The following is a 102292-nucleotide window of genomic DNA, read 5'->3' as shown; positions in this document are numbered from 1 at the left end:
ATCCACTGAGCCAAACCGGTCAGGGCATGAGGCCCTTTAGGGCACGAGGCCCTTTTTCTGTCTTCTCTGTGTCTGACCTGGCAGAGAAAGTGTTCAAGCACGAGGGTGGGGCTAGGGCAGTGATGGCGAACCTACGACACGCGTGTCAGAGGTGACAGGCGAACTCATATTTTTGGTTGATTTTTCTTTGTTAAATGGCATTTAAATACCTAAAATAAATATCAAAAATATAAGTCTTTGTTTTACTGTGATTGCAAATATCAAAAAATTTCTATATGTGACATGGCACCAGAGTTAAGTTAGGGTTTTTCAAAATGCTGACACACCGAGCTCAAAAGGTTCGCCATCACTGGGCTAGGGGAAGCGCATGTGAGGCCTTCTGTGTGGGTGCCACCTTTGTGGGGCAGTGCCACCCCCTATATGCTGGCAGCTGTAGGCTCCACCCCAACCTCCTCACATTGGGCACAAGCAACACGGGTTTGGAATCAGGAAGTCACAGAAGCGATGAAGTGGGAATAGCACAGGCAGAGGAGCAAGGAGCAAGCATGGAATCCTAGAACGTTCCAGCAGGAAGGGACAGCGGTGACCTGTGGCCACCCTGCTTTGAACCACTGGCAGCCTTAACAGGTTGGCTCGTTTTTTTAAAAAGTTGATTTCAGAGAAGAAGAGAGAGGGAGAGAGAAACAGCAATGAGAGAGAAGCACGGATCGGCTGCCTCCTGCACGCCCCACACTGGGGATCCAGCCCGCAACCCAGGCCTGTGCCCTGACCGGGAATCGAACTGTGACCAACATGGTTCACAGGCCGATGCTCAGCCACTGAGCCACACCGGCCGGGCACGGTGTCATGTTCTGCCTGTGTTCACACATGGTGACAGACTGGCCGTGGTTTTGTACCGGAGCATCGTGGCCAGGCCTTGTCTGGCCTCGAGGTTCCGTGAAGCTGCTTAAGTTTACGTTCAACAGGAGACCAGCAGGCCCCTCGGAGGGCGGGCCTTTGCCCCGCTGTCTCCGATGGAGACCTTGAAGGACCCCTTCTCCCCAGCAGCTCTGGGGCAGACACGCCGCGGGGCCTGGCAGCGGAGAAAGGGGACCGTGAGACAAGGGCGGAAGGAGGAGGCTGTGAGGGTCAACGCAGGCCGCCTCAGAGACACGGCAGTGGCGAGGCCGCGGCCTGTTTTCTGTGTATGTTGGTGATTTCCCCTGACGAGGCGCTGTTGGCGGCTAACCTTCGACCCCTGCTTCCGGTGGCAGTCGGCTGAGTGACATTGCTGTGAAGGTGGCTTCCTCCTGCGGGAACACCGTCTTCGCACGCCTGCGCAAGTGCCCAGCCCACACTCCTCTCTCCTTTAGCGCGACTCCTAGTTTTAAAATGTTAATAGAAGTGCTCCTCCTCCCAGATGACTTCGGGGTAAATCAAGGGCCTACGGTAACCGTCGGCCTGATGCTGTCTGTTCATTCTCCTCCAGCCTCCCACCCGCCACCTGCCGCCCCAGGAGGCCGTGCCCGTGGCTGGGATCAGGACCCGCCGCTGTGCTTGTGCTTTGACTCCAACGTAGAGAACTTCCTCCCCGAGACACTGGCGCTGCCCTTGGCCCAGCTTAGTGGTCCGTTGTCCCATGACCAGCGGTCCTTGGTGGGGCCTGGGTTCCCGTGTCCAGAGCCTGATAGTTGCGGGCCCCAGACCCCGGCCACCCCTCCCAGCCAGTGGATCCTCCGTCCCCGGGGCTTCTGGGAAAGCCCACCCTCAGTCTGAGGACTGCTGTTACCTGTCAGGGTTCGAGGCCCGATGCACATAGAAACCAATACCGTTGTTGCAGGAGATGGGAATGGCATCAGGTGTTGGACCGGTGGGGTCAGCCCAAACCTGGGTTCAGCAGCCTCGGTACCAGGGCTCTGGCTGGGAAAGAATTCAGAGCCAAAGCCCAAACTGTAAGAGAACATCGACTTGGTAAGTCACAGAGGCGGAAGAAGTAATTCCTGGAAGAAATGGGCTGAGGAACAAGCTGAAGAGGTAAAGAAAAAGGCCCTTGCAGCTTGGGTTAGAAGCAATGGTTCTCAACCTTCTGGCCCTTTAAATACGGTTCCTCATGTTGTGACCCAACCATAAAATTATTTCCGTTGCTACTTCATAACTGTCACGTTGCTACTGTGATGAATCGCCATGTAAATATCTGCTATGCAGGATGGTCTTAGGCGACCCCTGTGAAAGGGTCATTCGACTCCCAAAGGGGTCGCGACCCACAGGTTGAGAACCGCTGGTAGAGGAAGCCAAAGGTAAGGTGCCTGGGGCAGGCAGGGGGCAGGAAAGGGACAGGCACAGGCTGCTCCCGGAGGGAGAGGCACGGGGTCCTCCCCTAAGGGTTTTAAGGGGCGGCCCCAGGGGAGGCCCTCAGTGTCCTGCTTGGCAGCTCCAGGTGTGCCCTCTCCGGGCGGCGGTCTCCTGATTGGCTGGCGGACCCAGGGCAGGGCCGTTACTCCAGGCAGCTGGCCCTGAGTCAGCGGTCAGCGCGGCTGGTTTTGCTGCTGACCTGGGCCTGGAGCTCACATACAACTTGAGGCCTGGATGTGATCTCAGGGAGGAGAGGTCAGGGGGTCCAACCGCAGGGCAGGCCAGCGATTTGCTAGGAGAGGAGAAGTCACCGGGGGCCAGGTCCCACCCCACAGCTGATGGTCCCTTGCTAGGCCCCTGGGGCTCCTCCCCTGGCGACCTTCTGTACCTGCCCGGCGACCTGACTGCCCACCACACCGTGACACCGGGTTTTTGAAAATAGCGGTTCATTTGATGCTGAGTGACCCAGGGCTGGGGCAGGGGAAGCGGGAGGGCCTCGGCCCCGGCGCGGAGGGGCTGCGGCACGGATCCCGCGCACAGCGGACCCGCTTTCGCTCTCCCGTGGGGTTTCCGAGGTCAAGCTCCCTTTATGTATGGTCTTTGGGTCCCGCGGGAAGGACTTTGGCCCCGAGTGCAGCTAGAGGTCAAAGGTCTCTCCTGGGCGCTGCTTCCGGCGCATCACTTGGGGTTTTTGTTATCTCTGAAAAGCAATTCAGTGTCCCGGTCCAAACAGCGCAGGGCCATTGCGAGCTGGTTCTGCGGCCACACTGTCCCGCCCGGGGGTCCAGGAGGCCGGGCTCCCCGGCCAAGCGACCGTCTCAGGCGGAGCCCAGGACCAGGTAGCCCGCTCCGGAGCCACGCAGCGGGAGGCGGCGGGGGAGCGACTGCGCAGGCGCCGACTGGGAGCGCCCGGGGGGGTGCGCGCGCGGCGCCGGAAGGGGCGGGGCTGCGCGGCGCCTGCGCAGTGCGCGGCGCGGGGGCGGGGCGGCCGTCAGCTGACTGACGGCGGCGGCTTCGCTGGGACAACCGTTGGCGGCGACGCAGGCTCCGGAGGGAAGATCGCCGGCGTGTCGGTTCTCGGCGGGCGAGGCGCGGCGGCCGAGCACCATGGCGACCACCGTCAGCACGCAACGCGGGCCGGTGAGCCTCCGGGGCGGCGGCGGGCTCTCCCCTCGGGCGCGGGCGGCGGCACGGGTTCCCAGCTCGTAGCAGGCGAGTGGGCCGCGGGCGGGGCCGGGGTGGGGGCGCGCGGGGATGAGGAGCCCCCGCGCCTGGTGGTCCCCGGATGGAGGGGGCTCCTGCGCCCCGGCGGGCTCCCCGACGGCAGCATGCGGAACTCGTAGTCCGTACCCGGTATGGAGAGGCCCCGGCCTCGCGGGCCCGGATGGGGAAGCCCCGTGGCGGGCCGTCTCGCCGCTTCCCCGGCGGAGGGGGGCTTGGGGCGGCCGCGCGGGAGCGAGGTGGGAGCTGGGCCCGGGCGGGCGGGCGGTCACGAGCGGGAAGGCGGCCCCCGCAGCGGCTCGCAGTGCGCAGCCGCGTGACTGACCCCGGCGCCGGCCGGCGAGCAGCGTGCGGACCTTCCCGCCTGAGCGGTGACGGGCCCTCTGCGCGGGGTGCGTTTCCCCGCTGGAGAGGAGCCCGCTGCGGGCGCGGAGGGTCCCCCGCCCTCTCCCCCTTCTCCCTGGCGGCGGGGTGACCGCCCGCAGCCTCCGGGCCCCTTAGAGGCGAGGCCGCCAGAGCAGCGGCGCGATGGGCAGGCGGAGGCCCCGGGTCCCTGGCCCCACCGGTCCCCACCCTCACCTGTGGCAGCCGCCATCCGGGGGGCGGTCAGCTCCGGCTGCACAGAGCGGGAGCAGCTGACCCTTCCGCGGGGAACGGGGCGCCCGTGTGCAGACACGCGCTGTCCAGGCGCCCACGCCGCGGGGCCTGCGGTGCGCGTGCTGCTGTGCGCGTGCCCCGGGTGCCTTCCCTGGCCTGTGCACCGGCAGGAACGGTAGGTGGCCCTGCGGGGGGACCTCGGTGGCCCGGCCTGGGTGCCGCTGGAGCAGGTGCGACTCAGGCCGCAGTGAGGGAGCCGGCGGGGCCCACGGACCTCACAGCCGGGCTCTGACTACACACATGAGCCAGGCAGGGGCGGGCGGGCGCCATGGCACCTGTGGGCTTACACTCAGTGTGAGCGGCAGCCAGGGGCAGCCTGTCCTGGGCCCGGGGCTGGGGGGCGGGGGGGTCAGTTCTTGGAGGAACCTGATCCTTGAGGGACGAGCAGAAGTTGTCTGATGGGAAGGCCCGGAGCGCCCTGCTGTGCCCGGGGGAGAGCGACAGGCGTGGCCTTCCGGGTGGGAGGGCTGTGGGCGGCAGATGGATGTGGCCCTTGAGTTTTATCTAGGGACCAGAGTCAGTTTTTTACAAAACGTTTTGCCTGGCACACACCCTCGGTGGTTTCCCCTCTCCAGCCGACCCGTGGCCCCGGGGGCTAAGCAGCACTTGGACCCTTTGCCATTCGCAGAGGCGGGTGGGAGGCCCCGCTCCCTGGGCGCAGTGGCTGGGCGCCGGGAGGTGCAGGCGTAGCCAGGCGCTTGGCCTGGCCACAGAGAAGCCAGACACCAGCTGGTGCTGTGAAGGCGGCTTTGGGCAGTGCTCCCTGTGCTGGGCCCTGGCTGGGCAGCAGGCCTGAGTGTGACCCCAGCCCTGCCCACAGGCGGAGGTTCAGCTGGGGCCCAGGGAGCCCAGAGCCGGGACTCACTCACTCGGGACTGACCCTGAAGTCCGACCACTGCCTCCTGCTCCTGCAATAAAGGAGTGGCGCAGGGTCCGGGGGAGAGGGAGGGAGGGCCAAGCTTGGGATGACGAGCCTCCTCCACCCTCGGGAGGTCTTGCTGGCTCTGCCTCCAGAGCAGGTCTGGACGCCATTCCTTCCGCCTCGGCACCACCCACTCACGTCACACTCGCTCGGCTGGTCCACCTGCTGTCACACCCTGCAGCCAGGTGCCAAGCACGCCCCTGGCTCCTCACCTGTCTCCGCCATCAGTGGCCCTTGAGGGCCACCGCTCCTGGCCTCCTGCTCTCCCTCCCGTCTGTCTCCACCAGCTCCCTGCGGTCCATGCAGGTTCCCATGCCGGGGACTCTAGCAGAGCGGGCACAGCCAAACATTTTGGCCTGGAAGTGCCTGTCCTGTCATGAGTGGTTTAAGAAGTTGGTGAAGGCGTGGGTGGTAGGCATGGGACAGACCCGGTCTCTGCAGTGAGCTAGGAAGGGTGGGGCGGGAGGGAACGCAGTGGTGTCCAGGCGGCCGGAGGATGGCGGCAGCACCCACACAGGCAGGGGCCAAGGACGCGCTAGGACATCAGCAGAGGTGGAGGAGGCACAGGAGACGGGGGCAGGACCACATGTGGGGGAAGGGGGTGACTTGACCAGGGAATCGGGGCGCTGGCCCACGTGGAGTTCGTGGCCCTGGGTGTTGGTGAAGAATTGGAGTTTCCTCCCAACGTGATTTGGGAAGACGCTGAACTTACAGCAAAATGTTAGTGATCTGTGCGGGGCCGTGGGCGAGTCTCACCTCCAGCAGGTTTCTGTTACGTGTTTCTTGGGACCACAGTGGCCTGTCCTGGGCCTCTCCATAAGCCTCTTCGTCCAGGAAGCCCTGGGGCCGAGTGAGCAGGGCCGCGGGCAGCCTTCCCTTCCCGGTGCGCTGGGGCCCGGCCGCACCTGCTCACCGCAGGCTGCCGCGCACAGCCACCTGGGTGCCCTCGAGCCTCATGTCTGTCCTGGTCCACCCACCGTGTTTGGTCTCAGCACGTCCACTCCCAGCCCCTCCTGTGGTTGTCGGCTGGACAGGGCCATGTCTCCTGGCCAGACTCTGGGCCATGCTGAGCCCTGGCCCTGGGTCACTCCAGTGGCCTGGGAGCGGGGCAGCCTCCTCAGAGGCACAGGGGCTCCAGGGCTCAGTTGCCTCCAGGCGCCGCAGGTGTGCTCCGCAGAGTGGGGCTCCCCTGGGAGCCGGCTCCCCCGAGAGGCCTGCAGCTGCGCCGGCGGCGGGCGCTGTGGCTTTGCTTGGCTGTGCCCTCTGTCCCTTAGGCCTCGGCCTGGCCCAGCCCTCCCTGCCCTGGCGCCAGCTGTGAAGGTCATGTTGACCTAGAGCTGTGAGTAGCTTTGGGTTCAGTGAGGGTGCAGGGTCCTCCTGGGGCCAGGTTGGGGGGGCTCCAGGGCCCTTAGCCTGTGCCCTCGCAGCACGGGGTGCTGTTGGCCCCCCAGCTCAGGTTGCTGGACTTTGTCCTTAGCGCGTCGAGTTCACGGACGGCACAGCCACGGGAGGTCAGGTGCAGACCCACTGGGGCCGCCTCCCAATGGAATAGAAACCATTTACATTTCATTTTTTAATTCCACAAAAGCTACTCAGCCCATCACTAGCTATGTCAAGGGCTGAAAAAAACACCTGGCAGTTACTTAAAAAGGACTTTCTCTCCGGTAGACAAGGGTCCTGAGCAGACAGCGTGCCTCCATGTTGAAGTGCCAAGGGGGTGGGCGTTGAGGGAAATACTTTCTCGAGGCCCCTTGGGGGGACAGGAACGGGAACGTGAGGCGGCCCGCCGGTCCGCCCTGGGCCGGGTCTGTGCGCTGGCGGCACCTGGGCCGGCTTCTGCGGGAGCGGCTGTTCTGGCAGCCTCGTGGGCAGCCTGGGCGGCGGAAGGAGCGGCAGCTTGATTCGCGCTGTTAGGGGGAGTGCTGAGGACATCGGTGCAGGAGGTCTTCCCAATGACCTGGGGTCTGGGTTGGCTCCGACCTGTCTCTGGTGGCGTGGGAGCCAGTCCCTTGTCATTAGCAGGCCTCCCTGGTGGTGGGAGTGGCCCAGTGAGAATGAGTCACGGACAGAGACAGAGCTTGTGACCCCCAAAGCGGTCCATGACACGCCTAGCAGCCTGTTCGAGCCTGTACCTCTTCGGGGGCAGCATCCTGCCCTTCATGGAGCTGGTGTGCCCAGTGCCCGCCGAGTGCCAGGGCTCCCTCCCCAGAGCGGCAGGGGGTCCAGCGGCAGGTCCCCAGGCTGGATGCCTGAGCCCAGGGCCTCTCCCTGTACAGGTGAAGAACTGAGGTCCAGGGTAGCCCGGGCGTCTGGGTCCTGGAAATGGGGGTTCGGTCCTGGCCCGGCCGCGCTGACTCTTCTCCCCGCAGGTGTACATCGGGGAGCTCCCGCAGGACTTCCTCCGCATCGCGCCCACGCAGCAGCAGCAGCAGGTGCAGCTGGACGCGCAGGCGGCCCAGCAGCTGCAGTACGGCGGGGCCCTGGGCACGGTGGACCGCCTCAACATCACCGTGGTGCAGGTGCGGGCCTGGACCCGGAGGGGGAGGGTTCTGTGTCAACAAATGGAACTTTTTCTGATTCTAGTTTTTCCTAAAACATGTATCTGATGAAAAAGGACATGCGTGCAAAATATTGTTGACACCCAGGGCTCTGCCCAAGGTACTAGCAACACTTACTAATGAGCATTTAGCGGCTCCTGCGTAGGCCCAGGTCTCTCCTGGCCTCAAGGCGCCGGGGAGGTGGGGCCCCTGCTGTGCAGATGAGGGCCAGGCGCAGAGGGCCAGGGAGGGCGCTGCCGTCCGCACCAGGAGCTGTGGGGCTCGGGGAGGAAGGAGTCGGGGCGCAGCACACACACTCAGCTCTCATGCTGAGGGGGCCGCAGCCGCGGTGCACCTCGCACACCTCCCCTCCGGTGCTCTCCTGCAACCAGGTCCATGCCCTGCTGGAGCGGAGCGCTGCCTCCTGCGGGCACCAGGGACTACAGGGCTGGCAGCCGGCTGCACCCTCCACCAGCACCAGGCCGCCGAGGGCGGGCCCTGTGGTTAGAAACATTCCGGTTCAATACTTGGCCTTTTGGCCGTGCCGCCCGTGGCTTCCCGCTTCCTTTTGACAGACCTCGTCCCCTGGGCTCACAGAGGCCATGCCCTGGTCCTGGGCTGGGGCTGTGATGCAGGCTCAGTCCCAGCCAGCCCCTCTCCTCTCTGCCCACATGGTCCGGGGGCAGCAACTCCTGGCCAGGCCCTCGGGCCTCTCCCTGGACGCCTGGCGGGCATTTCAGATGGGACATGCCTCCAGGGGAGCTCCCTCCTCCAGCCCCCGCCTCTCTCCATCACGCTCCTTGCAGACAGCGGCTCCCGCGGGAACTTGCTTCTCCGCCCTGGCGCCCAGGAGCACATGCTCCTCGGATCGCGTGGCTGATTCAGACCCGGGGACACGGTGACGCGTTGAAGGGCAGGTGACCTGGTGCGCCTGAGCTCTCACTGTAGCGGCTCCTCGTCTTTCTGACGTGGCTTTGTTTCAGGCCAAGTTGGCAAAGAATTACGGCATGACCCGCATGGACCCGTACTGCCGGCTGCGCCTGGGCTACGCAGTGTACGAGACGCCCACGGCCCACAACGGCGCCAAGAACCCGCGCTGGAATAAGGTCATCCACTGCACCGTGCCGCCCGGCGTGGACTCCTTCTACCTGGAGATCTTCGACGAGGTGCGGCGTCGGGCAGGCAGGCCCGGGACTGGGGCATGTGGTGCTGGCGACCCTGCCCCGGAGTCCCAGCAGCAGTGGGAGGACGTCATCGCCAGTGACGCACACGAGTGTTGGCGCATGTTCCCTCCGGCGCACGCCCTCGAGGCCCTGCCCCGACGAGCAGGATGGGGGAAGTGGGTGGTCCCCTGGCAGGCAGGAGGGGGTTCTGGGTGGTGCGAGTGGCAGGCTGTCTACCCGGGTGTCCCTGGGAGTAGCAGAGGGTGCAGTGGGCTCTTCCGTGCCTGGTCCCATGGTCACTGCCTGGGAGCACCCTGTCTGTCTCCCCTGAGGCCAGCCAGGGTGCCCGCAGGTGAGAGCTCAGAGGGTGAGGGAGGTGGCCCCTCTGCCCCTGCCCTCCCTCTTCCCCTCCGCTCCCTTGGGAGGGTGTGGTGAGCTCAAGGGCACCTCCTTTCCTGCATTTGTGCCCTGGGCTTCCAGCCTGGGGAGGAGTGGCCTTGAGTCTCCAGGCAGCTGAGGGTGGGGCAGGGCTTGGGGGGGGTGGGGGGGGGACAAGGGCAGTACTTGGCAGGTCTCAGGGCTCTCATGCTGGTTTCCCTGTGTCCCTCAGCGAGCCTTCTCCATGGACGATCGCATCGCCTGGACGCACATCACGCTGTCCGAGGCGCTGCGGCAGGGCGAGGTGGAGGACAAGTGGTACTGCCTGAGTGGGCGGCAGGGAGACGACAAGGAGGGCATGATCAACCTGGTCATGTCCTACTCGGTAAGCGCCTGGGCCGGGGCCGGGCAGGTGTCGGCCGGGCTGGCTCCTCGCGCCCCCGGTGGCCCATGGCAGCTGACCTGCAGCAAGGAGTCTTTCTCCCTGAGCAGCTTGGCCACAGCCCGAGCGCAGGTCCCGGCGCGGCCACAGGAGCCGCCGCCCTCTCCGCCCCGCATTCTGCCTGGGAACTGCTGTGTGATGGCCAAGTCACGGGATCGAGGCCCATCTTTTTTAATTTTTATTTTTTGTTTCTATTTTGTGGCCCATCTTTCGAGGTGTGGCTTCCCTTACGCCGTAAGTCTTATGGCCTGCAGGGCCCCCCCTGTGCAGTAGTGGGGTGTCTCAGGGCCGCACGGGGATGAGGTGGGGATGGTGCCGCCGGGCCAGCCCCTCAGGGCCTGGCTCCTCCTCAGCACCCGCCACTGGCGTCCTGGGGGCTCGGAGGCCGTGATGGGTCAAGGCAGGGTCAGGGCCTCTGGGTTCCTGCCGTCTCCGTATCTCCCGGGAGCTGCTCACGTCATGGGAACCTTTGCTGTGGAAACCCCAGCGGGTGGGGCAGGCGGGAGCAGGTGTGGGGCCCGAGTGGGTGCCTGCAGCTCAGCAGCCCTCACCTGAGTGCCAGCCCCTCCATTGGTGCCGGACGACTTTAGAGCCAGTCCCGCATCAGTACACCTTCACTCATCAGGGTTTCCTCCTGCACCTTTTTTATTTCTAATCCTCACCCAAGGCACGCTTAGAGAGGAAGGGAGAGAGAAATATCGATCGGCTGCCTCCTCTCCTGCGCACTCCCCGACTGGGAATCGAGCCTGCAACCCGGGCATGTGCCCTGATTGGGAATCGAACTGTGACCTCCTAGACCCTCAACCCTGAGCCACCCTGGCCAGGCACCCTTGTGCGTCTTTCACCGGCGCCTTTACAGAAGCACCACACCTCTCTACACTGACTGAGAGGGTTCACATCTTAGGGCAGCGGTTCTCAGCCTGTGGGCCGCAGCCCCTCTGGCGGTCCAACGACCCTTTCACAGGGGCCGCCTAAGACCATCCTGCAGATCAGATATTTACATGACGATTCATCACAGCAACATGACAGTGATGAAGTAGCAACGACAGTAATTTTATGGTTGGGTCACCACATGAGGAACTGTATTTAAAGGACCAGAAGGTTGAGAACCACTGTCTTAGAGACTCCCGTGAACTGTCCTGGTGCCGACCCGCAGCTCACACATTTGTTCTGGAACCTGGTCGTCTTCGGTGACATCTCAGTTGGCCACGGTCCTGTAGGTCTGGCGACATTTCTACCTGAGCCATTCATTCCCCCATCTTGAGCAGAGGAGCACTGGGGTGCTGGGGAGGGCGGGCGGCGGCCCTGAGCTGTCACTCCCAGGACGCGGTGGGTGGGGCTGCAAGTGAAGGGTTTGTGTGTGCTGGGGTCTGCTGTGACCCTGCGATCGCCTTGGTGTGTTGCAGTCCCTGCCGGCCACCATGATGATGCCGCCTCAGCCCGTGGTCCTGATGCCCACCGTGTACCAGCAGGGCGTCGGCTACGTGCCCATCACAGGTGAGCGCCTCTCGGGGTGGCTCCTGGGGGGGTGTTAGGATAGGGGGGTGGGGACTGGGAGTGCGGCCTAGAGCCTTAGCCCGGTCTTGGAGTGAGGCGTGAGGATCGTTCCAGAAGCGAGGGCCAGGTGTTACACTTGGATCTTCTCTGCGTGTATAGGAAACGGAACTTTCTTTTTCCTTAGCTATTGGCACAGACAGGGTGAGTTGCAATTTGCGGGGATGCAGAAATGTAATTTCTGAACATTGCAGCGCATGCGTGGCCTCACAGACCACGCCCCTGTTGGGTGAGGTGAGCCGTGCTCTGGCAGCACTGGCCCTGTCTGTCCGTGGGGCTTTACCGCTCCTTATAGGCGAGCAGTTGTGGCAGCACAGCGCCATCAAGTGGCGTCGCAGCTTTTCTGTCTTCGAATTTTAAAATCACAACTTGAGCTGTTGGTGAGCTCCCTTGTAGCAGTGACATACCTGGGCTCAGGCAGCGGCAGGCAGTGAGGACGGACCCAGAGAAGGGCAGTGGGCGAGCCCCAGTGTCTGCCGAGGTCCCGGGAGCTGGGTCCAAGCAGAGCGTGGCCTCCCCACTACGCCGAGAAGGCACGCCAGCGGTCAGCACCTGGGAGGGCGCTGGAGAGGAGGCCGGGGTGCTGGTGGGGGTTGTTGGGTGAGAGCCCACCCCACCCCCGTGTGAGTTCCGCTTCCCTGGTCACGTCTGCTAAGGCCCGTTTCCCAGTGAGCCCCAGCCCGGCCCGGTGAGACCCAGCCCGGCCTCCAGTGAGACCCAGCGCGTCCCGGGGAGAGCCTCACCTGTGTGGGGCTCCCACACAGTGGCCGGCACCACATGTGCCTGCAGAGGGCGAGCTGCTTTCTGAGGAGGTGCACGTGTCGTGTCTGTGTGGCTCCATCCTGGGCTCTTTGCGAGGCCCTAAGATGCTGGCTTTAGGAAAGGGTAGGTTTCTTCACAGATGGAGACTCTCCTTTGACATCCTTCAGACGTTTTGAAACAACCACATGGGAACAGAAAAGCTGCGCTCCTCTCCCGTGTGCCTGGGGGTTCTGGGTCACGTTGCTTGGGTGCCCTTGCTAGTCGGCGCCTATGAGCCCTGGGGGAGGCCCTCAGAGCGCAGGCTGCTCTCTTGAGCCAGAGGTGGCCTCGGCACGGTCGACCGCCCGCCTACCTAAACCCCGTCTTGTGCTTGTAGGAATGCCCGCCGTGTGCAGCCCTGGCATGGTGCCCGTGGCCTTGCCCCCGGCAGCTGTGAGCGCCCCACCCCGCTGTAACGAGGAGGACCTGAGGGCCATCCAGGACATGTTCCCCAACATGGACCGTGAGGTGATCCGCTCTGTGCTGGAGGCCCAGCGAGGGAACAAGGATGCGGCCGTCAACTCTCTGCTGCAGATGGGTGAGGAGTCCTAGACTCCCGCCGCCTGCGCCCTCGCCGCCACGCCGCTCCAGCCCTTTGGACCTGCCACTGGGGCGCCCGAGCCCTGTCCCAACGAGATCCCTGTGTCCCCTCCTCAGTGTCCCGTCACCAGTCCGCCTGTTGGGGATGCAGGTGGGTTTGGGTTCCGGCAGCTGCTCTGGACTGCCAGCGGGGTGGCCGTGGGGGCCTCCCTCCTCCCTCTGTGGGGGTGAGCGGCACGTGGCCGTGGCCGTGTGCACACTCGCCTCTGCTGGGGACGCGCCACCCAGGGCTCCGAGCTGCTCCTCCCGAGAGGGCCCTTGCGGGAGCAGCCTGCCTCGCCTGGGCCGGGGGAGGCCGAGTGCCCTTCTGGTTGGTTCCTGGCGCGTAGTCCGGCCACTTACGGGAACAGACCTCCTTCCTTAGGTTCGCAGTCCACTGACAGCTGCTTGGGGTTTAGAACTTGCCAACTGAAAACTCCCGTCCCTCCCTCCGTGGGCTTCGTGGCCTGGCTGCTCCCCGGTGGCCTGGGCCAGTGTGGCTTGGCCAGGCCTCAGCCACGGTGTCAGCCTGACTGTCCAGCCCGCCAGCCCCCGTCACAGCCCTCGCGGTGGCCGGAGGGGCTGTCCTAGCTCAGAGGATCCCTGGTCTCCGCCTGCTGTTCGTCAGCTCTGGGGGGTGCCATGCTGAGGGGCGGCTTCTCCTCCTTGATGGACTCTCGTACCAGAACCTGAACTTGGGGTAACAAGTCATAGACCTAGTGCTTCGCTAATGGGAGGGAGGGCGCTGAGACCTGCTGGCTCCCACTGACACTCAGTTCAGTGAGCATGTGCCGGGTCCGAGGATGCGTGTGGAGGGTGGAGACAGTGCCAAAATCCCCTGGAGCCCATGTGCGCATGTGCGAGCTGCACCCTGGCCCGGTGCTGGCCGCGGCCACAGCGTGGGGACCTGGTGGGTGACGCCTAGTGAAACGAGGAGCTCCTCAGAAATGACGCACTCTAAGTCACACCCATGGGTTGAACGCGTGCGTCCTCGGGTGGGGGGGTGGGTTCGCAGTAAGCTGCAGTCACTGTCCTTTCTCTAGCCATTGCCTGGCCTGGGGCCTCAGCTCTTTCTGATTCAGGGTCGGGACCGTCCTGGCAGCTGGAGGGTGGTGGCTCGGCGGGAGAAAGAAGGGCTGTTAGGGCTCCTCCCTCCAACATGCGGGCTGCACCCGAGGCGGTCTCCTTCAGGGCTGCGCGTGGTCGGGTGCACTGCTCACGCCTGTCCTGTCAGCCTGAGGGTGTGCCACGGGGTGGCCAGGGCCTGGGGGGCTCGCACCACTTGCTTGGTGAGCTCGAGGCCGACTCCTCAGCGTCGAAAGCGTAGGGCAGGCCTGCGGGCCTGGGGTTTGAGTGGTGGCCTGAGCGGGCCTGGCAGCTCCCCCTTCCAGGGAGGCATGTGGGACCCCTGGGAGCACTCAGCCCCGGCCCAGGGCAGACCTGCTCACGGCGGCCCAGTGTGCGGAGCGCGTAGTTTTTAGGGTGACCTGCACTTGCCACACCTCCGCTTTACTTCCCCAGGCGCGCTGCATTTTTAGTTGGTCAGAGCCCCCGTTTCATAAGGCCTGCCTTGTCAGAGCACATCGGCCTCCACGGCTGCCCCAGGTCTGCCCACAGGGCCGCCCGCACCCACAGGGAAGTGCGGTCCCTCAGGAGGCCCGGCCAGGCCGCCTGCAAACGGCAGGCCTTAGGCACTGCTGCTTCCTCCTGGGCAGCCGAGTCTCCTGAAGGCCCCTCCACAGTCGCCTCCGCAGCCCCCCCCCACCCCACCCCCCGCCCCCGCCGCTGTGGGTGCCAGTGCGTCTCGGAGCCTGTGCTTGTCATTCTCCTGGGTCCAGCGTCCAGATTTCCTTTGATTGTAAAATATATTTTTACTTTTCAGCCTAATTTAATAAATGATCTATATGAGAGTAGAGCATTAAAGTCCTGCAGGGAAGTTTACACATGTGTTCCTTAGTCTTTTTAACGCCTAACAGACTCGCTGCCGTGAACTAGTCCAGGACCATGTGGACGGTCGGCAGGTGGCTGGTTCACAACGTGACCCCAGACGTCACGCCCAGCTCTGCTTCGGTGAGAGCTGCCGGAGGCACGGCCTCTCGGTGCTGGCCTGGTCGGTGTGCGCGCACTCCTGGCTCTGGCCGTGACCGCCTGCCTCGCTGGCAGGTCGTGTGATGGGGCTGGGCCCAGGGAGAACCTCCCGCCACCTTCCCTTTGCCTCCCAGGTGGCTGGCCTGCCCACGTGGAGATCATCTCGTGTCCTTCCTGCGAGAGGCCCACAGCCAGGGCGCCCTCTGCATCCTGGGCGCACAGATGGGCAGTTGCCTCCCCCCCACCCCCCGTTCCCCCCCCCCCCCCCCACACACACGTGCAGTGCGCTCACAGCTCTGGGCAAGAGCAGGGGGAAGAAACACGTGACTGGGGCCTGAAGGGGAAGTGGTGGCAGCAGCCCCTGCCTGTGTGGCAGCTGCTTCCTGGGTGTGCCGCCTCCTGTCAGCTGGTCCCACCTGTCCCCCTCTGTGACCCCTGTCGTCATTAACCCCGTGCGTTGGGAATGATGTGAGGGTGTTTCTGAGCCCTTGGCCCACCCCTGGCTCCTGCCCCCAGAGGCCACCCAAGACTGACCCGGCCTCCATGCCCCTGTCCCTCCCAGGGTCCAGCACAAGCCCCGGGGGGTGTGCAGCTTGTGGGGCCCCGACAGCCCACCACAGGATGGCGGGGAGCGATGCCAGGACCAGGACGTGTACTTGATGCTCAGCATTTATTTGAAAAGTTGGGGCTGGTGAGCAGAGCAGGGCTGCAGGGCACCTACCCCAACCCCCCCTCCGGCCATCAGAGCCTTGGCCCCAGGTCCAGACACGGGCAGGCAGCACCCCCGATGCGGCTCCGGAGGCAGCGGGCTGGGGGGACCGCTGCCCGTGCGGGGTCTGCTGTGGAGGGGCCGCAGGAGTCCGTGCTCCATGGGGCTTGGCAGGCAGTGGGGTCCCAGGCTGTCCCCCTGACAGGAGGAAGGGGGGGGTCTGGGCCGAGCGGGTGCTCGTTGTAGATGAGAGCGGCCGCGATGGCAGGACAGGCGGCAGGTGGGCGGAGGGCCGTCCTGCCTAGTGCCCGCTTCGAGGTGACCTCTGCTGCTCTGTCCCTGTCCTGGCTGTGGGCTTCGCCAGGGCAGGTGGGGGGAGGGAGCGGGGGGCAGGCTGGGGTCAGACAGTGGTCAGACAGCAAAGCCTTGGCCAGGCTCGGGAGCGGTCGACGAGGGTGCGCAGGCCAGGTCGCACCTGCACTCGTCGATGTGGGTGTAGGTGTGCCGGACGGCCGTCCCATCAGGGCACTGCAGGGTCACCGCCTCCTCGTGGGCCCTGATCTCCTGGCAGCAGGAGCAGCGGCGCTGCATGGCCTGGGCCTCCGGGGAGTACCTGTGGGCACACGGCCCTGAGACGGCGCCCTCGCCCAGCAGCCCTGTGCCTGTCTGAGGACGCGGGCTTCGCTGGCCGCGCCGGGGACAGCTCTGCGGGCATTCAGGGTCACTTTGACCCCCTACCTTCCTGCCAGGCACCCTTTCCCCTCAGAAACAGCTCCTCAAACTTGCTGACCCCACAGGCCCCTCCAGGAACCTGCCCTGGACCCTGCTCCCCGCCTCTCTGGCCGAGGCTCACAGCTGGCCGCAGCCCGCCGCTCGGCTCTACCCGCAGCTCCGCCCCGAGCCTGGCCCGAGGAGGACCCTGGGTCTGCCCACCCCCAGGGCCCGTCTCTGCCCAGCGTGTCCAGGCCTGGCTCTGCGGGTCGGAGGCCCCAGGCTTGTGCCAACGGATGTGGAGAGGGGCTCCTCGGGGCCCCCTTTCCTCCTGGGCCCTCCTGACCCAGCTCAGGGCGGCAAGCCCAGGCCAGGGCCACAGGGGGCCCTGGGAGGTGATGTGTGCTGGGGCGGGTTCTCTGCTTGCAGGTAGGAGTTCCCCTCGGTGGGCGGAGGCGGCTGGGGGTGCGGGGCCACTCACTTGGACACTCCTGGGCAGGAGCCCTCGCAGAAGGTGAGGTTGACGGGGGCCTGGCAGCCCTGGTGCTCCAGCACTGTCCTGTTGAGGCGGACCTGGCAGGAGTCTGCACAGAGGAAAGGCAGAGGTGGGGGTCCCTGAGGACCCAGACCGGCCGCTCCCTCCCAGGGGTCAGGGCAGGAGCCCATGGGCAGAGGTTGGAGGGAGCTGGAGGGCAGGGGCAGAGGCGCCCCGACTTACCCACTTCCTCGCAGACGTAGCAGCAGCCGGTTTTCCTGAGGATGCCCTGCAAAGGGGGACAGAGGGAGGGCTGGGGGCGAGGCCAGGACGTAGGGGCGGGGCCTGTAGGAGGACGTGGCCTCCAGAAAGTGGCCTGGGCAGGATTTCCAGGGCACAGTGTGGGCGGGGCCGCCAGGGCAAGGCCCGAGGCCACCAGGCTGGCCAGATCCCCGGGGGCACACACCATGCAGCTGGACACGTCTGGGCAGGGCGTCGGCCTGAGGATCAGCACGGGGACCCCGTGCTCGGCCTGGCAGTGGTACTCGGTGCAGTTGTCCACCAGGCTGTTGATCCAGGTCTCATTGGGCTGAAACACACAGAGGGGAGAGCCCGGTCGGGATTTTCTCACGGCCCAGAAGGCCTGGAGGGAGGGGCTGCTGGGTGAGGGCTGAGATCCCGCTTACCTGGACCAGCCCACCGTCGGGCGTGAGGCAGGCCTTCTGCACGCACTCCCCACAGCACTGCCCGGCCACCGTCACATACTCGAAACCCTGGGGGCCAGAGGGTGGTCACGTCTGCACCCCCAGGCCTCCTGCCCCTCCACACCCCAAGGGCCTGGCAGCCCCATCAGCTGCCCCCACACTCTGAAACCATGGCCCGAGAGTAAAAGCTTGACCAGGCCTGGCTCTGAGGGTCAGGGTGCCCCCTGTCTTGCCTCAGCCTCACCCCTGCTTCCGGCCCCTCCCCTCTTCTGCCTGCCTGGAACCTGTCCCAGCGCCGCCCACCCTGTCGCCCACCATTTTCCTGCTCTGCACCCTCCCTTTGGGGAAGCGGCAAAGGCTGAGCTGGAGGACCCCCCTGGGGTCAGGTACCACTGACTGGAAGGTGTTGCGGTGCGGGGAGGGGGGCGCCAGGGCTCTGTCTGCCCGGGGCAGGCTCACCAGGGGACAGGTGGTGTTGCAGATGTCCTCCGCACACTGCACGGTGGGGCCCTGGGCGTCCTCGGACAGGCAGGTGCACGTGTGGCAGGGAGTGGCCGCTGGGAAGGTTGCACCGACCTGCAGGGGTAGGAGGAGGGGGGGGGTGACTGGGTGGCCCCTGTGCAGACCCTGCACGGGCAGCGGTCCCCCCAGCCTGCTGCCTCCGGAGCCGTATCGGGGGTGCTGCCTGCCCGTGTCTGGACCTGGGGCCGAGGCTCTGATGGCCGGAAGGGGGGAGGGGTCGGTGCCCTGAAGCCCTGCCCTGCTCACCAGCCCCAACTTTTCAAATAAATGCTGAGCATCAAGTACATGTCCTGGTCCTGGCCTCGCTCCCCGCCATCCTGTGACTGGGCTGTCCAGGGCTCCACAGGCTGCACCCCCCCCCCCACCCGGGGTTGTCCGGCCCCATCACAGGACCCTGCCTGCGGCCAGGTGGGCTCGGAAAAGACGAGGCCCAGAGGGGTGGTTCTTCTTCAGATGGAATTATGGATGTGCCCCCCTCCGGGCACCGACCAGGAGAGAAGCAGGACCCTGGGCAGGGCAGGGCCCGGCGTGGGCAGGCATCCCGGGCGGGCAGCAGGCGCTGGGAGGTGTGTGCTGCCCGAGGACCTTCCCCTTCCTGGGAGGAAGCTGCTGGGAGACCCTGAAGCTAAACTCTGCCTGGCCCGGGCACAGGTGCCTCTCCCAGGCCCCCCCTCCCCCCCAGCCCCCGCCCCCCAGCTCTAAGTGGCCCCGAGCTGCTCCCTTCATCTGTTCTCATAGCGGGAGGGCAGACAGACTGGGCATTGGAGACGAAGCGCGGTGTCCAGAGGGGCCTGGGCGCCCCACAGTGGATGTACAGAGCCCCGCCCCGCCCCGCGCCCCCCCCCCCCCCCCCACCCTGGCCACAGAGCCTTACCCCATAGACAGTGCCGTTGTAGGTGCACAGCTTGGGCCCTGGAAGCAAAGGGAAGGCTGAGGGCCTGCCTGGCAGAGGGAGTGGGGGGTGGGGGGAGTCGGGGAGAGGACACTCCTGGCCCAAGCAACACCCAGAGCGCTCCCCCCGCCCCCCACTCACGGCAGCTGAAGGTCGTGCAGCAGCCGCCCTCCTCCTGGATGGGGGCCAGCTCCTCTCCTGGCCCACATGCCGGGGTGCTCTGGGGGCAGCTGGTCGTGTTGCAGACTGCGGAGAGGCGGAGAGGCGGGTGCTGTCGGGGGGACCTCGCCCTCCCTACCCAGCTAGTTCCCAATGTAACGGGGTTCCCCATGTTGGAGCCAAGGAAGTACTTGTCCAGGGGGCTGACCACTCAATGTGGCCCTTCTGGGTTCCCCCTCCCTGATCCTGCCCCAGGGCCTGGGCAGACCGCGGTCACCAGCTTCATTTTTAGGGGAAAATGAAGCCCCCAGAGGCCGCCCCAGCGCAGGGGTCCAGCCAGGACGCCGTGGCCTCAGTGGCCTCCGCGCTGCAGGCCCTGCCGGCTGGTGTCTGTGCCCTGCGCCCTCTCGGGCCCCCACCCGCCGTCCCGCAGGGCAGCGCTCACCACACAGCGTCTCCTGGCAGCACGGGTTGTCCGCCAGGGGCCTGGTCACGGCCACGAAGCCAGTCCGGCCGCACTCGCGGGGCAGTTCCCGGGCATCACACTGCACGGGCACGCACTGCACCGACACGGAGCCCGCGTCGCACACGCAGGCCTGGCAGTTGCTGACCCATCGCTCTCCAGGCTGCAACAGACCAGGTCAGGGACCCTGAGGACTCAGCCCAGCCTCAGCGCGGCCAGGGCGGCCCTCGCCCCCAGCCCCATCTCCGAGCAGCCCTGCGACAGGGACGCATGCACACCCAGGCGCCCACACCAGCCCTGGCAGGGCGCCCGCCCGCCCAAGCTGAGGTGAGCGAGGTGGGGCCGGCTGGGGGCAGAACCACTCACAAATTTGGGGAACCCATCTGGTCCCACGCAGGCTGGAAGAGAAGGAGAAAGGGGGTCACGGGGGGTCCTGGGGTTCACAGCCGGTGGCAGAGGCCACAGGCCACAGGGACAGGTCCTCCCGGGCCTGGCCACTCCCCAGCCTCCGTCGTCCCCCTGGGAACGGAAGCCCCCGGGAACCAAGGGCTCCAGGCCGCGTGGCTGCCGGCAGACGGGCTGGCGCTGGGCTGAGGCTGCCATTGACATCGAGGCGGGACGGGCCCAGCACAGGCCTGGGACAGGGACGTCTGGTCTGTGCCTCCCCTGACCGCCTCACCAGGACGGGGTCAGGGGCCGGGGCCGGGGTGTGCTTACGGCACTCGGGCACACAGACGTCCGTGTGGGAGTTGAAGAGGGTCTGTCCGTCGGGGCAGAAGCAGCCCTCCGCCAGCCCCGTGCTCTCCGGGCTCTGGGTCCTGTGAGGGGAGGAGGCAGTCCTGGGCCCTGCACCCCTGTGGACGGGCATCCACGGGGAGGGGGAGCCGCGGGCTTGGATGGGGTTGGTCGGTTGCCCTGGACGTCCCCTGGGGCCAAGGTGAGAGGTCTGGTGGGGGAAGGGCACCCAGAGATCCTGGCCCTCCTGGCTGGGCCCAGACCCTCGGCAGCCTGGCCGGCGCTCACCTGAAGTCGCAGGACGCGGGCTGCACTGGGCCGCACGGCTTGTACACCTTCTCGGGTGGGCAGGGGAGCTCTGGGGGCAGAGATAGTGTCAGGTGGGCCGAGGAGGCCAGGGCCCCCCCGCGGCCGCCCCCAACTCACCGCACAGCCCGCCGGTGGCGTTTCGCCAGTCGCTGCAGGCGCCCCGGGCGCGGCAGAGCGCCGCGTAGGCCTCCAGGCTCTGGCAGGGCACCCCGGGGTGGCCGGCCTGGCAGGCGTCCTGGACGCAGGCGCTGAAGAACAGGCCCGGTGGGATGAGGTTGTGGCACTCGGCGAAGAGGCTGCGGCAGGGGCGGGGCAGGGCAGCCAGAGGTCAGAGGTCGGAGCAGAGCTGGGTCCCGCCCTGACAGGGTCACTGCCCCAGGGTGACCATGCCCTCAGGAGGGACTCACTGGCTCAGCATCAGCTCGCAGAGGGGCGCTGGGGGGCATGGGGTGGAGGTGGGCGTGGTGGGTGCCGGGGATGGGGGGCTGGTGGTCGCGGGCGGGCCTGTGGGTGCCCAGCAGCCTTCCTTGTTGGTCTCGGGGACCAGCCAGGCGCTGGCCATGTCCTGGCAGGTGGGGGCGATGGTGCCGTCAGGCAGGCGGCAGTCGTCCGTCTTGCTGTTGGTGCAGGTGCCTGGGGCGGGGCCGAGAGGGTCATCGCGGGGCGGCCTTGCCCCCCGCCTCCCGGGGCCACTCGGTTGGTTGCTGAGTGAGAGGCAGCTCTGGCCTGGGGCAGGCGGTGGGGGGTGGGGGGGTGGCAAATCTGGGGGGTGGAGGTGCCACCTGGGGGCCCCGGGCAGGACGCGGGGGGAGGGCAGGTGGCGCCCTGCAGGGCCCGCGTGTCCCGCTCACCGCACTGGCCCTCCGTGTTGTGGCTGAAGTGGCTGTAGGACAGCTGGACCTGGAAGACCTGCCCGTCGAAGGTGACGCTGACCCCGACGGCCGGGATGTCCACGCGCATCGTGGTGCTCGCCGTCATGGACACGCTCACGCCGTTCTTGCTGAAGCCCTGGCTCACCCGCACGTGGTCGAACAGGATCTGGGGGGCGCAGTGCGGACCGTCACTGGGGGTCCGGGCCCATCCCCTCAGCCCTCCAGGTGCAGGGGCTCCCCTCGGGCGGGGTCCTGCCCGCCGTGCCCGCCCGCACGCACCAGGCCCTCCTCCTGCCCGCTGGCGGAGGTCTCGGTGGTGAGGACGACCTCCGAGGACTCGTAGCGGACGATGAGGGCGCGGGGGCAGCTGGCGGAGGCCGCGGCCCCGCAGTGGTGGTTGTCCAGGAGGATGGTGAGGTTCCCGTGCCGGGGCCGGATCTCTCTCATGAGCACGTGCGTGCAGTTGTCCCGGAAGGAGTAGGGGGTGCCGTCGAAGGTGACGTAGTGGGAGTCCCCCCAGCTGCTGCAGGAGCCTGCGGACGCACACAGTCCCTCACCCAGTGCCACATGCACGGCCGCCTCGGGGTGTCCTCACCCCGGCCTCTGCGCCCCTGGTGAAACGGGCGAGTGGGCCCTGGAGGCCCTAGGAAGGGACCTGCTGCTCAGCTGCGGATGGGACCTCCTGGGGCACCCGGGAGGGGTGCCCTCCCAGGGGCCAGGGAGGGGAGGGGAGGGGAGGTGCCGCCTGAAGGCAGGGCAGCGACGGTGAGAGGCCAGGGCCCGGACAGGACGGGGACGAGACAGGAAGGGCCTTCCCTGGAGATTCAGGGAGGAGCGGTCTTGGGGATGGGACAATCCCTCCCGCTGCTGGGGAGCCCCTGTCCGTGGTCCCTCCTGGGGCAGCCCCGCGAAGGGTGCTCAGGACCCCGGGAGGCGGGCCCTCGAGCCCCGTTTCCGCCCCCAGCACACCCGGCGGCCCCGTGTGTGCCGGTCAGCACTGCCCCGCCCCGCCCTGCCCGGCCCGGGCCTCACATTCGCACTCGTAGTGGAACTGGCAGGGCTCCTGCGGGCTCTGCACCTTGACCGGCAGGTGTCCGTTCACACAGGAGACCTGGGGCACGGGCTGCGGCTCCAGCAGGACGATGCGGTTGTCGCCCTCGCACCGCGCCACCGTGCAGTCCTCCAGCGTCCAGGTCTCATTCACCTGTGGGCAGCAGACACGGCTCAGCCACCTGCCACGGCCCCGGGAGCCCAGCCCCAGGCCCCCGCCTCCCTCCCGACAGGGCGCCCCCTGGAGGGGTCACCCCGGGGCTGGGGCCTGCCCCACGGGAGCCAGCGGCAGCCCCTGACCGCGTGCACAGGACAGCAGGCAAGGCGGGGAGGAAGGGCACGCACCTGGCGGGGAGGGTCCACAAGGTCACAGCCAGGAGATGGAAAGGTCAGGGGCACCCAGGTCGCGGTCAGGAGCTCCTGGGGTGAGGAGGTGGGGCAGGCACCCTGGAAGCGGTCGAGCTCGCAGTGCTGGTTGCAGATGGCGTAGAAGTGGCAGCCGGCCTTGTCGGTCCTGTTGTAGACGACGTCCCCTGGGGGGAGGGGGGAATCGGGAAGATCGGACACGCCCGTCAGCCAGCGTGGCCTCCACAGCACCTGCCACTGGGCGGGGCAGAGACCCCGGAATGGGGTGCGGGGTGGACTGTCCTCGGGAGGGGACGGTGCTCCACACACCTGGTGAGAACAGCTGTCCAAACGCCCGGCACCGGCAGGGTGTGGTAGAGACGGGTGGGCTGGGTGAGGCGCTGGGCACAGGGGTGCTGGGGAGCCAGGGGGACATGGTGGTCTCCGGGGCTGAGGACGGGCAGTGGCTGTCGCAGCAGAGCAGACGCACGTGGTAGTTGAGGCACATCCTGAAGCGGCCGCCCTGGTCGCGGTTGCGGCACACCAGCCCGAAGCGCACATCACACTGCACCACCTGGCCCACGGCCTCCAGGCTCGCGTCCGGCAACTTCTCTGCTCGGCACTCGATGTCCTGAGGCTGCTCGCAGAAGCTGTGGCCGGCAGCGCGGAGGACAGAGAGGGTCTCAAAGTCCCCGCCGTCGGGAACCGGGGTCGGGTAGTCCTCGTCGAGCCAGTCTGTCCACGTGCACCGTGGCGTGCAGGCCCCAGGGGTCGTGGAGGTCTTGGAGGTCGTGGAGGTCGGGGTCGGCCTCAGGGAGCTGGTGGGCAGGGAGGTCCCAAAGATGGGACTGGAGGACGGGGTCTCAGGGGTGGTCTGAATGGGGGAGGTGGCCTCGTGGGGAGCAGTGGGCGAGGCTGGCTTGGCAGTTGTGGTCAGGGTCCCTGTGGAGGCAGAGGGACTTGGGACAGAGCGCCACTGGGTGGTCCTGAGGGAGGTGCGAGCCGTCTGGGTGGCGGGGACACTCTCTGTGATCCTGGGGGACGAGGGGGGTGACAGGGTGGTGGCTGTGGTGCTGACCTCGGTGGGCCTGGCAGTCCGCTGGCCTGTGCTGGTGGGCGTGGCCGTGCTGGTGGGCATGGCCGTGCTGGGGCAGTGGCTGTAGTCGTCACAGCAGAGCACGCGGATCTGGTAGTTGAAGCACATCTTGAAGAGGCCGCCCTGGTCGCGGTTGCGGCACACCAGGCCCTCCTCCAGCCGGCACTGCACCACCTGGCCCAGCTGCTCCAGGGGCACGTCGGGCAGCCTCTCGGCCCGGCACTCCAGGCCCTCTGGCCGCGCGCAGACGGGCCGGCCGGCTGCCTGCATGTTGGCGTAGGTCTCAAAGTCCCCTCCGGAGGCGCCGGGCATGGGGTAGCTCTGGTCCAGCCAGTCGGTCCAGGCACAGCGAGGCTGACAGGCAGTGGGCGTGGCCACGGAGGTCGTGGTGCTGGAGGTGGTGATGGACGAGGTCGGAGCCTTAATCGTGGAGCCTGTAGCCGTGGGGACGGCTGTAGAAGGGCCCGGGCTGGTGCCCGGCAGGGAGCTGGTGGTCACGGGAATGGGGGGCGATGGGGAGGGTCTGGTGCTGGCCCCTGGGCTGGAGGTGGCCCTGGTGGTGCTGGTCACAGTGCTGGTGCGTCCGGACAGGGTCTCCCAGGGCCTGGTGGTGGGCTCTCTGACCGGGGAGGTGCCACTGGAGGCCGTGGAGGGCCTCACAAGGGTGGTGGCTCTGGTGGTGGGCGTCACCGGGGTGAGGGTGCCTCCTGGAGACGGGGAGGGGACCGCCGTGGTGCCGGGCGTGGAGGGGCAGTGGCTGTAGTCACAGCAGAGCAGACGCACGTGGTAGTTGAGGCACATCCTGAAGCGGCCGCCCTGGTCGCGGTTGCGGCACACCAGCCCGAAGCGCACATCACACTGCACCACCTGGCCCACGTCCTCCAGGCTCGCGTCCGGCAACTTCTCTGCTCGGCACTCGATGTCCTGAGGCTGCTCGCAGAAGCTGTGGCCGGCAGCGCGGAGGACAGAGAGGGTCTCAAAGTCCCCGCCGTCGGGAACCGGGGTCGGGTAGTCCTCGTCGAGCCAGTCTGTCCACGTGCACCGTGGCGTGCAGGCCCCAGGGGTCGTGGAGGTCATGGAGGTCGTGGAGGTCGGGGTTGGCCTCAGGGAGCTGGTGGGCAGGGAGGTCCCAAAGATGGGACTGGAGGACGGGGTCTCAGGGGTGGTCTGAATGGGGGAGGTGGCCTCGTGGGGAGCAGTGGGCGAGGCTGGCTTGGCAGTTGTGGTCAGGGTCCCTGTGGAGGCAGAGGGACTTGGGACAGAGCGCCACTGGGTGGTCCTGAGGGAGGTGCGAGCCGTCTGGGTGGCGGGGACACTCTCTGTGATCCTGGGGGACGAGGGGGGTGACAGGGTGGTGGCTGTGGTGCTGACCTCGGTGGGCCTGGCAGTCCGCTGGCCTGTGCTGGTGGGCGTGGCCGTGCTGGTGGGAGTGGCCATGCTGATTGTTGTGGCCGTGCTGATTGTCGTGGCCGTGCTGGTGGGCATGGCCGTGCTGGTGGGCATGGCTGTGCTGGTGGGCGTGGCCGTGCTGGTGGGCATGGCCGTGCTGGGGCAGTGGCTGTAGTCATCACAGCAGAGCACGCGGATCTGGTAGTTGAAGCACATCTTGAAGAGGCCGCCCTGGTCGCGGTTGCGGCACACCAGGCCCTCCTCCAGCCGGCACTGCACCACCTGGCCCAGCTGCTCCAGGGGCACGTCGGGCAGCCTCTCGGCCCGGCACTCCAGGCCCTCTGGCCGCGCGCAGACGGGCCGGCCGGCTGCCTGCATGTTGGCGTAGGTCTCAAAGTCCCCTCCGGAGGCGCCGGGCATGGGGTAGCTCTGGTCCAGCCAGTCGGTCCAGGCACAGCGAGGCTGACAGGCAGTGGGCGTGGCCACGGAGGTCGTGGTGCTGGAGGTGGTGATGGACGAGGTCGGAGCCTTAATCGTGGAGCCTGTAGCCGTGGGGACGGCTGTAGAAGGGCCCGGGCTGGTGCCCGGCAGGGAGCTGGTGGTCACGGGAATGGGGGGCGATGGGGAGGGTCTGGTGCTGGCCCCTGGGCTGGAGGTGGCCCTGGTGGTGCTGGTCACAGTGCTGGTGCGTCCAGACAGGGTCTCCCAGGGCCTGGTGGTGGGCTCACTGGCCGGGGAGGTGCCGCTGGAGGCCGTGGAGGGCCCCACAAGGGTGGTGGCCCTGGTGGTGGGCGTCACCGGGGTGAGGGTGCCTCCTGAAGATGGGGAGGGGACCGCCGTGGTGCCGGGCGTGGAGGGGCAGTGGCTGTAGTCACAGCAGAGCAGACGCACGTGGTAGTTGAGGCACATCCTGAAGCGGCCGCCCTGGTCGCGGTTGCGGCACACCAGCCCGAAGCGCACGTCGCACTGCACCACCTGGCCCACGTCCTCCAGGCTCGCGTCCGGCACCTTCTCTGCTCGGCACTCGATGTCCTGAGGCTGCTCGCAGAAGCTGTGGCCGGCAGCGCGGAGGACAGAGAGGGTCTCAAAGTCCCCGCCGTCGTTACCGGGCGTGGGATAGTCAGCGTCAAACCAGTCAGTCCACATGCACCGTGGCGTGCAGGTCACAGAGGTCATGGAGGCCATGGAGGTCATGGAGGTCATGGTTGGCTTCAGGGAGCTGGTGTGCAGGGTTGTCCCAGGCGTGGGACTGGAGGACGGGGTCCCAGGAGTGGTCTGAATGGGGGAGGTGGCCACATGGGGGGCACTGGGTGAGGCTGGCTTGGCAGTTGTGGTCAGGGTCCCTGTGGAGGCAGAGGGACTTGGGACAGAGCGCCACTGGGTGGTCCTGAGGGAGGTGCGAACCGTCTGGGTGGCGGGGACACTCTCTGTGATCCTGGGGGATGAGGGGGGTGACAGGGTGGTGGCCGTGGTGCTGACCTCAGTGGGTCCGGCAGTCCGCTGGCCCGTGCTGGTGGGCGTGGCCGTGCTGGTGGGCGTGGCCGTGCTGATTGTTGTGGCTGTGCTGATTGTCGTGGCCGTGCTGGTGGGCGTGGCCGTGCTGGTGGGCATGGCCGTGCTGGGGCAGTGGCTGTAGTCATCACAGCAGAGCACGCGGATCTGGTAGTTGAAGCACATCTTGAAGAGGCCGCCCTGGTCGCGGTTGCGGCACACCAGGCCCTCCTCCAGCCGGCACTGCACCACCTGGCCCAGCTGCTCCAGGGGCACGTCGGGCAGCCTCTCGGCCCGGCACTCCAGGCCCTCTGGCCGCGCGCAGACGGGCCGGCCGGCTGCCTGCATGTTGGCGTAGGTCTCAAAGTCCCCTCCGGAGGCGCCGGGCATGGGGTAGCTCTGGTCCAGCCAGTCGGTCCAGGCACAGCGAGGCTGACAGGCAGTGGGCGTGGCCACGGAGGTCGTGGTGCTGGAGGTGGTGATGGACGAGGTCGGAGCCTTAATCGTGGAGCCTGTAGCCGTGGGGACGGCTGTAGAAGGGCCCGGGCTGGTGCCCGGCAGGGAGCTGGTGGTCACGGGAATGGGGGGCGATGGGGAGGGTCTGGTGCTGGCCCCTGGGCTGGAGGTGGCCCTGGTGGTGCTGGTCACAGTGCTGGTGCGTCCGGACAGGGTCTCCCAGGGCCTGGTGGTGGGCTCTCTGACCGGGGAGGTGCCACTGGAGGCCGTGGAGGGCCTCACAAGGGTGGTGGCTCTGGTGGTGGGCGTCACCGGGGTGAGGGTGCCTCCTGGAGACGGGGAGGGGACCGCCGTGGTGCCGGGCGTGGAGGGGCAGTGGCTGTAGTCACAGCAGAGCAGACGCACGTGGTAGTTGAGGCACATCCTGAAGCGGCCGCCCTGGTCGCGGTTGCGGCACACCAGCCCGAAGCGCACATCACACTGCACCACCTGGCCCACGTCCTCCAGGCTCGCGTCCGGCAACTTCTCTGCTCGGCACTCGATGTCCTGAGGCTGCTCGCAGAAGCTGTGGCCGGCAGCGCGGAGGACAGAGAGGGTCTCAAAGTCCCCGCCGTCGGGAACCGGGGTCGGGTAGTCCTCGTCGAGCCAGTCTGTCCACGTGCACCGTGGCGTGCAGGCCCCAGGGGTCGTGGAGGTCATGGAGGTCGTGGAGGTCGGGGTTGGCCTCAGGGAGCTGGTGGGCAGGGAGGTCCCAAAGATGGGACTGGAGGACGGGGTCTCAGGGGTGGTCTGAATGGGGGAGGTGGCCTCGTGGGGAGCAGTGGGCGAGGCTGGCTTGGCAGTTGTGGTCAGGGTCCCTGTGGAGGCAGAGGGACTTGGGACAGAGCGCCACTGGGTGGTCCTGAGGGAGGTGCGAGCCGTCTGGGTGGCGGGGACACTCTCTGTGATCCTGGGGGACGAGGGGGGTGACAGGGTGGTGGCCGTGGTGCTGACCTCGGTGGGCCCGGAAGTCTGCTGGCCTGTGCTGGTGGGCGTGGCCGTGCTGGTGGGCGTGGCCGTGCTGGGGCAGTGGCTGTAGTCGTCACAGCAGAGCACGCGGATCTGGTAGTTGAAGCACATCTTGAAGAGGCCGCCCTGGTCGCGGTTGCGGCACACCAGGCCCTCCTCCAGCCGGCACTGCACCACCTGGCCCAGCTGCTCCAGGGGCACGTCGGGCAGCCTCTCGGCCCGGCACTCCAGGCCCTCTGGCCGCGCGCAGACGGGCCGGCCGGCTGCCTGCATGTTGGCGTAGGTCTCAAAGTCCCCTCCAGAGGCGCCGGGCATGGGGTAGCTCTGGTCCAGCCAGTCGGTCCAGGCACAGCGAGGCTGACAGGCAGTGGGCGTGGCCACGGAGGTCGTGGTGCTGGAGGTGGTGATGGACGAGGTTGGAGCCTTAATCGTGGAGCCTGTAGCCGTGGGGACGGCTGTAGAAGGGCCCGGGCTGGTGCCCGGCAGGGAGCTGGTGGTCACGGGAATGGGGGGCGATGGGGAGGGTCTGGTGCTGGCCCCTGGGCTGGAGGTGGCCCTGGTGGTGCTGGTCACAGTGCTGGTGCGTCCGGACAGGGTCTCCCAGGGCCTGGTGGTGGGCTCACTCGCGGGGGAGGTGCCGCTGGAGGCCGTGGAGGGCCCCACAAGGGTGGTGGTCCTGGTGGTGGGCCTCACTGGGGTGAGGGTGCCCCCTGAAGACGGGGTGGGGACCGCCGTGGTGCCGGGCGTGGTGTGGCAGTGGCTGTAGTCGTCGCAGCAGCGCACGCGGACGTGGTAGTTGAGGCAGGACTCGCCCGCCCGCTGCCGACTATTCCTGCAGATGAAGCCATACTCACGGGCGCACTGTACCACCTGGCCCAGTGCCTCCAGGGGCACCCCTGGCGACAGCACGGCCTCGCACTGGATGGCGTCTGGCTCCGCGCAGAGCTGCCCGCCTGCCTGCCTGATGTGGTAGTAGGTCTCAATGTCGCCCCCATAGCGGCCAGGCAGGGGCTGGTCCGTGTCCAGCCAGTCAGTCCAGCGGCATGTCGGCTGGCAGCTGGTCGTCGCTGTGGTTCGGGCTGTGTGGGGGGTGGAAGGACTGGAGGCTGTTGGGGAGAGCGGCCTCAGGCTGGGCCCCGGGGGAGTCACTGTGGTGGTGGCCGGGGTGCTGGGGCAGTGGCGGTAGTCATCACAGCAGAGCACGCGGATCTGGTAGTTGAGGCACACCTTGAACCAGCTGTCCTGGTCGCGGTTGCGGCACACCAGGCCCTCCTCCAGCCGGCACCGCACCACCTGGCCCAGCTGCCGCAGGGGCACGTCGGGCAGCGACGAGGCCCGGCACTCCAGGTCCAGGGGCCGCTCGCAGACGAGCCCGCCCGCCTCCCGGATGTTGGTGTAGGTCTCAAAGTCGCCGCCATTGGGGCCCAGAGAGGGATAGTCCACGTCGAACCAGTCTGTCCACGTGCACTGCGGCGTGCAGGGCCCCGAGGTCGGGGACGTTGGGGTGGGCGAGACGGAGCTGGGCTTCCAGGAGCTGGAGGGCAGGGTGGTCCCCAAGGAGGGGCTGGTGGCCAAGGACTCAGGTGTGGTCTGTAAGGGGGAGGTGGCCAGGGTGGCTGTGTGTGGGGCACTGGACGAGGCAGGCCCGGCCGTCGTGGTCAGGCCCCGGGTGGACGGCACGGGCGGGGGCGCGGTGGAGGTGGGGCAGCGGCCGGCGCCGTCGCAGCAGAGCACACGGACATTGTAGTTGAAGCACATGGTGAACGGCCCCCTCTGGTCCCGGTTCCTGCAGACCAGCCCGGCCTGCAGGCTGCAGCTCACCACCTGCCCGATCTGGTCCAGGCTCACCTCCGGGTAGCTCTCTGCCCGGCACTCAATCTTCTGCGGCTCCCGGCACATCTTGCCGCCAGCGGCCCTGATGTTGTCGTAGGTCTCCATGTCTCCGCCCGTGACCCCCGAGGTGGGGAAGTCCACGTCAAACCATTCTGTCCACTCGCACTTGGGCTCGCAGCCAGTCGTGCCCTGGCTGCTGGTGGCTTCAGTGGTGGCAGTGGAGGTGGTGGTGGCTGTGGCTGTGGTGGTGGTGGCAGTGGCAGTGGAGGTGGTGGTGGCTGTGGCAGTGGTGGTGGTGGCAGTGGCAGTGGAGGTGGTGGTGGCTGTGGCTGTGGTGGTGGGGGCAGGGGTGGCAGTGGAGGTGGTGGTGGTGGTAGCTTCAGTGGTGGCAGTGGCAGTGGAGGTGGTGGTGGCTGTGGTGGTGGGGGCAGGGGTGGCAGTGGAGGTGGAGGTGGTGGTGGAGGCTGTGGTGGTGGTGGCAGTGGAGGAGGTAGTGGCTGTGGCTGTAGTGGCGCTGGCGGTGGCAGGGGTGGCAGTGGAGGTGGAGGTGGCAGCTGTGGTGGAGGTGGTAGTGGAGGAGGTAGTGGCTATGACGGTGGCGCTGGCGGTGGCAGGGGTGGCAGTGGAGGTGGAGGTGGCAGCTGTGGTGGAGGTGGTAGTGGAGGAGGTAGTGGCTATGATGGTGGTGGTACTGGTGGTGGCAGGGGTGGCAGTGGATGTGGTGGTGGCTGTGGCTATGGTGGTGCTGGCGGTGGCAGGGGTGGCAGTGGAGGTGGTGGTGGCTGTGGCTATGGTGGCGCTGGCGGTGGCAGGGGTGGCAGTGGAGGTGGTAGTGGCGATGGAGGTGGAGGTGGCTGTGGCGGCACTGGCGGTGGCAGGGGTGGGCTCCCTGCAGTGGCTGTGGCTGCAGCACAGCAGGCGGATCCGGTAGTTGTAGCACATCTTGAACAGGCCCATCTGCTCGTCATTCCTGCAGACCAGACCGAAGCTGGGGTCGCAGTGCACGAGCTGCCCCAGCTCCTCGGGCCTCCTGTCCGGGAAGTTCACCGCCCGGCACTCTATGTCCTGCGGCCGCTCGCACACGTCGCCCCCCGCGCTCCTGATCCTGTCGTATGACTCGATGTCGCCCCCAGCCTCCTCGGACTTGGGGTAATCCTCATCGAACCACTCCGTCCACTGGCAGCGGGGCTGGCAGGTGGTGCCGGGGACCTCGGAGCTGCTTGTCACCCGGGTCTGTGTCATCGGTGAGGTCAGGGCTGTGGTTGCCTGGACGGGGGAGGTGGGCCGGGGCAGGAGGGTCGGCTTCTGGCTGGTGCCGCAGGGCACGTAGTCGCAGCAGAGCACCCGCAGCTCGTAGTTGTGGCAGAGCGGAGGGTCCTGCTCGCTGTTGAGGCACCTGAGCCCGAGCCGGGGGCTGCACTCCACCTTCTGGCCCAGCTGCTCCAGGGGCGTGTCTGGAAGCAGCTGCGCGCGGCACTCGACTCCGGCTGGCTCCGGGCAGACCTGGTGACCCCTCTGCCTCAGGTTTGCAAACGTCTCGAAGTCCCCACCTCCCATGCCCGGCTCCGGGCGGCCGCTGTCGTACCAGGCAGACCAGTGGCACAGCTCTTGCACGCACACGGTGGAGAGTGTGGGGACCGGACCTGCGGGGAGGGGGCGGCCGTCAACCTCCTCCGCGTCCTTGTTAGCCACGCCCAGGAGGAGGGAGATGCGGTCCCGGGGCCCCCGGGTCTCGGCAGGATCCTTGGCCATCCCTAGGCGGGATCCTGGGCCATCCCTAGGCGGGATCCTGGGCCATCCCTCGCACCCAGGACTCGGCACCGAGCACTTGCTGGGTCTTCCCTCCTCGCCCGGACAGCGGCTTCCTTCCCAGGTCAGCTCACCTGTCGTGGAGGGCGGAGCCGCCGTCGAGGTGAAGGTGAAAGGCGTGGTGGACGGCGTGACGCGACATTCCACGGTCGTCCGCGTGATGGTCCCGTTGCTCCCGCAGATGGCCACCAAGCAGGCGCCCAGCCCGTCGGTCGTGTTGTAGACGACGTCCTCATAGCCGTAGGTCCTGCCCTCGTACGTGCACGTGCAGGCTGCACGACGCGGCAGGTGCAGCGCTCAGCGCTCAGCGGGAGCCCCAGCCCCCAGCCCCCAGCCCCCTAACCGACCAGACCCCTCCTTACCCGCGAGGCTGTATGTGCACTGGACGCCGCCCGGGGTGCAGTTACTGCGAGGAGAGAAAGGAGCTGAGAGCCTGCCAGGGGGGAGGGAAAGGGGGAGGCACACGGCCCCGCCCCCAGCTCTGCCCCCATCCCACCAGGCCCCGCCCCCTCACCAGCTCTGGCAGTTCTCTGCCGTGGGGACCTTGGTACCAACATCGTAGTAGTTCTCGTCGTCATCGTAGCAGCCACACTGGGCCACACACCTCATCTGGTCCTCACTGAAGAACGGCTTGCTGGGCGGACACTTCGGGTAGCAGCCTGGGGCGGGCACGGGGGGGCGGGGACGGCTCACCTCTCGGGCCAGGGGGTCCATGCTGCCCTGACCCGGGGCTGGGGGGGGGGGTGCGGTGCCACACCCCCCCTGGCACCCACCCAGCCCCTGACACCCGTGCGATGTCCTGGGGTGGACATGAGGTACAGCCCCCCCGACAGCCTGCCCCTCACCTTCCTGGCCTGGCAGGTCCATCAGGCAGCGTCCACTGGGGTTGCGGCAGGTCCGCAGGCAGGGCGCCCCGCAGGGCTGGTAGTGCCACTCGCACTCCCCGTGGGGGTTGTAGTAGTCGCAGAACAGGGCTGCGCGGGGAGGACCGAGGCTAAGGGCGAGGCCGGCCGCTTGTGCCCTGGATGCCAGGGCAGCGTGGGGCCGGCCCCGCTTGCCCCAGGAGTGGAGGGTCTCCGGGGCCCGGCCCTGGCACTCATTGCGGTTTCCCTTCTCAGCCCTGGACGTGGCATGGAGTCATCCCGTCTGGGGGCGACCTGTCTGCCTGGCTTTTATGGACACGTCGGGGCGCACGCACGCAGTGCCTGTGGTGCAGCCTGCCTCCTCCCTCCAGCCCGCCCGCCCTTCAGCACCACGGACAGAGCCCGACTCACGGCAGACTTCGGGGGTGCGCCAGGCCACGCACACGCCCGCGTCCCGGCAGGCCTGGGCATAGGCGGCCACGGCGGTGCAGAAACACTCGCAGTCGCCCCCGGAGTCGCAGGCGCACGCGTCGCTCACGCAGGCCTCGTAGTACTTGGTGGAGTCGACCTGATTGGGGGGGCGGGGAGCAGGCGGAGGGGCTACTCAGCGAGGGGAGCGGATGAAAGGATGTCCCACCCTTGGGGACAGCACCTCACCTGCCATCTGAGACCGTGCCTGCTGCCTCCGGAGGCTCCCGCCCACCTGCAGCCTCCATTCGTGCCCCTGGCCCCCTGCTCTGGCCTCACCCACCCGCATCTCTTGCCTCTGACGGGCCTCTCACCTGGATGCAGACCAGCCCTCCTGACCACGTGGGGACCCTGTCCTGCTGCCTCCCAAACACACTCCCCTCCCGGGCAGCAGAGCCCGGTGGACCCCAGCCTGGTGGACAGCACCACCCGCCGGGGGTGCAGGCCAGGCCCCGAGGGCTTCTGAGCCAGGGCGGGCGGTCGGCACAGGCAGCCTGCCCAGCGCAGACCATTCCGGCCAGGCGCCCTCCTCATCACCGGGCAGGTCCCGGATCAGGAGACTGTGAGGTGGGAGGGCACTGGAGTCCTTATCACCAGGAGGGACCTCGGGCAGCTCTGGGGCTGATGCCCCGTCCTCTGTGCCGTGCGCCCGGCGTGGGGCTGACAGGTCAGGGCCTGTATGGCTGGCAGCTCCACTTCCAGGGCAGGGGGCTTCGTGGTCAAGGGGCGCAGTGAGGACGCCCTGTGCCGGACTGGGCACTCCTCGGTGCCAGCGCCCACCCCGTGGCCAGGCAGTGCTCCGTTTCAGGGCAAAGAAGACCGTCCTCCAAGGCCCAGCCCAGCCCGATTCCACTCCCACCAGGAGCAAAGGGGGTGGCCCCACCCGCGCCAGCCCTCAGGCCCTGCCCCCAGACCAGAGCCGCGGCCCTCAGCCCACCTGAGCACGGCAGGCCTGGAAGGTGGCGCTGTTGATGAGGCTGCACTGCCGCTGCGCCCAGGACTTGCGGTAGGGGTTGGCGGTGCAGGGGTCCCGGGGGGCCGGGGCGTCGGGGCAGGTGGGGGAGAGTTTCCAGCTGTTGCCGAACTCCAGAGCGTCGCCCACCACGGACTGGCTGCGTGTGGTGAAGTCGTTGATGGCGTTGTCGTCGAAGTTCCCGCACAGCCCGCAGACCCGCCCCTGCAGACGCAGAGACAGACGAGGGGCGTGTGGCGCTGGGGCTGCAGGGGCAGCCTGGCCTGGGAGGGGTGAGTGCAGGGCCCCCGTTCCCTCAGGCAGCACCCAGCAACCTAGCAGGAGGACAGGGTGCACAGTGGGTCCTGCAGTGGGTAAGAGGCCAGGCGGGCAGGTGGGCAGGTGGGCAGAGGGGCAGGTGGGCAGAGGGGCAGAGGGGCAGGTGGGCAGAGGGGCAGAGGGGCAGGTGGGCAGAGGGGCAGGTGGGCAGGTAGGCAGAGGGACAGAGGGGCAGAGGGGCAGGTGGACAGAGGGACAGGGGGCAGAGGGGCAGAAGGGCAGAGGGACAGAGGGGCAGGTGGGCAGGTGGACAGAGGGGCAGGTGGGCAGGTGGACAGAGGGGCAAGTGGACAGAGGGGCAGGGGGGCAGGGGGACAGGAGGACAGAGGGGTGGGGGGCAGGCACCTGCTTCCCCGTAGGACCTCAGCTGGTGGCCATGGAGTCACTGAGCGGAGAGACGGGGAGCGGAGCCGCTGTCCACCGGGATCGGGCACACCACTGGTCTGTCTGGCCTCACCCCCCCCCTTCGGAACCCCAGCCCTCAGCAGACCCCCCGCTGCTGGCAGGCCCCAGGGCCAGGCTGGGAGGGGGGCTCTGTCCCTGCCTGAGGGCCCCGCAGCCCGCCCGCGCTCACCTTGTGATCCTGGTGCAGCCGGATGAACACGCTGGTCCTCCGGTCCCAGGACACGACCAGGCCGCTGCGGGTCTCGATGGCCAGGTGGGTGCCCATGTACCGGATCCTGTAGGGCAGGTCTGCGCCCGGGCCCCTCTGCACCACCTTGTAGGTGCCCTCGTGGAGGATCAGCTCATAGTTCTGCGAGGGGCACAGGGAGCTGAGTGGCCAGCGCTCACCCCGTGGCCTGGCAGAGGCCCCATGGGTGCTCAGGGGCCCACGGCACGGGGCTGGCATGAGGCTGAGCTGGGCTCCTGACATGTCCGTGAACTCCTGGTGAGAGGCTGGGCAGGGCGTGGGAAGCTGGGGCCTAGGGCAAGCAGGGGGGGGCGGGGCGAGGGCACGGGGCGGGGGGTGGGGGGGGGCTGGGGCTCCCCCTGAGGCCCTGCTTGTCTTTCAGCACTTTACCCACCACTCCCCCGCCTCCCGTGCTGCTGCCTCCTGTGCTCCTCGCTGCCCTGGGGGAACACCCAGCCAGAGCTCTGCTCTCTGCCGGGAAACACTGACCTCCCTCTCCTGGAAGGGGCGTCCCCAGGGCAGCAGGCTGAACGGAGGCCCCCAGAGACGTGTCCCTTCCTAAACTCTGAGACCTGGGCACAGGATCTTATTTGGAAAAGGGGTCTTTGCAGATGTGATTAGCTAAAGGATCTCGAGGTGTCCTGGATTGGGGGTATCCCCGTAAGAGAGGAGTAGGACCCACAGAGAAGCCACGTGATGCCAGAGGCAGAGACAGGAGGGGTGTGGCCACAAGTCCTGAGAGGCGGGAGGGGTGCGCGGGACCCTCCCCTGAGCCTCCTGAAGGGCGTGGCCCGGACACACTCAGAGCCGTGCGGAGATGAACCTCTGGTTTTAAGTGGCTGTGGCCGCTTGTGTGGCCACGCCAGGACAGTGCAGCAGGCGGGCCGGGGCTCCCAGGGCTGGGGACCCCACAGGGTGAGCCGTCGGCTGCAGAGGGAGGGAGCGCGTCCCTGGCCACCCCTCACCTCCAGGAAGAGCTTGATGGCCTTGGAGCAGGCGACCCCCGTGGTCCCGCAGGGGATGTTCTCGGTGACGATGCGGAAGGTCCCGTTGGTGCCGTTGCCTCCGCAGTAGTCCTGGGACAGGAGAGACGACGGGCGGATCAGGCCCGGATCCTGGCGGCCTTCGGGGCGGGGCAGACGGGGCGGACGGGGCGGGGCGGACGGGGCGGGGGGACCGCATACCTGGGCCAGGGTGTACTCGCAGCTGCCCTCGAAATTGTACCGCTCGCCGTCGAAGGTGATGAAGTGGCCGTCCCCGTAGGCCACGCAGGTGCCCAGGCAGGGCCGGCTGCTGCACTCCCACCTGCGGTTCCGGCAGGTGCTGCAGGGGGCAGAGGTATGTCCTGCTCACGGCCACGGCGGGGACAAGGACGGGGACCCAGCCCTGCCCGTCAGCAGGGGTCGTAGGAAGCCCTGGCACCTGCAGCCCTGGCATCTGCTGGGCAGAGGCCGGCCCGGGCACCTCTCAGGGAGGGAGGGAACACGAGGGGCCTTCCCAGGGGAGGGGCAGGGCCGGCCTCAGCTCCTCTCTGCCTCCTGCCGAGGACCCTGCCCAGGGCCCACTCAGGCTGCGGTCCGTGTGGCCTTTCAGCTGCAGCTCTCGGCCTCCCCCGCCCCCCCCCCCGCCCCACCTCGGAGAGCATGGACCCACCAGGTGTTGCAGTCGACCCTGATGGAATCCCCAGGCCTGTAGGCGGCGTCGTTGTGCAGACAGGGGCAGTCCTCCTCGGCCACGCAGCCCCCGCTCCCGTCGGACACCAGCCCCGGCGGGCAGACGCAGCCGGACACGCAGTGAGTGCTGAACTGTGGACAGGGCGGTGCGGGTCAGCAGCGCGGCCCCTGCTGCGGCCCAGGGACGCCCACCGGGGTCCTCCAGGCCAGGGGGTCACCCCCGCAGGGCAGGGGTGTGGCTGTGCCCTCAGGGCGGCTGACTCACACAGTCCACGTCCAGCGTGTGGCAGCTCCGGAGGCACTCGGCGCCAGGCGTGCCTGCCGAGGCGTTGCTGCAGTCCAGGTACACCATGGGGGCCGCGCAGCCTGCGGGAGGAGGGCACGCTGGGGCTGTGCAGCCGGGACCCGCCCCAGGCCCGCAGGAGCCCTTCCGCTTCCTCACAGGTAGGTGCCCGCGCGGGCAGGAGGGCGGTACCTGTGCTGGTCTGCTCCACGGCGCCCAGGCAGCTCAGCTTCCCACTCGCGCAGGAGCTACGGGGGATGGAGGATGGGTCTGGGCCGCTGCCCGCTGCCCGCTGCCCACGGACCCGCCCAGGTCCTGGCTGGCAGGGCGCGGGTCCCCAGGCCCGGCCGGAGGTGAGGACCAGGGTCTCTGTGAAGGCCTCCAACCCGCAAAGGGGTGAGGACACGAGCCAAGGGCGGGCCCAGGTGCTGAGGCCGTGGCCCAGCTGGCGAGGGAGCTGCCTCTGGCCGGGAGGGCGTGGGGTCCTCGGGCTGGCCCCCGAGGGAGCACCACCCACCCAGCACCCTCCGAGGACCCTGGGCCCTCAGAACCCCCTCCCGGCCCGGGGAGAGGTCCCCCTTTACCGAAGGGCTGAGGGCTGGGCGGGGAACACGCCCCCCAGGGAACCCCGCCCCGGCCCGCCCCGCCTCACCACACCACTCCGTGGTCGTGCACCACCTCCCCGGGGGCCACCACGGAGCCGCGGAAGTAGCAGGGACAGGCCTCGGCGGGCACGCAGCTGCCCGCGTCGTCCAGGAAGGTGCCGTCGGGGCAGGTGCAGCCGTCCACGGGCACGAAGGCCACGCCGCAGGTGACGTCAGCCTGGCCCAGGGCGCGGCAGGTGGGCTGGCAGCGGTCCACCACGTCGGCGTAGCGCTGGGACTTGGGGCAGGTGCTCGTGTACTTGGCTGGGGGCGGGGTGGGGACGGCATGACGGTCAGTGGCCGGGACTCAGTTTCCCCTCGGGCAGCGGGGGCAGGGGGCGCACCGGGCCCTGGCTGGGCCCAGGAGGAGGCCCGAGGACACGGGTGGGGGTGCTGCCCGGGGCCCCCACTCACTGCAGACGCCGGCCCTCCAGCCGCGGAGCAGCACGCCCCGCGCGGCGCAGGCGCGGACGTAGGCGGACAGCGCGGCGCACAGGCAGTCCTGGCTCTTCTCGCAGTTGCACGTGTCGAACAGGCAGTTCTGGGCGCGGAGCGTGGGACATCAGGGACCCGGCCCGCACCCCGAGCCCCTCCTCCCTGGTCCATCGCCTGGGACCCTGCCCCCTCCCCTGGCCAGCCTGGAGGCCGCCCCGCAAGCAGGGCCCCAGCGCTGCACCCTCCGCGGTGGGCGGGCCGAAGCGTGGGGTCAGCGAGGGCTCTGCCGGGACCAGGGACCAGGGACCAGACAGGGTGGAGGGAGAACCCTGACACAGCAGCGCTGTGTTGGCCGAGGGCCAGAGGAGGGGGCGGGGGCGGGGGGCAGGGCGGAGTCCACAGCTCCCAGAGGACAGACCCCCCCACCCTACAGGAGAGGAGTCCAGTGCATTTGGGGGCTTTGAGCTTCCGGAAATGAGGCCTAGGAGGCAATGGCTGTGGGTTGAGTTGTGTCCCCCCAAAAGGTAGCCCCTGGGGCCTGTGACCGTAACCCTCCTGCAAATAGGGGCTCTGTGGGTGTGAGGAGCACAGGGGCGTCATTGGGGGCCTGAGCCAGGGTGGCAGGTGTCATAGACAAAACTCGCACAGAAGCAGCGACAGGCGGCCACGTGACCCCAGATGCAGCCGGAGCAGGGACATGGGGGTGCAGCCACAGCCCAGGACCCTGGGGCCCCAGAAGCGGGGAGTGGGGACGGAGCCTCCCCCGGAGCGTCCATGGGAGCTCGGCCCTTGGCACAGGGACCCCGGAAAGGGAGGCTGGGAGAAGCTGCAGGGCAGTCCCGCTCCAGCCCCCGCCCTCCCCGAGAGTGGGGTCCCCCCGGCAGGGTCTCACCGAGTGGAAGGGTGTGGGGCTGATGACGGAGTGGCAGGGGGAGAAGGCACCGGCCGGGTCGGTGAGCAGGGAGCACCAGTGCCGGGCGTAGTTCTCTGGGGCGGGGACATGGGGGTCACCAGGCGGCTGACCACCCCCTCCCTGCACCTGCCCCCCAGCCTCTGCTCCACACGCGCGGGCCCTGAACTGGGCTTGGGGCTCACCCACCCGCCGCCTGGGCACTGCTGGCAGGGCAGCGAGATACTCTTCCCAGAGATGGGGTCCCGGCACCCCACCCTGCTTGCCCAGACCCTGCTGTCTGCACGCAGGCCTAGATAGCCGGGTCCCCCAGCCCCACGGCCCCCGAGGCCGGGTGAGACGTGAGGCTTGCTGGGCAGCCGGGCAGCAGCCCGAGGGCCCCCAGGGCGGCGGTACCGTTCTCCACGCTCAGGGCGCAGGGGTCCTCCAAGCTGTTCCTGACGTTGGGGCAGGCGGCCTGGGTCTTCCAGGTGTTGGCGAAGGCGGCGGCCGTGCCCTCCACCACGCCGCTCAGGCTGAGGAAGTCGTCCGCCTGGTTCTGGTTGAAGTTCCCGCAGAGGCCTGGGGCCGGGGGGGGGGGAGGGGGATCAGCCGGCATCCGACCCGGCTGTCCAGCCCGGCCTGCTCCCGGCCCGTGCTTTCTCCCACACCATGGCTGGGTTCCAGAACCATCTGCCGATAGGCTGTGGTGGGGGTCGGCGCCTGTGCACGGCCCCACCGCCATCCTCCGAGGCCCCTCCCTGCTCGCTGCCTCCCGGTCCCCACCGCCGGCCCCCTCCCTCCCGGCTCGGCCCGCTCACCGCACATCTGGCCTCGGTAGGCGGGGTCCAGCCTGAGGACCAGCTGCATGAGGGGCACCAGCTGCACCTCCAGCTGCAGCCCGAGGCCCGTCTGCACCAGGATGAAGAAGGTCGAGGGCCGGAATATGGTGATGTTGGCTGTGGGGGTGGCGGTGTGGTCAGTGGCTGCCCGGAGGCCCAGCCCGGCCACGCTCACCCCCAGTGCCCGAGCCTCGTGCTCCCGGGACGGCCCGGGAGGCGGACACGGGCTCAGACAGGCGTCTGGTGGTCCCGACACCCCCTGCGGTCCAGGAGCTGGGCCGGAGCTCACATGCCCGCACGGGGCGGGACCACGGACACCCTGAGAGGCCGGGGTCCCCGCAGCAGCCACCGGTGGGACCATGGAGACCTCCCTCTGTCCGTGACAACCACCCCAGGCATGTTCTGGACCTGCCCGCAGCCAGAGAGCCCAAGCAGGGCCGGGCGTGTCCGGGCCGTACCTGCGGACACGGGCAGCTGGGTGTAGATGGAGTTCATGAACACCCCGCCACTGGCCTGGATCTGGATGACCTGGGGGAGGAGGGGAGGGGCCGGTCAGGCTGGGGCGGAGCCACCAGAGCCTGGATGGCTCTAGGACAGCCCAGCAGGGTGGCTGCCGGGACCGCGGGGCTCAGGGAGGGCGTTGGAGCCTGCTCCCCCCCCGCCCCCCCCCCCCCCGCTCATCCCTGTCGTAGGTGACGGGGCAGCACCCTCACCGTGTCCCCGCCGTCCATGCTCAGGGTCACCGTCTTGAGGCAGTTCTCGTTGTCTGTCAGGCCGCACTTCCGCAGCTCGGCCAGCACCGTGAAGCCGCTGTCTGCACATTTCTAAGGGCAAAGCAGGGCATTGTGTGCCTGCCTGTGTGTGCAATGCACATGTGTATGCGTGCACCAATGTGCACACGTGTGTGGGCATGTGTGGCGCATGTGTCTGAGTGTGCATGTGTCTCTGAGTGTGGGTGTGTCTCTGAGTGTGCGTGTGTCCCTGTGTATGTGTTGTGGGCTTGTGTGGCGCATGTGTCTCTGAGTGTGCATGTGTCTCTGTGTATGCGTGTGTCTCTGTGTATACGTGTGTCTCTGTGTATGCGTGTGTCTCTGTGTATACGTGTGTCTCTGTGTATGCATGTGTCTCTGTGTATGCGTGTGTCTCTGAGTATGCGTGTGTCTCTGTGTATGTGTGTGTCGTGCCCTGTGTCCAGGCTGCCATGCAGGCTGCAGGTGGGCGGTGGCTCTCAGTGGCCTCTGGCACCTGCAGTCACCTCCAGGGAGCGTGTCTCGGGATCTGGGCGCCCCTCTGCCCCTGTGGGTGTGTGGATGGGACCCAGGAGGGGCCGGGGGGCAGGGGAGGGCTGAGGGCCGGGACCGGCCGCACCTTGGACAGGACGTAGCTGCAGTCGCCGTGCATGTCGTAGAGTTTCTCGTCGTAGGTGGAGATGTGGGAGCCGCCCTGGACGGAGCAGGTGCCCGGGCACGGGAGCTCCTGGCACTGCCACAGTCCCCCCAAGCAGGTGCTGCGGAGGCGAGGAGCAGAGCGGCTGGGTGAGGGGGGGTGCACCCACCCCCCACGCCGCCCCCCTGGCGGGATAGGGTGGGGGCCTACCAGGAGCTGCAGCTGGTGGTGAAGGACGCCCCCGGGGCGTAGGTGCGGCCGCCGTGGGTGCAGGGGCAGCGCTGCAGGGGCAGGCAGCCGGTGTGGGTGACGTCATCGAGCACCGTGCCTGCAGAGGGGTGAGCGGGTCAGCGGGGGCGCGGGCACCGTGAAGGAGGCAGCCCCGGGGATGGGCGGAGGGTCCGGGCTGGGGGCCCGTCCCCGAGGGCCAGGAGGACCTGCCTGGGGGGCAGAAGCAGCCGTCCACGCAGTGGTCCTCGCAGAGCTGGGCGCGCTCGGGGTTGGAGCAGGTGTCCGCGCAGGGCGAGCCGCACTCCTGGTGCTGCATGTTGAGGGGGCACGTCCGGGCTGTGGGGAGGGCACAGTGCTTGGCACCCCGGCGGCTCGATGGGCAGACGGGCTGCCTCCACTCCCACTTTCCCTGTGTCCCCAAGGGTCCCCCAAACCACACCTGGGCTCGGAAGGCCCTGGGCTCCGGAGCCTTAGGCCTGCTTGTCTGACCTCCCCCCCACCCCCAGCTGCCTCCTGTGCCGAGGCCGGTCCTTGCTCTGGGTCCCCCGGCCCCGGGCCTGCCATGTTCCCCTCTGCTCGCCTGCCCTGCTGTCTGTGGGCCCCCGAGTGGCTCCACCTTCCCGAGGCCGCCCCCCCAGGTGGCCCCCGGGGTCTCCCTGGTCACCCCCTCCCCAGGGACTCCGTGAGGGTGACGGGCACTCACGGCAGAGGTCGGGGCCCCTCCAGTTCTGCGGCTGCCCCCCCGCGTGGGCGCACTGGCGGGAGTACTCGGCGAAGGTGGCGCACGGGCAGGTGGGGCAGCGGCACAGGTCCTGGGCGCAGGCGGCCACGTACTCGTCGGCGGCCACCAGCCCGTTGCACTGGGCGAAGGCCGGGCCCAGCAGGGTGCGGCGGCAGAGGTCCTCCTGGGAGCACAGCGCCGGCTCACGGCCTCTGGGCGGGACTGAGTGGGGCCCCCTCTTCCTGGGGGTTCCTTCCCTCCCCCGCCCCCCAGCCTCCTGCTCAGACACTGAACCTCCCCCCCACCCCCCAGGGAGGGCTCTGCTGGGCTCTGGGAGGGACACCCACCCTGTGCCCCCACCCAGGAAAGGGGCAGACCCTCCCCCTGCAGGCGGCTCCAACAAGGGGGGTGGGGCCCGTCCACCCTGGAGCAGCCCATGGAGGAACTTCCTCCTCCGCCCCCCGCCCCCCGGCCGCAGCCTGACCAGCAAGCTGGGGGAGCTGCCACTCCGAGCCCTGATTTAAGGCTGGGGGTCCTGCTGGTTGAGGGGGGTCCAGAGCTTTCAGACGGGGTCCTCCCAGCTCATCAGCAGGGCTCCCGGAGGCCCCCGCCCTTGGCAGGACTGTGGGGGGTGTGTGTATCTCCTCACGCAGGTGGGCACACGCTCACACAGGGCCACACGCACTCTCAGGTGTGTGCGGAGGGAAGTGTGTGGGTACAGTGGGTGCACCTCCAAAGTGGAGGCAGAGTCCTCGGCTGCCCCGGCTCTAGGAGGCCCTCATCACCTGGACACCAAGGTCCCAACCCAGGAAGCCTGCGCCCCCCGCCCCCGCCTTCCGCACACCCCGGGCAGGGCTCACCGCATCCGTGCAGTTGTCGGCTGGGCCGGGCTGGGGGTCCTGGCACTGCTCCGTGGGCCCGTCCAGCTTCTGCAGGTTCCCGAACTGCAGAGGCGTCAGCCTGGCGTCTGGGGGGAGGGCTCCGTGTGGGCTGCGCAGGGCCGGCTGCCCAGCCCGGGACCCCCACCCACCCCGCCCTGCTTCTGCCTGGGGCCCCGAGAGCCCCAGCCCCCCGCCCGCCTGCCCAGCCCCCGCTGGCCACCCGCACGCCCCGACCCGGCGGCACTCACTGTGGGCGTAGAACTCGCTCACGGCCGGGAGCCCGTTGAAGTCCCCACAGAGGCCACACGTCTGGTTGGCGTACTTGGGGTCCAGCTCCAGCTGGGGGCGGGAGGGGCAGCTCCAGCTCGGCAGCCCGCAGCCCGGCAGGGCCCCTGCTGACCCCCGGCCCCCCCCATCCCCCGGGGACTCCCACAGCCGGGGCGGGAGGGCGGGCCTCTCACCAGGGCACTGTCCTCGCCGTTCCACATGAGGGTGAGCACCAGCCGGACGCTGACCTTGACGTAGTCGCTGCTCCGCTCCACCAGCAGCCCCGCCCGGCTGAAGGGCAGCTCCTCCCTGGGGTGAGAGTTCTGGTCCTCCCACCGCCCTGGGTTCGGGGAAGGTCCAGGGCCCTCCCCGTGGCTGCCCCTCCACCAGCCCACGGGGGTCTGACCCTCCCGCCACGCGGGGCTCACCGCCGCCCGTCGATGAGGACGGAGCCGTTGGACACCTCCAGCACCAGCCCCTGGGCCTTGAGGACCACGTGGGTGATGGTGGGGCTGGAGCCGGCCAGGCCGCGGCGCAGCTGGACGTTGAAGTCCTCGTAGGCGGCCCCGCAGTGCGCCGAGAAGACGTAGTTGCAGCGACCGGGGAAGCGGAACACGTCGCCGTCGAAGGTCTTGTAGTGGAAGTCGCCCCACGTGCTGCAGACCCGCCCGTTGTGCGCCGGGTTCAGGGCTGAGGGAGAGCGCGGTGGAGGCCCCGCTGGACGCCACGCCTGCGCCCGGCTCCCCGGGGGAGGCACGCAGTTCGGGAGTGGGGAGCCGAGAGGCGGCCCCCCTCTCACCACAGCACTGCCTCCCTCCCGTCAGCACCTCTGACTCCGGACCCCGGCGCCTGCCCAGCACCCGGGGCCGCCCGGAGAGCGGTCTGCGGACAGGCTCCCCGCTGTGCCCACGGCCGCCCGGGAGAGCGGTCTGCGGACAGGCTCCCCGCTGTGCCCGCGGCCGCCCGGGAGAGCGGTCTGCGGACAGGCTCCCCGCTGTGCCCGCGGCCGCCCGGGAGAGCGGTCTGCGGACAGGCTCCCCGCTGTGCCCACGGCCGCCCGGGAGAGCGGTCTGCGGACAGGCTCCCCGCTGTGCCCGCGGCCGCCCGGGAGAGCGGTCTGCGGACAGGCTCCCCGCTGTGCCCACGGCCGCCCAGCTGCCCTCAGCCCCAGCTCTACCCCCGATCCGTGACCCCAGGACCGGCAAACACCCGCCCCCAGCAGTGGGGCATCCACTCACGGCTCATGGTGGGGAGGACGGTGATGGGCGGGAGGAAGATCGTGCGCTGGGCTGCGGAGTGAGGGCAGGGCGCTCAGGGGACGTGGCCAGGCAGCCACGCCCCTTCCCGGGACCCCACCCTCCTCACTGCCACCCTGGGGAGTGGGAGCCTCAGGCCAGCCCTTACCCACCCCAGGGAGCCCGGACTGATGGCTGCCCCTGCTGGGCCCTCCCTGCCGCCCGAGACAGGCTGAGACAGGCTTCCGCTCGGGGCTTTTGTGTGAGTGTGTGTGCCCGTGTGTGCATGCATGTATGAATGTGTGCATGCATGTGTGAGTGTGTGGACATGTGTGTGCCTATTGTGTGTGGACATGTGTTGCACACTGTGTGTGTGAGTGCATGCATGTGCGAGTGTGTGCATCTGTGTGCATGTGTGTGCGTGTATATGTGTCGGTGCATTGTGATGTGTGGACATGTGTGAGTGTGCATGTGTGTGCATGTATGAATGTGCGCACGCATGTGTGAGTGTGTGGACATGTGTGCACACTGTGTGTGTGTGAGTGTGAGCATTTGCGTGTCTCCTTTGCGCCTTCGTGTCCTGGCTTCTAACTCAGACCCTGCACACCCCCCTCCCTGGCAGATGGACTCCGGGAAGGTCTGTGTGTCACATGCGGATGGAGACAGGGGTCCGGCCCCCACCCGGCCCCTTCCGCCTGCTGGGCCGCGTACCAGTGTCCATCCTCCGACTGCCCTTGGCTGCCTCTGTGTCTGCCCAGCTCGCCCCTGCGCTGCCCTGGGGTTCTGTGGGGACAGGATGGAGTCAGTGGGGACCGGACACGCCACCCCCCTTGGCGGCCTGTTTGGGTGTCGAGGGGTGCAGGGTGGCGGCCACAGGAGCAGGCTCTGGCCTCTGGTCACTCAGGGACAGGAAGCGGAGCCTCCGCTGGGGGGTTCTGGCAGGGGCTGCACCTTTGGCGCCTGTGCTGCCCCCGCCCCCCGGCTACAGGTCTAGGAGCTGCCTCGTCCTCCTCTCCCTGTGACAAGGCAGGAGAATGGAATCAGGAAAAGGCGGCGGCCCCGCTGGCCCCGGCCACCCCAGGAGAGGGCTCGCCACCCCAGGTCCCTCAGAGAAGGACAAAGACGGGCTTTGTTGGGGGCAGGACACCGGAGCCCGGGAGGCTCCCAGGCATGACTTAGCAGAAACCCAAAACCCAAGACCAGAACCCAAGCGGCAGGCGTGGCAGGTGGGCACCAGGAGCCCCGGCACTGGGTGGCCGAGGTCGCCCAAGTCTGCCTCCTCCAGGCAGCCCCCCGCCTGCCTGACCAGGGCCTCTCTGCTGGGCTCAGGTGGGGCGCCATGCATGTGGCCCAGGACTCCTTCCCCGCGTCTGCCAGGGGTCCCACTCTGGGACCCAGACTGTGCTTTGTGGGGGGTTCAGGGTGGGGCCCCTGAGGTCCCCCGTGGGGCCTGAGCCCGGCGAGGGGCACCGGGGCAGCCGTCACGTCTGGGCTGCTTCCTGCTGGACCTGCCCGGCCAGACCACCGACACTTGGGACGAGGGACAGGCCCTGTGGTCACCTTCCCTCTCCAGGGCCTGCTTCCCGGGAGGTGGCTGCTCCCTCTGCCTGTCCGTCTGTCCACCCCTGACCCCAGACCTGCAGCCCTGACTCCCTGTCCCTGGCCCCAGGCCCCAGGCCCCAGGCCCCAGGCCCCGTGGTGAGAACGCAGGTCCCAGGGCACCTCCTCTGGGGCCCGGCCCGGCTTCCAGAGAACGGGCTCCAGGCAGGACCCTCCTTGGGCGGGGGAACCGGCCGGTGCGCCTGGGTCTCTGTCACTCACCAGGGAAATGCCCGCCGCCAACTCCTCCTCCCAGCAATCTGGGTGCACATGCCCCTCACTCGGGGCCCGCCCTCCCCCACCCCTAACGGGCCTTCAGCCCGGAGGCCCCCGATAGTCATGCCGCCCACAGAGGGATTCGGCCCTAAGAAGAAGGAAGTGGGTGGAGGGGGGGTGCACTCACCGCAGGCCCCCCTCAGGTGCAGGGCCCGGGGAGCCCCGAGGAACCCGCTGAGTGGGGACCTGGCTGTGCAAACCGCAACCGAAAGGAGCCGGGGCCAGGCATGTGCCCCAGGCCTCCCCAAGGAAGGGGCTGGGCCAGGGGCTCAGGGAGAGGCCACCACCCGAACCCGAACCCGAACCCTGCCCCGAGCTCCGGGCGAGGCAAGTGGGGACGGCTCAGCGCTGAGTGCCGGAGGCCGGCGTCTGGTGTCACCTGGCAGCCCTGCGGCTGCATCTTTTTTGTTGACAGTAAGTATTAGGGCTCCTGCTACCGAGCTGCCAGGGACGGCGGGGCCCCGGGCGGAGGGGGCCCCAGGGCGAGGAGGCTGAGAGAGGCCGAGCCACCGGGCGGGGTGGGGTTCAGAAGTGGCCCCTGGTGCTGGGCCCGCCGCCCCCTGCAGCCCTGCTTCGAGGGGGCATTTCACAGCCGCTGGGCTGCCCGAGCTGTCACCGGCTGGCCTCGCGGGGGAAGGAGATGCACCCGTCTGTCTGGGCAGGGACGGGTTTCCCCGGGGGACCCAGTGTCCCCTGGACACGCCGGGTGGGGTCCCGCCCGTCCGTTCTCCGCAGGAAGCCCCAGGCGAGGGGCATGGAGGCCCCGCCGTGAGGGTGGGTGAGGATCCACTCACCTGCCTTCGGCACCCAGAGCAGGGCCAGGAGGGCCCAGGCCAGCGCCCGACACCCGCTCGGGTCACCCATCTGGGGACTGCGGGCAGGCGGTGGCGAGGAGGGAGTGGGCAAGGCGCTCGCTCCCCTGGGGGCCGCGGGCCTTATGTAGCCGGAGGCCTTGGCGCTGTGCCCGGGGGCACTGCCCTCTCCCCCGCGCTCGGTGTTTGCTCTCGGGGAGGGGCCGGAGCAGGAAGGTGGTGCGAGGAGGAAGGAGCCTTGGCCCTGGGGCCCCGAGAGGCAGGACCCCCGCCCCAGCGCCTCTGGGAATCCGCAGGGAGAGGGGTGCTGGCGGCCCCTCCAGACGGCGCAGCCCCCGCAAGAGGGCACCTCGGGGTCCCCCCTGGCTGCAGCCCCCGCCTCCCTCCATAGGGTTGGGGGTTCAGCTCCACATCGAGCCCTGGGAGCCTGGGGGAGGCCGAGAGGTGGGCCTGGGGGGGACAGCGCACCCCCTGTCCTGTCCGAGGAGTGGGGAGGGGCTGCGAGGCCGAGGGCAGTGCTGCTGGCCAGCAGGCGGCCCCGGGTCCCTGTGCAGCTGCGGGTGGGTTGGCCGGCGCTGGAGGCCGGCACCTGGCCTGTGGCGTGGGGGGTGCTAGGAGGCGGCTCTGTGCCCCTTGCAAGTCCCTGGCCTCCTCTTTGTCATCAAGTTCCACATCCAGGGGAGACGGGGCCTTGGGGGTGGACACTGACTCAGTGGCCCCTGCCTGATGCCCCTGGTCACGGCCCGACATAGGCTCCCAGCGGGGGGCCCAGGGACCCCACCTCCCTCCTGAGGCTGCTTGTTAACAGGGGGTCCCGGACCCGCCTGGGCCGGCCCACGGCACTCCATGCAGGACCAATGTGCCCCAGGAGGCCCGGAGGCCCCCAATAGTCATGCCCCCCATGGAGGGATTCGCCCCTGAGAAGAAGGAAGTGGGTGGAGGGTGGGGTGCACTCCACCTGGTTCATAGGTGGATGCTCAGCCCCAGAGCTGTACCAGCCGGGCTAAAATTTATTAAACTGTTTTTTTGGAGCATAAGCTGCAGTTTCTCATGAATCCCTCCGTGGGGGGCATGACTATTGGGGGCCCTTGGGGCCGACGGGTCACCTCAGCAGGGACCGGGGTGACCTCAGCAGGGAGAGGGGTGCTGGCGGCCCCTCCAGATGGCGCAGCCCCCGCAGGAGGGCACCTCGGGGTCCCCCCTGGCTGCAGCCCCCGCCTCCCTCCATAGGGTTGGGGGTTCAGCTCCACATCGAGCCCTGGGAGCCTGGGGGAGGCCGAGAGGTGGGCCTGGGGGGGACAGCGCACCCCCTGTCCTGTCCAAGTGGGACCGACTGGCGGGCAGGGCTTCGGGGCCACCTGGTCACCAACACCCCAGCTCTCACTCTGGCTCATCCAGTGTCCTTGCCCCAAACTTGACAACATCCCTGGTCCCTGGGAAGGGATTCGGGGAGCACAGGGCCCTCCTATGAGCGGCCCCGGCACCTGGGTCTGGGGCCCGAGTGTTCGTTAGGTTTCGTGTCCATCTCCGTCCCTCCTGCCCCCACCCCCGCCCAGCAGGCGGGCGCTGGCACCCAGGGGCGCGGGGACCCAGCGGGTCCCCCCCTGAGCACCGTCCGGAGAGTGCGGGCTCAGGGTCCAGCGATTGAGACATCCCGGATGCCCGGCCCAGCCTGTTTGCTCAGCGAGTTTACCCCTTCACAGTTGAGGGAGCCGAGAACAGAGGCGAGAGGAACCGCGGCTGCCGTCTGCGGCTCTCGAGGCTCCGCGGACGTGCCAGGAACCGCCCGCCCGGCACGCCCTGCTCCTGAGTCCGGCGGGACGCGGCCTCACTGGCCAGCAGAGCCCGGAGGTGAAGTGACCCCGGGCCGTGAATAAAGACCCCCCAGCCCAGGCCTCAGCCCCCCAACTGCCCGCTGCCCCCCACCAGGGAGCAGACTCCAGACGCGGTCCCTGGATGCGGGGGGTCTGGGGCATTTGCTGAGCGCTGGCTGGGTGCCCGGCCGCCCTTGGGCACCAGGCAGGCGCCAGGAGGACGGGCACAGCTCTGGGAGCCACAGGCCTGGCTGCAGGTCCGCTCGGAGCCCCCCTGCGCTGCTCTGGGGGTGCTGCCTCCTGCTCCCCAGAGGGCTGCGTGGACACCGGGTGGCCATGGGGGTCTGGCAGCCCTGGTCTGTCTCCCAAGGGGCCCACATTCCCAGGGAGCCGAGGGGCCCGGTGGTGTGACCCGTGGGCCATGAGCCAGGGCTGGGGGGTCCCAGCGGGGCGGGGGGGGGGGTGACCCAGCCCCAGCGTCTTCCCAGTCTTCCTGGTTTCCACAAAGATCCCTCCCTTGGCCAGTGGCCCTTGCCTCCCCCTCCGTCTCTCCCTCCCTTCTTCCTTCTTCCTTCCAGCAAATTGTGCTGAGCCCAGAGGCGGGGGGGGGGGGGCGCGGGGGGGCTGCCCTGGGCACTGGGGTCCGCGGGACAGGAGAGCCAGGTCCTGCTCCACGGAGCTCACGATGCACAGCCGCCACCGTGAGGGTGGCAGGAGGCACCTGGGAGGGACCCGGAGAGGATGGCGGCTGGGGGCGGGGGTGACAGCTGCGCCGAGGGGAGGGCACGGGAGGGGGGAGGCAGCGCCTGCAAGTTAGGGGACAGCTCCTCCAGGGAGGGGACAGCAGGCGCAGGCCCATTGGAGGGTCTGAAGGCCCTGGTGCGGCTGGGACTGGCACATGGGGAGGAGGCGGAGCCGAGATGGGGCGGGCTTGGTCAGGTGTGGGGGGGCTTGGGCTTACTCTGAATTTGGGGGGCATTGGAGCTCTTACTAGTAAAGCAGGGAAACCATAGGAAATGATTTTTTTGTAGTAAAATGAACGTGACAAAATTCGCCATTTCACCCACGTTTAAGTGTACGTTAGCGGCGTCAATACGTTCGTGGTGTTTATGGCTTCTGCCCCCGTCCACCTGTAGGACGCTGTTATCTTCCAAACCGAGAATCCATGACACACAAGCTCCCCCCGCGCCCCCCCCCCCGCCCCCTGCCGTCTTCACCACCGTCTATGGCAGGGGTCCTCAAACTCCGGCCCGCGGGCCACATGCAAATACAAATATTGTATTTGCTCCCATTTTGTTTTTTTACTTCAAAATAAGATATGTGCAGTGTGCATAGGAATTTGTTCATAGTTTTTTTTTAAACTATAGTCCGGCCCTCCACCGGTCTGAGGGACAGTGAACTGACCCCCTGTTTAAAAAGTTTGAGGACCCCTGGGCTATGGAGCTGCCGCCCCTGGGACCTCCTGGAAGGGGGTCACACCATGTTTGAACTTCTTCCCTCAGCACAGTGTCCTCAAGATTCAGCCATGTTGTAGCGGGTGTCAGCATTCCCTGTCCTTTTTTTTTAAAAAAAGTATTTTTATTGATGTCAGAGAGGAAGGGAGAGGGAGAGAGAGAGAAACATCAATGATGAGAGAGAGTCATGGACCGGCTGCCTCCTGCACGTCCCACACTGGAAATCGAGCCCGCAACCCGGGCATGTGCCCTGACCGGGACTCAAACCCTGACCTCCTGGATCATAGGCAGATGCTCAGCCCCAGAGCCGTACCAGCCGGGCTAAAATTTATTAAACTGTTTTTTTGAGCATAAGCTGCAGTTTCTCATGAAGAATGTCTCGTGTGCCCTTGAGAAGCATGTGTGTTCTGTGCTGTTAGGTGGCGTGCTCTGTAGATACAGGTTAGGTACCAGGTATAACTGGTTTATAATGTTGTTCACATCCTCCATTTCTCTGTTAGTCTTCTGTCTGGTGGTTCCATTCGTTCCTAGAAGTGTGGTGTCCAAATCTCCAGCGATGGCTTCAGAACAGTCATCTTTCACTGTAATTCTGCCGCTGTCTTCTTAATGTATGTTGGGGGCATATAAGGTTTAAAATGGTCGTATTTTCCTCTTGCATTGACTCTCGATCAGTAAATAACATCCTTCTTCGTCCCTCGTTACCTGTTTAAACTTAGAGTTTCTTTCGGCCGGTCGCTGGGTTCCTATTTCTAGGAATGTCCTTTCCCGACCTGCTACTTTGAACCTGTAGGTCTCCCGTTCTCTTGTGCAGACAGCTCAGGGCCGGGATACGTTCTTCTTCACCGCGCCTGCCCATCGCTGCCCTTGGACGGAGGTTTCTTACTTAGGTTTAAAGTCGCTGCTGGTGAGGACGGGCCTGCCCCTGCCGTCGCCCTCCCGGCTCCTGTGCGTCGCCTGGCTCTGTTCCTCCTTTACCCGGTCACTGCCTTCTTCTGTGTTTAGTTGACGTCGTGTAGCAACAGATCTGGATGTTCTTCACATTCCCTTGTGTGTATTGTACAGATGTTTTCTCTGTGGTGATCATGAGCTGACATATAACGCCCTAAAGTTAGAACAGTCTAGTTTGGATGGACACCAACTCAACTTCGGTGGCATACAAAAACTCCAGTCCCCTCGTGTTGCTGTAAAAAAATGACAGATTTACGCCTGTGTTCCCAATGACATAGACTTACAATTATTTGCATGCGTTCGTTTTTAAATCAGGTAGCAAATAAAAAGTGGAGTCACAACCAGAAATTACAATGACAGCGGCTTTTATATTTGCCCACATATTCAGCTTTATTGGAAATTTGTTTCTTCCTGTAGCCTTAATTTACTGCCTAGTGATCATTTATTTCAACCTGAAGGACTTTTTAAGGCATGTCTCCTAGAGTAGGTCCAGCAAGAATCAACTCCCTCAAATTTTGTTTATCTGGAAAGGTCTTCATTTCTCTCTCATTTTTGAAGGAAAGTTTTGCCAGATATAGAATTCTTTGTTAACTGGGTGTGTTTTTTATTTTCCTTTCAATACTTCACATACTGAAGGCCGTCCCCAGCCTTTCTGCATTCCAAGGATTCTAACCATAAATTGGCTAATAATCATACCGAGGATGTCCTGTCAGCGACGCATAGCTTCTCTCTTGGTGTTTTTAAGATTTCCACATTGGCTCTCAGCAGTTTGGTTACAATGCATGTTAGAAGGGGTCTCTTTGAGTTTGTCCTGTTGGAGTTTGTTGAGCTTTTTGGAAGTTTTCAGCATTATTTCTTCAAATCATATTTCTGTCCCTTTTTCTTTTCTGCTGGGACTGTCATTATACGTATGTTGACCTTCTTGATGATGTCCCACCAGTTCCATAGGCTCTATTCATCTCTCTCTCTCTCTCTCTCTCTCTCTCTCTCTCTCTCTCTCTCTCTCTCGTTTTTCCTGCTCCTCAAACTTGGTAATTTTGATTGTCCTGTCTTCAAGTTCATTAAATCTTTCTTCTGCCTGCTCAAGTCTACGTTGAACCCCATGAGTGAATTTTTTATTTCAGTTGTATTTTTCAACTCCTGTTTGTCTTTTCAAAAATAATTTCCACCTCTTTGTTAATATCTCATTTGGTGCATGCACAGTTTTCCTGATTTCCCTTGGTTCTTTGCCCATGTTTCTCCTACCTCTTTGAGCATAGTTAAGACAGTTGTTTTAAAGTCTTTGTCTAGTAAGGCTGATAGCTGGACTTCCTCAGGGATGATTTTTGTAAATTTATTTTGCTCCTTTGAATGGGGTATATATATATATAAGCCTTGTGATTTTGTTGTTGTTGAAAACTGGGGTGTTCAATACTATAATAAGGTCACTCTGGAAATCAGATTCTTCCCCTCCTCCAGTGTCTACTGTCCTTTTTCTTTTTTTTCTTTTTTTCTTTTCTTTTTTCTTTTCTTTTCTCTTCTTTTCTTTTCTTCCCTTCCCTTCCCTTCCCTTCCCTTCCCTTCCCTTCTCTTTTCTTTTCTGTTGTTGTAGCTATTGCTGAAGGCCGTAGTGCTCCCTTTGTTTTGAGACTTTCCCCAACAATTTTTACAAAGACTATTCCTTGCTGTGTGTGATCGCTGAGGTCTCTGTCCCGTTGGTTCGTGCTTCGCTAAGGTTTTGACAGTGAACATGAATATCAGAGGCTCCCCCGTCCTTTCAGCCTGGCTCTGTGCGGAGGCAGCCCCGAGCTGAGGGCCCGCCCCTGGTGGCTGGGCATGGGGATGGCTCTCTAAATGCCCTCACCTTCATGGCGGCTCTAGAATGTCCTAATGGCCCTCAGAGTCTGACCTCAGTTTCTCCAGGCGTCAGATGGCCACCTGTACGCCCCCACCTGTGATCGCTTCCCCAGGAGCCTGTGGGTCCGTGGTCACCTGCAGCTTTTGTGAGCAGGGCCTGCTGCTTTGGCACCTGAGTTCCTAGTTCAGCAAAACAGGGGCCCTGGCGCCAGCCCTTCAGACACCCGCACACGCATGAGAACGGGCGCGCGCAAAGCTGGCAAGTGTGGTGTTCTCTGCGCCTCAGGGCTGTGCGGGGGGGGGGGGGGGGAGGATGGGGACTGGGCTGCCAATTCAAGACCAAAACTGCCACTTCCGGGCGGGGGGTGGGGGGGCAGTGCAAGGATGAGCAGAAGTGAAAAATGCCACAAACTGTCCTATCATGTTGGAGACGGCGTTTTCTCTTGGTTGCCACACACCATGGACTGTCTTCTGTAGTTCTGAAAAGTCGGTTCTCTCTCTCTCTCTCTCTCTCTCTCTCTCTCTCTCTCTCTCTCTCTCTCGTGTTTCTGTGGGAAACCAGGGCTTTCCATTTCCAGTCCACCATATAGTTTTTTGTGTTTTACATTTTTATTATTTTTAGAAAATCTTTGTTGTGGAAGTATTACACATGTGGGTGTATAGTTCTGAAGAGAGAGATGTGCATGAGCCGATGCTGATATAAATGAATAGATAAAAAAAAGGGGGGGGGAGGACAAGGACGTTCTCCCCGGGCGGGGTGCCGAGGGAGAGGAGTGGGGGGACGGAAAGGCCGCGCGGGGCCGACCCCGTGGTGTGGCCGGGGCCAGTGGGGCCCTTCCCTGGTCCCCGAGCCTCTCCCCGGGCCACATGCCTTCCAAGGGCGACAGGGCCCTTTCCCGCGGAGACCCTGGCGGACAGCGATGCAGGCGAGCAGCCCAGCGCTGGCCCGGCTCCCTGTCCCGTGGTCCCGGTCCGACGCCCCGAGAAGGACACGGGTTCACGGCGTCGTCCCTGCTGAGCGCCTGCTCCCACCGGAGCCAGGGGAGGCTGCGAGAGGCCAGGTCTGAGGGTGCCACGCGGCATCACCGCCCGCGCCCCCCTCCCCGAAGGTCATGGTCAGGAAACACGGAGAACGGCTGGGGCCGATTCCAGGTGGAAGGAGGCGAAAGGCACTGCTCATGGGACTCGGGTCCCGGGTCAGATCCCAGATGCGGCCAGGACAGCGGAGTGGAGGGCCCTGCCCTGCTTCTGGGAGACACGCACCCGCCTCCTTGGTGGCGAGGGGGCCAGGGCGTCCTCTCACGCAGCAGAGGTTGAGAAAGGCAGGCAGACGCAGAGCGAGGGAGCGAGGGGGCCAGGGAGGGGCACGCACACACCTGAGCAAACAGGAGGAGGGGGCCGCAGGCAGACAGTGTGACCTGGGGGAGGCAGCCTTCCGTTTCTGCAGCTCATCCCTAAGCTGGAAACCACAGCAGAGCGCACGTCCTCCCGGAAGGTCCGCGCTGGCTGGGCTGATGCTCCCTGCACGGCCGGGAGGGAGGCCGGGTGCGGTGGCCCCGGCTGGACCTGGACCTGGATGGGGGGACACCGTGGTGAGCAGTGGGGGAGGGGCAGGGGGAAGTGGGAAAGGGGGAGGTGGGGAGAGGAACCCAGGGGAGGGAGGCCTTGGTGGGGTGGGAGGGGGGAGGGGAGGGGGAGGGGCACCCTCCATCTTCTGGGCAGAGCCGCCTGAGCTGTCAGAAGGTGTGCGTGAGGCGGCAGGTCCCCCTCCTCCGCTCCCCCTGCTCCTCCCCAGCCCTGGTGACTGCCCTGCAGAAGCAGCACCCCAAACAGGGCCAGGTTTGCGGAGTCTCCCGGGGTCCCCTCGATGGGGAGTGCAGCCAGCTCGGTGGGGACGGCGCGGCCCGCGGTGGACGGTGTGGACAGAGGAGGAGGCCAGGCAGCCCCGGGCCCGTTTGCTCAGGATTAAGCCAGCTCAGGGCCAAGGAAACAGCGGCGGGACCTCCGCCTGGGTCCGTGGCGGAGATTAACCGAGTGTCCGCCGACAAACAGGCCCTCCCTTCCCTCCAGGAACCCCGGTGTTGGCTCAGTAACCACAGAGTTGGCAGAGGGGCCCAGATGTGGCCCCTCACGGCCCCGGCCCCCTCCCTCCTTGCAGTGCTGAAAGGCGCCTGGTACCGAGCCCTGCCCGCTGCCCTGGCCCATCCCGCGAGCCCCTGCTTTCCTCTGAGACCCGGGGGGCAGCAGCTGCCCGCAGGCTGGGGTGGGAGTTCAGGAAGGGGCCTGAGTCTGAAGACTGGGCGGGAAGTCACCCCCTCCATGGGCCTGACTTGGGGCACATGGGACTGAGCCCAGGGGATGGGGGGCCCGGGCCATCGCTGTCACCTGGGGACCATCTGCAGATGCCCAGCTGCCTGGCGCATGCACAGCGGCAGGCTCCCCTGCTGGCCCCCCTGGCGGGCTGGGTCCCACTTAGACGGGCCCCTGAGGGGGGCCACAGCGCGGACAGGCTGGGCCTCCTGGGCGCTCTGCCTGCTCCTCCATTGCGTGGGGCGAGGGACTGCGTGGCTCACAGAGGGACAGGGTGGCGCTGAGCCTGGCACCGGCGGGGGGTGGAGGGGGAGACAGACCCTCAGGCCTGCTGATGGGGAGTGGACTTGGCCCCCCACCCCCTGCTCGTGGTGCCACGTCCCCTGAGCCCCGCTGGGCTGTTTGCCGTGGAGGTGGGGCGGGTTTGTGTCCGGCTGCGTCAGCTCTGGCCTGTCCTGGGGGCCGTCCCTGAATCCTCTGGCCAGCCCCACCCAGGCTGCCCTGCCTGGCACCTGAGGCCCAGGGAGGGGTGGGCACTGGACGAGGTGGGTCCTGAGCCCCAGGGCCGATTCCCGGGGCCTCTGTCCGTGTGTCCGGCTGTTCTGACCCGCAGTCCTGGGCGTATTCGGTCACACCCGAGTTCTTTGGAACTTCAGTCGTGAGCACACTTCCCTCTGGGGCCTGGGACACACGGGCTTTGCAACAGCAACACTTCATGTTTATTTTTTAAAATATCTTTTTATTGATTTCAGAGAAGAAGGGAGAGGCAGAGAGAGGGGAACACCAATGATGAGAGAGAAGCACTGATCGGCTGCCTCCCGCACACCCCACAACCCGGGCCTGTGCCCTGACCGGGAATCAAACTGTGACCCCCTGGTTCCTAGGTCGACACTCAACCACTGAGCCATGCTGACCGGGCTTTATGTTTTATTTTATTTTATTTTTTCTGTAAGGAAATATAAACCTGGTGTGGCCCTCTAGGTGGATGGAGGTGGCGGGGAGGGTGACCGAGACGGGAGAGGCGGGAGAAGGCCCCTCTGTAGCAGCCGGGTCACCGCCTGGCCGTCGGAGCCGCACTGCTGCCCACAGCTGGTGACACACCTGCTCGAGGAACCCCCGCCCCCTCAGGTCCTAGAAACCCAGGGCCCAGTCCTCCCGGCCCAGGTCCCGAGTCGCCCGGCAGCGGGACGAGGCCCACGCTCCTCTCACCCTCCCTGATGGCCTCCCCGGCGGAGAGCTGTGAGCTCCGCAGTCGGCCCTGGGCCGGGACCACCGCCGCCTGCCTCTGCTGGTCACACAGCTGCGCGACCCTCCCCAAGCCCGTCTCCTCCCCGTGGAGTGGTCCTGGCCCTTCACCCGCACCCACCGCTGGGCCTTCCCTCCCAGCCCCTCCTCACCCTCTGCCCTCCCCGCCCACCCCCAGCTGGTCTCCTGCTCCTGTCACCCCCAGCAGCAGGGCCGAGCAGCCTGGCCCTTTCCACCGCCCCCCTCCCCGCCCTGCCATCAGGGCACCTAGCCTCCCGGCCTCCCACCCTCCCCTGCCTGGACGCCCCCTTGGACCCCAGCCACCCCGCCCTCACCCAACGCCCCTTGGTCCCTTCTGCTCCTCCTGCAGCAGCACCGGCTGCGCAGGGAGGCCCTCGGGGACCACGGTGCACCCCTGGTCCCAAGGCCGCTGTCCCCCCGCCCCCCCTCCCCGCGCGGGCAGGGCCATGCCCTCCTGTCCTTCCTCGTCAGCCGACAGGATATTTGAGTAAGACTTTGACGTCGTGCAGATTCTACAGGGAGTTTGCCAACTTCCTCAGGACCCACCCGCTGGGTGGGAGCCGCGCTGACTCACGGACCTGCTCCCCTCTCAGGGTCCTGCTCCGGGTCCGGCCCCCCAGGGCGTGGCCACTCCGCTGGGCCGCGGGGCGGCTGGACCCTGGGCGAGGCGGCTGCATCCCAAGGACATGGTCCTCGGGGCCGAGGGAGTGGAGGCGCCGCTCAGGGGCTGCGCTCAGGGGCTGTTCGGGTCCGGCCGCCTGACTGTTGCCGGTGCCTGCGTTCCCGACCCTGGGCTTTGCCTGCAGCGTCCTGCCCGCGAGGTGTGCCACCGCCCGCAGGGCCCCTGCCTGTGCGGAAGGCTGTCCGGCCCCGGGCGCACCCAAGGGCAGGGGCTGGGTGTCCGGCACGCGGGCCTCAGACCAAGTGGCCTTCTCCAGTGACTCGGTGCCAGGGTGGGAGGCCCAGCACCCGGTGTCCCGGGTGGGTGGGCGCTGGCAGCAGAGGCCGGAGGTAGCTGTGACCTGCCCTGCCCACCACGATCACGGGCTGCCCAGCGAGTCGGTGGTGGGCAGGGTGGCACCGGCCGCGCAGGGTGGCCCTCGGGCGCCACCGGGACGGCCCCCAGTGAGACCCCCGGGGTCATGGGCTCCAGAGTGGCCCAGGGGCCGGGGCTCCATCTAGCCATGTGCCCACTCGCCAGGTGGGCAGTCACCCCGCCCCCTCCTGGTGCCCCGCAGGGAGGGGGAGGCCTGGGCATGGGCCTGGAGGAGCCGCCGTGGTGGCAGGCGGTGTGGTGGCCGCGTGGGCCACGCCCAGCTCTGCAGCTCTTTCCGGTAAGTGTCACTTGCATAACCTGGGGGGCTGCGGCCGTGGGGGGCGGGCAGGGACCCGCTCGGGTTACGTCCTGCCACCGGCCTGGGTTCCAGGCAGGAAGGTCTTGCTGACGGTGGGGGATTAGTCACCTTGGCGCCCATCCCGCCCAAGAGGAAGGGGCGGCTCGCTCCGACACCCGATCCGCTCAGGGGGCCTCTGAGGCTGCGGGTCAGCAGGTCACGGGGCCAGCAGCTCCCAGAGCCGCGGCTGAGAGCTCGCTGCGGGGGAGGGAGGTGCCCTGCCGCCCTGTGGCCGGGCCAGGCCCTCACGCTCGGGCCATCTCCGGCGTGAGCGGCTGCCTGGCCTCCCCGCTGACCCCTCCCCATCTGCTCCCGCCTGGCCGGGACCACCGCAGGAGGGTCAGGCTCGGGTCTGCTCCACTGCCCGCAGCCGGGCAAACAGCCCGTCCGAGGGGCAGCCGGGGGCTGGGGCAGGACCCGCACGTCCTGCTCAGGCCCAGACTCGAAGGACAGGGTGGCCGGGGGTGGGCGAGGCAGCGTGAGCCAAGCGCGCGGCCACATACATCCAGCCTCACCCGGGGACCTCTCTGCCCCGAGACCCTGGGGCCTCGGCCCCTCCGTGGCTCAGCCCTGCCACGCCCCCCGGTGCGGCTGGCCCAGCCTCCACGGACATCAGTCCACGCCGGGACTCCTGGGACCCCTGGCTCAGCTCCCGCCGCCCAGGCCTGAGCTGGAGGCGTGGGCCACGAGCTGCCCCTGTGGCGACTGAACCCCGGAGATGGAGGGTTGGTGCCGTGGCCCCAGTCCCACCTCCGCCCCCGACTCAACCCAGTTCTTGCAGCTGAGGCGGCGTGATTTGGGGGACAGAGCCTTGGGCATCTAGTTCCAGGACGGGGCTGGGACACTGCTCACCAGCTGGGGGCCACGGCACCGGCTTCCTGCGCCCGGCTGCGGACCCCCAGCAGGCAGCGCCCGGCCTCAGCTTCCCTTTGTGAGACCAGGGGAGGAGCCCCTTGCTGTCCCAGAGGACGGTGCTTAGGCCTCACCCTCCACCCTGAATCCTCGCCAGGCTCCTCAGCCCCCTGCCCGGTGTCCACAGGACCCTGAGCCTGAGGGTGGCCCCTGGCGGCCCAACTGTCCAGCCTGCGGGCCCCCAGTCCTGCCGGCCAGCCTCGGCCAGTGGCCAGCCTGGAGCCACGCACCCCACCACGCACCCCTCAGCACTGCCACGCACCCCCAGCACCATCAGCTGGCTGGTGCCTGGTCCTGTCGGTTGGTCTGCTCTGGGGGACCCCTCCCCACACTTGGGACCCCCCCAGGGTTCCTGCGTGGGACCAGCTGTGTCTGAGGCTGACCTCAGCTTCCCTGTCCCCACACTCTCAGCCTCCAACAGCGCCCCGGCCCCCCGTACAGCCTTTGGCGAGCGTGTGGATGGGGGGTCTGCACGCTCCCCTGGAGCCGCCCAGGGAGGGGCCAGGCTTTGGGAATGTGGGCGCTCAGGGCGAGGCTGAGGCCTGCCGGCTGGTGGAGGGGGCGGCAGGACCTTCCCTGATCAGGGCACGTCCACCCTCCGCGGGGGATTGGTCTCAAGAGTGCCTGCAGGTGCACACACACACACACGGGTATGAATGCACAACACATGCGCACACGTGATCTGCACATGCTCACGTGGTTATGAACACACGGGTATGCACACACTCATGGGTATGCACATGGACACACACACACGTTTGCACACACACACCCAACTTGCATCGTGTGGTGGGAGGGTCTGGAAGCTTTGTGGGGAGGAGATGGAACCCTCCCCTAGAAATTTCCCCCTCAGGGGGCCCTCTGGTGCCGGACGTGGTCAGTGGGTGGGTGGTCAGTGGGTGGGTAGATGTGGGGGCCTCCTCCCCTCCCCCCCTCCCCTGGGCCCATGAACATAAAACACCACACAGAGCCGGGTCTTGCAAAATGCTCCACGTGTATTTCTGGAAGGTCGGACCCTCCTGAGGCCCAGGGCAGAGGTAGGGGGGCTCTGTCTCCCACAGCCCCGAGCAGCCGGCCGCGTGTCCAAGCGACGTCGTGGATACGACCCCACGCGAGGCTTACGTCTGGGAGCAGCGGCCGGATCCACGGCCAGACTGGGCCCCCAGAGGAGACAGGCGGGTGGACAGCACACCCCAGGCTCGGCCGCCAGCCCGGGCCAGGGGGCTCAGGCACTGGCCGTGGGAGCTGGATCGCAGGGAACACAGGGGGTTCAGTGGGGAGGGAGGCGCCCCTCAGCCAGGGGCAGGGCCGGGGCCCCTCGGCTCCAGTGCCCGGGCTCAGGGTCCCGCCGCTGCAGGTCCCCGCGGGCGTCGCAGCGCTGGCCCACGCAGCCGCACTCCTCCACCTGCGTGTAGCTGAAGGCGCGGCGCGATCCGTCCGCGCAGCGCAGAGTCACGTTCCTGGGCGAGGCCCGCAGCTCCTGGCAGCAGCGGCAGCTGTGCTCCAGCGTCTGGGCCTCCAGCGAGTACCTGCGGGCGGCAGGGGGCTCAGCCGGGAGCCACGCACCCCACCACGCACCCCCAGCACCGCCCGCGAGGACACCCTGCTCTCGGAGGCACGCTGGCCGTCGTCCAACAACCACATGTCAATACTCCCGTGGCTGGCCCAGCCGGCGTGGCTCAGTGGCTGAGCATCTGTGATGAACCAGGAGGTCCTGGTTCGATTCCTGGTCAGGGCACGTGCCTGGGTTGCCAGCTCCATCCCCAGTAGGGGGCGTACAGAAGGCAATCAACCAATGATTCTCATCATTGATGTTTCTCTCTCTCTCCCTCTCCCTTCCTCTCTGAAATCAATAAACGTATATTTAAAAAAATACCCCCATGGCTGGTCTCAGGGCTGGTGGGTGGGGGGCGCACGGGGGGCTCACCAAGCCACCGAGGGGGACGCTGCGTCTGGTCTCGGTGAACAGGGTCACATGATTCCTAACAGCTAAGGGCCTCGGTCCCAACCCCAGCCCGAGCCCTCAGCCCACCCAGGAACCCTGCTGGGCCCTGCCGCCTCGGGCCACTTGGGGGAGTAGTCACTGCTTCCCCTTCCTGCCCCCCTCGCCCACCCCTCCCCGTCTGCAAACACGGAGCCCCGGGCAGCCGGCCGCAGCCCCTGGCCCTGGTGGGGGGTGGGGAGGGGGTGGCTCACGTACATGGAGGCGGTGTCCCCGCAGTTGCCCTGGCAGTAGGCGAGGCGCACGGGGCCCGCGGAGCTGCAGCCCTGCAGCCGGATGACCTGGTGCTTGTGCTGGACGGTGCAGGTGGACTCTGGGAGGGGCGGGGCGGGGCGCAGAGGGTCAGGGCTGCCCAGTGCTCCCTGAGCCCCCCCGCCCCCCACGGAGAAGCCCACTCACGGTTCTGGGGCTTGGGTGGCGGACAGGAGAGGCAGCAGCCGTCCTTGCTCAACTGAGCCTGGTCCTGGGCCAACAAAGGGGGTGCCATCAGTACCCGGCAGCCCCGGAAATGGGGCCGGGACGCAGGGCCAGGCTCGGACGGGAGTGGACCGCGCCCGGGCGGGAGGGTGGCCCTGCAGCCCCGCGGGGCCGACTGCACTCCCCATCCCGTCGGCACAGGCTGGGCAGGCGGCGGCCGGACTCACCGCCGGGCAGCTGAGCGGGGGGCACGCCTTCTTCGTGGTCACCACCACGAGCCCGTCCTGGTGCTGCTCACACTCGTGGGTCACACAGCGGTCGCCAGGCTCCGACCAGGTCTCTCCGGGCTGCAGGGCCCCCCAGCTGGTGAGCGATCTCCCCAGGGACCTCCAGCGGAGGGGCCCTGCGTCCGTCTGTCTGTCCCCAGCCTGTGGCGTCTGAGGGTCTCCCTACTAGCCTCTGCCAGGAGCGTGCCTGGCAGGGACGTCTCCCCGGGGACCCCAGTGCCCCGGGATCCCGCCCTCTCAGCCGGAACGGTCCTCACAGGGCCTTCCCCACGGGCGGGGGAGGGGGTGGGGCTGCCCCCTCCCCCCAGGCTCCTAGGGGTGGCTTTGCTCCGCCCCCGCCTGTCTGCAGCCCCTGTCTCCCCAGTGGAGGATACCCCAGCAGTCCCGCTGCCACTACTCACGGAGAAGAGGCGGGCGGAGCCGTCGCTGGTGTTCGTGACACAGGCCACGGGCACGCACGACCCGCAGCACTGCCCACTCTGCACCCGGTACTCGGAGCCCTGCGGGGAGGGGGCACGTGCGGCCTGAGCCCCGGGGCAGCGCCGCCAGGGGGCTCGGCATGGGGGCGGCGGCGGGCACTCACCGCTGGGCAGTGGCTGTGGCAGGTCTGGGTCTCACAGCTGATCCTGAACGTGTCCGCCGGGGGCCCGCCGGGCACCTCGCACCTGCAGGTCTCGCACGGGCTGGAGGAGACCACGGCGCCGGGCTGCGGGAGGCAGGGCGGGGCGTCAGCGAGCTGGTGGCCCTGCCTTCCCGGACATCCCCTCAAGGCTGGTGCCCTGCCCCCCGGGGTGGCCCTCAGGGGCTCGGTCTCAGGGTCAGAGCCCCCAGGCTGCGCCCCGTGGAGGTCACCATCTCTGGCCCGGCGGAGAAACGGGCGGGGCCTGGTCGCGCTCAGCACGGAGCCGGGTGCTGATCTCCGGCGGGTGCTCACCTGGTACAAGGTGCCGTTCACGCTGCAGGCCGTCCAGGCTGTTGGGAGGAGAAGCAGCTGCAGCCCCACCCTGGGCGCCCCGCACCCCTGCCCTCCCCCTGCCCTCCCCCTGCACCCGCCAGCCCCCAGCACCCGCCCCCCGGGCCTCCCCCTGCACCTGCCCCCTGCACCCGCACCCCTGCCCTCCCCCCGCCCTCCCCCTGCACCCGCCAGCCCCCGGCACCCGCCCCCCGGGCCTCCCGGGCGCAGTGCCCACGCTCATCACCAGTGGCCCCTTCTAGTTGTGCCCAAGTGAGGCCCGGCCCCAGGGGGCAGCGCCCGTGCCAGAGCGCCGGGAACAGGCCTGGCCGCACGTGGGCCGCGGGCAGTGGGCTGGCTCACTCACCGCATTTCTGGCTGGGGCAGCAGGCCCCCTCCTCGCGGGTCAGGATCTGGCGTGTGCCCTCGGGACAGGCCGGGAGCGCCGGGCAGTAGCTGGTGTTGCAGGCTGCGAGGGCGGAAGGAGGCGCTCAGAGACCTGTGTGTCGTCCCCAGGGGTGCTGACCGCCCAGTGGGTGGGGGTGGGCTCTCCAGGGGGCACTGCCCACCCCCAGGGTGTGGCTTCCTGGCAGCCTGGGCCGAGGAGCCCCACCCTCCCGGGACACCTGCTGGGGTCACCCGATGAGGCCACAGCAGGGGCAGGCACTGCCCGTCCTCCTGGACTGTCCCGCCGGTGCCAGCGCTGAGAGCCCCCATAGCAAGTGGCCAGTCCCGAGCCGGCGCAAGCGACCCTCGGCAGACCTGCGGACAGCGGCCACCCCCACCAGCCCGGGGCTCACCGCAGGTGTATTGGGGACAGCACTGGCCGGCCTGAGGGGACGCAGGCACGGGCACGAGTCCGGGCTCGGGGCAGGCGGGGGGCGGTGCGCAGGGCTGTCTCCGGCAGCTCATGGTCCACGTGCCGGCCTCGCAAGTACACTCCTGGCAGTCGGAGCTGATCGTGTGGCCAGGCTGCAGGGGAGGCACACATGAGCCCCAGCCCCCGTCACCTGCCTGTCCCGGAGGCAGCCAGAGGCAGGGGCGCAGGGGGCCTGAGGGAGGGGCTTTACAGTGAGGTAGTGCCTGAGGCCTCTGGGGGCCCCCGGTGACCAGCTCCTCCTTCACCTCTTAGCAGAGCAGGAGGGGTCCCAGTGAGGATGGGGCTGGCCAGCACCCACACTCCTCCAGGGCCCAGGGCTCCCCGTCCTGCTGGGACACTGTGTCCCCCTTGCTGGCCCTCCCCTGAGCCTCTGGCACTGAGAGAAAGCCCTGCCCCCCAGAGCCCCACACTCACCTCCACAGGCTCCCCGTGGGGCCCCAGGCAGCCTGGAGGGACAGAGATTAAGGTCACTGCTGGGCAGCCACGCCCCCCATCCAGTCTCCGGGGCAGAACCCGCAGACCCACAGCCACAGGAAGCCCCCGGTCCCGCTGAGGGCACACCCCGCCTGCCCCAAGCCCCCCGTGGGGACGTACGAGGGCAGCCCGTGGGCACGCAGACTTCCTTGCTCGCGCTGAAAAGCGTCATGCCCTCCGGACAGAAGCAGCCTTCCGTGACGGGGCCGGCGTTCTGAAGGGCCCTGCAGGGGAGCGGAGGGGTGTTCTGGCTCCTGTGCCCTCCCCCCTGGGGTTCTGGGGGTACGGGAGGGAGGGGCAGGCACGTACACGAGGCTGGCGCTGTCGCCCCCGTAGCAGTAGGACGGGTTGGAGGGGCCGCAGGGCTGGTACACCTTGTCGGCGGGGCAGGTGAAGGCTGTGGAGAGAGAAGCCACACCTGAGGCCACGGCTCCAGCCAGGCTCTGACGGAGAGCGGACACCTGCTGGGGACCTGAATCCCGGAAGCCGGCCCCTCAGGCCCCATCCCTGCACCGGGGGCCAGTGTGTTCTGCCCTGGAGTCCACCCTCTTTCTCTTCCTCTTCCTCCTCCTCCTCCAGGAGGCCCCCGGCTATGCTGCCCATGGGCGGCACTCACGGCACGTGTGGTTGGTCCGGCCGCGCCAGTCGATGCACACGCCGTGGGAGGCGCAGAGCGCGGCGTACAGCTCCAGGCCGGAGCACACCACGTCGGCGTTGGTCATGTGGCAGTGGTCGAATGCACAGCCCTGGTAGTAAGGCCTCGGGGGGATCACGGCGTGGCACGGCTGGAAGACGCTGCGGCCAGGGACACGCGGTCATGGGGCAGCCCTGCCTCCGGCCGCCAGGCTCAGGCTTCCCCAGGAGACAGCCCGGGAGTGGGGGCGGCTGAGCCCCTCGAGTGCCTGGTGCCCCCAGTTCCTGTGGCCACAGCACGGCCATTTCTTTCTGCAAATTCCCCACTGGGCTCCCCCTCGCCCTGCAAACCTGGGTGAGGCCTTATGCACAGGTCCACCGTGAGCTGGCCGCCAGAGCTCAGAGGCGCCCGCCCGCCCTGCCCAGCCCTGCGCCTGGTGTGCCAGCAGCAGTAGCACCCGTGGGCGGGCCAAGAGACAGCTCTGCTCTCCAGGGGTGCCCGCCTCCCCGGGAGCCTGCAGGCCCATCTCTCCCCACCAGCACCGACCGTCGGGTCAGCCGAACAGCCCCCCTGCCCCCTACAACCGCTCCCAGAATCTTACTCGCTCAGAATCAGCTCGCAGATTGGCGAGGGCGGGCACGGGGCAGGCGGGGTCGTAGGCTGCACCGTAGGGCGTGTCTGGGGAGGCCCGTGGCAGGACGGCTGGTCGGGGTTTGTCACCTTCCAGTACCCGGACATGTCCGAGCAGGAGGTCACCACCGCCCCGCCAGGGAGGCGGCACTCGTCCTTGGGGTCATTGGTGCAGGTGCCTGGGGGAGAGGGCGGGACGGAGTCAGGCAGCCACGCCCACCTTCCCGGGTCAGTGTCCTCAAGCTGCACCAGTGGGTCCCCGACCATCCTGTGCTTCCCTCACCCAGGGAAGCTGGACCCTGGACAGCTCCCAGGAGGACGGACAGGTGGGGCTTGGGGAGGGGGGGCGGTGTGTGGCCCCGCAGGCTCAGCGCTCAGGGCGGCTGCACGCTGCCGAGCACCCGGCCCCTCCCAGGGACTCACTGGCAGGGAGCGTCCGCCCAATGGACACTGTCAGCAGCATTTAATGACCAGGGACGCGACTGGCGTCCCCGGAGCCGGGCAGGGGTGGGGGAGGGGGGCTCACCGCACTGCCCCTCCGTGTTGTTGGCGAACTTGCTGAAGGGCACCTCCACCGAGAAGATGAGGCCCGTGAACATGACCTGGACGCCGATCTCGGGGATGGTCACGTACATCCTGATGCCGACTTGGGAGATGACGATGCCGCCTTTCCGGAAGCCCGGGCTGACCACCTTGTTGTTGAAGATGATCTAGACCCGGCGACACGCAACACGCGACACACGGAGGGGAACCGTCAGCCTCCGCTCCGCCCACCCGAGCGCCCCTGCATCAAATGCACCGTAAGCCCCACCCACCCCATGTGAGGCCCCACCTCATTGGCCATCACCCAGTGCCCCGCCCACCCTGTGCATGGCCCCACCTCATTGGTCATCACCCAGCGCCCTGCCCACCCTGTGCATGGCCCCACCTCATTGGTCATCACCCAGCGCCCCGCCCACCCAAGTGCTGAGCCCCCAATGCACCCTGTAAGCCCCGCCCACCCCACGTGTGGCCCCACCTCATTGGTCATCACCCCGCGGACCGGCTTGCGGGTGAGCACAACGCGCTCCTGCCCATACTCCACGATGATGGACTGCGGGCAGGACAGCCCGTCCTCGGAGTCGCAGAAGTAGTTGTCGATGAGCACGCGGAAGTGGCCGTACACGGGCACGATCTGCTGCACCAGCACGTAGGTGCAGTTGTCCAGGAACGTGTAGTAGGTGCCGTCAAAGGTGATGTAGTGGGGGTCGCCCCAGCCGCTGCACACACCTGCGGGCGCCAGCAGGGCGTCAGCGGGGCCAGCGGCCGCCCCAGCCGCGCCCGGGCCCTCCCCAAGGACACATCTGCCCCGGCACCAGCGGAAGCCGCGAGGCCGGGCTCTGAGCCGCCCGGGAGGTGCTGGAGGAGGCCTGAGTGGGGCCTGGGGCAGCTCTGCCCTGGACACCCTGGTGGAGCGGCCGCCCCGCCACTGCCCACTGTTGGGAAGCCCTTCCTGGTGTCGCACCCGAGTCCCTGCCCGACCGCCCGGCGGGCTCCCTGGCTCACACTGGCATTGGTAGTGCAGGCAGCAGCCATCCTGGTCGGGCACCTTCAGGGCAGGGTAGCCGTTGGCGCAGGTCGGCTCGGGCACATGCGGGCACGGACGCGGCCCCAGGGTGATGACGTTGTTGCCCTCACAGGTGGCCTGGGAGCAGTTAGGCATGGGCCAGGTCTGTCCTTTCTGCGGGAGCAAAGACAGCTGCAGGCGCCCGCCCAGCCGCCCCTCCGCGCCCAGGGAACGGGTGGGGACCGTGCTGTTGGGTCCAGCACTGGCCAGGCCTCCCGCCCCCATCCCACTGAGTGCCGACTGCCGGGCTGGCCAGGAGGGTCCCTGATAAGAGGGTGTGAGGGTTGCCGTCTCCCTCTCCTTCCATTTCTACCCTGTTCCCCACACGTGGGTTCTCCAGGCTCCACTCCTGGTCCTCTGCCCTGACCCCACACACCCTCCCTCGCTGTCGGGCCCTGCCCAGAGCACCAGCCACCCGCTCCGGCCCCCTTCTCCCGGCCACGTGGTGGACACAGCCCGGCGCTCAGCTGCAAAGCCCAGTCATCACCCACTGAAGCCAGGGCCCAATTGGAAGGGGGCTGGGGTCCCACACCAGCCCAGAGCCCCCAGGAAAGGCGGGAAGGGTAGGTTACCGTTCTTGGGGGGACAGCATTGGGGCAGCCTTGCGTAGTGACAGTCACAGGGGCCGAAGTGGAAGAGCCAGGTGGGAGGGTCGCCGGGGCGGTAGGTGGCGTGCTGGTGGGACAGGCGTGGTCCATCTGCCGCACCACGTGGCAGTCCAGGCTGCACACGGAATAGTAGCAGTGGCCGGCGAGGTCCGCCTCCTGGTATATGATGGACCCTGCAGACAAAGGGACGGCCATCAGCTGTGTCGGGGAGGGCAGGGCGGGGCCGACCGCCCACGTGGTCCACCCCAGGGCTGATCTGGTCAGCGGCCTTCCGACCAGATGTCCGTGGATAAAGGCTCGAAGGCGGCCCAGGTGAAGCTGTGATCACAGCGCCTGTTTGTGGGTCACACTGTGGCTGTGTGAGGAAGGGGGACCCGTGACGGGGCAGCACAGCCAGGCAGCCGTCACCTACCTGCGGGGTAGAGCTTGTCGGACACACTGCAGTAGCACGTCTGGACTGACGGTGCTGCCGAGCTGAGGGCGGTCACCGTAGGAACCACGGAGGAGGGCTCTGTGGTGGGCAGGGACTTGGTAGAAGTCACATAAGGGGTCACGGAAGTCAGAGGGCAGCCTGGTTGGGGCTCACAGCACAGCACGCGGACCTCATAGTTGAGGCACATCTTGAACCTGCCCGTCTGGTCGCGGTTGTGGCACACCAGGCCCACGTCGGGGCTGCACTGCACCACCTGGCCCAGCCGGTCGATGCTGACCTCGGGGTGGCTCTCGGCTCGGCACTCCAGGTGGGTGATGTACTCGGGCCGGCGGCAGATCTTCTCTCCACTGTGGATGATGTTGCTGTAGGTTTCCAGGTCTCCTCCGTGGGGCCCCGGATACGGGAAGTCCACGTCAAACCACTTGGTCCACGTGCACTGTGGCTGGCAGTTGGTGGTCCCTGATGTGGGGTGGGTCGTCTGAGGTGCAGGCACAGGGGTTGTGGTGGTTATGGGAGCTGAGGTGGTGCTGGTTTCTGGCACAGAGGTGGTGCTGGTTTCCGGCACAGAAGTGGTGCTGGTTTCCGGCACAGGGGTGCTGGTTTTTGGCACAGAGGTGGTGCTGGTTTCTGGCACGGAGGTGGTGCTGGTTTCTGGCACAGAGGTGGTGCTGGTTTCTGGCACGGAGGTGGTGCTGGTTTCCGGCACAGGGGTGGTGCTGGTTTCCGGCACAGGGGTGGTGCTGGTTTCCGGCACAGAAGTGGTGCTGGAAGTGGCCATGTGGGAGGTTGTCTCAGTAGGACTGGTGATGCTCACAGTTGGGGTGCTGGGTGTGGTGATTGGTTCGAAGGTAGGGCAGCCTGGTTGGGGCTCACAGCACAGCACGCGGACCTCGTAGTTGAGGCACATCTTGAACCTGCCCGTCTGGTCTCGGTTGTGGCACACCAGGCCCACGTCGGGGCTGCACTGCACCACCTGGCCCAGCCGGTCGATGCTGACCTCGGGGTGGCTCTCGGCTCGGCACTCCAGGTGGGTGATGTACTCGGGCCGGCGGCAGATCTTCTCTCCACTGTGGATGATGTTGCTGTAGGTTTCCAGGTCTCCTCCATGGGGCCCCGGATACGGGAAGTCCACGTCAAACCACTTGGTCCACGTGCACTGTGGCTGGCAGTTGGTGGTCCCTGATGTAGGGTGGGTCGTCTGAGGTGCAGGCACAGGGGTTGTGGTGGTTATGGGAGCTGAGGTGGTGCTGGTTTCTGGCACAGAAGTGGTGCTGGAAGTGGCCATGTGGGAGGTTGTCTCAGTAGGACTGGTGATGCTCACAGTTGGGGTGCTGGGTGTGGTGATTGGTTCGAAGGTAGGGCAGCCTGGTTGGGGCTCACAGCACAGCACGCGGACCTCGTAGTTGAGGCACATCTTGAACCTGCCTGTCTGGTCTCGGTTGTGGCACACCAGGCCCACGTCGGGGCTGCACTGCACCACCTGGCCCAGCCGGTCGATGCTGACCTCGGGGTGGCTCTCGGCTCGGCACTCCAGGTGGGTGATGTACTCGGGCCGGCGGCAGATCTTCTCTCCACTGTGGATGATGTTGCTGTAGGTTTCCAGGTCTCCTCCGTGGGGCCCCGGATACGGGAAGTCCACGTCGAACCACTTGGTCCACGTGCACTGTGGCTGGCAGCGGGTGGTCCCCGATGTGGGGTGGGTCGTCTGAGGTGCAGGCACAGGGGTTGTGGTGGTTATGGGAGCTGAGGTGGTGCTGGTTTCCGGCACCGGGGTACTGGTTTCTGGCACAGAGGTGGTGCTGGTTTCCGGCACAGGGATGCTGGTTTTTGGCACAGAGGTGGTGCTGGTTTCCGGCACAGGGGTGCTGGTTTTTGGCACAGAGGTGGTGCTGGAAGTGGCCATGTGGGAGGTTGTCTCAGTAGGACTGGAGATGCTCACAGTTGGGGTGCTGGGTGTGGTGATTGGTTCGAAGGTAGGGCAGCCTGGTTGGGGCTCACAGCACAGCACGCGGACCTCGTAGTTGAGGCACATCTTGAACCTGCCTGTCTGGTCTCGGTTGTGGCACACCAGGCCCACGTCGGGGCTGCACTGCACCACCTGGCCCAGCCGGTCGATGCTGACCTCGGGGTGGCTCTCGGCTCGGCACTCCAGGTGGGTGATGTACTCGGGCCGGCGGCAGATCTTCTCTCCACTGTGGATGATGTTGCTGTAGGTTTCCAGGTCTCCTCCGTGGGGCCCCGGATACGGGAAGTCCACGTCAAACCACTTGGTCCACGTGCACTGTGGCTGGCAGCGGGTGGTCCCGCGTGGTATGACCGTGTGTGTGCTGGGTATGGTTTTGGTGGCCGGGGGCACATGGATCGAGCTGGCCGTCCAGCGCTGTGTGGTGGTCCAGGGGGCCTGGGTTTTGGCTGTGTCCTGTGGGGTCGAGCGCATGGCCCTCGATGTCCCCGGTGGGGTGGTCCTCTCTCTGCACACGTCCACCCACTCGCAGCACTGGATCCGGATCTGGTAGTTGTAGCAGATGGGGGGCAGCTGGTCCTTGTTGAGGCACAGCAGGCCCACGCTGTCGCTGCAGACCACGGTCTGCCCCAGCTCCGCCAGCGGGGTGTCCGGGAAGCGCTCGGCCCTGCACTGCACCTGGCTGGGCCGCTCGCAGAACGCATACCCTTTGGATCGCAAATTCTGGAACGTGTCAAAATCTCCACTGTTGATCCCAGCCTCGGGGTAGCTGCCGTCCAGCCACTCGGTCCAGCTGCAGTACTTCCGCAGGCAGGAGATGATGCTGGGCTGAGAGGTGGTGGGCACATCCGGGACCTCGGAGGGCCCTGGGGCTGAGGTCGCCACGGAGGCTGTGGTGGAAGCAGTGGTTGAAACTGGCATTGGGCTGGGGGCTGAGCCAGTTGTTTTCACAGGTGAGGTGGTGGCTGGGGCAGGTGTGGTGGTGGCTGGGGCAGGGGTAGAGGTGCGAGTGGTGGTGGCTGGGGCAGGAGTGGTGGTGACTGGGGCAGGGGTAGAGGTGCGAGTGGTGGTGGCTGGGGCAGGTGTGGTGGTGGCTGGGGCAGGTGTAGAGGTGCGAGTGGTGGTGGCTGGGGCAGGAGTGGTGGTGGCTGGGGCAGGAGTGGTGGTGGCTGGGGCAGGTGAGGTGGTGCCTGGGGCAGGTGTAGAGGTGCGAGTGGTGGTGGCTGGGGCAGGAGTGGTGGTGACTGGGGCAGGTGTAGAGGTGCGAGTGGTGGTGGCTGGGGCAGGACTGGTGGTGGCTGGGGCAGGAGTGGTGGTGGCTGGGGCAGGTGAGGTGCTGGCTGGGGCAGGTAAGGTGGTGCCTGGGGCAGGTGTGCAGGTTCTTGGGGCAGGTGTGGTGGTGGTGACAGGGGCTGTCAGCACGGATGTGTTGGTTGTGCTGTAGGTGGCAGGGCCCCGGGAGGTGGGGCAGGCCCGGGGGGAGCAGCACAGGACCCTGATCTGGTAGTTGAAGCAGAGCCCTGAGACCTGGTCCCTGTTGTAACAGGTCAGCCCTGCGGTCGGGCTGCACTGCACATGCTGCCCCAGGACCTGGAATGGCACGTCGGGGGCGTGCTCGGCCCGGCACTCCACCGCCCTCGGGGCCTGGCAGACCCGGTACCCGTGGGCACGGAGGTTGTCCAGCGTGTCGAAGTCACCGCTGTCGAGGCCGCGTCCCGGGCGGCTGACGTCCAGCCATGCTGACCACTGGCAGTCCTCCCCACAGGCGGGGCCGGGGGCGACGGAGGCCGTCGAAGTCCGCGGCCTGGGGGTGCTGGCAGGGGCCGGGCTGGTGGCAGGGCTGGGGCGCGGGCCGGGTGGGCCTGTGGAGCTCACGGCTGCGGGAAGGAGGGACAGCAGAGGGCCCAGCGTCAGGGACCAGCACGCACTCGGCCCCCGCCCTGACGCATCCTTGCCCCCTGCCTGTCAGCGGCCTGTCTGTCCACGATGGGCACCCGGTCCCCGGGGCGCGCCGCACATGCGCGGTGGCATGCGCAGCACTGAATGAATAGGCAACTGACCTCCATGACGGGAAGCCCACCCCCAGGCTCGCCCTGAATGGACCCTGGACACGGGGACCCAAAAGCCAGAGTTCTGGGGACTCCTCACTCTTGGGGGGATCTCTGATGAGGCGCTAGGATGCCCCCAGAAGCGGGTGAGGACCACGGTGTGCGGGGAGCGGCGGCTGTGATGGGGCAGGACGGGGGGCATCCTCCTCTCGGCCAGCCTGGGAGCCTGCACTGGCAGCGCTGCCCTGGGCACAGTCCCCCGGGAGGCCCAGGGAGGCCGACCTCCACGCAGGTGACCGCCCTCTGCCCGCTCTGGTCCCTCCCCATCGAGTCTCAGGGCCAGGCCGCCCTGCATGGTCCTGGCACAGCTGCCTACCGCTGGGGGGCGAGGAGGAGGAGGAGGAGGGGGAGGAGGAGGAGGAGGAGGAGGAGCTGCCTACCGCTGGGGGGCGTGGAGGAGGAGAAGGAGAAGGTGGTGGTGGGGGCGGGGGAGCTGGAGCTGCAGGCGTGGAAGGTCCGCTCGATGGTGCCGTTGGGCCCACAGCGGGCGGAGATGCAGCCGCCGGTGCCATCCGTCGTGTGGTAGATGACGTCTCCCTGGCGGAAGTGCCGCCCGTCATAGCTGCAGACACAGGCTGTGGGAGCAGAGCCCCGGGCGGGTCAGGGGCTGGGGTGCAGGAGGACCCCAGACCCCGGCCCTGAGGAAGGCCCCCTGCTCACCCTTGGCATCGTAGGCGCACCGCACGCCGTTCTCTGTGCAAACGCTGGTGGCAGAGGAAAGAGGTGAGGCTGGGGGGTAGATCGTCCCAGCTGGGGGGGGGGCGCGGGGGGGCAGGAGCAGCCCCTTGGGGTGCCCGTGGGAGCCTGGGGTCACCCTCCCAGGGAGGCCCCTCCAATCAATGGCCCGTGAGCCCCACTGACTTCCTCCCCAGGGTGTCTGTCCTGGGTCCCTGGGTGGCCTCAGGCTCCGCCCCCAGCCCCATCCCTTCACCCACTTCCCTTCACCTTCCAGGCCCCTCCCTGCCCCGCAGCAGGAGGCTCTGTGACCCAGGGAAACCCAGGCCACCAGGACCCCTCCCCTTGGGCCCTCTGGGAGGCGGCCTGTGGGGGCCTCGTCCTGAGGGTGGGGGCCGGGGGAATGCTCATGGGGCCACTCACCAGGAGTGGCAGTTCTCGTCCGAGGGCACGACCGCACCCGGCCGGTACGACTTGCCCTGGACTTGGCAGGGTGGCGGTGGGGGCGGGGTCGGGCACGTGGCCACACACTGCATGGCGTCCTCGTCAAAGATGGGAGCCTCCGGCGGGCATTTGGGGTAGCAGCCTGGGGGCCAGGGAGACTGAGTTCCCGTGCACGGCTGCCCGCCGCCTCGCCCCCGTGGCCTCCGCGCTGTCCCCAGCCCTGGGCCTTGCCCACAGCACCACAGGGGGTACCAGGCTGCACCCACAAAGGCATCGCGAGGGGTCAGGGAGAGTCCGGCGGTTCAGGGTCCCAGGCCCCCCAGGACAGCCCGCCCCGGCCAGCAGCCCAGCCCACCTTCCAGGCCGTGCGTGTCGTGCAGGCACTGGCCACGGGGGTTCCGGCAGGTCCGCAGGCAGGGCGCCCCGCAGGGCTGGTAGTGCCACTCACACTGGCCCTCGGGGTTGTAGTAGTCGCAGAACAGGGCTGTGGGCAGGGACACGCTCAGCCTGAGCCGGCCTCCCACCAGCCCAGGGGGCAGTGCCCGCAGAGGGACAGCTGGGGCCGCCCGCTGGCCCAGCCGGCTCCCTGCACCCCCATTTTGAGCAAGTCCCATCGGCTGTTCTGGACTTTTCCCTCCCGTGCGTGACTCTCGGACGTGGCCTCGGAGGGCGTGGCCTAGACTCCTGTGGCTCAGATGGGCAGTGGGGAGGGTGGCTGCTGGGGGTGCCTCTGAGAGGCAGCTATGTCGCCCTCTGGACAAACTGTCTGTGCTGGAAAGAGGTGGGGCTGGGGGGCTCTGCTACCTCTCAGTTCCAGAAGATTCTACCACAGCTGCCTCTCTCCATCAGCAACATACACACCCATTTCCCTTCCAGCTGACCCCACCCCTCCCAGGGGTGAGCGCGCAAACTCACGGCAGATGTCCGGGGTGCGCCAGGCCACACACACGCCCGCGTCATGGCAGGCCTGGGCGTAGGCGGCCACGGCGGTGCAGAAACACTCGCAGTCGCCCCCCGAGTCACAGGCGCATGCGTCGCTCACGCAGGCCTCGTAGTACGGGGCTGGCTCCACCTGTGGGGGACAGGCCTCAGATTCCGGGGACGCCCCAGGGTGCTGGCGGATTCAGGCCTGCACTGTGGAGCTCAGGCACAGCAAATGCAGGCTCCCCACCAGGTGGCCCGGCCCCAGCGAGGGGACGCCGCCCCCCCACCCTCCTCCCAGGCGCCCAGAGGGAGGAAGGGCCGCGTACGTGGGCGTGGCAGGCCTGGAAGGTGGCGCTGTTGATGAGGCTGCACTGCCGCTGCGCCCAGGACTTGCGGTAGGGGTTGGCGGTGCAGGGGTCCCGGGGGGCCGGGGCGTCGGGGCAGGTGGGGGAGAATTTCCAGCTGTTGCCGAACTCCAGAGCGTCGCCCACCACGGACTGGCTGCGCGTGGTGAAGTCGTTGACGGCGTTGTCGTCGAAGTTCCCGCACAGCCCGCAGACCTGCCCCTGCAGAGGCAGAGAGTGGGGGGCCTCAGGGCAAGCGCAGGGGGAGCCGGAGCCCCTGCCCCGCCCCGCCCCGGACCCAGGAGAGGAGGGGCGCCTGAGGCTGACGGCCCTCCCCGGGGACAGGGGTGAGGGCTAGATGGTGTCCCCCTAAGACAGGCTCAGGCCCCCGGGTGTGTCCTTGTGTGGAAACACGGTCCCTGCAGGCGGGAGGCAGTGAACATGAGGGCATGCTGGGGGGAGGGGGGAGCGGGACGGGCGTCCTCGGACGAGGGGAGTGAGCAGTCAGACAACGCACAGCGGGGAGGCTTGTGGTCTCGGAGGCACAGGTGGGGTGATGTGGCCACAAGCCCGGAGCCTTCGGAGGGACCAGCCCTGCGACCCCTGCGACCCCTGCAACCCCTGCGACCCCTGGACGGGACCTCTGGCTCCAGACCGGTGCTCTGACTTGTCCCGCAGCCACAGGACCTGCCACCCACAGCTCGGGGTCTCCCACCCCACCTCCCGGGAGGCCAGCCCAGGCCCACACCCGCCTCTCTTCTGTCTGTCTTTCTCCCCCACCCCACACCCCCTGCTTCCCCGTGGGTCTGGGGCAAGGGGGTGGCAGGTGGGCGGAGCCTCACCTTGAACTCGGGGCTGAGTCTGAGGAAGATGCTGGTCTTCTTGTCCCACAGCAGCACCAGGCCGGCCTTGGTGTCCACCACCAGGTAGATGCCCACCTGGCGGACGGAGTAGGGCGCCTCCTGCCCCGGGCCCTTCTCGATCACCTCCACTTGCCCCTCGCTCAGCTTCAGCTCGTAGCTCTGCGCAGGGAGGGGTCACTCAGGGGCTGGCGGGGACCCCAGGCCACCTCCCGGGAGGGTCCACCGGCCCGTGGTGCCATCCTGGCTCGGCCGTGGCGTGGGGCCTCCTCGGGGTTCCTGGAGCCCCCACGGGTGCCCTGGCCCTGCCCCGGCGCCCCGCTCACCCCCAGGAAGATCTTGATGGCCTTGGAGCAGGTGGTGCCCGTGGTGCCGCAGGGGACGTTCTCCGTGACCACGCGGAAGGCGTCCTGGGCGCTGCCGTTCCCGCCACAGTGGTCCTGCGGGGACAAGGAGGGTCCGCTCACGGCTCACGCGCCGGGCCAGGCGCTGGGGCCTCCGGGAGGGCGGCCGCCGTACCTGCAGCAGCGTGTACTCGCAGGCCCCGTCGAAGCTGTAGCGCTGCCCGTCGAAGGTGAGGTAGTGGCCGTCGCCGTACACGGCGCAGGTGCCCAGGCAGGGCTGGTCCGTGCACTGCCACTTCCGGCTCTTGCAGGTGCTGGGGGAGGGGCGGGGCGGGGTGGTCAGGCCCCAGGCGGGCTGGCTGGGGGGGCAGCTCCAGCCCGAGGCCTCGCACCCCCTGCCGCCCCCCCCCCCCCCCGACGGCCCCGGCCGCACGTACCAGGTGTTGCAGCCCACGCGGATGGTCTGGCCGGCGGGGTAGCTGGCCTCGTTGTGCATGCAGGGGCAGGCGTCCGGCGCCACGCAGCCGCCCTCGCCGTCAGCCACCAGCCCCGCGGGGCACACGCAGCCGGGCACACACTGGGGGCTGTACTGTGGGCGGGGCAGACACACTCAGTGCCCAGGGACCGGGCAGACACTCGCCCCGAGGGCAGAGGGTCCCCCGAGGCCCGCACACTCCCAGCGGGCTCCTCCTGGGACCAGCCTGGGCGGGGGCCTCCACAGGGGGCCCCCAGGGCCCAGCAGGTGTGGGGTCACTGTGGTCCCGGGCGTGGGGGTCACGGTCACTCACACAGTCCATGTCCAGGGTGTGGCAGCTCTTCTGGCAGCCGGCCCCCGCGGCCCCCGGCGTGGCGTTGCGGCAGTCCACGTACACCATGGGGGGGGCACAGACTGCGCGGGAGGGAGGGGCGCTCAGAGGACCCGCCCACGGGGCCCCCACCCGTAATTCCCTCCAACCTAGGCTGTGCTGTGTGCATGTGTGGATATGTGTTTGTGCGCGTGTGTGTGTAGCTCGTGTGTGTGTGTGTGTGTGTGTGCGCCCCCCTGACACCCCCACTCTGAGCCCCAAGGGCTGGGCCTGCCTGGCCCCGACGCTGACCGGCACCCACCCGCTGGCGTGCAGGGTGTTTAACCCTGAAGTTTCACGGGAAGATAACCAAGGTCCTGTCCCTCCTCCCCCCTCTCCCTCCTCCCCCCTCTCCCCTCCCTCCTGCCCCCTCTCCCTCCCCCCTCCCTCCTCCCCCCTCTCCCTCCTGCCCTCACCTGGGTCGGGGGTGTTGCCTCCGATGCAGGTCAGTGTGCCCTGCGTGCAGGTGCTGAGAGGAGAGGGCGGTCAGGGGTCCGCCCCGCCCCTCCTGCCCCTCCCCCGCTCTCCTGCCCACCCCCTCCCCTCCTGCCCCCTCCTACCCTGCAGGGGCCCTTACCAGACAGCCCCACGCTCGTGCAGAGACTCCCCGTTGGGGATCACGGCGTCCCCGTGGTAGCAGGGACAGCTGGCGGCCGGCACACACTTGCCCGCGTCGTCCAGGAAGGTGCCGTCGGGGCAGGTGCAGCCGTCCACGGGCACGAAGCTGATGGCGCAGGTGGGGTCCTCGCGGCTCAGGGCGCGGCAGGTGGGCTGGCAGGTGCTGACGTGGTAGCGGTAGGTCATGGACGGCGGGCAGGTGTCCACGGGCGCTGCTGCAGGTGCCAGGGCGGGGGGGGGGGGCACTCAGCACGCCGCCCGCCGCCCCTGGCCCCGCTCCCGGCCCCACCGGGCCGCCCTCCTGCGCCGGGACCCACGGAGCCCGACCCCAGCCCCAGCCCGGGCGCCCCCGCCCGCTCACCGCAGACGCCGGCCCTCCAGCCGCCCAGCAGCACGCCCCGCGCGGCGCAGGCGCGGACGTAGGCGGACAGCGCGGCGCACAGGCAGTCCTGGCTCTTCTCGCAGTTGCACGTGTCGAACAGGCAGTTCTGGGCGCGGAGCGCGGGGCGTCAGGGACCCGGCCCGCACCCCGGAGCCTGCCCCGCACCCCGCCTGCTCCCGGACCGCCCCCCCTCCCCCCAGCAGAACTGCAGAGACCTGGGCCGTCCCAGTGACCACGCCCGGCCCTGCTGGCGGGCCGGGACTCTAGGGCAGGTTCCCAGGTGGGGCGCAGCCCGCAGGGGGGCAATTAGCCGGTTAAGGGGGAAGTTCCAGAATGAGTTATTCAGTGAGCTTTTTGCATTTCTTCTGGTCCTAGGGGCCTCATATATAGAATATAAATAGATATTGTGACATATTTGTTCTCTATTATATGTTTCGAAACTTTGCTATTTTTCCTATCCCTCCATATTATTATTTTTTTTAACAGTTTCTTAGTGATTTCTTCCCCAGGACTCCCACTGTCCTTCCGTCCTTTGATTTTTCTCCTTCGTGGACGCCATGTTCTTGGGAAGCTGGTTTGGACCCAGTTCATGGCCTTTCGGGCTTCCTCCACGTGAATAGGGGCTCGCTTTTTGAATAGTAAGAATTATACGTCACGGGGGGCGGGGCATCGGGGTTTTAGAGACGCCTGGGTGGGCGTGGCCAAGAAAAGGTGGGGACCACTGGGCTAGAGCATCCGGGCGCCCCGCCCCATCCTCTGCCGCGGGGGGCGGAGCAGGGCTGGAGGCTCCCGACACCCCGGAGACTGGAGACCGGGTGCACGACTGACTGACTGAATGGGGACTGGTCGGCCCAGACCCCGCTGCACGGCCGGGACCACACCGGGCGGCGGGGGCGGCTCACCGAGTAATAGGGCCCGGGGCTCGCGGCGGCGTGGCACGGAGCGAAGGGACCCTGCGGGTCGGTCAGCAGCGAGCACCAATGCTGAGCGTACTTCTCTGTGGGCAGAGGAGGGCGGGGGTCGCGGGCAGCCGGGCGCCGGGCTTCTACCCGAATTCCCGCCGTGCTGGGGCGCGCGCCCCCGGGCTCCCGGGCGCCCACCTGCCTGGGTCCGCAGCCCCGGCGCTTGTTCCTTTTCTCCGGGGCGCACCGCGCGTCCACCTTCACCGCCAAACGCCCCTGCCCCCAGCCCCGTGGGCAGCCGGAGCGCCCCTGCCCCCCCCCGCCGTGGGCAGCCGGAGCGCCCCTGCCCCCCCTCCCCCGTGGGCAGCCGGAGCGTCCCTGCACCCCCTCCCCCGTGGGCAGCCGGATCGCGGCCGGAGCCGGCGGGGCGCGGGTGCGAGCACGTACCGTTCTCCACGCTCAGGGCGCAGGGGTCCTCCAAGCTGTTCCTGACGTTGGGACAGGCGGCCTGGGTCTTCCAGGTGTTGGCGAAGGCGGCGGCCGTGCCCTCCACCACGCCGCTCAGGGCGCGGAAGTCGTCCGCCTGGTTCTGGTTGAAGTTCCCGCAGAGGCCTGGGGGGGAGGGGGGGCGGGCGCGTGAGACGGGAACAGCCGAGGGGCGGGGCGGCCCGGCGGGGGGCGGGGGGGGGGGCACCGGCGGGCGGGCGGGCGGGCGGCGCTCTTACCGCAGGTCTGGCCGCGGAGCGCGGGCGCCGCCCTCAGGAACACCTGCATGGTGGGCACCAGCTGCACCTCCACCTGCAGCCCCAGGTGCGTCTGCGCCACGATGAAGAAGGTGGACGGTCTGAAGAGCGTGACGGCGGCTGCGGACATAGGGCCGGGCTCAGGGGGGTCCCGGGGCGGGGCTCAGGGGGTCCCGGGGCCGGGCTCAGGGGGGTCCCGGGGCCGGCTCAGGGGGTCCCCGGGGCCGGGGCGGGGCGGGGCCTCACCTGCCGAGACGGGCAGCTGGGTGACGAGCTGGTTCACTAGCACCTCCCCGCTGGCCTTGACTTCCACGACCTGGGAGCAGAGGGCGCGTTCGCAATGAGGGGGAGGGGGGAGCTCTGCGGGGCCCCAGCCGCCCCCGAGGCTGTGAAATGTGCCTGAGGCCTCTGGCCGGACTGGAGCTGATGCCCCGTGTCCCCCGGACCGTGCTCACCCCAAGTTTTCTACAGGGACCGAGGAGGCGCTTTTGTAATCACATAAAATCCGAGGTGCTTTTATCCACAGAGAAGCCACCACCCTTCGTGGGTGGTTGGAGCAGCCACCCCACCGCGCCGCCCTCGGGGATGGACGCAGTGGCCGGGGCGGGAGGTCCTGGGGCCAGGCCAGGCGCTCGCTGCCCATGCCAGGGCGGGGGCAGTGTCGCCCCCATGAGGCCCGCCCCTCCCCGGCCGGGCTCTGCACTCACCGTCTGCCCCCCGTCCAGGCTCAGCGTCAGGCTCCGCAGGCAGGTCTCGCTGTCCGTCAGGCCGCACCTGCGCAGCTCGGCCAGCACGGTGAAGGCGCTGCTGTTGCACGGCTGCGGACACCAGACACCGGCCTCAGGCTCTGCCCCGCCGCCTCCCCTTCCCGCCCACGCCGAACCCCAGGACGCCCAGGGCCCAGGGGGTGGCCCCACATCCCACAGCAGTCCCGCGAGGACCCGCCGCACCTTGGCCAGCACGTAGCTGCAGTCCCCGTGCACCGTGTACGGCCTCTCGTCGAAGGTGGAGAAGTGGGCGCCTCCCAGCACCGCGCAGGTGCCGGGGCACGGAAGCTCCCGGCAGCTCCACCGGCCCCCGGAGCAGGTGCTGAGGCAGAGACGGGCCTTGGGTGCCGCCCCGCGTTCTCCCCAGTCCCCCGGCCCCCCGCAGACTGCCGAGTGGGAGAGGACGGAATGTCGGGCAGCAGCCCCAGGAGGGGCCATCCCAGGGCGGGGGGGGGGAGGACCACATGGGGGGAGGGACGGGGTCCTACCAGTTGGTGCAGTCTGTGGAGTAGGTGGCCCCCGGGGCGTAGGTGGCCCCGTTGTGCACACAGGGACACTGGGACACGGGGATGCAGCCGGTCTGGCCGATGTCATCGAGCACCGTCCCTGGGGAAGCGGGCAGGCTGTGTGGCAGGTGCGCGGGGGGGAGAGGCTTGTCCACGCATGAGCGTGTGGCGGGGGCGGGCCCTCTGCTCTGGTGGCCCTGTGCCTCGGCCCCTCCGTCCCAGGGATCAGCGGCCACGGCCGGGTCGGGGCCTTCCGGCAGCGGGATGCAGGAGGCATCGTGCGGTCCTGGGGGAGGGGAGTGCGGGGGAGGGGGGCTCACCCTCGGGGCAGAAGCAGCCGGCCACGCAGTGGTCCTCACAGAGCTGGGAGTGCTCCAGGTTGGAGCAGGTGTCGGCGCAGGGCGAGCCGCACTCCCGGTGCTGCATGTTGTGGGGGCAGGTCTGGGCTGCGGGGAGGAGGCGGGCCTCGTCACACCCCGCCCAGCGCGGGGCCCAAGGCAGGGCAGGGGTGGGGGGCGGGGGGGGGGGGGCGGGCAGGGCAGCGCGACACTCACGGCAGAGGCTGGGGCCCCGCCAGTCCAGGGGCCGCCCGCCGGCGTGGGCGCACTGGCGGGAGTACTCGGCCAGCGTGGGGCAGGCGCAGCGGGCCAGGTCGGCGTGCTCGCACAGGCACAGGTCCTGCCGGCAGGCGCGCACGTAGCTGCCGGCGTCCACCAGGGCGTTGCAGCCCAGGAACCGCTCGCCCAGCAGCAGCTCCTCGCAGAGGCCCTGGGGCAGAGCGGGCATCTGAGTCCGGGCTCGGGGCCTGGGTCCCCGGTCCCCTCACCCCGGCCAGTGACCCCAGCCCGGCCCAGCCCGGCCTGGCCACGCGGGGCTCACCGAGCTGATGGAGCAGTTCCCCGGGGGCTCAGGGGCGGGGTCCTGGCACTGCTCCGTGGGGCCGTCCAGCTTCTGCAGGTTCCCAAACTCCACGGCGCTCAGCTTGGTGCCTGCGGGAAGCACAGGGCTGGCTGTGCAGGCCCCGGGGCCCCTCCCGTCCCGCGCCCGAGGGAACCCGGCCATGCCCGCCGCCCCGTCCACACTGCTGCATGGACATGCGGGCTGTGAAGATGACACGAGGAGCCACCGGGCACAGGCTGAGGCGGGCACGCAGCCCAGAGGGTGGGAGCGTGGCCCTGAGCGCCCGCCGGCCCTCGGAGCCCGGCCCGCCTGCGCTGGAGCTCCCTGGCCAGGGCCCCTGGACGCTGGGCAGGCTCGGTCCCCCAGGGCTGAGAACCCCTGATGGGTGGGCTCCCAGGGCCTGGCCGAGGGGGCCTGGGGCACTGCTGGGTGGCAAAGCCTCGGGACGCAGAGCAGTGACAGGGCCTAATGTCAGGTGAGGGTGTGTGTTCAGGGTCTGCCACAGCCCCGAGCAACCTCACTGAGAAAGAGCCGGCAGCTAGGATCACATGGGCGTGCTGAGAGCATGCCTTGGGCCGGGATCACATGCGTGTGCGTGTGTGTATGCGTGTTTGCTGGGATCGTGTGGGTGTGTGCAGGTGCATCCATGCATATGCCTGTGCATAGCTGTGTGCAGGTCTGCACGCATGTGTGAGTGTACATGCATATGGTGCAGGGCACAAAGGTGGACTTGGGCCCTGGCGGCACCCTGCAGGGAGCGGAGTGGCGGGCGTGGGGCGCGGGGCGCGGGGTGCGGGGCGCGGGGCGCAGGCTCACCGTGGGAGAAGAACTCGTCGAAGGCGGGGACGCCGTTGAAGTCCCCGCAGAGCCCGCAGGTCTGGTTGGCGTACTTGGTGTCCAGCTCGAGCTGAGGGAGAGGCCGCGTCAGGCCGGGCCCACCAGGGCGTCCGGCAGGAGGCACCGCGCGGGTGGAGCCTGGCACCCCAGGGAGGGACTCAGGCCGCTCAGAGGGCACCTGCGCTAGGGGACCCGCCCGCGCGCCCCACGGAGCCACGGACCCAGCGGCGTCCAGTTCTGGAGATGACGCCCCGGCCCCGGCCCCCACCTGCCCACCCAGCTTCACCCGAGCCCTCCCGCCCGCCCTCCCCGCACCACCGCGGGGCCTGCGGTCCCCCGACTCACCAGGAGGCTGCCGTCCTGGTTCCACATGAAGACCAGGCCCAGCCGGGCCACCACCTTCAGGTAGCTGGCGCTGTGCTCCACCAGCACCCCCGACTGGCTGAAGGGCAGCTGGGTCCTGCGGGGAGAGGGGCCAGAGTGGACAGGGTGGCGGGGGCTGGACCCTGGCAGGGAGGGTCCTCCGGCCATGGCTGTGACAAGTTCCCTGAGCCACGGATGGGGCCGCGGGCGGGACAGGGACACTCCCAGGCGCAGCACGGAGCCCACGTCCCCCCCAGGACCGCCCCGGGGCCCAGACTCACGGGCGGCCGTTGACCAGGACGGAGCCGGGGCTCAGCTGCAGGACCAGGCCGCGGAGCTTCATGGTGACGCTGCGCGGGGCGCCGGCGGGGGCGTCGGGGCCGCGGCGCAGCTGGACGTTGAAGTCCTCGTAGGCGGCCCCGCAGTGCGCCGAGAAGATGTAGTTGCAGCGGCCGGGGAAGCGGAACACGTCGCCGTCGAAGGTCTTGTAGTGGAAGTCGCCCCACGTGCTGCAGACCCGCCCGTTGTGCGCCGGGTTCAGGGCTGTGGGGAGCGCGGCCGTGCTGAGGGCCCCCTCCGCCGGCACCTGCCCGAGCCCGAGCGCCTGGGGGGTCCTGCCAGCACCCGGGGGCCCTTTTCCAACACTTAGTGTCCACCCAGGAAGCGGGGCCCCGGCCTGAGGGAGGAGGACCCCCGACCACAGCCCCCAGCCTTGCGGGGCCACTCACCGCGCACCACGGGGGCGGTCCTCAGAGGCGGGAGGATGGTCACCCCGCGCAGGGCGTCACCTGCGGGGACAGGGCAGGTTACACACAGCCCCTCCCGCTCCTCTGCCCACACAGCGGGGGGCGGGGGGGGGTTGGGGGGTCTGCCCGCGCCTTGTGGCTCCCACAGCAGCTGGCTCTGCTTCCTCAGGCCTTCACCCAGCCACCTGCTGGCGGTGCTCACGCCGACGAGGCCGGGAGGCTCCTTACGCCCAGAATCTCAAAACGCCCAAAGGGGCCCAGCGCTGGAGCGGGCCCCACGGTGCCAAGGTCGGGGCAGGGAGCCCCTGGGAACCCCTGGGAGCCCCTGGGAGATGCCCCTCGCCTCCCCCCGCGCCAGGGCCGGGAGGGCAGCAGGCCGAGCTCTGGGCCCCGCACAGGCAGCGTGGACACAGACCCACCCCGAGAGGCGCCCGCCAGCCCCTGCCTGCATGTGGGTGTCCCCAGCCAAGCCCTGGCCCCGCGGTGGGGCCGGCTGGCAGGCACCCAGGGTGGGTGGCCCCTCGGGTCCCGGGACGGGTGGGGAGGCCCTGAGAGGAGGGGGAGACTCACCGCCGGGCCCCTGGGGGGCGGGAGGGGGGTGCGGGTGCTCCTCGCTGGGTGCAGAGCTGAGCTGGGCCCCGCCTGTGGGGAGAGGAGGGCTGGCCTGAGCCGGGCGGGCGAGAGGCGTGCGGTGCTGGAGGGAGGGCCGTCTGCAGGGCTCTGGGCCGGCCGCCTGGGCCCTCCAGGAGCACCCCTCAGCTGAGTCCACCAGCTGGGGGTTCCCCAGCCAGACCTGGGATCCCCAGGGCATCCACTCGCTACTCCCTCATTCACAGTGCGTGTCCACACGGCAGACACCGTGCCCAGCAGCGCCCGGGGCGTGGCCTCTGAGGGGCCCGTCAGTAAACCCAGGGTCCTGACAGCTGGTCAGGAGGCACCGGGCTCCCCAGGAAAACGGGGCAGGTTAGGGGCCGAAAGTGGGGAGGAGCTGACCCTACAGGGGGTGCCAGCCACGGAGCGGGGGGCACAGCCGGCCAGGCCGGGGGGCCCAGGGACGGTGGTGTCAGCCCCGAGGCCACCCGAGTACCGGAGGCTGATTTTTGGGGTCCTCAGAGGCAGCCCAGATGGCAGGAGGGGCGCCAGCCCACCCCCAGGGCCCAAGGGGGAGGGGGCCGAGAGCTGTGAGCACGGGGAACCGGAGGGCGAGTCGTGTGGGTCAGGGCTGCCCACCGACAGGGCGGCGGTTGGGCAAGGGCCAGGACCCGGGCCTGCAGCCCGAGCGCCCACCAGTCCCGGGAGCTGGACACGGCGGGCGGCTGAGGCGGAGGCCGAGCTCCCGGAGCTGCTGGCGGGCACCCTCAGCTGGTCCGGAGTAGGACAGGGCTCCTGAGCCACCGCTCCCGCCGGGACCAGGGCCACCATGGACAGGGCAGCCCCAGGAGAGCCTCACCTGTGTGCTGGGCGCAGGCCAGGGCGAGGGCGAGGGCCAGGGCCCAGAGCCGCGCGGGCTCCCTGAGGCCGACACCCATGTCGAGAGGTGGGAGAAGTGGCCGCCTCTGGGGAGGGCTGCAGGCAGGAGGCTTTGTACCCGGGCTGAGGCCACGTGACTCCACCGGGCGGGCGGGGCTTGGCCGCGGCCCCCCTCGCCCAGGTAAACAGTGGGCACTGGCTGTGGGCTGGCCGGCGGCCGGAACCAGGCAGAGATGAGCGTGTGTGCCAGGGGGGTGGGGGGTGGGGGGGTGGGGGGCTGGATTCCTGAGGGCACCCCCAGTCCTAGCTCAGGCATCCTGCTGCTGGGCCCCCGCCCTGGGGATCGCTCTGACCCGTGCTCATGCAGCCAGAGGCCATGGGTCTCCTCACCAGGCCAGCCTTGCGCTCCCTGGAGAGGGGATTGGGGGGCTGCTCCCCAGGGTAGGCCCTTCCTCCCCACTCCCCACCCGCGCAGCCCAGCCCACTGCCGCCGGCTCCCTGCTGTGCTTCAGCTCCTCGCCTCGGCAGACAGCGGGCAGTGGGCAGCTGGATTCACGGTGGCCTGTAGCTGTGAGGACAGGGGTGTCTGTGCCCAGCTGTGTGGCGATGCCACCTGGCCAGGCACCGTCCCCCAGGTCTCAGCCCCGGTGGCTCCGGCAGAAACGGCACCAGAGTGTGTGGACCCCCAGCCCCAGGCCACAGCGTGTGGACACCCGGCCCCCCCGGAGGAGGGGAGGCAGCTCAGGGAGTGGGGTCGGCTGGGCTGGGGTCTGGGACCCGAGGGGCTCAGAGCTGCTCTGAGAACCTGCGGCCACGCTCAGGACCTGCCCAGGCTCCCGGTCACCTGGTGCTCAGCGTCCGAGCCCTGGCTCAGCCCTGGCGCCTGGGAGAGAGAACTCACTCCTCACCCGTCGCAGGCGCCTGGGGGACGATGAGCGAGCGAGTGAGTGGGTTGGTGAGGGATCGCACAGGAGAGGGGGTGCCGGCAGGATGGGGGGCGTGGGACCCGACGTCCTCACCCTGCAGCACAGGCGGGAACCCGGCCGGCCTCGGAGCCGGACACCTGTCACCTGGTGCTGAGCCGGGCGGAGGGGTCGGGGCAGGCGGACGGGTCTGCTTGTCCTTAGACGGGGACGTGGGAACCAGAGCCTGACTCCGCCCTCCCCGCGGCCCCTCGGGAGCTGGGGACCCTCAGGCTGAGCAGCCCCGGCCTGGGCCCCCGAGGTGTCCATCTGGGTTAGATTCTCAGGGGCCAGGCGGGTGGCCTGGTGGCCTGCGTCAGGTGGTTCGAGGGGGGCTCCAGGGGGAAGCCCAGCGCGGCCAGACTGGCATCTTATGAGCTGCAAGTTTGGGTGCGAGCTCCGGGCAGCCGGCCGTGCCCGCTGCCGGGCGGGTCAGCTCGGCCTCGGACGTGCACGGCATGGTCTTCGGAGGGCCAGGCTGGTGAGTCAGGTGGGTCAGGGGTTGTGGCGTGGGCTCAGGCCTGTGACTGGTTGACCTGTGGCCTCCCTGCCTCTGGGGTGTGACAGGGACAGGCCTGTGTCCCTCACGCTCCCTTGGCCTGGGTCCTGGCCTGGACTCGAAACTCAGGGTCCGCCCTGTGACCTCCCGAGCCCAGTGGGGGCCGTGGCAGGGTGGGGGCACGGGGGCCCTGACGCAGCCTGGCAGCGGCTCTGTCCCTGCTCTTGGGGGCTTCCCGCTCAGGGAGGGGCGTGCGGGGGGGGGGGGGGCCGCTGGGACGAGCAGCTGGCTCTCTGAGCCTCAGTTTCCTCATCCGGAAAAGGGGTCTGAAAGTCCCCGCAGGAAGAGGGTCACACGGGCAGGGGACTCAGTTTGGGGCTGTGTGCAGGGAGTCGGGGGGGGGGGCACACGTGAGGACACCCTGGCCCAGGGCGGGGCCCAAGCAGGCTTTGTTCCCTGGGTGCCTGGGGCTGCCCACCCTGTGCCTGGGTCGTGCCAGCCCCCCTCCCAGGCCTGATAAGCTCTCGGAGTCAGAGAGCGCACGAGAGCGAGAGCGAGCTGGGGTCCCACCCTCAGGACCTCCCAGGCGTTGCCATGGGGACGGGAGGTCCGTGGGGGTGTGGGGAGCTGGGAGGAGGCCCTGGCTGCATCCCAGAGCGTCACTCTTGCTGCCACGCTATCGCGGGCATGACTCACGGGGGCGCTGGGAGCGGGACAGGAAGCGGGCAGCAGATAACCTGTGTGTGGGGGTGACGGCCAGCCCACCCAGAGGAGGATGAGGCACCCGCCAGCCCAGGTCCCGCCCTGAACAGGGACTCGGACCTGCAGGTGGGGTGCAGTGTGGGGTCCGGGGGACCCACCGGTCCGGCACGAGCTGCCCCTCCACGCGCCCCTCTCAGGGGAGGATGAGGATGAGGCCTGGGCCCCGGGACTCGTGATAGGACCGACGCAGCCCCCGCCCCCGCAGGGGTCTCTCTCCTCAGGGGTCTCTCTTGGGGGTCCCACCCACTCCTCTGCCCTCCTGCTCCCTCAACACCCGCCAGTAAAGGAGGCAGCGCTGGGCTGCCGGCACCGCGAGGACCGGCTCTGCCCAGCCCTAGACGGACCCCAGCCCTGACCCCGACCTGACCCCGACCCGACCAGGCCCAGCCTGACCCCGCCTGTTCCTGGCAAGGCCACCAGGGGCCGGTTCCCGCCCGGCCTGTCCCTGTGCCGGCTTCTCCCTGCTCATCGCTGTTTCAGTCCTTTTTTTTAAATATATTTTTATTGATTTCAGAGAGGAAGGGCGAGGGGCAGAGAGAGAGAAACATCAGTGATGAGAGAATCACTGATTCTGCACGCCCTCCTCTAGGGATCGGGCCCTGACCCGGAATCGAACCCTGACCTCCTGGTTCACAGGTCGACGCTCAAGCCCTGAGCTGCCGGCGGCCGGGCCGGTTCCAGTCTTGGGCACAGCCGAGGTCCTGGCACTGGGGTCACTGGTTGGGGGCGGACCTGGGGCTGCCCCCCCCCCGCCCGCCCTCCCCCGCGGGCTGCCTGCCTCTCCTCTGTCCGGCCTGGCTTTGGGGCAGAAAAGAGGCTCCTGGGGCCGGCATTCACCCTCAGGGCCCAGGAGAAGCGACCGCAGCGCAGATCCTCGAATCCCACCCCCACTCGGGGCGCCTCCAATCCAGAGGTCAACAGCTGCACCCCGACCCCCCCTCAGGCCAGAAGGCAGGGCCTGGCCCGGACACATCCGAAAGGAGCCCCCCCGCCCCCCGCCGGCTTCTGTGTCCCCCACACGGAGTGGCCGTGCCTCCCGGGTTGGGTCCGGCTGGCGTCGGGATGTGAAGGCCGCGCCTTCGGTCCTGGGGGCACTCACATCTCCGCCGCCCATCGCCCTGGCTTAGTGTCCGCGCGCCCCGTGAGCGGGATGCGATGGGGTCAGGGGCCACCCACCCTACCAGCTGCGGCGGCTGCCGAGGTCACAGGTGGGGGCATCACCGGGCCTCCGTGTGATGGGGACCCCGGCCCCGCCTCGGGGAGGCGGAAGCAGCTGGGCTGGTGGGGAGGCCCCAGGCCAGGGCGGCCTGGAGGAGGCTTAGGGATTATCGCCTGTTGACAGAGGCTGGGTGGGCTGCCCTCTCTCCCGGCCAGGAACTTCCCGATAAGGAGGAGGCGCCCGGGCCCCTCTGCTTGGCTTCGGGACCGAGGGAGAGCCATGGGGTGCCCACGGGTGGGGCCCGCCTCCCGATGGGCAAGGGGCGGGTGCGCTCTGAGTGGCGGATTACGTTTGGTTTCGTGACGGGGCCCGCTGCTCAGGGCCTCCGTGCGTGCGTGTGTTTGTTCGTCTGAATCACTGGACAAACAGAATTCCTCCCCAGGTCTCTGCCCAGGACCCGGTTCTGGCCCCACAACTCCCGCCGCAGGGAGGCCCCTCCTGGGCCCCCCGCTCCCCCCACACCCCCCACCTCCTGCCTCTCCTGCCCCGGCTGGGCCGGCCTTGCTGGGCTAGAAGGCTCTTCCCCACCTGGGCACAGGCTCCTGCAGCCTGCCTGCCCCCCGCCCCCCGCCCTCCTCCAGCCCCAGGAAACGCAAAGGCCCTCAGCACCCCCCCGACAGGCCACCGCCCCCCCAGGTGCCCCTCACCCGCCATGGAGTCTGGTGGGGTGTTCCCAGACCCTGGGGCAGAGCTGCTCCCAGATCCCCTCCCTCCCGTCCTGAGTGCCTCTCGCTCCTGCCCCCGGGCCCGGGCGGGGGCCGTGGGCGCAGACCCTGGGGCTGCTCCCTGAAGCCCAGGTGGCTGGCACGGAGGGTGGGGAGGGGCTCTCTGCACTCAGAGCCCCTCTCCTCGCCCCCCCGCCCCCCGCAGCCCAAGCCCGTGCACCTGGGGGCCTGCCAGGCGGGGGGCCTACGTGAGGACAAAGAAAGGGTCCCGAGAGAGGGCAGGTGGAGGCCGGGGCTCCCCAGGGCACGGGCCTGCAGGCTCAGCCGGGCCCTCGACCCAGGAGGGGGGCACCCTCAGCACGGAGGGGGGAGGGGGAGCTTTCTGAGGGCTCAGCTCTTCAGCAGATGCCTTCCTCAGTGTCAATCGCACGCAGAAGTCCAGGCACTGATCCGGGCGCATCTGCAAACGGATGGAGGGTGAGGTCTCCGGGACACGTGCGCCCCGCGGCCCCAGCAGCGCAGGACAGCAGGCGGGGTCGGGGGGGGGGGGCGGCCAAGGACCCGTGACAGGGACGGACACACAGCAGGCAGCCCATCGCACATGGACCTCACTCCCCCTGGGAGGGGACGGGGCCCTGGCGCCTGCCCCCGACGGACCGTGGGTCAGCCAGGCCCAGAGGGACAGACGCTGTGTGGCCCCCTCCAAGGAGGTCCCCAGGGGCTCCACAGAGACAGGAAGCAGGTTGGGGGGCCAGGGGCGGGCGCGGGGGGAGGGCCCGGTGTTTGATGGGGACGGTGTCAGTTGGGCAGACGCGGAGCTATGCCCAGTGATGGGCAATGGGTGGTAGAATGTCATGTGATGTGTATTTCAGCACAAATTAAACAATCATAGCAAACCCGCCCCCCCCCCCCCCAGCAAGCCGCCGTAAGTGCGTTGGCGAGGTCCCGCCAGGCCTGAAAAGGGGGGTCACAGGGCACGCTCCTGACCCCTGACCCCGTGTCACCCCAGGGCACAGATCAGCCGTGTCTCCAGGGCCCTTCTCCGAGTGTGGCTGAGAGGATGGGGGGGGAAGGGGGGGCTCCTGAAACTCCTGGGGGCAGCTCTTCCCAGGCCGGCGCCACCCACCTCTAGGAGCACGAGCCCCGGGCCCACTTTGGGGCCCGTCCTGCCCGGCTCCCCCTTGGCAAGCACAGGGACCTGTGTGCTCGCTCCCGCCCGGGCTCCAGGCGCCCCACACACCCGCTCTGAGCCACTGCCCTCCCCACCACACAGTCGGGGTGCCCTCGGCCCCCAGGCTGCATGGAGCCTGGACTCTGACTCCCCACCTCCCTCAGCCGGTATCCGGGTTCCCCACACTGTGGCCCCCGTTTTCCATGGCCCCCGTGGCCCCTGAGCTGTGGCCCCTGCATCCGTGGCAGCTCTTTCACTGGACGGCTGACTCTCTCCCCTCAGCCCCCTAGGCCCTCATCTGCTCAGTAGTGTTGGGGGTGCAGAGGGTCCTGGGGGCCCTGACATCCTCACCAGATGGAGCTGGGCCTCTGGCCGGGAGATTGAGTGGGGAGCTCTGGGGGGGGGGGCAGCAGAGGCCCCCCAGCACGGCCGGGCCCCTCCCGAGGTCAGACGCCCTCTCTGAGCCCTGGGCTGGAGGAGGGCGGTGCTGGGCTGCGGGTCCTGCCCCGGGGCCACGTGCCCGGAGCTGAGGAAGTGCAGCGATCGGAGCCGTGGGCCCCTTAGACCCTCGGGTCCCTGCACCAGGACCTCAGTCCCTGCCCCGGCCACTGGCTGCTGGTCTGCATTACCCTTTTCCCTGCTCAGCCGCATCCCTCAGCCCTGCCCTGGCAGGTCAGGGGCAGGGGCAGGGCAGGGGCAGGGCAGGGCAGGGGCAGGATTAGTTAGAAATATATTTCTGAGTATTTGAGGGTTTTCTGTAAACTTTCCTTTAACTGCCTGTGACTGGTTCCCAGCTGGTTCCCTTGTTGTCAGAGGAGAGACTGTGATTCCAATGAAGTGAACTTGCGGTTCCCCGGCCCAGGACGCGGCCGTCTGGGCCCAGGTCCCGGGCGCTGAGCTGCGCGTGGGGCCGGGCGCGTCCTGGGAACGCCGCACGACATCCTGGTGACGGTGTCAGGTTCCCCTGCATCCGTGTTGGTGTCTGTCCTGTTTTCTGTGATGTTGTCAGGACGGGTGTTGGCGCTACAGTCTCCATGGGGAGCTGACCCGTAATCCCCCCTTTCTTCCCGCGCCCGCAGCTCTCGGTGCGCCTCCCGGGGCGGGCCCCGCGTCTGTCCTTCCCGTGGGGGGTGGGGGGGGGTGCGCTCTGGGGGCGGCTTTCACGAGGGCAGGGCCCCCTCCTGCTCCTGCCCAGGGTCGCGCTTCGTCCGGGGCTTTGGTTTCTGATGAGGAATCTGCTGTTCCCCAAGAGGTGACGCGTCAGAGTTTTATTTTATTTTATTTTATTTTATTTTATTTTATTTATTAATTCGCTGATCCTCACCCGAGGATAGTTTTCTGTTGATTTAAATATAGCTAGATTTTTTTTTTTCCGGAGAGGAAGGGAGCCCGAAACCCAGGCATGTGTGTTGACCAGGAATCAAACCAAGACCTCCTGGTTCATAGGTTGATGCTTAACCACTGAGCCACACCAGCGGGGCCTATTAATTTTAGAGAGAGTGGGAGCGAGAGAGGAAGAGAGAGAGAGAGACGTTGATATGAGAGAGACACAGTGATTGGTTGCCTCCTGCACTCACCCCGACGGGTGCCAGGGATCAGCCCAGCAACCCCGGGCCCGTGCCCTTGACCAGCACTCGAACCCGCGACCCTTTGGGGGGTGGCGGAGACTCTCCCCACTGAGCGCACCGCCCAGGCTGCAGTGTGTGGTGGTTTCTGCGCGTGGTCGGGGGGCGTGTCCACCGACTGCCTTCCTCGTGGCCGAGGCCCCTGGTCACCGGCGTCTTGGACTGGACCCTGTGCCGTCGCACGCGGGGCCTCGGGCTCCGGGCCTCCTGCAGGCGGCCGGCTGTTGGTGGGTCCCCTGGCCCGAGCAGGTCATGTTTAGGTTTGTTATCCGGCCTCTCAGGCCACCAGCTGTGAGTGAGTCGGGGGTGGCTGGACGGCAGAGACCTCCCGGCTGGGGCTCATCGGCTGGTCCGCCGGGAGCGGGCCGGCTGCCGCGGGGGTCCTGCTCCGGCCTGGCCAGGGGTCCATCTCCGTGCGCCGGGCAGAGGCAACAGGGAGCGATTTCCGGGGCCGCCCGCGGGTGTCGGAGATGTTCCCAGGCAGGCGTGGAACTCGAGTCTGGGAGCTGGTGCCCGAGGGAGGCGGCTGGGGCGGGAGGGGGAGGGGGTGGGTGACGGGGACATGGTGGGGGGGTGGGAGAGGGTGGGTGATGGTGAGACGGCCGGGAGGGAAGGGGGCGGGTGATGGTGAGATGGCCGGGTGTCTGCAGCTGTGCAACCAGGTGCTCCGTGGAGGTGCTGGAGGCCGCTGAGAAGGTCCACAGCTGCGCACACCTGGGCGAGGGGCCTGGAGGGCGAGGGGCCTGGAGGGTGTGGGGCCTGGAGTGCGCGGTGAGGACGGGAGTGGAGACCAGCTGCAGGGGCACAGATGCGGGGAGGGTGGGTGCACTGTGGTCCCTGTGGGCCCAGGGCGTCTGAAGTGCATATGGCGGACACGGGGCCACACGGGACTACACGGGACCACATGGCACCACACGAGACCCCACACGGTGACGGCAGCTCAGGCCCTGCAGGGGCCCCATCCCGGCTCCGGGAGAGGAGCTCGGAGGACAATGGGGGACGCAGAAAGGAGGCGTCTGATGGGACAGGCCCTCCGAGCCGGGGTCTGGAGTCTCGGCTCTCGGCTCTCACTCCTCCGGCCCCTCAGCAGGTTCCTGGGGGCCCAGCCCCACTGCCCACTGGGCGGGGGGCTGTCTAGACGGCAGGCTGCTGGCCCCCTGGGCTTTTGTCCCCGGTGCCCCTCAAGCAGAAGCCAAGGCCGCAGACAAAGAGCTGTTTGCTTTCCTCTCCCAGCGACTCCGCCCGCTCAGATCCGCCCGGGGCCCAGGCCCACCGCCCGGGGGACAGACAGCCACAGACTGGCTGCAGGAGCCCCCACACGTGGCCGTTCTGGGACTCGGCCAAGGGGCCCGCCCGTGGACACGGCATCGGGGGAGGGGCCCACTGCCCGTGGGGGGCAGACGGTCTCCTGGAGGGCGCACGGGGTGAGGCTCCCGTGGGCTGGCAGTGGACAGGCGTCCGAGGGCCGTGACTCGGGAGGGAATGTTCGTTCCCACGCAGGAGCATGGGCGGGGCGGGGGGAGCAGCTCAGCCTGCCGGGACGCGGGTGGCCCCTGCAGGGAGGGAACAGATGGGGAGACCCACCGGCCTGGCCCCCTCTGCCAGCCCCCAAACTCCCACTTCTCCAACCCCCCACCACTCACCCCTCTTAACCGCACCCCACCTCTGAGCCGTGGCCCCTCCTCCCGCTCCGTGGCCGCTCCTGCCCCAACCACAGGAACGCTGGCCCCGGCCCCGGCCCGTGACCAGCAGGCCATCCGGTGACCCTCCCGCTCCCGGCTGAGGGTGGGGGCCGAGCGCACCGGGCCTGCCGGCTCCACCTGAGACAACATCCTGGCCTCGATAAGGCCGGGTTCGCAGGAGGCCACGCACTAATCTGATTCCCGCGGCCCCAGCCAGGCCGCGCCCAAGGGGAGCCCGCTGGGCCCAGACCGGGAGGGCGTGGCTCGCTCTGCTGCCTCACTGTCCCCCGAGGCCAGACCTGAGGGTCCAGCAGGCTCCCCCGGCCCCCCCCCCCGCCCTGCTCTCCACACCTGCGGGCTCACCTGGGGGCCGTGCCCACCGGCAGGACGGCTGGGAGAGGCAGTGGCCTCCGTCCATGTGTCCCCCAGTCAGTGGGAGGGAAGGCTGGGGTGTCCTGACGCTCCCACGTGGCTGGACAAGTCCGCACACCCCAGGTCTGCCCCCACGGTCCCTGCCAATCAGGTGGCTCCGGGCGGGGGGCAGAGCGGCACTGCTGGGGGCCCTGGGCCTCAGTCTCCGGCCACACCTGAGGGTGTTGGGATGGGTGCAGGGCTGGGTCGCGCCGGCGGCGAGCGGGACCCGCGGGGAGAAATGAGCCCCCAGGCTGCCGCCGGCACGGGGAGCGGGGTGCGGTGGGCGCTGGAGCACTCGGGCCCGTGGTGGGCAGAGAGGCAGCGGCGGTGGGCAGCTCCCCGTGGCTGTGGCAGGCCTGGGTAGTGGGCGCTGGGGGTGCCCTCAGGCCCCTCTAGCGCCACGGCCCTGTCCCCCAGCCACAGCCACGGGGAGCTGCCCACCCAGAGAGCCCTCGTCCGGGCATCCTGCCCTTCGCACACAGGCTCCCAGCCGCCCGGAGGCGGAGAAACCAGGCCCATCCAGACAGTGCGGTCCCTCCACGCGGACCTCACCCGCCCGAGGAGGGAAGGCCCGCGAGGACGCTGCGCCGAGCGAATAAGCCAGACCCAGAGGGACGGGCCCTGTGCGACCTGCTCAGAGGAGGTCCCCGAGTCAGACCCACAGACAGGAAGTAGGAGGTGGGGCCGGGGTGGGAGGGGTGACCAGCCTGGGGCTCCGGAGGACACCTTGGCCGAGGACGTGCATTTTGTGGGCGTCCGTGGTGGATCAGCGGGTGCAGCTTCCCCAAAGTGGAGGCAGAGGACGGGCCCTGCGCGCCTGCCGTCCAGCTGACCCGACCTCTTCCCGCCTGCGGGCGGGCGGTTCCGGGTCCCTAGGGAGGCGAGTCCGGCTGCAGCCCCTCGGGTTCGAGGGGCCCGTGAGCCAGGCAGTCGGAGCGGAGGGGGCAGCGGAAGTCCCCCTGTGCCCTTGGCCTTGGGAGAGGTCGCGGAGGGTGACGGGAAGTGTGGCTCAGAACCGTGACCCAGCCCCGAGCTGCCGCCCCGTTCAGGCTCCCCGACGCCCCCTCGGAAGGCCCCAGGCCCCTGGGCAGCAGCGTCCAGTTCGGAGCGGGAGGCACCCCCCTGCGTGCGGGGCTGCCCGGGCGGCGTGTCCGTGGGCTCTCAGGCCACTCGAGGGCCCGTCCACGACGGTGCTGGCCGGGGCTCTGTGGGGGGCGTCACCCAGGGCCGGGCGGCTGCAGGCTGTGTGGCGGGGACCCTGCGCCCGGCCGCCCCAGGGGCTGCCCCGCTCGGACACCTTCTCCACGTCCCACGGGCACACCTGAGGGGCGCCCAGGTGTGAGGACGGGCGGGGCCTGCCCACGGGAGAATGACAGCAGGTGGGGGGCAGGAAGGGGGGCCGCGGAGGGGCCCGGCTTCCTCTCAAAGCAGAACTTCCTGAGGCTTGAGACTCGCCACCCCCCGAACCGGGCCGTCTGCACGTGGGACCCCGGCCCCGTCGGACTCGGGGTTCAGCACTGATGCCGTGGACGGCGATTTCCGTGGGTGGGACCCTCCTCTCAGCCTCGGAGACCCCGAGGCTGCCACAGAGGGGGGGCTGCAGCACCAGCCGCCCCCCAGCAGGCACCTTGCGCCCACCGGCCGGGCAGGAGCGGCCTGCAGGGGGGCCTCAGGGAGGAGGCGGGGTCGGGGCCGGTGCCCTCAGCCCCAGCAGTTCCCCAAGTGGCTCCCGGAGACCCCAGGATCCGCCCCTCCCCCGGCCCTGCCAGCCGCCTGGGGAGCCCCCACCAGGCCGGCGGGCAGGCTGTGGGTCCGGGGAGGGGAGGGGAGCAGCCTAGGGCCAGCAGATGCGCCCCAGCCCCCCACTTCCAAGGGGCCTGGAGGGAGGTGTCGGCGTGTTTGGGGGGAGGGCAGGGGGGAGGGCTGTCCCCCTGCAACCCCACAGCCGGTCCCCAAATCCCCAAACCGAGGGCGGGGGCCACAATGCTTGTTTGCACACAGGGCTGGCCCGGCTGCCGGCTGCCGGGAGAGCTAGACGGATGGGGTTTTAATTAGGCCGTATCAGGTGACACCGCCGCTGGGCACCACCAGGGCCAGGGAGCGGCCTGAGAGACAGAGGGAGAGACAGAGAGACAGAGACAGAGAGACAGAGACAGAGAGACAGGGAGACAGAGACAGGGAGAGGAAGGGAAGGAGGAAAAGGCAGCTGCCGAGAGACCTGAGCTGCCCCTGGGGTGGGGGAGGGGGGCGGGGGGCAGGCGGTCAGGCAGTGGCTGCAGCGGGCACAGCTGGCACCGCTGGGCGGGGTCAGTCGGAGGCCACCGCGGGCTGGATGAGGGCCTTGCAGCCTCTCGCTGGTCTCACCCCACATCAGGCGCCTGGATTGGAAGTCAGAGGTCAGGGTCAGAGGTCGGCATCGGCGTCCGGCCAGAGGGGGTGAAGACGTGGGTGACCGTGACCCACAGGGAGGGCCCAGGGGAGGGTTCGACCAGCGGGGCCTGGCCGAGGGGTGGAGGGCCTGGGCCCCCCTCCTTTCTGCGTAGAAAACACCGAGTGCCCCAAGACACTGAGGCCGGGGCCCAGCAGCAGGCACAGCGGGCGAGGGCAGGCAGCCGGGTGTCCATCGGTGACCGAGAAGTGGGCACACGGCACGCGGTCCCTCCGCACGCGGACCTCACCCGCTTAAAGGGGAAGGGGCCCTGCCGCCTGCCCTGGGGGGATGGGCGGGGGGACGGACGTGCGGACGCTGCGCCGAGCCAATAAGCCAGACCCAGAGGGACGGGCCCTGTGCCACCCGCTCAGAGGAGGTCCCCGAGTCAGACCCACAGACAGGAAGCAGGTGGTGGGGCCGGGGAGGGGGCGGGGGAGGGCGGGGGGTGTTTAACGGGGACAGAGCTTCCGTCCGGAGGGTGGAAAGCTCTGGGGACGGTGGTGGTCACGGCTGCCCCTCAGCGCGAATGTGCTCACGCCTGAGCCGAGCCCTTAGAGATGTGAAGGTGGTCGCTTTTACGTCAGGCGCTGTTTTTACCACAAAGACAACGTTTCTAAGAACTTCAATGGCGAGGAAGCATGTTACAGCCACAACGGGGAGCCTTCCCACAGCAAAGGGCTGAGCCTCAGAGCCTGGGGGGCGGGGGGGACACGGAGCCCAGCCAGAGGGACACGGAGACGGCCGGGCCGGCACAGGGAAGCGGAAGTGCGTGGGGAGCGTGTGGGGGGCTCGTGGAGCCCCAGGCGGGGCTGGCGGCCGTGAGCACGGTGGGAAGCCGTGCCCCCGATACAGGGCCAGCAATTCCGCTCCTGGTCTTTGCCCAACAGACATGATGGTCGCATACTGTGTGTGTGTGCGCGCGCGTGCGTGAGTGTGTGTGTGCATGGGAATGTGCGAGTGTGTGTGTGGGTGGGTGGAGTGTGTGTGTGCATGGGAATGTGCGAGTGTGTGTGTGGGTGGGTGTGGGTGGGTGTGCACGCGCGTGTGCGTGCGTGTGTGAGCGCATGGGAGCATGCAAGTGTGTGCGTGCATGTGTGTGAGTGTGCGTGTGAGTGTGCGCGCGTATGGGAGTGTGCAAGTGTGTGGGTGTGTGTGCACGTGTGTGTGAGTGTGCGTGTGTGTGCGCATGGGAGCGTGCAAGTGTGTGTGGGGTGTGAGTGTGCGTGTGAGTGTGTGCAGTGGGAGTGTGCAAGTGTGTGTGAGTGTGTGTGTGTGTGTTTATAGCGACTCTATTCGTAAGAGCCAAGAACTGGTGAGAGCTTTATTTTTTTTAATATATTTTATTGATTTTTTTACCGAGAGGAAGGGGGAGGGATAGAGAGTTTCCGTGCAGGATGGCGGCGCCGTGGAGAGCGCAGAGCGAGGTGAGATGACAACACCCGCACGGCGTCGCTGGGTAACGTGTGTAAACATTCTGAGCCAGGACCACCTGTTTCAAAACGCCCCGCGGACGCTGCTGGGGCCTGAGGAGCGGAAGGGGGACGAGCCGGCCTCGCCCCGAGGACTCGGGCTCCGGCGCCGCTGGCGGAGCTCCATGTGGGGGTCGCAGTGCGGACCGCGGCGTCATGTTGTTGACACGGACGGCGCCCAGGACTAGGAAACCCCGAGAGGTTTCCACGCGCAGGGGCGGCTCTTCCCGAGGGGTTTACGTCTGAGCTTCCGGGGAGACTCGCCGCGTCCGGGAGGGTTTGGTCCCCGCCGGCCCCGGCGAGAGCGCATCCAGAGCGGAAGCGGGGTGACGGGAAACCGGGGCGCACGCGGGCCCTCCTCGCCCGAGCGCGGGTCGGGGCAGAACCGGGCGGGTCCGAGAGGGAGTCCTCCGGGTGCTGATGTCCGGGGCCCGGCCGGGAGCCGGTGCCGGCCCGACCGCAGGGAGGTGAGCAGCTCACCGGCCGCCTGGCTGCCTGCGGCTCCCGGGCGCCCACGGCTGCACGTCCTGATACCCGATACGAGGCGGAGCTGGCAGCGCCCTCCAGCGCTGATCTTTTTAAATCCTCCCCTGAGGGTGTGTTTACTGGTTTTTAGAGAGGATGGGGGAGGGAGGAAGGGGAGAGAGAGAGATCCACCCACATCCCTGGCTGCCTCCCGTACACGACCGGCCGCGGGCCCGTCCCGGACCGGGAATTGAACTCGGCTGCTCGGGCACCGGCTGACGCTCCGATTGACCTGCTGACCCGCCCGGCCAGGGCTCAGGTCAGGATGGAGGCCGCCGAGGTAAAATAAAGAGAGCATTGGACCCAGCAAAAAAAACAATCGATGAGAGAGAAACATCGATCAGCCGCCCCCTGCACACCCCCCACTGGGGATGTGCCCGCAACCAAGGTGCATGCCCCTGACCGGAACCGAACCCGGGGCCCTCGAGTCCGCAGGCCGACGCTCCATCCTCTGGGCCACACCGGCCGGGGCTGGTGAGAGCTTTAAAGTGCTGAAAGGAAGACCCTGCTGCGGCCAATTGTCACTCAGCGTGAGGACGTGAAACTGTCCGCTTCTCCGGCCGCGAAGAGACCGCGATGACGACGGTCTAGGACGGTCCCGAAGGGCGTGCGGGAGAGTTTGCCGTTGCCCAAGCCACAGGGGCGGATCCACGGGGCCCGGTGGGGAGTCCAGACTCGGGGCTGCGGGAGGGAGAGCCGGGGGGAGGCACCTCCGTCCACCTGGCTGCGCTCAGAGCCCTCGGCCCTTCTCCCCCCCATCAGTGCGGGCAGCGTGGCTCTCTGCGTGGCAGCGGGCACCGACGGGCCCCCTGGGACGTGATGGCAGACCCCGCCCCCACCCGGCAGAGCCACAGGCTGGACGGGGACGGCCCCGGGCTCCCCACCGAGGCTTACCCAGAGGTCAGTGGGCCCTGGCAGCTGCCGCCACGGGAGGGACAGGAGGTGGGTGCACTTCCGGGGCCGGGGCGTGGCCGTCTCCTGCCAACGGCCGGAGGCTCTGCGGTGCCTGCGGTTTGGCCCCGTGCGGCTGCTCTGGGTCTGGTCTTATCTGAGCCCTGGATTCACATATAGGAGGCCCCGGGGGCCCTGGTGCCTGGGACAGGCCGCACCCCCAGGCCCCTGCCCAACGTCCATCTCAGGGAGGTCTTGGGGGCCGGCACAAGCTTGGGGTGCTGGGCTGGGGGTACCGGCCTGGGGGTGCTGGGCTGGGGGTGCAGACCTGGGGGTGCAGACCTGGGGGCGCTGGGCTGGGTGCAGGCCCAAGGACGCGGAGATGAGAGGACACCGCTGGTCCCCGGCCACTGAGCGGCCCCACCCCTGCCTGCCGCGAGCGCTCTGGGCCTTGTTAAATAAGCTGCTGCCGTGCGAGGAGATTGGGGGTGAACGTGCCCAAACGATCGCCGATAATGCAGGAGGGGCGCCGGCTGTGGGGGCCGCCAGCCGCCTCTGGGCCACGCGGTGGGACAAGACCACGCAGCAAGCGGGGCTGCCTGAGGGGGGCGGGCTTCCCGGGCTGGGGGAGCAGGAATCCAGGGCTCGGGGTGCTCCGGGCGGAACAAAGGGGTGCTTTGAGGGGCAGCGCCTGGCCAGGTCCCCGTGGCCCACCCTTCGCCCGCCGGGCACAGCGTCTCCGGCAGACGTACCACATGGTGGGTGCTGCGGGCGCAGCCCTGTGACGCCCTGGCCGGTGGCCGGTTTCAGCCAGTTTCGCCATCTGTGAAGTGAAGGTGGGGGCCGGCCCCTCAAGATGGTCGTTCGCGAGCGTCCTCGTGGCCTGAGCCGAGCGGCTGGAACCCTGGACACGCACTGCCCGTCCTGGAGGCTGGAGCCGAGGCCGCTCTCCGGGCGTGTGGGCGCCGTCTCCTCCCGGATCCCCACAGGGTCCCTCTGTGGGTGCCTGTGTCCTGGTCCCTCTTGTCATGTGGACCCCGGTCACACCAGATCAGGTTCCGGGGGACAGCCCGGCCCTGGCCCCGGTGCAGGCGGAGGGAGGGGCTCGGCCGCCCGCCAGCTGCCTGGCGTCGATTTCTGCGCAGAGAGAGCCCTGGCGGCCGCAGTGGCGGAGGCCCTCCCGCTTCCCGCTGCGGAGCCTGGGGTCTGTCCCCCCCGCCCCTCTGCCTGTCCCCACACCGAGCCCGCGCGCCGCCCGGGAGTCTGAACGCTCTCGATTCTCCTGGGCCCTTCGCCGCCACGTGCGGCTGCAGGAGGGCGCTCGCTGCGGGAAAGGCGCGTCCCGGGCGATGCAGCTGTTTGCGAGGCCGGCCTTCCGTTTCAACAGGGAACCGGCCTTGGCAGCGGCTCACCTCTCCCCGCAGCCCCGAGGCGGCGGCAGCTTTCCCGGCACGGCCTGGGACGTGTTCCGTGCCGTGTTCTAGGGATCTGCGGAGGCTTAGTGGCTGCTCTGGTGAGGGGTGCGGAGAGCGGCCACAGCGTCTGGACAGGTTCAAGCCTGGGCCTAATGAGAGGCCGCGATCCCCTCTCGTGGCAAAGCCACGTGCAGGTCCCAGCCCAATTACAGCCAAAGGCTGTGGCTGTGAGCTTGACCTCATGGCCCGAACCTGTGGTCCCACGTGGCTGAGTGGTGTGGGCTGCGGGAGGGGCAGCAAGTAAACAAAGCTCGATCAGGTGCCTGTGATTGAGTGGATTCGAAACCCGCGAGAACGCTGTAAGCATCTTGGCCACGCCCTTACTGTGCCTCGTGGAATCTGCTATCAAATGAAGACTCGGCTTGCAGGCCGGGGCGCTGGCTGTCCATCAGGGAGGGCAGCGTCCCACCAGCCCCAGCGTTCTTCTCTTGTCTGTCTTTTCTCAACCCTCCATCGCCCCCGCTCAGGCTCCCGGACCTGGCTGAGCTGGCGTGGCACATAAGGCGCCCAACGCCGGCTCGGCACAGAGGTGATGTCCTGTTACAGTTTCTTAAAAATATATATATTTTTTGTATTGACTTCAGAGAGGAAGAGAGGGAAAGAGAGAGAAACCTCAATGATGAGAGAGAATCATGGACCGGCTGCCTCCTGCACGCCCCCCACTGGGGATGGAGCCTGCAACCCAGGCGTGTGCCCTTGACCAGAATCAAACCCGGGACCCTTCAGTCCACAGGCCAACACTCTGCCCACTGAGCCAAACTGGCCAGGGCTATAGTTTCTTTTTATTTATTGATGGATCAGAGAGAGAGAGAGAGAGAGAGAGAGAGAGAGAGATCGACTTGTTCCACTCGTGTGTGCTTTCATTGGTTGAGTCTTGTATGTGCCCTGACTGGGGATCGAGCCCCCAGCCTTGGGGTATCAGGACGAGGCTCCGGTCAGCTGAGCTGCGTGGCCAAGGCTCTGATAGAATTTCTACTCGGTGTTTCCTGGGTAAGTAAGAGCCGTTGTTTCCTGTGATTTTCTTCGTTACCGTGTTACCGACCCGACCTGGTCCAGGTGCCAGTGACGGCCATGTGCTCTTGGCTCCCCTTCAGCCTGGATAGTCGGTGTCGGGAGCTCAGGCAGCGCCCCCTCTTTCCACGTCTGTCCCTTCGCGTTGGGAGAACCCCCAGGACCCCATAGGCTGCTGAAAGCCCAGCCTGAATCTAATGTTGGCTGAATTTGGGGGGACAAATACCCCTTAACATGTTAAGCATCTTTCCTTCGTCTTCGTTTGCGCGCTCTCTCTCTCTCTCTCTCTCTCTCTCTCTCTCTCTCTCTCTCTCTCACACACACACACACACACACACACACACACACACACACGGGCACCTTTCCCAGGTGTGTTTTCTGCTCTGTTAAGGGGTTTTCTCCTGAAATCAGCCTTGTGGTTCGCAAGCATGCTGGCCCCCCCTCCTGGTCGCACGCGGCATTGCACACCCCGGCGCCTGTGGCCGCCAGGAGGCAGGTGACCTTTATTTCACTCTGAGGGTTCAGACACCGGGCAGGGACCCCCCCCCCTCGCCCCCCCGCAGGGCGCATGGCATCTCTGAGGCGACAGCTGCCCATCGCCCAGGTCCTGGCGTGAGAGGGCGCAGAGCGGGCACCAGCCACTCGGGGACAAACCCAAAGCAGGAGCGAGTGAGAAACCTGAGTTGTCAGATCTTAGACTCGCTGTTGGCTGTCCTTGGGTTCCTGCATGAACCCCCGGCTCTGGTTGGGGGGTCTCAGTGGGGG

At 68.0% G+C, this 102292-nt stretch overlaps 3 protein-coding genes across 3 annotated transcripts; 1 reads left to right on the top strand and 2 right to left on the bottom strand.

Annotated features, from left to right (window-relative positions):
• The first annotated feature begins 3314 nt into the window (after positions 1-3314).
• Positions 3315-14526, top strand: TOLLIP (toll interacting protein). Its single transcript, XM_081098066.1, has 6 exons — positions 3315-3471; positions 7501-7650; positions 8652-8834; positions 9442-9594; positions 11058-11148; positions 12344-14526. Exons 1-6 carry the CDS (start codon positions 3439-3441, stop codon positions 12556-12558), a joined length of 825 nt encoding a protein of 274 aa, XP_080954192.1. The 5' UTR covers positions 3315-3438; the 3' UTR covers positions 12559-14526.
• Positions 14527-15532: 1006 nt separating this feature from the next.
• MUC5B (mucin 5B, oligomeric mucus/gel-forming) lies at positions 15533-47878 on the bottom strand (the record flags this gene model as incomplete). The annotated part of the gene is made up of 52 exons (XM_081099277.1): positions 15533-16677; positions 16812-16857; positions 17035-17157; positions 17255-17341; positions 17732-17848; positions 18669-18706; positions 18828-18932; positions 19291-19471; positions 19675-19706; positions 20026-20126; positions 20332-20401; positions 20470-20648; positions 20760-20985; positions 21204-21390; positions 21504-21757; positions 22257-22428; positions 22620-22807; positions 22950-29268; positions 29800-30095; positions 30408-31535; positions 31776-31973; positions 32064-32107; positions 32216-32360; positions 32547-32675; positions 32976-33132; positions 33970-34209; positions 34898-35077; positions 35920-36030; positions 36139-36277; positions 36608-36759; positions 36893-36993; positions 37103-37158; positions 37563-37818; positions 37969-38095; positions 38882-38976; positions 39296-39460; positions 39700-39837; positions 40179-40248; positions 40434-40544; positions 41089-41227; positions 41317-41434; positions 41548-41673; positions 42041-42242; positions 42919-43025; positions 43188-43278; positions 43401-43515; positions 43635-43896; positions 44445-44495; positions 45153-45224; positions 46354-46404; positions 47111-47187; positions 47718-47878. The coding sequence occupies 52 exons, from the start codon at positions 47876-47878 to the stop codon at positions 16571-16573; spliced, it is 14142 nt and encodes a 4713-aa protein (XP_080955403.1). The 3' UTR covers positions 15533-16570.
• Positions 47879-60332: 12454 nt separating this feature from the next.
• On the bottom strand, positions 60333-84785 carry MUC5AC (mucin 5AC, oligomeric mucus/gel-forming; the record flags this gene model as incomplete). The annotated part of the gene is made up of 49 exons (XM_081099276.1): positions 60333-60591; positions 61263-61377; positions 61464-61527; positions 61709-61828; positions 62143-62268; positions 62352-62474; positions 62703-62740; positions 63088-63189; positions 63521-63692; positions 64015-64046; positions 64195-64298; positions 64384-64471; positions 64691-64869; positions 65310-65517; positions 65865-66048; positions 66357-66607; positions 66884-67058; positions 67517-67725; positions 67965-71825; positions 72500-72631; positions 72717-72760; positions 73155-73317; positions 73531-73659; positions 74091-74247; positions 74426-74665; positions 75286-75465; positions 75630-75743; positions 75823-75961; positions 76085-76236; positions 76436-76536; positions 76909-76961; positions 77070-77325; positions 77472-77598; positions 78395-78489; positions 78842-79006; positions 79120-79257; positions 79384-79453; positions 79845-79955; positions 80088-80226; positions 80393-80510; positions 80731-80856; positions 80965-81178; positions 81290-81399; positions 82127-82217; positions 82493-82607; positions 82792-83053; positions 83239-83298; positions 83827-83898; positions 84707-84785. The coding sequence occupies 49 exons, from the start codon at positions 84783-84785 to the stop codon at positions 60333-60335; spliced, it is 10362 nt and encodes a 3453-aa protein (XP_080955402.1).
• Positions 84786-102292: the final 17507 nt, after the last annotated feature.

Source organism: Myotis nattereri (genome assembly GCF_964212035.1).
Source record: "Myotis nattereri genome assembly, chromosome: 9".
Classification (NCBI taxonomy): domain Eukaryota; kingdom Metazoa; phylum Chordata; class Mammalia; order Chiroptera; family Vespertilionidae; genus Myotis; species Myotis nattereri.
Note: the sequence above shows the minus strand (reverse complement) of the source record. Positions and strands in the feature narration are given on the sequence as shown.

Coding starts and splice junctions, on each gene's coding strand:
- TOLLIP (XM_081098066.1), top strand. CDS start 3,439: ATGGCGACCACCGTCAGCACGCAACGCGGGCCG. Junction 7,651..8,651: donor TCAACATCACCGTGGTGCAG/GTGCGGGCCTGG, acceptor GCTTTGTTTCAG/GCCAAGTTGGCAAAGAATTA. Junction 11,149..12,343: donor CGGCTACGTGCCCATCACAG/GTGAGCGCCTCT, acceptor TTGTGCTTGTAG/GAATGCCCGCCGTGTGCAGC.